Source organism: Muscardinus avellanarius (assembly GCF_963383645.1).
Source record: "Muscardinus avellanarius genome assembly, chromosome: 19".
Classification (NCBI taxonomy): Eukaryota; Metazoa; Chordata; class Mammalia; order Rodentia; family Gliridae; genus Muscardinus; species Muscardinus avellanarius.
In genome coordinates this window covers 21,485,912-21,625,771 of record NC_137805.1, presented here as the reverse complement: position 1 = coordinate 21,625,771, position 139,860 = coordinate 21,485,912, and the positions used below count along the sequence as shown (strand labels likewise).

The 139,860-nt window shown below is 55.2% G+C and overlaps 5 protein-coding genes and 1 pseudogene across 10 annotated transcripts; 3 read left to right on the top strand and 3 right to left on the bottom strand.

The window, feature by feature from the left end:
• Window positions 1-13,043: 13,043 nt before the first annotated feature.
• Window positions 13,044-13,255, bottom strand: LOC308277413 (NADH dehydrogenase [ubiquinone] 1 alpha subcomplex subunit 1-like; annotated as a pseudogene). Its single transcript has one exon. The product of its transcript is annotated as an NADH dehydrogenase [ubiquinone] 1 alpha subcomplex subunit 1-like (transcript).
• A 13,027-nt stretch (window positions 13,256-26,282) lies between these two features.
• MRGBP (MRG domain binding protein) lies at window positions 26,283-29,739 on the top strand (the record flags this gene model as incomplete). Of its 2 annotated transcripts, XM_080716294.1 has the most annotated exons (5): window positions 26,283-26,430; window positions 26,907-27,028; window positions 28,670-28,751; window positions 29,040-29,114; window positions 29,552-29,739. In XM_080716294.1, 5 exons carry the CDS (start codon window positions 26,283-26,285, stop codon window positions 29,737-29,739), a joined length of 615 nt encoding a protein of 204 aa, XP_080572420.1. The 2 variants fall into 2 exon arrangements, with proteins under 2 accessions (XP_080572420.1, XP_080572421.1); XM_080716295.1 differs by lacking the exons at window positions 26,907-27,028; window positions 28,670-28,751.
• Window positions 29,740-33,266: 3,527 nt separating this feature from the next.
• OGFR (opioid growth factor receptor) lies at window positions 33,267-39,711 on the top strand (the record flags this gene model as incomplete). Its single annotated transcript, XM_080716468.1, has 9 exons — window positions 33,267-33,485; window positions 34,427-34,644; window positions 34,697-34,817; window positions 35,011-35,079; window positions 36,018-36,096; window positions 36,907-36,985; window positions 37,717-37,783; window positions 38,225-38,373; window positions 38,739-39,711. The coding sequence occupies 9 exons, from the start codon at window positions 33,267-33,269 to the stop codon at window positions 39,709-39,711; spliced, it is 1,974 nt and encodes a 657-aa protein (XP_080572594.1).
• A 3,480-nt stretch (window positions 39,712-43,191) lies between these two features.
• COL9A3 (collagen type IX alpha 3 chain) lies at window positions 43,192-63,284 on the top strand (the record flags this gene model as incomplete). The annotated part of the gene is made up of 32 exons (XM_080716178.1): window positions 43,192-43,257; window positions 43,801-43,869; window positions 44,959-44,994; window positions 45,548-45,619; window positions 46,086-46,139; window positions 47,155-47,190; window positions 47,438-47,461; window positions 47,713-47,766; window positions 48,042-48,095; window positions 48,376-48,417; window positions 49,710-49,766; window positions 50,114-50,167; window positions 50,704-50,757; window positions 50,937-50,990; window positions 51,181-51,234; window positions 51,626-51,679; window positions 52,429-52,482; window positions 53,060-53,113; window positions 53,212-53,265; window positions 53,653-53,697; window positions 53,779-53,832; window positions 54,175-54,228; window positions 54,741-54,794; window positions 54,891-54,962; window positions 56,326-56,361; window positions 56,936-56,980; window positions 59,078-59,110; window positions 59,205-59,351; window positions 59,521-59,575; window positions 59,867-60,049; window positions 61,769-61,846; window positions 63,094-63,284. The coding sequence occupies 32 exons, from the start codon at window positions 43,192-43,194 to the stop codon at window positions 63,282-63,284; spliced, it is 2,043 nt and encodes a 680-aa protein (XP_080572304.1).
• A 1,092-nt stretch (window positions 63,285-64,376) lies between these two features.
• Window positions 64,377-81,680, bottom strand: TCFL5 (transcription factor like 5; the record flags this gene model as incomplete). Of its 4 annotated transcripts, none has more annotated exons than XM_080716088.1 (6): window positions 64,377-64,499; window positions 74,408-74,549; window positions 76,472-76,718; window positions 79,634-79,796; window positions 80,818-81,010; window positions 81,100-81,680. In XM_080716088.1, the coding sequence occupies 6 exons, from the start codon at window positions 81,678-81,680 to the stop codon at window positions 64,377-64,379; spliced, it is 1,449 nt and encodes a 482-aa protein (XP_080572214.1). The 4 variants fall into 4 exon arrangements, with proteins under 4 accessions (XP_080572214.1, XP_080572215.1, XP_080572216.1 ...); XM_080716089.1 differs by having other exon boundaries at window positions 76,472-76,715; XM_080716090.1 differs by lacking the exon at window positions 74,408-74,549 and having other exon boundaries at window positions 64,457-64,499.
• Window positions 81,681-86,141: 4,461 nt separating this feature from the next.
• On the bottom strand, window positions 86,142-119,646 carry DIDO1 (death inducer-obliterator 1; the record flags this gene model as incomplete). Its single annotated transcript, XM_080716688.1, has 14 exons — window positions 86,142-89,356; window positions 97,505-97,700; window positions 98,538-98,627; window positions 99,965-100,118; window positions 100,924-101,449; window positions 101,782-101,917; window positions 102,999-103,103; window positions 103,246-103,362; window positions 104,369-104,528; window positions 104,671-105,136; window positions 113,784-114,000; window positions 115,036-115,248; window positions 117,935-118,256; window positions 118,820-119,646. The coding sequence occupies 14 exons, from the start codon at window positions 119,644-119,646 to the stop codon at window positions 86,142-86,144; spliced, it is 6,744 nt and encodes a 2,247-aa protein (XP_080572814.1).
• Between the last annotated feature and the right edge of the window lie 20,214 nt (window positions 119,647-139,860).

Below are 139,860 nucleotides of genomic sequence, written 5' to 3'. Positions count from 1 at the left end.
GGTGGCCACAGGGCAGCACTGCCTCGGGATGCAGGGACACTGGCCCCAGGCCAGCACCTCTCCCTCTGGACCACAAAATGCTGAGTTGAAGGCAGGGCATCTGTGGGCACGTGACGTGGCTGCTCTGCCGTGCGCTGGTGCGCTTCTCAAACCCCACAGCACCCTCTGCAAGCCTCCAGCCCTTCGGGTCACCCAGGGTGAGCCCCGCAGGGGTCTGCTCTGGGCAGGGAGCTGCCAGACAGTCCAGCCCCAGGCTCTTCCTTCTCCCCAGGGTTTCCGGACTTTGGAATGTCACAGTTCCCCTGAACCTCGGCTGCCCCATCTAGAAATGGGCACAACCATCCCACCCTCTTGCAGACTACGACTGTCCTGGAGGACCAGACCCATTAGAGATAGAAGGGACAGAAGGGACACGCCCCGAGCCAGGCAGAGCTGACTCCCTGCCGCCTGCGGGCTCCCTGGGGCCTGAGTTGTGCCCAGAGAGTGGAGCTCTGGTCTCTGCTCCACTGATCTGCGGTGGAGGCACACGCCTACTGCCCACGCACCCCACGCCCTGAGTCGCGGACTCCATATGCTTAGCTCTTGGCTGGAAGCTTCAGAGGTTTGGCCAGGTGAGGCTGCATAGCTCAGGGTCTGGTGGCAGGAAGGAGAGAGAGAGAGGAGAGAGAGAGAGAGAGAGAGACTAGCATGAGGAGAGGGACTCAGCTCTCAGCTCTTGCATCACAGAGGCGGAGCCCCGAGGCAGAGACAGCAAGGAAACGAGGGACTATGTAAATCGCCCCCAAGGCCACCCCCCAGGACCAGCCTTAGCAACCACGCCCACCTCCAACATGGCTGCCTTGTCTTCATCATGAGTCCTGGAGGACATTCTAAACCCTAACCGTACCAGCCAGGCCATGAGGGGACTCTGGAGGCTTCCTGCGAGTCACAAGCACGTCCCGAGGTCCAGAGTCCCTGAGCCCGGTGGCGATGGTGAAACCCACTGTGTCCCCACCCGCCGCAGTGCAGTTGGAAAGCTCCCCCATGTCTCTAATAAAGGCACCCGTGGACCCCCGACTCGGGCTCCCGTGTTGCGGGCCTGTGTGTGCTGAGTCATCATTCAGGGCTGAGGCAGAAAGCCCTGCACCCCATCCTCTTACCAAAACTCATGGGCTTTGGTCACATCGCCAAGACTGGGCCGAGAAGGCCTGACTGCTTGCTGGGGACCCAGGGAGGCCTCTGCCCTCCCACGCCACCCACTGCTTCAGCCTCAGGCCTGTTCTTCAAGGAAATCACCCCCCACAGTTGACCAGCAGCTGTTTTTAAACTCTGCTTACTTTTTCAAATAAACTCCTGCGGGGCGACAGAGCCCTTGCCTGGCGTGTCAATCCTTACCACCAAGTACGAAAACAAAAAAGGCATGTAAAATAAAATGCCAGGGTTTTCGACAATTGTCCTTGAAGTAAGAATTGCATGTCGGAGACCGGGAGGAAGAGGCAGTGCTTCGTAGAGAGTGAGGAACTGGGGTATAACCCTGCGGACCTCAGTGTTGCATTAGATGAAACCAAAGATGGCGATGATGACCGTGGCGATGATGACCGTGGCAATGATGACAGCTAGAGCAAAGGAAACCTGACTTAGAGCCAGCTCCTCCCACCCTCCCCCTCTGCCCCCACACCTTACCCTGCTCTCCCACGCCAACCTCAGGGCTCTCCGCTCTCCGCTCTCCACCCAGAGCCCCGACTCCACCTACCTGGCGTGTCTTTCCTCTCCAGCCTTTGCGACACTGACCACCACCCGCCCGGCCTCTTTTGGTCTTTGACCTGCTTTCCCCACACCTGGGTTCTCTGCCACCAGACCCAGCCCAGGACCTGCCCCGTCTCTCCTCCATCCCCCACTCCACAGAGAAGAGGGGTCACGTGGTGGGGCGGGGAGTGGGACGGCCTGGGGTGGAGGAAGTGTGCCCGGGGACAGGAGGGGCAGAATCATGCATGCAGGGCCCCCACATACACACACATCAGCTCTAAAAGAACTGGAGGCCAGCTCCGAAGCCGCCGTGTCTGATCCCAGGCAAGCAGGTTATAGACAGGACGCCCATGGGGACATGCCTCTGGACCCCGTGCCCTTTCCTGCCCCGTCTCTGACTTCTCCTCCAGTGTCAGGGCCCCCAGCCTCGCGCCCCAGGGCAGACACTGGACCCTGTCCACAGCAAGGGCAGTCTTCTGCTAGGCCACAGGCCTCCGTGAGTCTCTGCCCACGTCCTTGGTGGGCAGAGGGGCTGCCAACGCCTGAACCACCACAAGTGTGTGGAGGGCAGCCTCCCGGCCCGCGCCTGGCCCAGGAATCCATCTTTAACAACTGTTGACACCCAGCAGGGAGCCCCTCAAATCCCTTCACTGGGGGGCCTGGGGAACAGGCTGGTGCATGGCCCAAGAGGCCCACTGATGGGAACATCAGAGAAAAGTGGTGGTGAGAGCCCAGGCCAGTCAGAGCCGCAGAGCCAGGTCTAGGGACAGTGAGCAGACGGCTGCCCGGCCGCCCTCTGCCAGGCCCACTGAAGCCAGAGCCCCGGCTGAGCCTCCCCAGGCACGGGACCCCGCACCCTCCCCAGCCACGGGAGAGCCAGGTCTAGGGACAGTGAGCAGACGGCTGCCCGGCCGCCCTCTGCCAGGCCCACTGAAGCCAGAGCCCCGGCTGAGCCTCCCCAGGCGTGGGACCCTGCGCTCTCCCCAGCCACGGGACCCTGCGTCCTCCCCAGGCACGGGACCCTGCACCCTCCCCAGCCACGGGACCCCGCACTTGGCTCTTTCTGGAGATGTGGACAGAGGAAGTCTGCAGGCTCACCATCGCTAGGCAACAGGCCAGGCTTCTGAGCGAATCCTATACGTTTAATGCTTGTTTAATGCTTTGGAAGCATTTCCTGTGTAGGAAAGGCCCTCCCCCCCACTTCCCACCCCCCGCAATTATGGCCTGAATTCCAGTTTTCATCAGCACACCATGGAGACCACTCCCAGGCTGGACAGAGCAGCAGACATAGACAGAGGCTGGCGGGGGAGGCAGAGCCCGGCAGCAGCAAGCAGAGGCGGGCAGAGGCAGGCAGCACGGGGGCTCGCCACGCCCGTTCCCCAGCTTGCACCAATGTGCACACGCACACACGCTTGTACATGCACGGCATGCACGCATGCATGCGCTTGCACACCTGTACGCATGCCGTGCACACTCACACACACCCACACGTGTGTACGCCTACACTGTTCACAAATGCACTCACATGCATGCACAGAGTGATGTACACAGATGCCATCCACACCAATACACACACCAAGTACATATTAGTGTGCACACACAGACATCATGTGAAACCTGGAGGGTATATGCATGTGCACATTCACACACACCCACATGCATGCACATATACACACATGTGCACTATACATGGTTCACCATGTGCATGCACGGAATCATGTGCACTCAGGCCATACACATACACGCTAGTGCACACACAGAAACACCGTAGACGGACAAGGGTGCGCACACAGTAGGAGCACATGCCACACACGTGCCCACGCCTGGCCTCCTTAGGGCCTCCCATCCTATCCTATCCTATCCCGCCGCACTCCTCGAGTCTGTGAGACTTGCGGGTCTGGTCCGGCTGCTCCAGCTGATGACTACAGGCAAGCTGGGAAATGGCCAGCCAGGCCCAAAGCCAGCTCCCAGGGCCTACAGGGAGCTTTCAGCGCAGTCCGCCGGGCCGGCCAAATGACGGATGAAGTTCTGGGTCAGTTGGGAAGAGAGTGCAAGGGCTCCCCAGGAGAAACCACGGCCTTGGCCCTGCTTCCCCTCAGGGCCTCGCTCTCCATTCAACACCCACCACGGCAGGCTTTGCAGCAGAAGCCGTTCAGCTAGGCCCAGGCCCTGGTGTAGGAAGTGCATGCAGGAGCAAGGCTGGGGGGCGGGGGGCTTCCCAGGGGAGGCGGCTTGGGGCTAGGCCTCCAAGGACTGGTGAGAGGCACTGGTGAATCAGACACTGGGGGGGGAGAGGTTGGGAGGGTCCCAGATGCTGCCATGAGGATTCTGTGGGCCCCACACACCCACCGTTGCAAACTAAGCTGGAGAGGGAAGTCTCCAGAAAATGTGTCCCCCACCACCCTTGCACCCCGCAGGGAAGCTACCGGAGGAGGGAGGAGCAGAAGGCTCCACCCCAGCCCCAGGCGCAGAGTCCCCAGCGTGCAGCACTCCAAGCGCTGTGGGCCGGCCTGTCTGTGCGCAGGCCTGTCTGTGCTTCCTGGGACCAGCGCTCAGATGACGGCTGCTAAGCCAGTCCTTGCCTGGGGGGAGGGGGGGGGGGCGAGGAAGCAGCCCCTCCAGTAGGATTCTAGCGCTGGACACCGGACCCCGACCATAAGCGGGGTAAAGCTGGAAGAAAGGGGGACTGGCCAGGAGTCGCCAGCCCACCCTGTGTGCCTCGAAGTCTTGGGCCTCCCGTACCGCAGCCATTGAGTTCCCTTCAGTCCAGAGCTTTCCCTGTGACGGGGAGAGTTAGCCCAGGGCTCGGGCCATCCTGCTGCTGTGCACCCAGTCCTGCTTCGGCACCGTAGCCACAGCTCCAGACCTAAGCCGCCTCCTTTCTCCTGACCACAGATGAGCCTCTGAGGGGACAGGCCGGTGCAGCCCGATGGCCCCGCGGGCCGTTTCCAACCTCTGGCTTCTCCAGAGAGCACAGCAAGCGTGTCTCCATGGCGCTCTGGGTACACCCCATGACCCCCATTTCTGCTGTGGAATTGGCATTTCTGGGTCACGGCGCTGTTGAGTTTCCAATGTTATTGCTGTCACCAAACATACCAGGCAGAGCTGTGTCCAGGCGCCCATCTGAGCGTTTGCGATGGACCGCCACAGCTCCCCTTTGAAGTTGCTGGCAGAATATTCCATGGCTCTAGTCACCGACAGCTCTAGTCACCGACAGCTCAGGGAAAGCCGGAAGCTTCCGGCCAAGCCTTTCCTGCCTCTGTGAAGCGGGCCCCGCACTCAGACCCAAGAGCTCCTCCTGGGTCTCAGGTGCACATCGGCTTCCGGCCCTGGCTGCTGGCAGGCGCACTCCACCTGGGGTAGTTTTCTCGGCTGCTTCAGGCACCAGCGGGACTGGAGTAAGAGTAGCACTTAATGCATGGATGAGAGGAACAGCAGCTACCACCAGATCCTGACTCCCGTGAGATAATTCTCTGGCCTTCCTCCCGCCTCCTCCTATCTGTACAGCAGCCCAGCCCTGAGGACTGACAGAGCTGGTTCACATCCTGCTCCTGAGCTCCTCCAGTGTGTGATGGAGACCGCTGCCCACCCAGGGGCCGGAGGTGAGAAAGCGCCAGACATCCTTGTTTCAGGAGGTGCTCTGACTCTAAAACTCTCCAAGTGGAACTGATACCGGAACCAGAGGAAGCTGAGGCCCCTCCAGAGCACTGCATCTGGGGAGAGGCAGCACCGGCCAGCTGCAGGTGGCCTGAGGCTGTGACGGTTCCCCAGCTGCATGGCCCCGGCCAGGGTGTCCCACCTGGTCTTTCTGCACCTTGCCTGGCCACCATGCGCCACTCACCATGGCCCACACGGCCACTCGGGCCCCGCCACGAGGAGCCCGCTGCTGTCCCAGGCTGACAAGCCCAGTTCAGCTTCCCTGCCCCCATCCCGTGCCGGCCTTCCAGCTCGCTGTATGCACACTAACTGTCAAGATGGGAAATCTTGTTCTTTTATGGTAAAAGCATTCATTTTCATGAACATTTAAATATGAAAGAGTATAGAGTACGGGTAAAGACTCCACAAAGCCCACCCAGAGATAATCACCACTAACAGATGGGAGAACATACTGCCCGCGCTCGAGGCCTCGCCAGCAGCTGCAGAAATGTATATATATCCCGAGACGGCGCCCGGCACACGCGGCTTGCACCCCGCTCCCAGCAGCCCGCCTGCAGCGCTGCACACGGAGCCCTCCTTCCTCGGTGGGCTCGCTCACAAAGACCTCTCGCTTTCACACTCAGCTAAAATGATTTTCCCACATGCAGAGGCTTCTCAAAGCAAAATGGCCTGTCTGTTGAGGTTCAGAGGACCCTCCCGTCCCTGTGGTGTCGCTCCAGGAGCTCTGATTCTCTGTCAGGGGCACCGTCAGGCAGCAGGTGGATCAAGAGGCTGGGCCCCCTCCGGAGCTGCAGCCCGGGCACGGAGAAGCAGCAGTGGGACTGTCTATCCATCAGCAGGTGGAGCCTGGCCCTGCCTCCACGCCAGATCCCTCTCCCACCGCCCTGTGCCACCCATCACCATCCATGCCAACCCTGACGGACCAGGATTCGGGTCAACGTGATAAGACACTTCCAAACTGTCCATCCCTGTCTCCGCCCGTTTTTTATTATAACTCTTTACTTTATTGATGGTGGTACTACGGATTGAACCCAGGAGACACTGGGTCAAACCCCCAGACCTTTTTATTTTGAAACAGAGTCTCTCTAAATTGCTGAGACTGGCCTCGATCCTGTGATCCTCCTGTCTCAGCCTCCCAAGTACTGGGATTACAGGCATATACTGGGATTCTAAGCATGCACTATGAGGCCCAGATATTATTAACTTTTATGCTGGATGTTTCCCCACACATTCAAAAGCAAAGCCAACCAGCTCAGCTCTCCACTCCCCTCCACCCCATTGCACATAGACCACCCCCACACCTTCTCTGTTTTCCTTAATGTATTTAGTAACTATCTACTGAGAGCCTGCTAGGTGCCAGGCCTGGGGCTCACGAAGGCCGAGCCCCGTGAGTTTTAGGGATGGCTCTGGGACAGATCCGTGGCACCCCAGGGTCCTGTGGCTGTGGGCTTACCTTGGGACAGGAGCTGCCAGAGCTGTGGGTGGTTCTGGCCCCGGGAGCCCATCATCTTCCCACCTTCTTTTCTCCCGAGGTTCCGTGGTCCAGGGAGGCAGGCTTCTGGATAATGAGGCGTGCAGTGGGCCTGCGCCTGCCAGTATTTACTCAGGAATCCCCAAGCCGGGCGTGGTGGCACACACTTGTCATCCCAGCATTCGGGAGGCTGAGACAGGAGGATCCAGGTTCGCAGCCAGCCTCAGCTACTTAGTAAGGCCCTACTCAGTGAGACCCTGTTTTAAAATAAAGAATAAAAAATAGGGCTGGGGGTGTAGCTCAGACATAGAATGCCTCTGGGCTCCATCCCTAATACCACAAAAAGAAAAAGGAATCCCCCGCGCCCCAGCCAGTGGGTCCCAGTGAGAGCAGCGCGTGCTGGACAACAAGTCCCTGCAGGAGATGGTCAGGGAAAGGCCACAAAAAGCCACAAAAGGAATCCGAATGGATGGGGAAGGGGGGATGGGGAGGGCCGGAGGCCTGCATATCACTATCACTGATTGACTTTATGATGTGAAACTATGATGCACCAATAAAAGTACATAAAATAAATAAGCCGGGCGTGAGGGCGCACACTTGTCAGCCCAGCACTTGGGAGGCTGAGACAGGAGGGTCACAGGTTCGAGAACAGCCTTAGCAAGTAGTGAGAATCATCAACCTAGTGAGACTCTGTTTAAAAATAAAAATGGGGCTAGGGCTGTAGCTTGGAGGTAGAAGGGCCCTGGGCTCGACCCCCAACACCAAAAAATAGAAGAAGAAACAGGTAGAGTTTCTTTTAATAATATACTTAATTTAGCCTAATATACCCCAAATACTCTCACTTCCGTGTAGAAGCAATGTAAGAAATTACTACTTTTTCCCTGCTAAGCCTTTGAAATTCGGGATGCGTCTTATACTTCAGCACCTCTTCATTTAGACACTGAATTTGCATTGGAAATACTTGATCTGTATTTAGATTTCGTAAATTACACAATTCAGAAAATAAATTCACATATGTTGCTCCAAAAAACAGTAGTTTGCTGAAGTTTTCCAGTAACTGGATGGAGTATCAGGGTTGGGGTTTTTTTTGTAGCTTAAATTATTTAAAATGCAATTTTAAATTTCAGATCCTCAGTCACATAAGCCTCATTTCAAGTTCTCAGCTGCCACACGGGCCCAAGGGTTGGCGGGAAATGTGAAATGTGGGTTTATTAAAGGTCTTGGGAGTTGGGCATGGTGGCACAAGCCTGTAATTCTAGTACTTGAGAGGCTGAGACGGGAGGATCACAGGTTCAAGGACAGCAGCTTACCGAGGCTCTCAGCAACTTAGCGAGATCCTGTTTCAAAACCAAAAAATAAGCACACAGGTTTGCAGGCAGCCTCAGCAACTTAGTGAAGGCCTCCATAACTTAGTCCCTGTTTCAAAATTAAAAAATAAAAGGGCTAGCTGGGCGTGGTGGCGCACGCTTGTAATCCCCGCACTTGGGAGGAGGAGACAGGAGGATCAAGCAGGTTCGAAGCCAGCCGCACTGGCTTAAGAGACCCTGTCTCCAAATTTAATATATATGGTCTGGGAGTGTAGCCCGGAGGTAGAAGGGCTTCCAGGAACCCCAGTACCACCAAAAAAATAATAATAATAATAAATAAATAAAAGGGCTAGAAGTATAGCTCAGAGCTAGAATGTTCATGGGTTCAAACCCCAGTGCCACACACACACACACACACACACACACACACACACACACACAGGTCTTGGAGCCAAGCTGAGGTCCTGGGGAACAGGCCCACTGGCGGCTCCTGATGCCTGGTGCTACCAGGACAGCCCCTCAGGCGAGACCATCACCCCCAATAATGACACCTGCCACCAGGTCCAAGTACAGCAAGTGCGAAGTACTTAGGACTCGGTGCCAGAGAAGGCCTGGGCAGGAACACCCCTCTATAGCAGATGCAGAAGGGGCGGGCTGGAAGGGTGACTCCTGCGCAGAGTCACAGCTCAGACTCGGACTTCCCACTACAGATGTGAAGTCTTGGAGCCCAGGTCCTGAGCAGCGGTCAGATGGGCCCTTGAGCTTGGAGAGCAGGAGGTGCCAGCTCCAGGAGCAGCCTATTTACTCAGAGGAAGCCATCTGCCACCCTCTGTCCAGCAGGGGCTCCTAACCAAAGGATATGCAGGGGCCCCAGAGGCACTGCCTGCCTGGGGCCTCTGCAGAGGGACCCACAGATGGGGGGCAGTCCTGGCGCATTCAGAGTGACTGTGGGTCCCCAGGAGCAGAGCTGTGGTGTAAGGACAGGCCCCTCAGGGAGATCAAAGGGGAGGCAGGAACGGGCAAGGGGGCGGCCCTGGTGTGGTTCCAGGTAAGTTCCAGCCTCGGTCCATCTCACTGGGGACCCGGGAGCGTATGCAGCGGCTCAGAATTTGCAGTTCATCCTGAGGGAGACTGGACTCCCTGCCACCACTCAGCTGATGGCAAGGTTTCCCTTCAGGACAGAGCCTCTCGGGACCCAGTGGGTCTGCTCAGAGCCGGGCGAGCAGCTGGGGCGGGAGCTGGAGCCATCACCTGGGACTGCGGGTCAGGGTGTTCTGTATGCACCCGGGTGGCACCCCTCCCTGGACCTGTGACCGTGCCTGCAAAGTCAGGTCTTGACGGCACCATTGAGAGTCCGTGGGGCCGACTGGTAGCCACCTGTAGAGGCGTAGTGATGGCCTGGCACAGGGTGTCCCTGCCCTCCAGCTGCAAACCCAGCAAGGAGGTGATGCTGGGGACTCTCCGGGCCCGGTGGGCCCCTCTCCCCCCTGGGAACAGGGGAGGACCCCAAACTCCCCCCAGGCACCAGGGGCAGAGGCACCTTGGAGGCCATGGCGTCTGCATGAGCAGAGGAGCCAGGCACGGGGCCGCAGAATGCTCACCCACTACCCAGGACGGGCAATTTTAAGCCTTCCCCCAAGCCACTACACCAGGAAGAAGGGCAGAGAAAGCCCATGACAGAGCTTTAGGGGACACCATGGGTCCCTCCTCTCGCTGGGTCCACAGAGGCCCACAAGTCAGAGCCCACATGGAACCCCTGAAGACCAGCCCCCCAAGATGGCCGAGGGAGGGGTAAACTAGCCGGCAGGCTTCTGTCCCTATTTAGCCAACAGAGAGCGGGTTCCATCTCGGGTCTCGGCCAGGGGAAAGCCCAGCCCCCCTGCTGAAGAGCAAGCCTCCCAGCAAGCGGCCGGGCGGGCTCTGAGCAAGGGAGGGTCCAGCCTGGAGCAGCGGCCCTGCAGGAGGACGGGGACTGAGGAGCTGGGGCCGCAGGCTTGGGTCTGCTGCCAGGAGCCCAAAAGGTAGCCATAGCCCTGAGAGACCATCTGGGGACTCAGGCCTGACTGGGAAGGCCCTGGGCTGCACTGTGGAGGCCAGGAGCCGGAAGTGCAGGAAGAGCTGAACTTCCATGTCACCTCCACAGCTGTAGCTACCCCTAAATGGCCTCCAGGGGATCCCCAGGAGGTGGGGGCCAGGGCTTTACACCCCCTGCCCAGCTCCTCCAGCAGCCATGGCACACCCAGGCAAGGCTAACAGGGATGGGAAGGAGAGACAGAATGGCCCGTAACACCTTGGGAGCCACCCATCCCCAGTCACCGGCCTCTGTCGCGGGCTCTCTTCATCCACGTCAACCATTCCTCTTGGGCCCAAGTCGCCCTTAATCACCTTGTCCCCGCTGCCGGCAGTGCGGCTCCTCTGTGGGGCCCAGCCATTTGTCTGAGTTAGTGGACGATGCTTCCTGGCCTCAGAGAGGCCGCGCCCCGCGCGGGGCACAGAGCGATTGGCGCTGCCGTCAGACCGCGGCGTGGACTCTGCCTCCTGTCTCATGGTGTGGACCCAGCTCCTGCCTGAGGGCATGGACAGCAGCCTGGCCTTGGCCTGGAAGAGGTCTCCCCAGGGTGCAGGGGACAGCACCCTTCCTCCTCCGGGCTCTGTGCACCTGGGTACCACCTGTCTCTAACTGCACTCCCTTGGGTGCCCTACACCTGCCCCACAGCTGACTCTTACGATCCACAGGTCTCTTACGATCACCTACACACGTTTTTTTGGGGGGAGGGGGGTTGCTAGGGATCCAATCCAGAGGTTTTCCACCTCCAAGCTGTGCCTCGGCCCTTTCGTTTTAACTTGGAACCTGGTTCTTGCTAAGTTGCTGAGGGGCTCACCAATTGCTGAAGCTGTAATCCTCCTGCCTCAGCCTCCTAAATACTGGGACCACAGGCCTGCACCACCAGACCCAGCTACTCTACACACATCTGATGAGCACCTACTGTATGCACCAAGCCAGGAAGGGGCAGCAGAGAGGAGGCCTCGATGAGGCTACACCCCATGCACCAGGCTTTCTTGTGGGAAGAGGCCCAGGAGCCCACAATGAACCTGGTACTCCTGGGGGTGCTGACCCATTGTCCCCTTTACAGATGGGGGCATGCAACCTGAGCAGCCTGGCCCCCAGCCCCTGGTACAGCAGGAGAGAATCACCTAGGCGGGACATCCTGACCCCTGCCTAGCCCCACCAGAGCTGCCCAGCCTCACGGCATCAGGAATCAAAGAGGCAGGTCCCCTTGGGAGGCAGCACCTTGGCCAGGAGACCCTTGTCCTCTGGGTCGCCTCCTGGGAGTGGCTGTGACTGACAGCCAGAGCTGTGGCCCTGAGCCCCGCCCCATCTCATCCCTGGCCACCTCAGGGTCCTGGCCCTGCCTCCCACGCTCCTCTGGCCCCTGAAACCTGCCACAGGCATCCTACTCTCCCTCTGAGTGGCCCCCATCTGCAGCCTCCGCCACGCTTCACCCCTTTCAGAAAGACAAGGTGCCGACCCCAGCACTGTCCTCTGGCTGTGAAAGTGAAGGTCCACCATCCCCTGGGCTCGCCACGCCCTCGTCCTCCTCACAGCGCCTCAAGGAAGGAGCTGGAGACAAGCCATCTCACCGGAAACCGAGGCTCAAGGGCATCGCATGATGGACAGACAACCGGCCCGGAGACCAGCAGGACACTGCGATCCCGCAGCCCTGGCCCGCGAGGGCAACTAGAGCCCTCGATGCTAAGCAGGGGAACACCCCCACAGCCCCCCGGCAAATGCAAGTCAAAGGAGGGGACAGTGTCCCTTGTGCAAAAAAAGAAGAGAACCCCCTTTTCTTTCAGCTTTCACTTTGACCTTGTAATTGAGAGGTACTTGACACAACTGTAAATCTCTTTAAAAGCTAAATAAGACTCCAGCCAACTTACAGGCCAGGAGCTTGTAAGTTTCTGGAGAACCTGGGAGCCATCCATCTCTCTGAAATGTAAACACGGACGGAGCCAGCGTCCCAGCCCACAGGGACCGTGAGGAGCCTGAGCGCGGCACTCCCAAACCGCCTCCTGTCACAAAGAGAGGAGACGTTTCTTTTCCCTTTGCAGAAAGCCAATTAGCCAGCACAGATGGCCACCGCCATTTCCAGGTGGATTTCGGATGGAGCCTGTGTGACAAATGGCACCGTCAAGCCCCCCGCGCGAGGACGGGATGCTGTTTATCTTGAGAACAGGCGCGTCGCGGGCTGCATCTGCCTGGCTCTCCGCACAGGGAGCCTTTTGCTATCTTCCGGAACTCAGCAGACCGCCTGAGATGCACATTCTGGTTTCACGCCCACTCCACGTTAGAGCTGCTCCTCCTCTCCTACCTGAGTGGCCGCCTTTGGGGCTCCCAGGAGCTTTGTTTTTCATTTTATTTCCCTGATACACACAGGTCACCCAGTTCCAGGTGATGTGGAGGGCAAGGGGTGAGCCCTCTGGGGCCCCAGGCAGACATGCCCCTGGCTAGCTTCTGGCTTCTTCGTTTGGTACTGGGGACTGAACCCCGGGGCAGTCTACCTCTGAGCTACACGCTCAGCTCTGTTTCTCTGTTTGTTTATTTATTTACTTACTTATTTATCTGAAACAGGGTCTCCTTAAGTTGCTGTCTTACTAAGACCTGAGGTTGGCCTCAAACCTGAGATCCTCCTATTTCAGCCTCGCAAGTAGAATTACAAGCGTGCACCACCACGCCTGGCTCCAGATTATTTTTTACTTTTTTTTCACTTTCATTTTGTGTATGCATTTTATAAGACATTGCATGCTACATAATATTCTGTATAACCTTTTTGCAGGAGTAGATGATAACTGAGTTACTTTGCATCAATCGGGAAAATTTTTCCTTAGTCAATATTTTCCAAACCCTTTGACACATAGTAACGATTAACTCCAGAGATTCGTCTATCTCTTTCCATCAAACTCCACTGATAGGCAAAATGGGCAACCCTTTTTTCCTTGCCCCCATTAGTGAACCTGTGGATGTATGCAGTGGCCACTCGGAGATAAGCAAGCACACGCCCATGATGCTCAGTCCGGGAAGAATCTCGAACCACATCTCGGCAAGGTTTACTTAGACCCAAACCATTTCCCTAAGCTCCGCAAAGGTGACCCGATTCCGGATCTCTTCCCAAAATGCCCCGCGGCAGCTCTATTTTTTTACTTTTTCACGCACCGGTAGACCAGGACCTACTCAGAAGAGGATGCGGGCACCGCGGAGCGTGGATGTGCTGCTCTGACCCCGCCAACGCACCAAGGAGGCCTGCCCACCTGCAGGATAGAGGGAGGCGCCCCTAATCGGCTTCCCTTCCTCCAAGGCCAGCCACTTCTGCGTATTTAGGAAGCGATTACAATGGCACTGCTGGCCGCCTGTAAACCCGGGCTGCGCGGGCCTCCTGAGGAAGTGGCCTGAGTGATTTGAGAGGACGTTCCTCTCCTTCCTCGCCAGCCATCCCCAAACAGCTACAAGCCCTGACCTGGACTTGCTTCCGGCCCCAGTCTTCGGGTCCTGCATTTTAAAATATATCATTTTAAATGGATACACTTCTCCAGCATCACGTGACCCAACATAAACATAAAGCGAAGGCCCACGCGGCAGCGTCCCTCCCACCCCAGGCCCCGGCCGGGGCGAGCCCGGGAGGACTCGCACTTTCTCACAGGGTGACGGTGGGCGGGAGCCTCTGTCACTCGGACGGGCCTGTCCGCACTCCCTGCCTGGCGTCGGGCTCTCTTCATCTAACTGAGGTTCTGGATCTTTCCATTTCCCTGCAGGTAAGGGTGCTCGGTGTCTGTGTGAAGCCAAACGTCCTCAGCCCGCCTCTGGAACCTGCATGCGTGTGGCCGTAGCCTGGGTCAGGCCCGGGACTTCGCAGTGGGAGGCGGCTCCGGCCGAAGGTAAGCTCAGGTCGTCTCGTCGTGACCCCGGAGAGAGCTTCCGCCAGCTCCTCCCTGGTGGAGGCAGGACTGGGAGGGGCAGAGCACGTCCAAGGTGAGCGGGAGTCGCCCTGCCCTCCCACTGGCATTGACGATGGAGGAGGGCCACAGCCAGCAAGGCTGCCAACCTCAGGCCTACAACCCAGGGGTTGCCTCCGACAATGGCCGGTTCTTCCTGGAGCCCGCTAGGTGCCGAGTGGCTGAACCTTGATTTCGGCCTTCTAGACCCTGAGTGGACAAAGCAATGGAGCCACCAGAGCCCTGGACCGCAGACCCGGGGATGAGGAGTGAGCGCTGGCCTAAGCCACAGCGCACTGCAACTCTCTGGCAGGCCCAGGGCAGGCTTCGCTGCGACTCAGCCCCGCTGATGGGGCTTTGGCCACCGATAAAGATCTGCTGTAACTGTCCTTGCAAGTCTTCCTGTGTGTTCACGTGCACATGCGGAGGATGATAACTGCACTCCTGGGCCCTGAGTCTGGCTCTCTACATGATTCCAGGTCATAGCACCAACCAAGTTCCTGTGCTGAGGAAGTCTGAGGACCGGTGGCCAGGGCCAGGGGCTCCCTTGAGCTTCCTGGCTTCCCGGCCAGGAGAGGGCTCCATAGGCCTGAGCACCCTCTAAGGACATGTGCTATTCTCCATCCATTGGGAACTGGAGCAAACACATACCTAAAAGAACTCAGACATGCCTGTTGGCACCCTGCCTGCTTGGGCAGGGCCAAGCTGGCCCCAAGAGCCCTGGAGTCCTTCCCTGAGCTCTGAGATGCTGTGTACAGGTGGGGTAAGCTACATAGAGAACTTGGTGCCTGCTGGGGAATTTCAGACAGGCACTGCTTTGGTCTGGCTAGTCCAGGAGACCGAGGCAAGTCTACCTGGCTACACTCTCCTTTCCTTGAAGTTTCTGGTTACTGAGTCCTGGTAAGCAAGGCTGGTATTGCTTGGTCCCCACAGAGGTGGGTGGGCTGACCGGGGTCATGGAGGGGCCCCACGGAAGGCTCTTTGGTCCCTGCGGAATGGACGTGGCCATCTGCAGGCCTTTGCCTGGGCTCAGATGGTGAGGTCCTCACAGACTATCCTCGTAGGACTTGGCTTCTGTCACCTTTGGGGTCTGGGGCGAGAGGCCCCCATTCTGTTCCCTGAACTCCCAGTCCTCTGGAGTGTGGTGTGTTAGGACTGGAGCCCCTTCTTCTCTGTGTCGGGAAACATGCACTGTGTCTCTGCTGTGATTTCCACAGAGAAGGAAAATTACAAGTATTTATCATATTTTCTTCCAAACCTTGACACATCGCAATTGACTCACGAAGCCGTCAACAAACAACAGACACTTTTCCTCCCCGAGGACCTGTGTGGGCTGCGGGGGGCTGGGAAACGTCTCTCCTTCTGTCTTGTGTCGAGCTTCCTCGGGGGAGAGCCAGCGTGCAGCCGGGCTGCCTGGGCAGGGTGGGGAGGGCTGATGGGGGGCACCCTGCCTCCTCACCCCATCAGGCAGTGGGTGCCGGGGCTATTGTCCACTGCTGCCCCAACCCGGTCTAGGGCTCAACCTGTGGCTCGTTTTCCAGATCTGTGGCTACCTTTCTGCCCCTCTCGAAGCACCCGTGAAGACCCATTGGGATGCAGGTTGCACGTTTCGGCAGCAGGTGCTCTGGTCCCCTCCCGGGCGCAACATACAGCCTGTCCTAGCCCGCAGCTGCCAAGCCCATCAGAATTTCATTTCCAAATGGAAATTTCTTTGGCAAAGTTCAACAGGCACTGGCCTTGTTGCTAGTTGCTTTAGTGGCTCTGTAGACAAGGGGTTTTCTTGGGTAGCCTCTCCGTAGATGCGAGGACCAAACCATCAACATGAAAAGCAGGTGGCTTCCTGCACTGTGCACACATTTCTTTCACCTATTCTCTGCCCATCCACCCATCTATCCACCCACCTATCGATCCATCTGTCAATACATACATAATCTGCCCATTCGCCTACCCTTTTATTTTTGTGGTACTGGGGCTTGAACCCAGGGGCATTCTACCTCCGAGCTACAGCCCCAGCCCTATTTTTCTTTTCAAACAGGGTCTCACTGAAGAAGAGGCTTTCAACACATGAACTCTCAGGGGCATTCCAAACCCAAACCCTTCAGTCCCTCCAACCGTCCCCATCCCCTGGAGCCAGCCAGATCTCTCCTGCCACCCCGGATCCCACAGGACCAGAACCTGGGAAACGCGCAGGGTGGGGATGTTCCTCCAGCTCTCTATGGAGAGCAGCCCACCCACCCACAGCACTGCCAGTGAGACCTGAGGGTCAACACCTGCCTGGCCGGGCCATCCACCCCAGAGCAATCCTGAGCAAAGGTTGCCTGGGTAGATGCCGGGTCGCAGTGCAAATGTACCGGCTGTTCCAAGATAGCTCTCTGAAAACGCTTTGCCTGTCAAAGGCCTCTTTAATGGCCAGGACCGAGACAGACCCAGGCGACTGGGGATGGGCTCCACTACAGCCAGGAGCTATGGGTCCTGAGCTGCAGCCACGGCAAGGCACAGGGGCCCTTCCCCTCCTCCGTCAAGCACTGAGCCTGCAGAAGCAGCAGCACCCTGTCCCTGCAGTAGCCTCCAGGACCCGGGCAGCCTCCGCCCACAGGCCTCGTGCCCATGGTGGGCCGGCCCGCATCTCTGCAGCCTGGAGAGCCAGCAGTGCTCAAGGGGGACCGTGGGGCTGAGGGTGCGAGGGAGGGCCCGTTTCAATGGGCCTGCCTTTCCTATTTCCCCTCTGCCTGTGCCCCCAACAGCCACCCCCTCCATCCACCCACACTTGGGGCTCAGAGCGAAATAAAATGACTTCATTTAAGAAGGAGGCTTGAGCAACAAGCTTCATCCGAAATCCTGGCCCTGGAGAGCCAGGAAAAGCCAGAATTCAGAATCAGCCATGTGTGATATTACACAGGCACTTTATTATTATTAAAAAAACAAAGCAGCACCACTGTAGTAGTGCTGCTTTTCTCTCCAAGCTTTGGATTTTTTTTTTAATCTTGATTTGGGGATAATTTCAATTTTGCAAAAAAAGTCACAAGACTCATACCGGGAGCTTCTCCATACCCTCCCTAGCTCGCGGCTTCTTATACCTCGCGGGGTTTGCTTTCCAATCCTTCTCTCTAGACAGCTCGCACCCCCATGCCCACCCGGCTTCCGGCTCCGGCTCCACCCAAGGACACCACGGGACCCTCGGGCTGGCCGCTGAGCCCACCCACCATAGGGCCTCCTCCCGTGCTTCCGGGTGGAGCCGGAGGAACTTCGGTCAGCTCGATGGCTTGATTTCTTATTTTACTGGCGTCTATATGCTCTGGAAAATGATATATTGGGGGGCATTGCTCTTTTTTTTTTTTTTTTTTTTTTTTTTTGGTAGGTAGTACTGGGGATTGAACCCAGAGGCATTCTACCTTTGAGCTACACCCCCAGCCCTATTTTATTTTGGAAACAGGGTCTTGCTAGGTTGAAGAGTCTCACTACTTGCTGAGGCTGTCCTGGAACCTGTGACCCTCCTGTCTCAGCCTCCCAGACACTTGATTACAAGCGTGCGCCAGCACGCCTGGCCGATTGGAGCAGGTAGGCTCCTTCCGATTCCCGCGCCCGCTCCCGGGTTTTTCTTAGTTAACAGTATTCTTTCACATTTTCCAGTGGGCACCTTTGCAACTTCCTGCAAAGACTCGAGTCCCGTGCAGTGAGCCTGGACCACTGTCCGCAGGGAGTGGCCCATCCCGCCCTCCGTCTCCATCCTCCCTCCCTCCCAAGTTCCTCCCTAAGCGGCCTTCTAGTCGTGGGACTTAGAACATTTGCTTTCCATTAACCACACGTCCAAGAGTGCCTTTCTGCCCTAGGGGGTGAGTCTAACCAGATACGCTAATCTACAGCACCTACTTGTCACCATGATGTGAATCGCACTGTCTGAGAAGCCGTGTGTTTTCCCCGCGGCCAGAAATGCAGTTTCATCAATAAGCCGTCCAGGTGCACGGACTCCGCGTGCTGGCTCCGCACCACCTGCCATTCCTCTGGCCTCCACACTTCCCCCAGGTCCATGTCCAGTGCCTCCTGGCCTGAGCACAGGGACCCAAGTCCTTGCACTCAAAGTCCCGGACAAGATCTGGGGCTCTGAATTGCGCCCCCTTCCTTGGGAACTGGTCCTGCTGGCCCAGCTCGGAGTCCCTTAGAGACTGATGGCTGCTCTGCTCTCCTCAGGGAGCTTCTGCACCTTTCTTGCTATATCTGGGCTCTGAAACGTCACCCTCTGCCTGGAGCCTGGCCAACGTCCCCATCCCCCCCCCCGTCTGTCCTCGCTCCAGCTACAGTCGGCATCCGGCGAGTCCGGCCTCGAGCGCCCCTTCCTTCCTCCTGCGGCCCATGGAATCCAGGCTGCTGCTGCAGAGCTGCCACAGCAGGGCCAGCGCACAGGACTTCCAGTGGCTTCTGTGTCTATAAAAAGGATTGTTCACAGGCCACATTCTTTCCTTTTTTTTTTTTTTTTTTTCTTTTTTCAGTACTGGGGATGGAACCCACGGGCATTCTACCTTCGAGCTACACCCCAGCACTGTGTTTTTTACTATTCATTTTGAAACTGGGTCTCACTAAGCTGCAGAGGGCTTCACTAAGTAGCTGAGGCTGGCCGCAAACCTGTGATCCTCCTGTCTCCGCCTCCCAAGTACTGGGATTACAAGTGTGTGCCACCACACCCGGCCCACTGGTCATATTTTCATCCACCATATGCATGGAGAAAGTGGAGCCGGCCTCTGGAGGCTGGAGGGATGGGGCCAGTGTCCTTCTTTCTAAAACTCACCCAGGAAAAGCAGGGTGTGGTGGTGCATGCCTGTAAGCCCAGTACTTGGAGGCTGAGACAGGAGGTTGGCGGATTCAAGGCCTGCCTCAGCAATTTAGCGAGACCGCGCCTCTGGCCTCAACCAAAAACTAAGTAGACAAAAATGTAAAAGAACAGAAGCCGTGTTCTTGGCCCTGGCTTGAGGCTGAAGTTACTGTCCCTGTGCCGTCCCCGTGGTTCCGTGGCTGCTTCATCACTATCCCGAGGTGCTTTTGAAGTCCTAATTGTGCCAGGGCTCTAAGGGACCAAGAGATGAGGACAGCAGTGCTGAGGTGTGCGACTCCCGCCAGAGAGAGCAGGAGCCTTCATTTTAGAGGATGTGGGGGACACGCTGCTCCGAGTCATAATGGGAACAGTCTTCAAAGCCAATACCAACAAACGCCGGGCTCTGAGATCGAGGAGCCAGGAGCCTCAGAAGGCTCTGTCCACGGCATGCTGCCCCTGGTCCAGCCGTGAGCCGTGGTTACACTGTGGGGCAGAAAACCCTCCCTGCGGCAGGGCTCCCCCCAGGGTGGCCCCCAGACCTCCACCCTTCTCTCCACCACCCCTCAGCCACCAGTGCCCTTCTATCCACAGTAAGCCAGCCGGGAGTCCATGGAAAGGAGGGCTGGGCAGTCGTCGGCAGGGCAGAGTGAGCCCCTCTGGGGTCCAGAGCAGAGCGCAAAGCCTGGTACAGCCAGCTAGCCTCAGATGGTCTCGCCGAGGGGACGGCAATGCAGGGCCACACAGTTTTCTGTGCTCACAATGTGCAGACACAGCCTCAAGCCAGGGGACAGATACCCTCTTCCTGTTTCCTGACCCAGGACTCTTCATCAGGTGCCCACTGGGGCCTCAGAACGCCAGCAAGGCCAGTGGGCTTTGGAAATCGGCCCTTGCCAGCTGGACCAGGGCCCGGGCCGCAGGGCCTGGCTCTCCATAAGAAAGGGTGTGGGGGGCACGCACCACCACTCAGAGTCATGAGGCTCTGCTCCCTGCTGCCCCTCCGCCTGGCAACGGGAGCAGCTCCCACGGTAGCCCCGCATCAGAGCCTGGAGGCTGGCGGCTCTGCCCACAGTGATTCCTCCTGGATCTTCTTTGTTTCTGTGGTTCTGGGGACCGAAGCCAGGGCCGGGCACGCACTGCACAAATACTCTTCCACTGGGCTATATTTTTTATTTTGAAATCGATTCTCACTAAATTGCCCACGCTGGCCTCAAACTTGCAATTCTCCTGTCAGCCTCTGACATGGATTTCCTTTTTTGCAGTACTGAAGATGGAAACCAGGGGCATTCTACCTCCGAGATACACCCCCAACCCTATTTTTTATTTTTTATTTTGAAACAGGGTCTCACTAAGTTGCAAAGGGCCTCACTAAGTAACTGAGGCTGGGCACGAACCACGATCCTCCTGTCTCAGCCTCCCAAATGCTGGGATTACAAGTGTGCACCACCATGCCCAGCTATGGATTTTCTTTTCTTTACTCTTTCCTCTGTGTGTGTGTGTGTGTGTGTGTGTGTGTGTGTGTGTGTGTCTAGAGATTAAACTCAAGGCAATTTTACCTCTGAGCTACATTCCCAGCCCTGTTTCATTTTTCATTTTGAATTAGGATCTCACTAAGTTATGCATACTGGCCTTGAACCTGCATCCTCTTATCTCAGCCTCCCAAGTACTGAGATTATAGGTGTGCCACCACACCTGCGGAGTTTTCTTGTTAAAATGCTGAGAATTAAGCCAGGCGTGGTGCCGCATGCTTGTAATCCCAGCATTTGGGAGGCTGAGACAGGAGGATGAGGTTCATGGACAGCCTCATGAGGCCTTAGTGAGGCCTTTTGCAACTCAGTGAGATCCTGTTTCAAAATAAAGAATAAAAGCTGGGTGTGAGCCGGGCATGGTGGCGCACGCTTATAATCCCCGCGCTTGGGAGGCTGAGACAGGAGGATCACACAGGTTCGAAGCCAGCCTCGCTGGCTTAAGAGACCCTGTTTCCAAAAATAAAATAGGTCTGGGAGTGTAGCCTGGAGGTAAAAAGGCTTCCAGGTACCCCAGTACCGCCAAAAATAAATAAATAAATAAATAAATAAATAAATAAATAAATAAATAAATGTTGGGCGTGGTGGTGCACACTTGTAATCCCAGCTTTTGGGAGACTGAGACAGGAGGAGATCATGAGGACAGCCTCAGCTACTTAGTGAGGCCCTTTGCAACTCAGTAAGACCCTGTTTCAAAATAAAGAATAAAAAACAGGGTTGGAGGTATAGCTTGGAGGTAGAATGTCCCTGGGTTCCATCCCTAGTACTGTAAAAACAAAACAAAACAACAAGGAAAGAAGGAAGGAAGGAAGGAAGGAAGGAAGGAAGGAAGGAAAGAAGGAAGGGTAGGGCTGGGGTAGCTTGGAGGTAGAATACCTCTGGTTTCAATATCCAGTTTAAAAAAAAAAAACAAAAACACCTGAGAATGTCCCTGGGGAGGCCCTGCCCCTGGGGTCAGCTGGCCCTCTTTTAGTTCCTGAGCCTGCAGGCTTCAGACTTGAGCAGTGTTTCAGGCCTAAACAGTGGGTGGGGGGCGCCCTCTACAGGCGTCCTGTACTGCTGCAGGCCTTTGCTGGAGCTAGGATCCACCACACCTGGTAGGCGGCAGGTCTCCCCAAGCCCTGCTTTTAACTACTAAGACCACAGGCTTCTTGATGAGAAGAAAAATAATTAGACTGGAACCTTGCCCACATTAATTTTCACTAAACAAGAAGAAAGCCGAGGGTGTAGACTGTGTTAATTAGGCGCTGGTCTCTCCAGTCTGCAGGGAAGGACGTGGAGCAAAAAGAGAGCACCCATTTCAAATTTTTCATTTAATTTTCTGGGTAGGCAACTCATTCCTGTGATTCAAAACCACCTCACACACACAAGCTCAGCACAGCGGTGCATGCCTAAAATCCCGGTACTTGGGAGACTGAGACAGGAGGATAACAGTTTCGAAGCCAGCTTCAGCAACTTAGGGAGCCCCTATTTCAAAATAAAAAGAGGAGGGTAGGGCCAAAGGTGTGGCTCAGAGGTGAGATGCCCCTGGGATCACTCTCCGCTCAAAAAGAAAACCCACACGGTGGCGCACACTTGTAATCCCAGCATTTAGGAGGCTGAGATGGGAGGACTGCAGTTCGCAGCCAGCCTCAGCTACTTAGTGAGGCTCTTTGCAACTCAGTGAGACCCTGTTTTAAAATAAAGAATAAAAAAAATAGGACTGGGGGTGTAGCTCAGAGGTAGAATGTCCCTGGGTTCCATCCCCAGTACCTAAAAAAAAATGGGCCTCCAAGAGCCTACCGCCCCTTTGCCAGGGTCCCCCAAGAGCCCTGGAGATCTAGTTGGTCCAGAACATCCAGGGAGGGCCCTGTGATCTTAGAAGACCCCTGCAAGCAACCAGGCATGCTCAGGGTGGGACACACGAGGCTATAAAGTGGTGTCTGCCCAGAGCCTTTGTGTGCTGAGATCTGCACATGCTCAGAGTGAGCCTTTCCCGCATCCCATGGCCTCTCCAAAGCCCTGTCCTGGCCCCAGTGCAGACATACAGTAGGTGCTCAATAAGCAACCTGACAGACTCCAGCCTAGCCAGCCACATCTTCACCCCTACACACTGCCTCCTGCTCGCCTGAACAGCCAGGGCGGGAAGAAACTGCCTGTGGTTGTGGAGTAGGGTAGAAGAAATAAGTAGGTGAAAAGGAGACAGACAGCCGGGCGTGGTGGCACACGCTTGTAACCCCAGCTTTTGGGAGGCTGAGACAGGAGGACCGAACAGGTTCAAAGCCAGCCTCAGCTACTTAGTGAGGCTCTCAGCAACTTAGTGAGACCCTGTTTCCAAATAAAGTATAAAATAGGTCTGGGAGTATAGCCTGGAGGTAGAAAAGCCCCTGGGTTCCACCCCCAGTACCACAAAAGGGGGGGGGGCAGTAAAATATAAGAACCTGGAGCTGAAGTGCTTCAGCCTCTAGTCCACAAACCAGTTCTCTTTTCCAAGCCTGACTCTCCCAAATTCCTGAGAAACCCGTAGATCCTAGAGTTTACTAAAAGAAACTAGAATTGCCCTATGCATTGATAGCAAAACATAATATGATGTTTCAAAAAACCTATAATTTAGAACACTCCAGCTACTCAGGACCTCAATCAGCTGAGGACCCTGAGGCTAGCCAGACCACCAGGAAGTGCCTCGGGACCACCAGACTGACCAGGTCCTACCAGACTGAAATCGTCCTCACACGCCTCCCCTGGCCCACCCTCAGGAAAGTCCCCTGAAGAAGAGAACCCTGGAGCCCCCAAATGCCTTTTGATCCGCTCCACAGTGAGCTGGCCAAGACCAGCTCTTTCTGATGCATGGCGTCATTTCCACGTCTACCTGGTGTGGCTGGGAGTAGAAAAGAGATGGAGAAGAGAGCTCTCTCCTGCCCAAATCCTCCAGCCTGCCCGGTGTGGTGGGCACGCTCGTCATCCCAGCATTCAGGAGACTGAGACAGGAGGATGGCGGTTCGCGGCCAGCCTCAGCTACTTAGTGAGGCCCTCTGCAACTTAGTGAGACCCGGTTTCAAAATAAAGAATAAGGGCCGGGAGTGTAGCTTGGAGGTCGAATGCCCCTGTGTTCCATCCCCAGACCCACAAAAAAAAAAAAAAAAAAAAAAAAAAAATCCTCCAACCTGCCTGGCGGCTGTGAGTCCACCTGCCAGATCGGCATTCTGGGGTCTGTCTGTGATTGAAGGAGCCCGCTGTCTGCAGACACAGCCCTGCAGGACACAGATCAGTGTGGCACTCACGTGGGGGTGGCCAGGCGTGGTGGTGCACACCTTTAATTCCAGGACTTGGGAGGCTGAGACGGGAGGATTGCAGCTCCAAAGCCAGCCTCACCAACTTAGAGAGGCCCTTAACAATTTAGTGAGGCCTGTTTCAGAATAAGGCCGAGCGTGGTGGTGCACGCTTGTAATCCCCGCGCTTGGGAGGCTGAGACAGGAGGATCACGCAGGTTCGAAGCCAGCCTCAGCTACTTAGGCTCTCGGCAACTTAGTGAGACCCTGTTTCCAAATAAAATATAAAATGGGTCTGGGCATATAGCCTCTGAGTTCCACCCCCAGTACCACCAAAATAAATAAATAAATAATAAATAAATAATAAAGGGGGATGTAACTCGGAGGGAGAATGCCCCTCCCTGGGTTCAAGCCCCAGTTTTATAAACAAATCAAAACACAGGCGGGAGTATTCAGCAGAGAGGCCGGCCCCAGGGAACTGCAGGCCATAAAGGAGACATCAAGGGGGTGCCCGCAGGCACAGGCTCACAAGGTTGAAGGCGTCTGAGCTGGCGAGAGATATTGGTGGGCACAGGGCCTGGCCTAGTGGAGCAGGTATAAGGAGGCAAATAAGAGGAGGGCACGTCTCCAGAACAGGGCTGGTGCTGGGCTGGGCACAGGGCCTCCTGGCCTGGCAGCCCCAGGTGAGGCCAGTGTTGGCCAGGCCGATGGGTCAGAAGGCGCAGCCACGCAGGGCTCCACCCACAGCTGCTGGCCAGCCGCTCAGGAAGACAGGAGGATCGTGCAGGTTCGAAGCCAGCCTCAGCTACTTAGTGAGGCTCTCAGCAACTTAGTGAGACCCTGTTTCCAAATAAAATATAAAATGGGTCTGGGAGTATAGCCCGGAGGTAGTCAAATGGGCAGTCGGGGCCCAGGCCCCAAGCTGATAGGCTCCAAGCCCGTGAGGCTAAGCAGAGCCGACACCCACCAACGGGCAGCTCTCACTGCGGTGCCGCCTGGTGACCCGGAGGCCCCGCGGGAGCGAGCAGACCCCTCCTCAGACCCCAGGAGCACAGGGCTGCGCTTGTCCGTGGGGGGGGAACGAGTCCTGCAGAGGCTCTGGGCCTTGCTGGTCACACACCTTAGTGGCGACGAAGCCAGGAATGGGACCCCTTGCATCCAAGCCTACATCCTCTGGGAGGCTGGGGCAGTGGGTGTCCGCGAGAGACTCCTGACAGCGGTGGCTTTGGACGGAGGCAGGGAGAAGCCCGCGAGGGGCGGGGCTGGAGGGCGGGGCTGGAGGGGCCAGGGGAGCTGATGCTTCCAGCACGGCGCGGGACCGCGGCTTGGCGCCCAGGACCTAGGCTCCACCCAGCCCCTGCCCAGCCGCCCTCTCAGCCTCAGCCCCGCCCAGACTCCCCGCTCAATTCTCCCAAGCCCCACCTGGACTCCGCCCAGAATCCCCCCCAGAATCCCCCCGCCCTGCCTAGACTCTGCCCCGGACCCGCCCAGACCTCTCCCAGGCCCCGCCCAGACTCCCACCCAGGCCCCGCCCTAACCTCTCCCAGGCCCCGCCCAGACTCCCACCCCGACTCCGCCCCTTCCCCCCCCCAATAACTTGGCGGTGGCCACGCCAGGCCAGCGGTCGACGCCTGTCCAACTCCCTGCGCTGGAGTTGACCATCGCTCCACCTCCCAAAGGTCCAACTGCAGTTCAGAGACAAAGGCAGGTCAAGGCGGGCGGGGACCAGGGGACCCCCCCCCCGCTGTGCCCAGCGTGATCCCTCCATCAGGCGACAGGGCCAGGGGTAATCACCGGCTGTCAGAACTCCGCTCCTATGGGACTGGTCAGTTGTCTGGTTTTTTAACAACTTTATTAAGGTGTAATTTACATTCCCTGCAATTCTCCATTTAAAGTATACAGTTCAGCAGGGCATGGTGGCGCACTCCTGTAATAATCCCAGTATTTGGAGGACCGAGACAGGAGCATCATAGGTTCGAAGCCAGCATCAGCAATTTAGCAAGGCTCTGAGCAATTCAACGAGACTTTGTTTCCAAATAAAAAACAAACTAGGGTTGGGCGTGCAGCTCTGAGATAGAATGTTCCTGGCTTCAATCCCCAGCACACCACACACACACACGCGCGCGCACACACACATTATTTATATATTCTGAATATAAGTTCCTTATCAGATATATGATTCGCAAATATTTCCTCCCATTCCTTGAGTGGTGTTTTTGCTTTTCCGTACTGTCTTTTGAAATACAATGTTTTTTCCCCATTCTGATACAGTGTTGTTTATCTTATTTGCTTTACTTAGAAAACCACTCAAACACAGAAGCGCCCCGCGCCGGCCCCGCCCACCGGCTGAGCGGAGCCGAGTGCTGCAGGGAAGAGGCTGGCCGCCAGGGGGCGATGTGCGCGCGCCGGAAGCCGCGCCCTCGCTGCGCCTGCGCCGACCGGAGCGAGAGCCCGCGCGCGAGACTGGCCGGCGCGCTCCCGTCCGCCCGCGAGTGCGCCTGCGCGGAGCCCGTGGCCGCGCCTGCTCGCGCCGGGCGCTCGTCGCTCCCGGCGGCCATGGGGGAGGCCGAGGTGGGCGGCGGGGGCGCCCCGGGCGACAAGGGCCCGGGGGAGGCGGCCACCAGCCCGGCGGAGGAGACGGTGGTGTGGAGCCCCGAGGTGGAGGTGTGCCTCTTCCACGCCATGCTGGGCCACAAGCCCGTCGGTGAGCTCCGGCCGCGGACCCGCGTGGGGGCGGGGCGGGGCGGGGCAACCGTCGGGCGGGGCGGGGCCTGCGACTGCGCGCGGGACGGCCCGCCCCGGCCCCCGCCCCCGGGCGCCCCTGCCGGGGACCCCTCGCCGGGAGACCCTGCCCCGGGACCCCACGCCGGGAGACCCTGCCCCTAGGTCGCCACGCCGGGAGACCCTGTCCCGGACCCCACGCCGGGAGACCCTGCCCCGGGACCCCGCCTCCGGGCACCCCTGCTCCTGGGGACACCCCTGCCCAACCCTGTGCCCATAGCCCCTCCCTGAGATCGAGCCCGCTGCCATGCCCCTGACCCTGCTACACCCCCACCCCGGCTGCTTGCACACCCCACGCCTCCTGCATCTGTCTCCTGCCCCCTCTGGGACTCACCCCACTACCGCGTCCCCCATCAGAGCCCTGCCCCTCCTCCCTCACCCCGCCCCCCTCTGCCACAGGTGTGAACCGGCACTTCCACATGATTTGTATCCGGGACAAGTTCAGCCAAAATATCGGACGGCAGGTCCCATCCAAGGTCATCTGGGACCATCTGAGCACTATGTATGACATGCAGGCACTGGTGAGCTGGACCCCTGCCCACCCGGCATTGGGGGTGCAGGGGGGGACCTGCCCTGTTCAGACCCGGGGCAAGAGTGTGCCCGCTGCTGGCCTTCTGGGTCTGCAGGGCAGAGCAGAGGTAAGGCCTCCAAATCGTCAGGTGAAGTTGTTGAGGTAGTGCTGCGGAAGGCACCAGCCTTGCCGTGGCAGGTCAGTTTTGGGGGGAACCTACTTTAGTCAGCAGAAGTCTCCAGGAGTAGCTGGGGTCCCAGGACTCCAGGAGGGGCTTCCACAGTGGGAACCAGCCGGGTGCAGAGGTGTGGCCCTTGCTCTCGGTTCTTGGGGAGCCTTAGAAGTGCCTCAGATGGAGGGTGACTCACCCAGGCGCGTTAGGTTTATACCGTGGTCTCTGGGGCCAGGCACCTAGGATCCCGTCCTCATAGGTTCAGAGCTGGGAGTGTCTGAACAGCCAGGCTGGTTACCTCGGTAACCAAGGTGGCCAGAAGAGTCAGGTGGGTGTCTTGGAAGAGGAAGGGCAGTGTGACTGGAGAATGGGGTGGTGCTAGGCGCCAGACCACCAGCAGGGGCTAAACTCACAGCCACGTTAGTCCTCTGGCAGGGCTGTGCCCTGGGCGAACCACTGCCTAGCCATAGGCGTGTCCGGAAAGCTTAAATGGTTGCTGTGCGCAGTCCTGCGGGAGACATTCTGAGCCTGGCGTGGAGCTCGCTCCAGGTGACCGGCACCCGATAGCCCAGGTGCAGCAGGGCCTGCGCTCCTCCCCGTCTCCCTGCACAGCTCACTCTGCCAGGACACTGAGTGTGCCCCTCAAGCACTGATCAGAGGCCCGGCCTCTCTGGGGGCCCCGTCTATGGGGTTCCTTGGGCCACTTGGGCCTCACACGTTTCTCGCAGAGAGATGAGTGTGGTCTGTGCCTCTCTGCAGAAGATGGTTCTGTGTCCTGAGACAGGCGGGTGCTGGACAAGAGGCACCTTGGCCCACGGGGCAGTCGGGGCTTGAGGTCACCGGGCTTTCTGCCCGGGATAGCGTGCCTGCCTTGGTCCTGTAGCAGCCCGAGCGCTCTGGCCCTCGTCTGGCGCCTGGTCAGGCGCGCTCAGGCTGACTGGCTCTGTGCGGCCCTGTGCTGCTGACAGAAGCCCGGCCCTTGGTCTTCTCCAGTGCAGGGCCCTTCCTGCCACTTGCCCTTCCCCTTGGTGGCCCGTGGGACTTGAGGGCAGCCAGAAGCCCAGTCCGGGTAGGTGACCTTTCCACACTTGCCTCGTCACCGGGCTTCTGTGCGTGAGGCCATCCTGCTGGTGCCTCGGGGTCCCTGGGCTCCTGCCAAGTGGGTGGGAGCTGGGGGCACCTGTGGGGGCTTGGGGCTATCACTAGGGACACACCTGGGGAAAGCGCCGGGTTTGGACGCCTCAGTGGTGAGCCCCGGGGGCCAGCAGGGCCGCCACATGCTTGGGCCCTCAGCTGGGCTGGCCCTGCCTCCCGTGGCCAGCCCCTGGGGACGGAGGTGGGAGGAAGGGTCTTACCCCAGCTCCGCCCACACAGCCTCCGGCAGGCCAGGCATGTGCACTGGCTGGCTGCTCCCAGGTGACTGCTGACATCACGTTTTCTTTGCTTCATGGAAATACGCAATGCTCTATTTGCCATCAGCATGAGTCTGAGATTCTTCCATTCCCGAATCCAGAGAGGAACTTCGTCCTTCCAGAAGAGATTATTCAAGAGGTCCGAGAAGGTGAGGCTCCGCCAAGGTCAGGTCTAGGGACAGAGAAGGTGGGACCCAGGCCGAGGCCCGGGTGATGGTCCCGCCAGGCCCCGCTCTGCTGCTCCTGGGAGGCCTTGTGACCCTGCGGGGCTGGGAGGACTGTTCAGGGTGAGGGTCCTGCAGGGCTGGGAGGAGCGTTCCTAGTGACAGACGCCGAAGCCCACGTGGTCAGCAAGAATCATGGCAGTCCCGGCCCAACTGTCCCTGGTGCCGGCCGCCACCATGAGTTCCCAGTGAATGCCACTGTCTCCTCCTCAGGAAAAGTGGTCATTGAAGAGGAGATGAAGGAGGAGATGAAGGAGGATGTGGACCCCCACAACGGGGCTGACGACGGTAAGTGTGCAGCCCCACCCTCCCCCGCGCCCCTGGGAGCAAAGCGCCCGGTCTCCTGCCCCGAAAGGCCTCCCTTGTGCAGGGCACAGTCGGGCGGCCGTAGAGTCTGCAGGACGGAGGGGACGGAGGGTCCGTTCCAGGCAAGCGCGGTGCAGGAGGACTCCTGACAGCGTTCCCCTGCAGGGACGGAGCGCACAGGAGCCCGGTGCTCAGCAGCGCCTCTCCTGACGTCGTGGCGGAGCCTGGAAGCCTGAGCGTGTGACACCGAGGCTCGCTCGGTCAGGAGGACCAGGCCCTCTCCAGGCCCTCGTGTAAGGGGCTCCCCAGGAGGAAGCCTGTCGGGTTCCGAGGGTCACGTGTAGATTCCAAGTTTTCTAACAGGAGGACGACGGGAGTCCCGGGCGCTCCATTTTCAGCCAAATGATTTTGTTTCTCAGTTTTTTCATCTTCAGGGAGCTTGGGGAAATCCACAGAAAAATCCAGCAAAGACAAAGAGAAGAACTCCTCAGACTTGGGGTGCAAAGACGGGGCGGACAAGCGGAAGCGCAGCCGGGTCACTGACAAAGTCCTGACCGCAAACAGTAACCCCTCCAGCCCCAGCGCTGCCAAGCGGCGCCGGACATAGACACGTCAGCCCTGCCGTTCGCCTTGGGTCCCGGCGAGCGTGGCCACCCAGCAGGGGAGCCTGCGGAGGCTCCGCCATCCTGCCCCAGCGGACCCCAGAGACCAGGACTGACCTGCTTGGATGCTGAGGCCCCTGGCCCGCACCTCACTCTCCTGGCCTCGCCCCACTGCGCTGTACCGTGAGAGGAGCTGCCGAGGGCTGCAGCCAGCAAGCAATAACGCCGTCCCACTCTGTCCTCAGGCCTGCGCCTGCGCCTGGTGCCTGCGTTTGCATTTCGTGACCCTCCCTCTGCCCTGTGGAGGCCCTGGGAGCCTCAGACGCACGCACCCCAGCGGCCCTCCCTCCTGGGAGACTAAGAGCTGGACTTTTCACTCACTCGTACTGTAATGGTGTATATAATTTGGTTGGTATTTCACTATTTAATTTTTCAGAAGCCTATTTTACTAGTGTTTTATATGAGAAAAAATACTGAAGTTAACCTGTGTTGTATTTTTTCTGAGATGTTCTGTTTTTAGGTAACAACTACTGAGATGCTTTTTGCTCAGTTTTTATATGCAGATCCAGAGAATTTGTAGCGGTTATTTTTGTAATTCTCGCAACTTGCAAAAGGACCAAATGAGAAGTGGCGGGGAGGGCACACAGCCTTGGGCTGATGAGGCATGGCCCCAGGGTTGAGTGAAGGATGCTTTCGTTTGACTGCAGAACATTAAAGCACAAAAATTCAACCTGGACTGTGTGGTTTTCGTCCCAGAGGAGGTCAGCGTTTGCTGTCCTGGGAAGTGTTATTTTTCCCAGATGCAGAACTGAGGAGCACCCTGAGGATGAGTTCACATCACTGGATACAGTGTGCCAGCAGTAGGAGACAGCGTTACTTTGTTGATCGGGTGTCACATCCGGAGCCCCTCCCCTCAGCACTAGTGTTCTGTGGCTTTCAACTTCAAACTGCCAGCAGAGTGTTACAAAGCCTCGTCCAGGCTCTGCCCCGGCCACCCTGTGCACCTTGGCTCCCTGGCTAGGCAGCTGGATGGCCTGAGCACACCGCATCACTTGCTGGCCCTGAGGAGCACCTTGGGGGCGGGGAGGCACATGCTCTCCCAGGTTAGACCAGCTGCACGGACTCTCACGGGTCCCTTCCCACAGAGCCCGGGCAGGCCCACACCCTCGGCGCCATCCCAGCACAGATGCCCTGCTCGCCTCCAGATGCAGCCCTGCACGTCTGAACAGCCTGCGGGCATGCCCTCACCCCGCTGAGTGGAGGGAGTCTCCCCCAGGTGTCCTTCCTGTGCTCGCTCCCTCAAGGTCAGCCCCTCTCAAGTCCTGTACTGTGCTGGCCCTTGAGTTTCGCGCAAGCAGGGGAAACAGGAGCAGGCGGTGACCCCAAGTGGTGACCGGGAGGGGCTTGCTCTCCAGCCAGCCTGCTGCCAGGGCGTCGGCACATGTGGACACCTGGCCATGGCAGCACTGCTTCCGCCACTCCCCGGGCAGGCTTCGCGGCCTGAACCCTGCCTGAGCCCTCTGTCCTCAGCCCTGAGTGCAGGAGCTTCCTGGCATCCCTGTGGGGGTCCAGCCACGCTCTGCTGGCCAGGACAAGGGGATTCACAGGCCCCTGGCTGTGTGATCCTGGGGGCCTGGTGGAGTGGGATCTGGAGTAGGTTTCGATTTACCCTGCCAGTGGTGTCAAAGCATGCATCGACAAAGACTGAGAAGAAAACAGCTGGAAGGAGGCTAAAGTGCCCGGCGCAAACACAAGAGGGCCTGCCAGCTGCCGGAGCCAAGGGAGCGGTGGAGCAATCGGCACCGGCGGTAAGGCCTCGGCGACTGAAGGACGTGTGGCTGCTGAGACCACGGCCCAGCAGAGGCACCTCGTCCCGTGCCCGAGCCCCCCAGTGTCTTCCCCACAGAGGACAGACCCCTCCTCAGCTGCCGTCCAGTGCAGTGGGAATTCAGCTGGGCGTGGCCTCACCTCTCCACGCTGGTCCAGGGGTGATGGAGAAAGGAGAGTGGCCGCCCTGCTCCCACACGGCAGCAGCTTGCAGAAACGGGCTCACCTGGGCAAGCCACGTGAAGAGCCCCTGGCCTGACTCCTGCGAGGCTGACCCCAGCAACGCCGCCGGCGAGTGCACGTGACTCCTCACCCATGCGGCAGAGTGGTGCGCGTGAGAGAGAGCCAGACAGCACAGCCCTCAGGAAGCCGAGCCCCACAGTGACAGCTGACTGAGGGGCCGCAATGTGTAGCATCACACAAATGCTTCACAGGGACGGACAGGGTTGTGCAGCGCCTTAAACACGCCTCTCTGGGACACGGGCCTGCCCTGGCTGCCTCCTGCGAGCAGCACTGTGGAGGCCATACACTTGACTTTCTGGGGCAGTGGAGGGCAAGCCTGCCTGCCCAGGTACTGCCAGGTCAGTTGAGCCCTGGACGGCTGTCCCCAGAAGCTGCCATCGAGGCCTCCCACCTAGACTGGCACTGTAACCAGGTCCCAGCTGTAAGTCACATAGCAAGGTCAGGACATGGCCCATCTGAGCAGGCCAGCCCCACCAGACACCCGGGGCTGCTCACTTCTGGAGAACTGCCCTGCCCGCAAGGGAAAGGTGATCTGCAGGAGTGTCCAGAGCTCCTCCACTTCAGGGCCACCACTGTCCTTATGAAGTCAGGGAGCATGGACGCAGCTTCTAGCCAGGAGGGAGGTGTCTGGGAGTGACAGGTTGACAGTCAGCAGGGCCTGGTGCCTCCTGCCTGTAATCCCAGGATTTGGGAGGCTGAGACAGGAGGATCACATGTTCAAAGCCTGTGAGAGCAAGGTCCTGTTTCCAAATAAAAATCAAATAGGGCTAGGGTGTGTAGCCTAGAGGTAGAAGGCCCTGGGTTCCATCCATCCCCAGCACTACAAAGTGGGTGAATGGGGGAGTCCTTGGCCAAGACCAGGAGGGTGTATTCGGTTCCTGCTCCTCTGTGGCCCCAGGCATCAGAGCCTGCTGCCTCCCTGCAGATTTGGGCCAAGCCTTCTCTACCAATCTGCTGGCCTCCAGCCAGAGAGGCCCTGCTCTCCTGGCAGACAGACCCCTGGACGACCCTATACCGACCCCAGTGGCCTGCACCTGTACCCAGTAACCTGCGGGCGTGGAAACATCACTTTCCCCAGAGTCCTCCGGAAGGGAAGCGTTCATGAGACGCTCCTGAGGGCCTCCGAGAGGCGCTGCCCACGAGGGAGGGGAGGCATCTGCCCGCACCCCCCCAGCTACAGCGAGACAGGGGCTCCCCGCGTGGGGCGGGCGCCCTGGGGCTCCTCCGCGACCCCTCTTTGGGGAGACGGGGCGGTCTCCGCAGCGGGATCCTCAGGGCGGTGGGCATGCGGGGGCTGGTGGGGGGCTGGATGTCGGGGCGGCCCTGCAGGGCGCCCTCCCGTCGTCGGGTGGGCGCGGGCGGGGCTCCGGGCGGGGCTCCGGGCGGGGCCAGGCCACCCCCGCCCCGCCCCCGCGCTTCCTCCGCTTTCGCTTTCGCTTCCGCCGCAGCGGGCGCGGCGAGCATGGACGACCCGGACTGCGACTCCACCTGGGAGGAGGACGAGGACGCGGCGGGCGGCGAGGGCGGCCAGGCGGGCGGCGAGGACGCGGGCGCGGGCGCGGACGCCGAGGGGCCGCGGGCCGGCGCTCCCCAGGTGCGGGCGGCGGCGGGAGGCGGCCGCGCCCAAAGGCGCCGGGCCGGGGCGGCCGCTGCCCCCGGCGGCGTGACGTCAGAGCCGTGCGTGTGATGCGGGCCGGCCGGTGACGTCAGAGCGGCGGCCGGGGCGGCTCCGGGCACCTGCTGACCTCGGGCGCGCGGCGGCCCGGGGGGACGCGGCCCAGCCCCGCGGTCGCCGCCTGCGCGGCCTGGCTGTCAGCCACTGGCTACTTTTGTTGCGGCGGGTGCTCGACCATCAGGGGTTACTTTTGTTGCCAGGGGCAGGTGCCTAGCGCCGGTGCGAATCGGCTCTACGAGGCCTGGTCTTGTCCAGGGTGGTTGCAGGTGTGCGGGAGGCTGGGATCTTGGACCTTGGACTGGCCTTGGGATGGCTTTCCCAGGCTCAGCACTGGCCTGGGTTTCCTGGAGAGAAGCCCCAGAAGTGGCGGCTCTGGGGCCTCCTAAGCGGGCGCTGCCCTCTGTCCTCCTGCCCTCTCCAGTGCTCCCTGCACCCCCGGGCTTCAGGATAGGGGTAGGGGCAGGCTGGGCCAGGGGCAGAGGCCTGCGCAGCGGCCGGCTCTGGACTGTGTGTGGTTCTTGGGCTTCACTCCTGAAGCAGTGCTCAGGTGCCTTGCCTGGGGGTGCTGGTGACCCCGATCTTTTCCTGTGTGCCTCCTGCCTGGATGACTTCTTCCATAAAGCCCACATCTGCCCGGGTGCCTCGCGTGGGACTCTGCAGAGCCAGCTTCTCTGTTCCTACCAAGCCCTTTGTGCACCTGTGGATTGGTCCTGGTCTGAGCTGTGGGCTCGGCCAGCACGGCCAGGGAGAAGTGGCTGTTCAGAGGGGCAGCAGCTCCTGAAGACTTTCCGTCTGCTGCCTCTGGTGTATGAAGCAAGCAGAGGCAGCCCCAGCCCCGCTAGAGCCCGTGGAGCTAGCTGTGGGAGTGTGCCCAGAGCAGGAAGCAGGGGCCTGGCCTCCTACGCCTTCCAGGGCCCTGCCCAGGCCAGTCATGCCCATACCTCCAGCACAGCCCTCGAGCCAAGCCCAGCCAGCACCCTGCCCTGCCCTGCCCTTGTAATGCGGGATCAGACTGTTTCCTGGCGTCCTTGTCACACACCCCATCCTGGATCCCTGAGTACCTGGCCTGCAGAAACCGGGGGGAGAGGAGCGTGGGCAGCAGGGACCCCTCCTGCATCGGGCTAGAGACCAGAGACACGGGGTTTGTCCTCCATGCCATCGGCCAGTGAGAGGGGGCCCGGAGCGGCCTAGCCAGAGCCGCCTTTGGGCCCCTTCAGCGACTCAAGTAGCGAGGTGGGCCGCCCTTGGGGCCTAATGGTGACTCAGTACAGCGGAAGGGCCAGTACTGTGGCATTTGGAGATCTCGAGGGGACACATGGGCCCACGGCCAGTGTGAGGGTAGCCAGCAAACCCGGGAGGAGGAGCCGAAGCTAGGCCTGGGGACAGGAGACCACACCACTGGGAGCCCCCCAATGAAAGCCGGGGTGGGGGTTGAAGGAGGAACCGTGATCAACACCCGCCAGAGGAGCTCATGGGCTGCTGGCCAGCTGTGCTGCCCCAGAGACAGCTGATCCTGTTCTTCTCTTCCCAGTCCAGGATGACGGGGTCCCGCAACTGGCGAGCCATGCAGGATATGCGCAGGTACCGGCACCACTACCCGGTGAGTACCCGGGGCCCTGCAGAAGCCCCCCGCTGCTCACCTGGAGGCACAGGGCTCTCCCATCAGGCCTCTTCTGGACAGAATGTCCCGTGTCCTGCTGGAAACCTGGCCTATCCTGGGCCAGGGTTGTGGGGCGTGCCCCTGATTGTCCAGAGCACTGACTGCTGTGAGCTCAGCCCTGCCCCTCTCTGGTCATGGGGGCACACTGCCCTGCCCATCTGAGCCTCCGCACCCTGGCCTTTAAAACAGGGTACCAGCCAGGCATGGTGGCGCACGCTTGTAATCCCCGCGCTTGGGAGGCAGAGACAGGAGGATCGCGCAGGTTCGAAGCCAGCCTCGCTGGCTTAAGAGACCCTGTTTTCAAATAAAAATATAAAATAGGCCTGGGAGTGTAGCCCCAAGGTAGAAGGGCTTCCAGGAATCCCAGTACCATAAAAAAAGTAAAACAGGATACCAAGCAGGGCGCGGAGGCACACACTTCATCCCAGCATTCGAGAGGCTGAGACCGGAGGATCAAAGTTCGTGGACAGCCTCAGCTACTTAGCGAGGCCCTTTGCAACTCAGTGAGACCCGGTTTCAAAATAAAGAATAAAAAACAGGGCAGGGGGTGTAGTTCAGAGGTCAAATGCCCCTGGGTTCTATCTCCAGACCCACAAAAAATAAAAATAAAACAGGGTACCAGCACCGGCCTCCTGGCACAGCGCGGAGGGCTCCTCACCTGGTGTGTCAGCCTCTGCGGGATAGGCTCGACCTCCAGCCCACACTGCTGGGAGGCGAAGGGATGCTGTCCTCCAAGCCTGCTGGACTTCAGGGTCTTGGGCGGCCAGCCTCTAGAGGCACAGAGGGTGGCAGAGCTGACCCCAGAACGCGGAGGCCTGAGCGGCCCTCAGAGGTAGCCTCTTTCCAGTGTCCAACTGTCCCTTTCTTTGGCTCTTCAGGATTTGGTAGAACAAGACTGTAACGGTGACATGCCCAACCTGAGTTTCTACAAAAACGAGATCCGCTTCCTGCCAAACGGTACACCCAGCTGCCAGCAGTTCCCTCTCTGCCAGTCCCTGGGACCCTGGTTTGGGCCTTGGCTTCCAGAAGGCCCCGTAGTGCCCCTGGAGGCAGTCCAGGGGATGGGGTTTGGGTGGGGTTGGCAACCTCTGTAAAGGACCAAAGAGACCTGTGAAGCTTCTCCACCTGCCGGGTCTCTGCTGTGCCTCATGAGCAGTACACTCGCCAAGGAGCTGAGATCAGCGCTCCATCTTTAGACGCTGAGATGAGATGCAGAATGCTATGTTCTGGTGTAAAACCTATGTGAAATTTAAATTTCGCTGTCAGTAAATAGTCTCTGGCACCCCCACCCAGGCATTTCTGCAGCTGCTTTGTTGCTGTGGCACCAAACGAGAGCAGCCACGGTGAAGACCGTGTGGCCACAGGCCCCAGGCCCCACCACTGGGCTCCCCGACTGGGCCTGCTCTGGGCTGTGTCCTGGGGTTGGGTTCTCCTGGGGGCTTTGTTTGAGGTCAGACTTCCAGGGCTAGCAGGCAGGCTTTAGGAAGGTGGCAGGTCCGTCTTTTGCAGAGACGGGGCTGTGCCTGGGACCCGGTCCTTCCCGCTGGGGGTGCCCTCAGTCAGCAGCAGGGGTCTGGCTCCAGGTTGCAGAGGGGCCTAGGGCCTGCACCTCCAGTTGGTGGGATTCACATCAGATAAGGTGTGGCCAACTCTGCTGAGCCCAGATCCCTGAAGGCCCTAAACAAGCGTGGCCGGCTGGGTGCCTCCATGGCGCTCTGCCTAAGCCCCGCCCGGTGGCTCCCCACTGACTTGTCCCTGGGCTCCCAGGCTGCTTCATCGAGGACATTCTTCAGAACTGGAAAGATGACTATGACGTCCTGGAGGACAATCACTCCTACATCCAGTGGTGAGTGGACGGCCTGGGGCAGGCCATGGCAGGAGGAGCCCTGGGCTCCTGCCATTTCCTGAGTGTCATCCTTCCCAGAAGCCCAGGGTGCTGGACAGACGGTGCCCGCACGCCCTTGGGTGGCATCACGGGGTGCTGCGGGGAGACCCGGGCCTGTCCGTGTCGCGGCTCACTGTTCTCCGCAATCTTGTAGTTGGGAGCCTGTGTCCTGGGAGACAGCAGGGTGCACACATCCTAGATGGGGTGGGCGGGGCTGCAGCTTGGCTCCGGCCTAGAGCTGGGCCATGCCTGACACTGGCCAGGGTGGGGCACCAGGCGGTGGCCTTGGGGCTGAGCCTCTCCTGGAGGATGCCCTCTGGGCAGCACGGGCTATGGCATGAGGTGCCTCGTGGAAATGATTTGCAGCTTTGATGACGTGAGAGAAGGGGCGCAAGAGCAGGGAGGAGCCCAGGGGCAAGGAAGGCAACCTGGGCCCCGGCCCATCCCTGGCGGGCGGCAGGGAAGGCGATCCGACTCTCCTCTCCGCAGCCTGCTGGGCGTACAACCCCGTCCTGGGCCCCTGCCCCACCTGTGGTCCTTTGCTTTGGGGACTGCATGAGGACCCACTCTCCTTGCACTGAGCAGCTAGCCCAGAGAGGGTGGCGAGCTGCCCGGCCACCCAGCAGTGCAAACCTGCAGCCCGGAAGCCGGTCCCCGTCACTAACAGGCTTGTGCCCTCCTCCTCCTCACAGGCTGTTTCCGCTGCGGGAACCAGGAGTGAACTGGCACGCCAAGCCCCTCACTCTCAAGGAGGTGGAGGTGAGCCCTGTCCTGGGCCCCTAGGGTGAGGGCGCACTGGAGAGTCTGCCCAGGGCCAGGTGTTGGGAGCCCCCGGGGGCTGCCGGGAAGGCGCCTCCGCCCTGCCCCCAACTGCAGTCATCCTGCTAGCACCTAGAAATCAGCCTGCTGAGCCTGGCTTCCACCAGGGAGCTGAGGGAGGCCCCCAGGGGCCCAGGACTCGGGACAAGAGCAGGAGAAGCCTGGATGGAGGGAGCCTCCTGGCACACAGAGCAGGTTCAGAGAGGAGGCGTCCTCCGTGGCTCTGGGACTTGGCTCTGGTAAAGCATCGGGCCCAGGACAGCAGGAAACACACGGACACGTCCCTCGTGACCTTGCCCGAGGAGGCCAGGTCAGGGCCAGAGGAGGCGGCGCCGGCCACACTCCTCAGGAGCACTGCCCAGGAGCGCCCGTGTTTTCTAGGCGTTCAAAAGCTCCGCGGAGGTCAAGGAGCGCCTCATCCGGGCCTATGAGCTCATGCTGGGCTTCTACGGGATCCAGCTGGAGGACCGCGACACCGGTGCTGTGTGCCGGGCTCCGAACTACCAGAAGCGCTTCCGGAACCTCAACTGGTGAGAGGCAGCTGCAGCCACGCCCCCGGCAGGTGTGAGCACCGGGCAGGAGGACCGGCTCTGAGCTCCTCCTCCTCACCTCCGGGGAGGGCAGCCCCGGGAAAGTGGCAGGGCAGCTGCAGGCCGTACAGCCCCTTGTGGGAGGCGCCCCTCTGGCCCTGCGGTGGTGCTCCCTGCGCACACCTTCAGGGTGCTCAGGCATTTTCTGGGCCTGGGTGAGTCCTCCCGAGGCCGGGAGGCCTCGGTGGTGCTCCCTGCACGCACCTTCAGGGTGCTCAGGCATTTTCTGGGCCTGGGTGAGTCCTCCCGAGGCCGGGAGGCCTCGCAGGCTCCTTGCCGCAGGACACGCCCTCCCTCCTCCGCAGGCGCAGCCACAACAACTTACGCATCACGCGCATCCTCAAGTCTCTGGGCGAGCTGGGCCTGGAGCGCTACCAGGCACCGCTGGCACGCTTCTTCCTGGAGGAGACGCTGGTGCGCCGCGAGCTGCCAGGCGTGCGCCAGAGCACCCTGGACTACTTCCTGTTTGCTGTGCGCTGCCGGCGCCAGCGCCGCGAGCTGGTATACTTCGCCTGGGAGCACTTCCAGCCACGCTGCAAGTTCGTCTGGGGGCCGTGGGACAAGCTGCAGAGGTTCAGGCCCCAAGCCGCAGCCCAGCCACTAGCAGGCCCCGGTCAGGCAGAGGGGGGTGAGAGCCCCGGGGACCCCGCACAGGAGGCCAGCACCCAGGGCCCAACCCACGAGCCAGGGAGGGACCCCAGCGGGGAGATGATAGCAGCCGAGGGGCTCCATACACTGAGTGGAACACCCCAGGATGCAGGAAGCCTGGAGGGGGACCCTGAGGATGGGGATGAGGCCGAGCCCCCCAGCCCCAAAGAGAGTAAGAAGAGGAAGCTGGAGGCGAACCGGCAGGAGCCGGCCCCCGAGGAGCCCGGCTCCCAGGGCCCCTCGGAGGTGGAGAAGATCGCCCTGAACCTGGAGGAGTGTGCCCTCAGTCAGGGCAGCCAGGACCTGGGGGAGACCGAGCAGCCCTGCCCCCCGACCCTGGAGGCCAGGGTCCTAGATGAGGCGCGAAAACGGAGGAAGGTAGATGAGGCGGGTGCTGGGGGTGACGGAGCAGCAGTCGGTGGCGGCACCCCAATGCCGGCGCCTGCCCCATCCCAGTGTCCCAACGCCCAAGAGGATGGGAACGAGGCTGAAGAGGACCCAGAAAGCCAGAAAGGGTCCGAGGAGGGTGCCTGCGGGAGCCCCCCGGAGGGCCCAGGGCCCGCTGCCACAGGGACCTCGGGGAATGAGATGGCGGAGGTGACCGGGATGGGACCTTCTGCAGAGCCCTGAAAGCCTTAAGGAATGGGAGCCAGCGGGCATTGTGGCCCTGCCCGGCCCTGCTGCAGGGAGGCTGGGACCAGGGAGCCCGCTCTGGCTCCTCGCGGTGCCCAGCAGTGCTGGCCTCTCCCTGGTGGCCACGGCGGCAGCCGCCAGCTGGACCGAGGCCCCTCAGGGAAGGCTGAGAGGCACTTTACCTCACCGCGCCCTCGGAGCCCTGCAGGGGCCTGGGGGGGTCGTTTTCTTAGTCTGGTGCCAAGCGAGGCCTTTTCTGAATAAACTCATTTGACTTTGAGTCTTTCTGGTGTGAACCCTGTTTGGTGGCCTGTGGAGCAGACTTTCCTCTGGACTCCCCCCGTTCAGAGCGGCCTGGCCTGGCCTGGCACTGTGTCCCTGCCCAGACAAGGGTCCCTCAGGACAGAGTACTAGCTCAGCACTCCGCAGGCTTGTGTCCCCTGGGCACAAGCGCCCCGTGCATATGCGTCCCATGGCGGCACTGCACCCCACCCATGTATACGCGGCCTGCGATGGCACACAGACACACAGATCCCTGGGTGCAGGCACCCCAGGTACACATGTCCCATGTACATGCGTCCCACATGCACGGCCTCCTGGAGTTCCTGACACCTGGATGGCACCTTTTGTCACCTGCTCCTAGTTGGCTGGGACTCGCACAGCCCCTCGGGTGACTGGGCCGTGTCTGGTCTTCCCATCTACCCTGTTTTGGCTTGCCTCGGGGCAAGCTCAGGAGAGATCTAGCCTCACCCCACCCTCCACACCAACACACTGGCTGCACCTGACCCCCGTGCCCCATCTGACCGGAGGGGACCCATGGCCCTTCCCACTGCCCAGCCTTGCCTCTGGAGCCTACACCCCTTCCTCCAGGGGGTGCTACATCATCAGGATGAGGAGCTTTTGTGGGCCTCTGAGGAGAGGGGTCCCTCATAGCTCCCCAAAGGGCCACATGCTTTGGGCAAAGTGTTGGAGTGCAGACATAGGCCTGGGGTCCCGGCAGTGGGGAGTTAACCCAGTCCCCATCCCGAGAGTCAGAGCAGTAGATCTGGTGTCGTTTTTCAGGAAAGTCCTCAGTTAATCCAGTTGTGCCACAAAGGCCTTCCTAGCTCCACCAGGGCTGGGGCCACTGGTGCCCTGTCCCTGCTCTGGCTCAGTAATGGGCTTTCCATCATTGAACGGGAATGGAGGCACTGAGACAGGCATAGGGCATCAGTTACCTTAGCAGGGTTCCTCTGATCTCCGGTGCTCCAGGACAGCAGTCCAAACCACTGGGGCCCCATGGATGGGTGCTGGAGCCAGCCGGCAAAAGTACGGGTTCCCAAGAGAGGCGCGAGGATGAGAGAATTCAATTCTAAGAATTTGATTCAAAGAATATTTAATTCTAGCATGAAAGGATCGCCAGTCCACTCCTGGGTCGATATCTCTACTGGCCTATCCCGGGTTTATCTCTCTCGTCCTTTTATACAGTTCCAGGTCAGTCGACCCCTCGTGCCATCACCACCTGTGCGCGCAGCGGTCGGGTCAATCGACCCCTCGTGCCATCACCACCTGTGCGCGCAGCGGTCGGGTCAATCGACCCCTCGTGCCATCACCACCTGTGCGCGCAGCGGTCGGGTCAATCGACCCCTCGTGCCATCACCACCTGAGCTTCTCTCAGACCTTTTACTCTGAACTTTCCATGATCCCAAACCTTATTGACTCTGGGCAAAGGACAGTCAGAAGTATTCTTTTAGGGGAAAACCTTAATGGCGCTCCACAGATGGGGAGTCTTAACACCTGATGTAAGAGTCTGGTTGGAGCACCCCTGGGGGCTGAGCACCTAGGGATAACCATTCACCTGAGCCTCAAGCTGGCAAGGATGGACTCCGCCTTCCCTCCTCCCAGCCAGCCCTCAGGGCCTGTGTTGCTGGGGTGGATGTGAGGGCCGGGAGCAGGTGCTGGGTAAGGCTGCCCCTTGGCGCGGCCTCCTCTGAGTCCTGCCCCTCAGCTGCCCTTGCTGGCTGCATGCCGGGCATTGGGTGGGGAGAGAGCTGGCCGTGGGGCTGGGGGAGCCTGGTCTTTCCAGGGAGGAGCAGCAGCTCCGGGCCTGTGACTGGGGTGCTGGGGCTGCTCCCAACCACTAGCCCAACTCCCTCCCATCACAAGGCTTACCCCGAGTGTCTCCGCGCTCCTCGCCCTCCCTGGCCTGAGCAGCTGCCAGCAGGCCTTGGTGGCAGCCCTCCGGGCATCAGTGCAGGACACATCCTCAGCCCAGCTACTTTGGAAATTCTAAAGACCCCTCCAGGAGCCGGCTGCAGCTCTGCATGGGAGGCGACCTAGAGGGGACGAGGTCATCTGAGTGGCTTCTGGAGCAGCCGCAGAGGCCCCGCCAGTGGCCAGCAGCACCCTGCCTCCTCCCCTCGTGGGACACGCCTGGCCTGCCCATGCCAAGCCCCAGCCATGCTCCCGCTTCTCCCCCAAGTCTGGCTTTGCAGGGTGGCAAAGCCTCTCTTACAGCCCAGGCTTAGAGTACAGGACTGTGCGACGCCTGGCAGCAGCCCTGGACTTTCTGGGTGCGGGAAGTGGGCTGTGTTGAGGGGCTCTCTGACCTCAGTACTGGGGGACTCATCCACCACGGGGATACCTGGTCCTTGGGCAACCTGGGTGCCTCATCTTTTTTTTTTTTTTTTTTTTTCAGTACTGAAGATGGAAGCCAGGGCATTCTACTAGACTCTGAGCTCCCTCAAACACTATTTTTTTTTAATTCTCTATTTTGAAACAGGGTCTCACTGAGTTGCAAAAGGGCTCACTAAGTAGTAGCTGGGGCTGTTCATAAACCGCGATCCTCCTGTCTCAGACTCCCAAGCGTGGGGATTACAAGGGTGCTTCTTCTTAAAAGGCGCCCTTTGCCCCAGGCGTGGTGGCGCACCCTTCTTGTAATCCCAGCTCAGATAGGAGGATCTCGGTTCACGGACAGCCCCAGCTACTACTTAGTGAACCCCTTTGCAACTCAGCGAGACCCTGTTTCAAAATACAGAATAAAAAAATAGGATTGAGGGGGAACTTGAAGGTAGAATGCTCCTGGGTTCCATCCCCAGTACCACCAAAAAAAAAAAAAAAAAAAAAAAGCGCCCTTCACTGGGGGATTCTTCCGCTCACACTCTGGTTTAGAGTGAGGGAGAAAGGAGTCATTCTTGTGCACTGAAAGGTGTGTGTGTGTGTGTGTGTGTGTGTGTGTGTGTGTGTGTGTGTGTGGAAGGCGCCAGTCGCCGGGATAATTTTAACTCAGAGGCGGCCAGAAAATGCCGCCTGCTGCTGTCTGCACTGTGGGCACGGTGTCCTGTACCCCGCCCGCCCAGGTGGGCCGGCTGAATGGGGGGCTTGTGCGTGCGGGGCGGGGCAGCCAGCAGCCTGTGCACCGCCCACCGCCCAGGGCCCGTGGCTTTGCTCCTCATCGGGCGGGCGCTGCAGCCCGGCGGCTCAAAGCGCGCTCCAGCCATGGTCCAAGCGCCCACCCTGGCCCTGCTCCTGCTAGGGCAGCTCCTGGCAGCCGGCACGGCTCAGGTAAGTGCGGCCGGAGGTGTGCAGTCTGGGTCTGGGGAAGGCAGCTGTGCTGGTGGGGGGAGAAGTCTGGAGGTGGAGCTGCACTGTGGCGGACGACCCCATCCCCTACCTGGCGGCAGTGGTGGGGGCGCAGAGCCTCCATGGCCCTGGGGGACCCCAGCGCGGCCTCCTCGACCCACTGACCGCCTCTCCACGACGCTGGCACCCGATCCTCTGCCGACCATGCTATGCTGGGGATGAGCCCGGGCTGCTGCTCTGTCCTCGACTGGCCGGGGTCGGGCTGCTGCCAGCGCTACCGCTACCACCGGACTCAGGACACAAAGTCGTCTTTGTTCTGGAGGCTCCCTGCGGGGCGGCATCACAGCCACCAGAGCCAGGCCAGGGGATGGATCACTGCCTGATTGGGCGCTGGCTCTGGCTCCTTGAGGTGGTGGGCTCCGAGGACAGGCCCCAGGGCTGCTCAGGACTGCCAAGATAGGGCAGGCTGGAGGGCTGGCTTGCAGGCCGCTGAGTAGGGCTCGCTAATGAATTTCTCCCTTTCAGAAAGCAGGACCTCGAGGCCCTCCTGGCCCTCAAGGGCCACCAGGGAAGCCGGGCAAGGACGGCGTTGATGTGAGTTGGGGTGGAGTTGGGTCCCAGGAGTTGTAGCTCTGGCCCTAGCCTTCCTAAGACCCCAGGTCTGGCAGAGACAGAACCAAGTCCCACGTCCAGAGCTGGGAGCTGGGGGAGAGAGACCAGGTATGGGCCGGTGGGCCTGAGGGGTACAAAGGAGCAGAGGCTCATTCCCTCTTGGACAGACCCTGCAGTGCAGGTAGCAAGAGAGCCCAGGAGTCAGAGGTATGGGCACTGGGGGTGGGCACTGAGGGGCCGGAGCCCCTATGGTTTGTGGGCTCGGGACTCATGGGGTGTCCCATGGATCTCTGCATAGATGGGGCTGTGGGTCCTGTTGGGGTGCTGGGGACTGGGCCCGGTCTTGGAGGGGACTCAGGCTTGCTCAGCCCCAGAGATGGTGTTGTCCATGGGTGTCAGACCAGAAGTGACCCAAGCAATATGGAAGGTAGCCTCTGCCCAGGAAGGGCCGGGCCCCCTCTGGGCCCTATCCTGCACCTTTGTTCCCCGCCAGAGTTCTTGGAGGGCCATGAGAGGTCCCACAAGCCCTCCCCAGCTTCTGGCCACAGGGCTGTCGCTCCCGGGACACTGCAGCCTCCTCAGGAGGGTTCTGTTCCTCTTGCTGGGGCCGGCACGGGGCTGAGGGCTCCCACTTAGCTGCCCTCCAGGTCTCAGTTAAAGGACGCAGCCACTCTAGGGCCATCCAGGGAGGGGTGCTACCAAGGAACCTTCTCAGGGAATGAGGGCCTACCACCTCTGAAGCAGATGGAGCCAGGAGGCCTGCTTTCTGCAACACTCAGGCCAACGCAGGGGTGGGGCTGCACACGCATTCCCTGGGGGGTCATGTCCCTGTGCCCTCAGCCTGTCCCCCTGTGTGGGCCCTGTAAGCGCTGAGCCCCCTGGCTAGCTCACCCCTTTCCTGGCAGAGGGGAGGGCCCCCAGATGTGAACAAGAGGGGCCAGAGCCTTCTATCACGTCTCCACTGGCAGGGCCTCCGGGTTGATGGGAGGCTGGCCCTGCTCTGCTCCCCTGGGGTGGTTTTCAGGAGATCCCCATTTGCAAGGATCCTATGCTGGCTTCTTCCCTCTGCAGGGAGAAGCTGGCCCTCCAGGTCTGCCTGGGCATCCGGTGAGCACCCCTGGCCGGGGCGAGGGGTGGGGGAGCCCACTTCCAGTCTGGAGGGGAAGGACAGACACAGAACAGAAGGCCATTGATGGCCCGGCCACCACGCCGGGCCTGCGCCGCCTAGGAGGGCCTCAGGGGGCTGGAGAGGGGTTGGAGCCAGGAAGAGGTGGGAGGGGAGTGTGAGGTTCAGCGTGTCTATGAGCTGCGTCTGGCCAGAGCTTTCTTTGGGCCAGCACCCAGGGAAGGGGCCCGCCCGCCTCCAAGGAGCCCGGACTCCACCCGGGCCTCACCTGGTCTAGCTCTGGGATTGAGGGTCCTGGGCCACCGGCAGCCCCAGGGGAACACGCTAGCTCCTGGCTGGGCAGCGGAATGGCCCAGGTGAACATCCTACTCCTATGAATGTGAGCGAGGGAGGGAGGGCGGCCTTGGGGGCAGTGAGGGGCAGCCAGGGTCCCTCCCCAATGGCTGTGTGGTGCCCGTGTGGTGGCCGTGTGGGGAGCACACTTCCTCCTTGCTGAGGCTGGACTCCTCACACCTCCGCCCTGTCCCTGCACAGGGACCAAAAGGGAGCCCGGGGAAGCCAGGAAGACCAGGAGAGGCGGGTCTGCCAGGACTGCCTGGTGTGGACGTGAGTGCCCCCCCCCCCGCGCCCAGGGACATGTCCCAGCCAAGGGTCAGGTTTAATTGCTGTTTCCAGCTGGGCCTGCTCAGGCAGGAAAGCTGGTTCTGACAGTAGTCTCCAGAAGTCCCCAACAGGGGTCCCTGGCCACCATCCCAGACCGGCCAGGTGGGGGACAGAGCAGCTCACAACAGAGCTGGCTGCCCCACTAGCTCTCGCTGATCCGGGAACAAGCGCCCATTGTCAGGGTCCTCTGCCCAGCGCTGGCTCGGGCAGCCTCCATGGGCCTTCATGCCTCCAGCTCAGCACACTGGGGTCTGGGTGGGCTTGTCCCCAGGGGCCCTGTGCTGGCCACCATCCACTGCCCCATCTCTGGCCACACCAGGTTGGCAAGGGACGGGGTCAGACTGGAGAAGAAGGGGGCAAGTGTACTTCCATGCGGTCCCCTGAGCCCTCCCTCTGCTCCCCTCCCCAGGGTCTGACTGGACGGGATGGTCCCCCTGGACCTAAAGGCGCCCCTGGAGAACGGGTAGGTGCCTGCCCCGTGGTTGTGGTTCAGAGGGGCGGGGTGGCCAGGCGGAGTGCCCTGTGTACAAGGCCCTGAGCTGGCAGTCGAGGGAGGTGACTGTGGCTGCCCTGGCTGGGCCCCGCCCCTTCCCCTGTCCCTGCAGTGGGTGGAGGCGAAGGAGCTGCAGGTGCATGACCAGCTCCTGGGCTGCCCTCCCTGTCCCACGCCGTGTCTGCTCAGAATCATCTTGGTGTGTAGACCATGGCAGGTAGAGCAGAATGGTCAGCGTGGTGACCAGCCCCAGAGTGTCCTGGGGCCCCCAGAGTCCTGTGAGCCACCACAGAGGGCCCACAGTTATCTGCTAGCCATGTCCCAAGTTAACCCTCACCCATCGAATCCACCCTGAACCCTGGCGCCATCTTGGGCTGCTCTCCCTGGCGGCATCTTGGGCTGGCTCTCCCTGCGCCATCTTGGGCTGGCTCTCTCTTCTCGGGCATCTGAGAGCACAACCGAGCTTGACACGCCCTCACTCTACTCATGAGATGTGACGACCGGCCAGCAGGGCCCTCCATGGCCGAGAGCAGGGGCACAGGCCTCCGCCTGCCCCCAGGATTCATCAGCCATGCAAAGCCTCTGAGTGGAAATGGCAGAAACGGTGGCCGCTGGCCGGCGGCTAGTCCGGGTAGTCGGGGGCCTGGCTCCATCAGGGGCAGCGCGTGCCCTCCATGGAGGACACAGGCAGGAGGCGCAGCGGTGGAGAACAAGGTGCTGACGTGGAGGGCGGACAGCGCCTCCCTGCAGTGCTTGTGGCCCTCCATGGCTGAGTCTCCGTGGCCTCTGGCGGGGTAGGGAGGGCTCCTGGAGTGGTGGACATGCCCCTGCGCTGCGCCCTCCTGGCCAGCACACAGCCCTTGCACAGAGGAACCCCTTCTGGCCAAAGCCGGCAGAGGGGCCGCTGGGCGCTGAGGAGGGTCAGGGGATTGGATTTGCAAAGAGAGGTAAGGGTCCTGGCCCTGACATCTGCTTTCTTCCTCAGGGAAGTCTGGGACCCCCAGGGCCGCCCGGGCTGGGGGTGAGTACAGTCCTGTCCCCTCCTCTCCATGGGAGTTGAGGAACCAGAGGGTCTGGCCACGTCGGATGACCTCCTGGGGGCTAGGCCCTGGAGTCGGGTCCTGGGCCTATGTGAGCTATGCCCGCTGGCGGCATCTGCTGGACCAGCCACCATCCCCCGATGGACCCTTCTCCAGGCCCACATGAATTGTCTTGGGGGTGGCAGGGCAGACCCCAACCTGTGCTCTGATCTGTGCTTGGCTTTGCAGGGCAAAGGCCTCCCCGGACCCCCTGTGAGTATTGAGCCCCCGGAGCCCCCAGCCAAGCACGTGAGCTCCCAGAGCTCCCTGCACCTGAGCTGACCTGGGCTGGGGTGGCCCCAGCCATGGCGGGGACAGGGCTTCTCAGGGCACAACCTGACCGCCCCACGCGCAAAGCCCGGGTCCTCCCGCAAGGGCGGACCAGCCTGGATGGTGCCGGGCCCCCTTCCAACCCGAGGACTCCTTGGGTGCGACTCTCCATCTCTCCCTTCTCTACTCCCCAGGGAGAGGCAGGAGTGAGCGGCCCCCCAGGTGGGATCGGCCTCCGTGGGCCTCCGGTGAGTGGCTGCCTAGACCTCCCACCCCCACAGGCAGACTAGGTGGCCACCACGATGAGCCCAGACAGCCCGAGCTCCCTTCCCTCTGCTTCCTCCTCCTCCCCCTTTCTTGCTGGGCATCGACAAAAGCTCAGACAAGGGACTGAGACCACAGGATGCCACACAGACCGATGCCCAGGGAGTGGGCAGAGCAGGCCGTGTCCGGTGTCTGGGTGGAGGTGGGCCCCTCACTTTGGTGGAGCTGGCCCTGCTTTGAGTCCTGACCCCTCCCCCAGGGACCATCTGGACTCCCGGGCCCCCCCGGCCCCCCAGGACCTCCTGGACCTTCTGTAAGTACTGGGCAGGGCCTTGGGAGTGCCAGGCATTTCCTGGGCTGTACCCCCTTCCCCGAATTCGTGCTGCCTAGACACTGGGCCGTTCCCCAGAAATGGCTGGGGACAAAGGCCAGGCGTTCTGCCTAAGGCAGGTGGGTGGGTGGTCCCTATCACATGCTCTGGAGATGCACAGAAGCTCTCAGCACGGGCCTCTAGGGGATGATGCAGAGGCCCAGGTCCCCTGGTGGGTGTGCCAGAGGGGAGAGGTGTGTGTCAGCGTATCTCTGTGTTCCAGGGACACCCTGGGGTCCTCCCTGAAGGCGCTGCTGACCTGCAGGTGGGCATTCATGGTCCTTCGTCAAGAAGGTGGGGGAGGGGCCTTCCTTGAGGGAGGGTCTGGCCTGAGACCACCTCCTGTGGACCCTCCTTCCTGCCTCTGGTCCTGCTCTACAGACAGGAAGGTGGGGCCCCTGGGGAAAGGGTCAGTTGGGAGGGCCAGTGCAGACCCCTCAGGGCCCAGCCAGGGCCTTCCCTTCACCCACCCTGTGCTGCTGCCACTAAGACTCACTCCATCCCTTACATGGAGCGGCAGGAGCCTGGATTACTGCAGTCGCGTCCGGACGGAAACTCAGCCGCCCTTAGACACGCTGAGCCGGCAGGCATCTTTCCCTAGTGCGAGGTTCCGGACCAGAATCTGGGACTCGCTTTTTTTTTTTTTTTTTTTTTTTTGCAGTACTGGGGATGGAACCCAAGGTCATTCTACCTCTGAGCTACACCCCCAGCCCTATTTTTTATTCTTTATTTTGAAACAGGGTCTCTCTCATTGAGTTGCAAAGGTTGTAAGTAGCTGAGGCTGTTCTTGAACTGCGATCCTCCTGTCTCAGCCCCCAAATGCTGGGATTGCAAGCGTGCGCCACCACGCCCAGCTGGGACTCACTTTTATCCATCTGCCCTGTAAAAAAGGGAGCAGGCTTGGGACCCGGATCTGTTTCCCCGCTTTTTGTACCTGTTCGCAGGATCGGCTCCGTTTCCATGGAGAGAGTTTGTGTTTTTGAAGGGAAGGAGCTAACGCAGGGTGACCTGACACTGGCCGTTGTTGCCAGCTTGCCTCACCTGTGTGAGGCTGGTGCTGATGGGCTCCGGTCCTGGAAGGGAGGGTTTAGGGCTCTTCCAGGGGAGGAGGATGCTGGGCCGCTGAGGGTGGGCCCGGGCAGTGGAAGTCATCAGCACCAGCTCTGCAGCCCAAACTGCCCGTCTCGGTGTGGAGTGACCCAGGAGCCTCCGTGGCTTCCCTGAGTTCCCAGGCCTCTGGCGCCTGTCCCTCCAAGCCTGGGTTGCCTGGGCGCACGGCAGAGTCCCTCCTAAGCTGGGCTCTCCGTCACCAGATGAAGGACCCTTTGTGGAGCCGGCCATGTGAATGGCTGCTTTGAAAGCCAGGGTCTGCCCAGAAGCCAGAGCGGCACCTGGCCCCGCTCCAGACGCTGCAGCCCCTCACCCCCTGAGGCCAGCACTGAATGCAGCCCTGTCTGGGCCCGGCTACGGTCCCCTCACCTGCCCTTCTGGGTGCTCCCCTCTCTGGGGGCCCTGCCCCACTTGGCTGGGAAGTCTGACCATTTGCTTTTCCAACAGTGCCCCGCCATCTGCCCGCCTGGTCCGCCGGGACCCCCAGGAATGCCGGGGTTCAAGGTGAGTGGCGGCTACTACAGCGTGACCCCGGCCAGTAGACCTCCCCCCTGCCAGGAGGCAGTCGGTGCCCCTCCAGGCTGGGGGATTCTGGGCGATGGGGTCCAGAGGGCCTGGCCCTGGTGTCCCTGGGAGGGTGACACTGGTGCCCCCATTTCACCCTGGAATATGGTGTGGCTGGGGCCCCGGGTGAGTCACGTCTCTCCCGGCCTCAGTCTCCCCACCTAGGTCCTGAACCCTGGGGCGCTGCCATGGCTGGACTTGTGCTGACTGGCTGGATACACAGGCCTCAGTTGAGCACTGCCTGGGGAGGGCTGCTGAGGTCTGGACTGTGACCCCTTTGCTTTCAGGGGCCCACTGGCTACAAAGGGGAACAAGGAGAGGTCGGGAAAGACGGTGAGAAGGTGAGGGCTGGGTGTGCCTGCACCAAAAACTCAGGCAAGCTGGGCCCTGGGAGGCTCCTGCTGGGCAAGTCTCCCTGCGGGGCCTGGCTGGTCGGAGCCGGGGTATTTGGGGCAGGGACCTAAGCAGACCCTTGCCCACCTGACCTGAGTGAAGACCCCTGGCTGCACTGCATGGGGGTGCTGAGCCCTGGCCTGGAGAGTCCTCGGTGGTTCCTGCCCCGCCCTTGCCGTGCTGCTGCCCATGGAGGGCACCTGTCCATCCCCACTGTGGGCTGCACACGGGGCCCAGAATGCCCCCTAGCATGGTGGGATGGTTAAATCGAGATGGTGTGTGTGTGGCGGGCACTCCCCTCTTGGCCAAGAGGAGAGGCCCGGGAAAGGTAGGGGGCTGGGCTGGAACAGAGGCTCTGGGCCCAGGCTAGACAGGATGAGGCCGCTGTGGAACCCCTGGCTCAGCCCCACAGTCCAGCAGTGCCCCTTGCCGCTCAGGCTCCGGTGAGGAACAGGACAACTGACCACCTCTTTCTCCATTGCAGGGCAACCCTGGCCCCCCTGGGCCCGCTGGCATCCCCGGCAGCGTGGGGCTGCAGGTGAGGCTAAAAGGGGTCAGTGGGGCAGGATGGGGTCCCGCGATGGCCACCCCGCAGGGGTTAGCTCAGACTCTGCAGACAGAGAGCCAGGATGCCGGATGGTGTGCACCCCCCCGGGGGCCTCAGCGTTGGTGGAGCGCCTCTAGCCAGCTGCTCCATCCCTGGCCATCTCCCCACAGGGTCCCCGAGGATTACGAGGACTTCCAGGGCCACTTGGTCCCCCCGGGGACCGGGTAAGTTCTGCTGGCCATGTGGGGTGCCATGGGGTTGTCGAGGATCTGGGCTCATCTTCCCCTCCAGGTTCTACAAGGCTGGGCGTCCTGGCACCCGGGCTCTTTCCGTGTGGCTGGGTGTGGCCAGCCATGGCCTCCTCTGGGTCTCTGTTCCCACAGGAGAACCCCAAATGCCCTTTCTCTTCTGCAGGGTCCCATCGGGTTCCGAGGGCCCCCCGGGGTCCCAGGAGCACCCGGGAAAGTGGTACGTGTGTGTCTGGGCACGGGTGGGACCCTGCGGGCTGTCTTCCCTCTGTACTCTTCCCTGAGCTGTCTGACGCGGGCGCCTTCCCCAGCCCCACGGGGCTGAGGCTGCCACGCACACCTGGGACACCTGGAGCACACCTAAGGGGTCTGTCCTTCGCCATTCTGAATTGTCAGGGTCCCTCTGACCCTTGGCAGCATCAGACTAGCTGTCCCCAGCCACATCTGGAGGGCTGACTCTGCCTGGCCCAGGGGCCCCAGTGACGTCATTGACACGCTCCCTGCCCCAGTGACGTCATTGACACGCTCCCTGCCCCAGTGACGTCATTGACACGCTCACTGCTCCAGTGATGTCATTAACGTGCTCCCTGCCCCACCCTTGTCATTTTCAGGGTGACAGAGGCGAGAGGGGCCCAGAGGGCTTCCGCGGCCCCAAGGGTGACGTTGTAAGTGAGAGAAACCTCGATTCTCTGGGTCTTTGTGGAAGCATCTGACCTACCCCCTAACTCCCTCACACCAAGGGCCTCTGCTAGGGGATTTGGAGACCACCCCCGGCCAGGGTTGGGGACACAGAGGAGTTTGGCCCTTGAGCGTCCTATCGCCCCCTCCCTGCCCCACGAGCGATCCCGAAGCCCACGCAGGAGCCCTTTGGCCCCAGAGAAGCCAGCAGCTCCTGCTGGGAGGGCTGATGGAGGAGCCCTGGGTTCAGGTCCTTCCCGGCTGCGGATGCGCCTAGACCTGGGCAGAATGGGCATCACAGTGCGCAGGTGCCCAGCTGAGACACGGGAATAAGGGAGAAAACGGCTTTTGGGTTAGGCACGCAGAAGTAATTGAATGACAGCTAAGCATCTGCTGAAATGCGCCAAAGGGACCACCCCCGAGCCGGCATTTGCCTGTGGCAGCCTCCAAGACCACCCCTCGTCTTTCCTCTGGCTAAGTCCCGGCAGCCGGGAGCCCAGGAAGCAGCCGTGCAATGGTGCAGCATCCGCAGCCCCCATAGACAGATCTCCCCACACCCACGCCTCGGAGGGTGACGAGTGTTCTCCTTGGGGGGTGCGATGGCCCAGTGGCTTCCCGACCTGGAACACAGCACCTGGTGTCAGGAGCAGCCCGCGCCTGTGGGAATCAGTGAGGTGGTCCAGGAGGAGATTCCTCAGAGTACCAGCTGCGGCAACTCTGCCTCTGTGTCCTTTAGGGCAGACCTGGTCCCAAAGGAATCCCCGGAGTGGCCGGGCCGGGTGGAGAGCCGGTGAGTACCTGTGGCCTCTGCCCTGCAGCTGGCCACACCGGGCAGAGGGCTGCTAGGGTCACTGCACCTCTCAGTGAGTTCCTGTCCCCTACATCTGTTTCTCTTCCACAGCTCTGGGCACGCACAGGGCCAGCTTTGTGGGCGTGTGACCCACAGTCAGGCAGGGCTGCCACTCACAAGGGCCTAACACTTGGCTGTTACCGTTTAATGTTTGAAACCATGATTCAACAGCCTCCACGTTTCCCTTCTGCACCCGCCTGCAATTCTCAGCTACCATGACCCTCAGAAACAGAGAGTCTCCAGCCGGCTGATGTGCTTTGCTGGGCGGCGGTGGGGTAGAACTGGACGTGCAACGTCCTGAGGGTCCCAGACACCCTGGCCAGCCAGCAATGCCGGCCACTCCCTCCCCTGCATGAGGCACAGACAGGCTGCCTCTGTTGTGAACCACAGAGGCCTGCAGGGCTCAGGGGCAGCCCCGTTCTGGGGGTGGGAAAGGGCTGTACAGAGGGGAGCAGGCTGTAGCGCACGGGGAGGCACGTGGCTCTCCAAGGGGCCTGACACTGTCCCCTGCCCTCAGGGCATGCCAGGGAAGGATGGCCGGGATGGCGTGCCCGGGCTGGATGGCCAGAAGGTTAGTGCTGAGGGGCGGCCCACGGGAGGGCTGGGGAGGAGCTCGCCCCCCGGGTCTCAGCCTCTGCTTCCCTCCTTCCCCAATGGCTGTCCTGGCAGGGAGAGGCTGGTCGCAACGGTGCCCCCGGAGAGAAGGGTCCTAACGGACTGCCGGTGAGTGGCGGGCAGGCACGGCCGGGCTGGCTCCCGTGGGTGGCCTTGGGGACAGAGCCCCTCGGGGTCTGGACAGCCTGGGTGCTGCAGGCAGGGGCCTGTTGCAGTCACGCCTGTGCGTGTGCCTGGGGAACATATGAAATGCACCTGGATGCTGTGGGGTCTCTCCCTGAGGCCTGGGCTCCTGCCAGACCAGGGAATTGCAGGAGCCCCACCCTGGGCCCGCAGCCCTGGCCTTTCAGGTTCTTTCATCCTGGCCCATGAGCACTGTGTGCGCGTGTGATGCAGCTGTCTGCCCGCACGCATGCTCCCCTGCGCACGCTCACTGTGGCTTCCATGAGCAGAGTGCCTGTGGGTTTGGCCTGATGCCGAGCTGTGTTTTGGCAGGGCCTTCCTGGACGCGCAGGGTCCAAAGGCGAGCGGGGAGAACTGGTAGGTGGCTGTTTTCTCCTGGGGGCCCGACGTGGCGGCCAGGGCCTGGAGCGCAAACTCACCCTCTCCTCTGTTCTTCAGGGCAGAGCTGGGGAGCTGGGGGAGGCCGGCCCCTCTGGAGAGCCAGGTGTCCCTGTGAGTATCCAAGGCGCCCCCTCCCTGATGCACGTGGGCCCTACGCCTCTCCTGGGTGCATGTGGGTCCCGCCCCACACCACACAGGTGCAGGGGCGCTGCCCCTCCCCGCACGTGTGCACGAGGACTCTGTCCCTCCCCACACAGGGGCAGGAGAACCCTGCCCCTCCCCGCCGCAGGTGCAGGAGGACCCTGCCCTTCCCAGCACGTGTGCACGAGGACCCTGCCTCACCCCGCACAGGGGCAGGAGGACCCTGCCCCTTCCCGCACGTGTGCACGAGGACCCTGCCCCGCCCCACACAGGTGCAGGGGCCTGCCTTTATACTGTTTTGCCTACTGGCAGGGAGATGTCGGAGTACCCGGGGAGCGCGGCGAGGCAGGTCACAGGGGCTCAGCGGTGAGTGGTCTGCGCAGCCCTCGAGGGCACTGAGCCCTGCTTTCTGAGCAGGTGGGAATGGCGCTCTGGGTATGCTGATGGCTGGAGCCTATGAAAACCAGGGAGCCTGATCTTCTAGGTGGCCCACCCCCTGGGACAGCAGGGCCTTCCCGAGCCGCCTCCATGCTGCTGCCAGCTTGGCCCCGGGCAGGTACTGGTGGGGGCTCCTAGCCCTCACCCAGCCCCCACCTAGGACGGGCAGCCAGTGGATGTCGGTGCCTGTCACGAGCTTTGCCTGAGAGATGGGGTCCAGGAGTATGCCTGAGCTCTGGGACCCCTCCTCCCATGCCCACATGGGTGACCTCCTCCGTCCCCACTACATCCCTGAACAGCTTGGGACCGGCTCCCATGTCCATCCAGCCCTCTACAAGGCAGAGCTGGGCTCCCCAGGCCTCTCCCCAGAGTCGCACGGCTCCTGGGACCCTCACGGACTCCTGAGCCTCGGGGTACCTGCTCAGACCTCTGTCTTTCAGGGGGCCCTTGGCCCACAAGGCCCTCCCGGAGCCCCTGGCGTCCGAGGCTTCCAGGTAGGGAAGGCTGAGGGGTGGGTTTGGGCCTGGCCCCGGCGGGGATGAGCCCTGCCAGGATCCATGGGTGCTGACCAGCTGGAACCTTGTCCACAGGGCCAGAAGGGCAGCATGGGAGATCCCGGCCTTCCAGGCCCCCAGGGCCTCCGAGGTGATGTGGGTGATCGGGTAAGTGGCCGTCCTGGAAGGTGATGCCCTGCTCTTGAAGCACACTCTGTCCTTCCCACAGTCCTTTGGACACAGTCCGGGAGCAGAAAGTCCCCGCCCAACGGGCTGATCTCTCATGACCCGCCCCGCCCACCTGGACAGCGGGGGGTGTGGCCTTGCCTCCAGCATTGCATCCTGGCCCCTTTATCGCTCTTTCCGTTGCGCGTCAGTCCTTTGCGGGTGCCAGGGGGCTCCAGAGGCCTCCCGCTCTGACTCCAGCCCCTTCTGGAAGTCTGGGTTGAGCACCGGATGCCGTCGGGGCACAAGGACCAGGAGGAGGGGAGGAGGCAGCCCTGGGCCCTGAGCCACCGCTAGGTGTCAGCTGAAGCTTGGTTTGGCAGAATCGTGTTGCTGCAGAAGGGAGAACCCAGTGTCCAGACCGTAGCGCTTTCTAAGACCCTTTCCTGCAGGGCTTGCAACAGCCGGTGACATTGGCTCCTGGAAACATGGGTGCCTGATTTGCTTAGGTCCCGGCTGGGGGTGGGTGCAGCCTGGGGTTATCCAGGTCAGCTGGTGACGGGCACTGCCTCACAGCCGGGGAGTAGGCTTGGGGTCTGGGGTCCTTGTGTCTGCCGTGGCTGCCCGCTGGGCAAGGACAGAGCACTCTTCATGCGGGTGCAGACAGCTCTGGGAAGGCTCCAGGACCTGGCCGCGGGGGCAGGGAGCAGCGCCTCCCTCGTTAGCCTTCATTAGCCTTCCAGCAGGACATTCCAGAGGCAGGGGGTGTGCCAACGACCTGGGGCCGCCCAGATTCCCGAGAGAGGCAGCAGCGGGTGGGCAGTCTGACTCCCTGTGGGGTCTCTCGTCCTCTACGATCTTAGACCCACCGGGAGCCTCTGGCTCCTGCCCCGCAGGCAGGTTCTCATTCACTCTCCATTCAAGCACATGGACTATGTGTTTGTGGTGCTGGCTGAACCCAGGGCCTCGCACATGCCAGGCAAGCACTCCACCTCCTGGCTGCGCCCACGCCCCAAATCCCAGTGATTCGCGGACGTGGCCCTAGCGTCCCAACCCAATGGGAATATGATTAAGATGAGCCTTTGGGTCTTTGGCTCTGCAGAGCCCCTGGGATGAAATTGCCCTGGGATTGTATGAGCAGGAATCTGCAGAATTCACGGCAAAACGGACTGTACCAATTTAAAGGACACCACTGTCCACCTGTGCGACGCCCTGGAGCTGGACAGGGTGTGTGGCTCTGGGGAAGTTGACACGCAGATCCATGGGGCACAGAGCTGGCCAAGTGTGGCTGGTCCCACGAGCACAGGGCAGGGTGCCTGGGTCCAGGCAGGCAATTCCTCTAAGCCACAGCCTTCTCTCTGCCCAGGGCCCAGGAGGTGCCGCCGGCTCTAAGGGAGATCAGGTGAGCAGGGCGGGGCGGGGCAGATCTGGGTCCTGTCCGCAGTGCAGCCCTAAAGCTGCCAGCTTCTGTGGGGGCCTAAGGGTCAAAAAGAAACCCAGGCGGCTTCCCTGTGACCCCCACCCCACCCCTCATGGTTCTGCCTGGCAGAAAGGCTGCCTCAAGCCAGGCGTGAGGCACACTTGTAATCCCAGTTCTTGTGAGGCCGAGACAGGAGGGTTATGGGTTCAAAGCCAGCCTTGGCAACTTAGTGAAGCTCTCAGCAACTTAATGTGAACCTGTTTCTAAATAAATAAAGTCAGGCTGGGGGTGTAGCTCAGAGGTAGAATGCCCCTGGGTTCCATACCCAGTACCTCCTCAGAAAAAGAGAAAGGCTGCCTCATGCTCATGCGCCACCGCTTGGCTTTGCGCCCCTACCCGGGCCCAGGTCTCAAGGCAGGGGCCTCGGGAGCCATTCAAAGGCAGGTGTTCCGCTGGGACTCTGGTCTCAATCTCAGGTGGAATTTGAGTGGCCAGTTCTGAACGCCACAGCACCAGGCAGGCAGGAGCCACCGTTAACCTCGGCCGCATCTTTCAGGGCATCGCGGGTTCCGACGGTCTTCCTGGAGACAAAGGAGAGCTGGTGAGTGTGTAACCTGCCAGCAGCTGAGCGACAGCTCACAGGTGGGGTGGGGCTGGTCCCCTGGGCAACATTAGCATCCTCAGATCCCAGAGAGGAGCCTGGAAGGGCACGGGGTCCCCAGGGCGCCGAGGGCTGGCTGTGAGCTCCCTTTAGCTGGAAACTATGCGCAAGCCTGGTCGGTGCTGAGCTGAGTCCTCCGTGGTGCGGCGCTGCGTTGTCAAGTCAGTTCCTGGCGTGTCTCAGTGACAAGGCCCAGCTGAGGTTTACCTGGAGCAAGCTTCACTTTCATGGAGCAGAGATGCAGGCTGAGGATAGAGGAAATCCTTGGTGTTTCAATTCCCTGACCCCCATCATTAGCGCTAACAAATGGAGTGGTTAGGAGGTTTAAGGGCAGAAAAACCTTTCTGGTGGTATAGGCCTGCAATCCCAGTTCTTGGAAGGCTGAGACAGGAAGATTGCAGGTTTATAGCCAACCTCAGCAATTTAGCAAGACCTTGTTTCAAAATAGGGCTGAGCTGGGCGTGGTGGCCCATGATTGTAATGCCGGCACTTGGGAGGCGGAGACAGGAGGATCCGGGTTCGTAGCCAGTCTCAGCTACTGAGTGAGGTCCTCTGCAACTTCGTGTGAGAACCTGTTTCAAAATGAATAAAAAAGCCAGGTGTGGTGGCACATGCTTGTAATCCCAGCATTTGGGAGGCTGAGACAGGAGGATTGCTCAGGTTTGAAGCCAGCCTCAGATACTTAGGCCCTTTACAACTCAGTGAGATCCTGTTTCAAAATAAAGAATAAAAAAGGGCTGGATGTGTCACTCAGAGGTAGAATTCCCCTGGGTTTCATCCCCATTTCGCAAAAAATAAGACTGAGAGTGTAGCTCACAAGTAGAATGCCCCTGAGTTCAACCCCCAGTAACACACACACACACACACACACACACACACACACACACACCTTTCAGGTGCTCGAGGGGCCAGGGATCACATGGAGTCTTTCTTTTGTTTCTGGGGGAAGCAAACATGGCCACACCCCAAGGATCCTGGTCTCTGGCAGAGCCCTCCAATCCAGTATTAGTTCTTCTTAGACCTCTTTACAAAGCAATCGCTGTTGTGTTTTATTTTGGCAAATTCTTAGACAACCTTGGCAAATAGGAACCCTAAAATCCAAGACATAGTCTAACTCAGCTGCTGTTAAACCGATGTGGTGCCAGAGGCAGGAGGGACAGAGCCACTGCCAGCTAAGAGGCCACAGTGAGCGAGCATGGCCGCTCCCTGGCTCTTCAGCTCCTGGGTGTGAGCAGATGGGCGGCTGGGCCCTGGTTCACCTGCTGTCTGCTTAGAACTGTGTCCTGTTCACAAACCTGGAGACAGTCATCCCTAAGGACCCAGATGGAAAAAGGCCCGGAGCTTGAGGACACAGACATTTGCTCAGTATCACTTATAGTACTATAGCAAAAAAACCCCAAAAAACCAAAAAACAAACAAACAAACAAAAACCTCGAAGGAAACAGGTACAAGAGAAAAATACTGTGCAGCTACTAAAATCACTCTTCAGGGAAAATAAGTTCTTACAAAGCAGCGGAGCTGGGTGCAGTAGTGATCGCTTGTAATCCCAGTTCTTGGGAGGCTGAGACAGGAGACTCAGGTTTAAGAGCTGCCTCAGCAACTTAGACTTTTAGCAATCTAGTGAGACCTTATTTCAAAACAAAAACAGACTAGGATACAGCTTGGAGGCAGAATGCCTCTGGGTTCAGTCCCCAGAACCACCTCCCCGAAAAGAGAAAGCACCAGGCCGGATGTGGTGTAATCCCAGTACTTAGGAGGCTGAGACAGGAGGCCCAAGGCTTAACACCAGCCTGTGGCAACCTAGTGATGACCTAAACAAAAACAGGGCGGGGGTAGCTCAGAGGCAGGATCCACCGCCAAGCCTGGGTTTATCCCCAGTACAGTTTTTTTTAAAGGAAGAACCTTGCCATTATTTTGATGCAAGTTGTAGGTGATTTGACTTTGTATTTCTTCAACTAATCACTGTCAGCTGGGTTCCTTAGGAGCCACGAAGGAATGGCCGTATTCGACTAATTACAGCGCTCTCTTTTCTTGCAGGGTCCCAGTGGCCCCGTTGGACCTAAAGGAGAGGTGAGTGGCTGGCAGGGCTCCCTGCCTGGGGAAGGGCGCCTCCGGCGGCTGACCGGCCCCAGGCCGGCGTACCTCCGACCCTGTTTCTGTGCAGGCTGGCAGTCGTGGGGAGCTGGGCCCCAAAGGCATCCAGGGCCCCAACGGCACGAGTGGCGTCCAGGGCGTTCCTGGCCCTCCGGGGCCCCTGGGCCTCCAGGGCGTGCAGGGCGCCCCTGGCATCACCGGGAAGCCCGGAGTCCCGGTGCGTGGCTTTTCTTCTCCAGTCGGTGCCGTGGGTATGGGGCCGCGTTGGGTTCCCGTTGTGTGTTTCTAAACAGCCAGGGCTACTTTGGGAGCGGGTGGTACTGGGTATGTCCCCAAGAGGCTGCCAGCCCTCTGCCCGCTGGCTGATGAACCTGGGTGACTTTCAGGGGAAGGAAGCCAGCGAGCAGCGCATCAGGGAGCTGTGTGGGGGAATGATAGGTGGTGAGTGACTGCCACCCTCTGCCCTCCCGATGCCCGCTTGCCAGTCCTCTGTGAGCCCAGGGCGCTCGGCAGAGACCCTGAAGGGCTGCCGGGGGATGAGCAGGCCATCCCGCCTGTGCTTGGAGGGTGGTTCCCTGAGCGCTTCAAACGCATCCACAGGATTTAAGCCCTGTGATTGGTCCCAAAGCAGTTAAAACCACCTGCAGCCAATAAGAAAAATGCCCTGATGCTTTACGTAGAAATGTTTTCATAATCCTTTGGAGTAAATGCTTGCAACCGGTTCCCCAAAAGAGCAAGTCGCACAGCTGGCCGCGCACCTGAGGAAGCCTCTAGCGCCGGGCTCCATTGGCCGGCCAGGCCCCGCCGGACCCCCAGGCCCCCCGGGCCCCCCAGGCTTCATCGGCCACCCTGGTGCTCGAGGACCCCCTGGATACCGCGGCCCCCCCGGGGAGCTAGGAGACCCCGGCCCCAGAGGTGAGTTGTCGAGCGGCAGCGTCCCGAGGGCAGCAGGTCAGCTGTGCACAGACTCACGGTCTTCACAGGCACACGTGCGGTGTCTCCGTGCTCCTGTCCTAGTGACTTGCAGGGCTCGCTGCAGAGTTGCTGTAAACGACCATGATTGGCTTTTACCACACCCCACTGTGGGGAGATGCCTGGTCTTCTGCCTGCCACAGTTCTTGATCCTAAGGGAACTAGAGCTTTTGTTGTTGTACTGCAGTTCCTGGAAGCCCTTCTACCTCCGGGCTACACTCCCAGACCTATTTTATATTTTTATTTGGAAACAGGGTCTCCTAAGCCAGCGAAGCTGGCTTCGAACCTGCGCAATCCTCCTGTCTCTGCCTCCCAAGCGCGAGGATTACAAGCGTGCGCCACCACGCCCGGCAAAGCAGAAACTTTAAAAATCAAAATTCTTGTATAGCTCAGAGGTAGAATGTCCCTGGATGCGTGCGTCCCAATGCTCCGGGCACCTGGGGATGCCTGGAGGCTCTTGTGGGGTTGAATGAGAGCACACGTACAGGAGGGCTCTCAAGGGGCCTCGGACTGGGCCACTGTCGTCGCTGTGCCTCCGCCTCCCCTCCTAAGTGGCCTGGGTAGGGCACGCCTGTAGGTCCAGCAGTCAGGCTCGCCGTACTGGGGCCAGCCTGGCTGACTGCTGGGCGTCACGTGCTGGGAATCCCACACCAGGGCCCTGGGTACCATCCCGCCGCAGGTCTGTGTGTGTATGGAGACCTCGTGCTGCTGACGGCTCTAAGCTGCCGCTGCCGTCTGCAGGGACGGCCTCGCCCAGGCAGTGCACCGTGCTGGTGCCACCGCATTGATGGGACGCTTGGTGAGCAGGGAACATAACCCTCAGGTGCCTGGCGTGCCCAAGCCAGTGTCTATGCACCCATGCCACTAGGAGATTTTAACACACTTTTCCATGACTATGGCGCAATGCTGGCAAAAGCACAGAGATGTAAGATTCAAATAAACTTTTTATTTTTATTTTTTGTGGTACCGGGGATGGAACCCAGTGGTATTCTACGTCTGAGCTACACCCCCAGCCCTATTTCTTCTTTATTTTGAAACAGGGCCTGAGTTACAAAGGGCCTCACTAAGTAGCTGAGGCCTGTCTCAGCCTCCTGAATGCTGGGATTACAAGCGTGCACCACCACACCCGGCTTCAAATAAATTTTAAATTACTCTTGGATAACTCACAGGTCAAATAGATAGAACCGGGCATGAAGGCACACGCCTATAAGCCTAGTACTCGGGAGGCTGAGAGCTGTGAGTTGGATTGCAGGTTTGAGACCAGCCTTGGCAACATATTGGAGTCCTTCACAACTCTGACTCTGTTTCGACATAAATAAGGGCTGAGGGTATAGCTTGGAGGTAGAACGCCCCTGGGTTCACATCCCCAGTACAAAAAAAAATCATACAGAAATCCGAACAGCATATACATTTAGCAGGCATAAATATTTGAACAAGCATCGAGCCGGGCTGCCGACGCCAGGGAGGTGGTGGCTGGTGCTGCCCGGCCGAGGCGCAGGTGGGCTCACCTCCTCAGCCCCACCAAGGCCAACGGGTGACTCCGCCTCTCAACAGCTCCCCAGTAGGAAGCCTGTAAAGATGGTCTCCTGGGACCAGAGGGACCCAGCGCTGTTGCCGGTGGCCGGGGCAGCTCTGCTCACTGTGCGTCTGTGTCCACTGCAGGAAGCCAGGGTGACAGAGGAGACAAGGGCGCCGTGGGTACAGGACTGGACGGGCCTGCTGGGGACCAGGGCCTCCGAGGTAGGAGGCTGCCGCACGCTCGGTGATACGGTAGTGCTGGGCTTGTACATGTCTCACAAAGAAGTAACTTTCTCCTGTAAAAGAATTCTTCCAGAAAAGGTTAGACACTTCCTTGATAAGCACATCAGCTGGGCCAGTGGCACACACCTATAACCCCAGCCACTTGAAGGCTGAGGTAGGAGGTTTCCATGTAGGCCAGCTCCAGGCAGTTGAGCAGAACCCTGTTTCAAAATAAAAGTTTAAAAACTAGGGGTGTATCTTAGAGGTAGAGCACCCCCAGGTTTAATCCCCGATGCTGCAAAAAGAAAAACTACTTTAACATGTAAAAGTCTAATCATGAACAGATTGTTCTATACTTATTTTTAAGTAGATTTAAATTCCACTTAACTTAAGCTATTTAGTATCTATTATGTTTAAATGCTCACAGCTTTCTCCTACTTTCCTACACGTACATTGAGTGTTTCAACTTTGTGTGTATGGTACTGAGGATTGAACCCAGAAGCATTCTACCTCTGAGCTACATCCTAGTCCTATTTTTTGTTTTGAGTCTCATTAAGTTGCAGAGGGTCTCATGATGTTGCTGAGGCCGGCCTTGAACCTGCAAATCCTCCTGTCTCAGCTTCCCAAGTACTGAGATTACAGGTGTGCGCCACCACACCTAGCTGAATGTTTCAATTTTTTAACATCAAAAGTGAATGTTGTGGCCAAGAGTGTTGTAATCCTAGTCCTTGGGAGGCCAAGAGAATAGCAGGTTCAATGACAGCCCCAGCAACCGTTGAGACTCTCATCAACCTCGTAAGACCCTACTTCAAAATAAAAATAAAAAGGGCTAGCTGAGTGTATAGCTGGAAGGCAGAATGCCTCTGGGTTCAATCCCCAGTACCACACAAAGAGAATGCTCTGCTGGGCACAGTGGCACATATCTATAATCCCAGTACTTGGGAGGCAGAGACAGGAGGATCACAGGTTTGAGGCCAGCCTCAGCAACACCCAGGCCACAGCACGGCTCACTGGGACAGCTCTGACAGCACTGCCCGGGCCCGCTTCCTCGCTGCCGCCCAGCTCCACTCTTCATGTGCCCGATGAACCCTCCCACCCCAGGGCTGGTCCTGCCTTGCACCTGCCCTTCCCGCCGCTTTCCCTCCCCGTGGCCTCTTCCTATTCCGGGCAGAGTTGGGGTTGGTGTGCCCAGGAGGGGGACGGCTACTTCTTGGTCTGACTGCCCGATCTCCCCTCCTGGTCTCCAGGGCCACAGGGCGTGCCTGGCATCAGCAAAGATGGCCGAGACGGTGCTCACGGCGAGCCTGGGCCTCCCGGGGACCCTGGCCTGCCTGGTGCTGTCGGGGCTCAGGGGACCCCGGGGATCTGTGACACCTCAGCCTGCCAAGGAGCCGTGTTAGGAGGGGGCGCGGAAAAGTCAGGCCCCCGAAGCTCGTGAGAACTCCGGGTAGCTGCGCGAGGAGCGGCCCGGCCCCAGCCGCCCCGGTGGCACCGACGCTGCTGAGCAGGGCCTCGCTACGGTGTTCCTGGTATTCCCGGCGGCCCGCTCACCTGTGACACCATACCTCAGTCGCAGGCCCTGCGGCGCGGACTGTGAGCCCAGCACCTGGAGGCTGCGGGTGGTATATAAAGGGTTTTGTACAATTCCACGAGAGTAAAACACTCGGCACCTTGTTTACAAAGCGTCTGTGTAAGACTAGGACACAAGTCCAATGAAGTCATTGTAGTGACTGGCCACGACTTAACAAAATAAAGGATTTAATGTTCCTGTTCCTTACACAGAAATCTAGCTGGCTTTCCCTTCTTTCTGTGTGCAAGCTCCATCTCCATGACAGTGTTTGTTGCAGGTGACTGCACTGACCAGTCTAGTGGATCATCTGCTGTAATAAATAAAGCCACTCACTGGAAAACTCTGTTCAACACACGGTTTATTGCAGGCAAATGATAACCGGCAATATGAGAATGTGGGCATTTAAGCATTCTACTGAGAAAATAGTTTATGTTTATGGGGAAAAAATAGCTTCAAAGAAAGTCTCTGGAAAAAATTTTAGCAAAATGTTTAAAAATAGTACTGCATTTTGCTACAGAGTACATGAGACTGGAAATAATTACAGGGGGGGGGGAGGTACAACAAATACAATGAAATTTCCAAACGACTAGTTAAGAACAATTTACCTTCTTCCAATCACTAATGGGGCGTATTAAAATGTAAATAAGTAAAAAGCAATGTACCATTTAAAGAAATTACAAAGGATGTTAATTTTTCAAGTTATCATGTTAAGAAAACATGATGGAATAGATAACTGACAATGACTAATTATCAGGATGCCTTCCTCCCCAAAGGGCCAGGAGGCATTAATGGATGAGCATTTTGTTCTAGATAAATACTTTTGCGCACGTGTTTCCAGAGCCCCCACCGAGCCCCATCAGCGTGGGCCTCTCCTCTGAGTCGGACATCGGGCGGAGCTCTGGGCGGCGCGCAGGGCACAGGGTGCGGGCAGGAGCGGCTGGACTCCCGGCCCCAGTCCAGTCACTTGATCTCCACCGCGGGGCTGCTCTGCAGGCTCCCCTGCGCGGGGCAGGCCGCCAGCGAGTCCGGTCGGGTCAGCTTCAGCCTTCTGCCAGTTTTACCGCAAAACACGCTCTCAAATTCCTAAGGTCAAGAGGTGATCATTAATGTGCTGAATGCGAGGCTGCTGACACTACCTTCACAAGCACAAGAGGTCGGGTCGAAAGCAGAGCGACGTAAACTACAAAACACGCGGCTTTAAAACATCACTCACAAACCTAGTGCTAAACGCCCCCAACACGTCCCCCAGCAGTCATACCACACAGGTATTTCCCTTTAGCTTTTCCAATACTCAGTATGCCTGACCACTCTGTAAAAACAGCCATATTCTCTTGAGGTCAAAGTTACATCAACATAAAATGTAGCATTTTAATCCTCCTGAAGCGTGCAGGCAGGTGGCCTCTGTACCCACCCTACCCACAGCGAGTGTCCTGCGGCTGGGCTGGTGTTAAGTGGGGTCTCTGGATGGTTCTGTTCAGGGTAAGACTGAGCTGCTCCCTCCGTGCCAGCCGTGGGGCCTTCTCAGGACACCCACCCGTGTGCGCGTGTGTGTGTGTATGTGTGTGTGTGTGGTATTACGGATGTAATCCAGGAGAATTCTATCTCTGAGCTATACCACCAGCCCTATTTTTTAAATTTATTTGGAAATAGGGTCTGGCTAGGTCGATGATTCTCACTACTTGCAGAGGCTGTCCTTGAACCTGAGATCCTCCAGTCTCAGCCTCCCAAGTACTGAGATTACATTAGTTAAGTACTGGGATTACAAGTGTGAGCCACCACGCCGGCTCTCTGCTTTTTAAAAGCCTTCAGTTTCGTGGCCAGCCTCAGCTATTTAAGCCCTCCACAACTTAGTAAGACCCTATTTTAAAATAAAGAATAAAAAATAGGGCCGGGGATGTAGCTCAGAGGTACAATGCCCCTGAATTCAATTCCCAGTACCCCAAAAGGCTGACCACCCTGCGTACACGGGGCAGTCTCAGCCTCATAAACAGCCACGGTGACAGATGTCACGGCTGCTTCCTGGACCACACCCAGCCTATGTGGGTAAGGGACATGGGGAAGAAACGCTTATCACCACCTCACCACCATCAACAAGATGCAAAGTAGAGCCGGGCGTGGTGGCACACGCTTGTAATCCCCACTCTTGGGAGGCTGAAACGAGGATCGTACAGGTTCGAAGCCAGCCTCAGCTACTTAGTGAGGCTCTCAGCAACTTAGTGAGACCCTGTTTCCAAATAAAATATAAAATAGGTCTGGGAGTATAGCCCGGAGGTAGAAAGCCTCTGGGTTCCACCCCCAGTGCCACACACACACACACACAAAGATGCAAAGTAGAAAATTCTACAGGATCAGTCATTTTATGCCAGGCGAGGTGGGCACGCTTGCAATCCCAGCATTCCGGAGGCTGAGAACAGGAGGATCACGGTTCGCGGAGGACCTCCGCTCCTTAGGTCCCTTGCAACTTGGTGAGATCCTGTTTCAAAATAAAAAGCAGGGCTGGGGGTGTAGTTCAGAGGTAGAATGTCCCTGGGTTCCATCCTCAGTACCACATAAAAATATATTTCTTCAGTACATAAAATGGCAAGGAGCCGGGCGTGGTGGCGCACGCTTGTAACCCCAGCATTTGGGAGGCTAAGACGGGAGGACTGCAGTTCGCTGACAGCTTCAGCTACTTAGTGAGGCCCTCCACAACTCAGAGCCTGTTTCAAAATAAAGAATAAAAAACAGGGCAGGGGGTGTAGCTCGGAGATTGAATGCCCCTGGGTTCCATCCCCAGACCCACAAAAAATAATAAAATGGCAAGGAAAAAAAGAACTGTGATAGGTTAAAAGGTATTTGCAGCCGGGCATGGTGGCGCATGCCTGTAATCCCAGCAGCTGGGAGGCTGAGAAAGGAGGATCACAGGTTTGAGAAGAGCCTCAGCAATTTAGTGAGGCCCTCAGCAACTCAGTGAGACTCTTAAAAAAAAAAAAAAAAGCTAGAGTGTCACTTGGAGATAGAATGCCCTGGGTTCAATCCCCAACAACACATACACAAAAACCTGCCAAGTACAGCGCTGCACACCTGTAACCCAGCAACTGAGGAAGCCAGGGCAGGGAGACGGGAAGTCCAAGGCCAGATCCCAGTAGCTGGAAGGCTGAGACAGGAGGATCGCAGGTTCACGGCCAGCCTCAGCAATTTCATGAAACCCTGTTTTAAAACAAAAAAACGGCTGGGGATGTAGCTCAGAGATGGAATGCCCCCCTGGGTTAAATCCCCAATACCACAAGAGAAAAGCTCAAGGCCAACCTCAGCAACTTGAGGGGAACCTACTTCAAAACAAGAGCCGGGCTGGTGGCGCACGCTTGTTATCCCAGTACTTGGGAGGCTGAGATAGGAGGACTGCACAGGTTCAAAGCCAGCTGCAGCTACTCTGTGAGGCTCTCAGCAACTCAGACCCTGTTTCGAAATAAAATATAAAATAGGTCAGGGGCATAGCCCGGAGGTAGAGGCCCCTGGGTTCCATCCCCAGGACCACAAAACCAACAACAAGAGCCGGGTGTAATCCCCGTACTTGGGAGGCTGAGACAGGAGAATTGCAGGTTCGCGGCCAGCCTCAGCTACTTGTGAGGCCCTCTACAACTCAGTGAGACCCTGTTTCAAAATAAAGAATAAAAATATAGGGCCAGGAGTATAGCTCAGAGGTAGAATGCCTCTGGGTTCAATCCCTAGTTCTGCAAATCAAAACAAAACAAACAAAAACTGGGGATATAGCTAAGTGCCCTGGGTTCAATCCCTAATACGATTCAATAAAAAGGGCTGGGGATGTAGCTCTGTGGTGAAGTGCCTTTGGGTTCAACCCCCAGCATCCCCCCCCACACACTGCTGTCAACAAAAGCAATATTTGGGTCGCAACTCAAAGCGCCAACTGTAAGGTGTGGGTGAGCTTCGGGGAGAAAGCAGAGGGCGGGCATCGGGAAGGACCACACTCGAATGACGACGTGAGCTCTGACACAGCCTTTGCTTCTTGTCATCTCTGAGTGAGCTGTCAGTAACAGCTGAGAGCGAGGCTGAGGGAGGAGAAGGCGCAAGCAGCACGCCAGGTGCTGAGCCAGGGACGAGGCGCTCACTTCTATTCTCCCCACCTTTGAGCAATTTGGATTTTGGGGGTCAGCTTTGGGGATCAAAGCCAGGTCCTTCCTTGTGCGTGGTAGACAAGTGCTCTACCACTGAGGTGTAACTCCACCCCCTTTTGAGACAAGGTCTTGCTAAATTGTGCAGCCTGGCCTCAAACTTGTGATCCTCCTACATCAGCCTCCTGATTCGCTGGGATTATAGGCACATGTACACCACACCTAGTTCTTTTTTAATTTTGTGGTCCTGGGGTTTGAACCCAGGGGCGTTCTACCTCCAAGCCACACCCCTCCCCCTAGTTTCCTTTTTGCAGTACTGGGGAGGACGCGGTGTTAAGTGTTGCTCTGACCTGTGGAAGCTGGCAGCGCTGATCTGAAGGGAGACTGGGAGGGAGGCTGGATTTGGTTAGCTTGCACTGTGTGCCTGTGTCGAGTATCACGCTAGACTACATACCATGTACAAACAATGCATATGAATTAAACAGAGCACTTCTGAGCGGAGGTGAGATCTGGAGATGGCGGACCATTTCCATTTGGCTGAATGTTGCCTGACGTGTGACTGCAGGGCACTAGCACTACTGCGGATGGTTCCGAAGCTAAGTGAGGGGCAGGTGCCTGCACATCTCCTCCCAGCCTTCCGTTAAAAGTGAACTCGGCAGGACTCAGCAACAAGAACGCAGCTGACGATGGACCAACGACTTGATGGACATGTCCTCAGGGATGGATATGATGCCAGTAAGTTCAGTAAGAGGCTCAACGTCGTGCACCGGGCGTCAGGCAAATGCACACCAAAACCACGAGGTATGGCTCCACACCCAGCAGTCTGGCTGCTGTGAAGAAGCGGAGGCTAAGATGTGTAGAAACTGGGACCCTGGTGTGTCCTTGGTGGGGAGTGAAAAGGGGCAGCCATTACAGACAGCGAAATGGCAGTTTCTCAAAAAGCCAATTACCATGTGACCCAGCAATTCCACCTGAAGTATAACCCCAAACACTAAAAAACAGGCCCAAACTGACACTGGTCTGTGAACATTCGGAGCAACACTATCCATGGTGGCCCAAGGTGCATCAACAGACGTGGACAAAGTGTTTTATTCGTCCACAGCACGCGAAGCTCCGACCTGTGCCACGTGGGCGGCCCTCGAGGACACGATGCGCAGTAAACTAGCCATGAGACGCACCGCAGATCCCACCAGGAGCCTCCAGGGAGAGGAGCCAAGACTCCAGAGGCAGAGAGGAGGGGCTGCAGAGTTAGGGCTCAACGAGGCCAGCGTCTTTGTCTGGCTTGATGAAAAAGATTTGGGAAGAGCTAGTGGTGACACTTACACGGTATTGTGAATGTACTTAATACCGCGGGACTGTGTGCTAACAGTTCAAGTGGAAACCTTCATTATAAGTATTTTACCACAATATAAAGCATAACCTAGCTAGCAAGGTGGCACACACCTGTGTTCCCAGTACTTGGGAGGCTGAGATAGGAGGATCGCAGCTTTGATGCCACCCTCAGCCATTTAGTGAGGCCCTCAGCAATCTAGTGTGACCTCTTTTCGAAATAAGAACTAAAATAGGGCTGAGGATGTAGCTCAGAGGTAGAATGCCTCTGGGATGAATCCCCAGTACCCCCCACAAGAACATATAAACCTAAATTTGCCTACGTAGAATGCTATGCTTTAAAATAGTAAAAAAAAAAAAAAAAATATGCTGAGCAAGGTGGTGCACGCCTGTCGTCCCAGTACTCGGCAGGCTGAGATGGATCACAGGTCTGCGGCCAGCCTCACAACTGCGAGGCCTTGTTTCAAGCTGGGTGGGTGGCGCACGGCTGCGACCCAAGCCCTCGGGCTGTGCCTTGGACGTGCGTCTCGTGACAGCCAGCATCACCGAGCACGCTCTCCTGTACTGCTGAGCGTCTGTGTTTCCCCTTTCGAAAATGTCTACTTAGGTCATCTGCCCATGTTTTCATCCAGCCGGGTCGTTCCTTTCGCTTTCCGTTCCTCATATGTTACGGATATTCAGGTGAATCGCTGGCAAGTATTTCCTCTCATTTCATCCCTTTACTCTTGATTATTTCCTTTGCTGCGCAGAAGTGTTTTAGCTTAATGCAATCTCACTTGGCAATTTTTGCTTTTGTAGTTCAGCAGCAGAGCCCCTGCCCAGTACATGGGAGGCCCTGGATTCAGTGCCCAGTACTGGAAAAAATCCTACATAGCGTAAATTAAAAATCTGCTTCCAGAGAATTCATGTATTAAAGAAGTAAACACACAAAACTACTCAAAGACAATGAGAGCATTGTATCCCAACGTCAAGGGTATTTTCTTTTTTTTTTTTTTTTTTTTTTGCGGGTCTGGGGATGGAACCCAGAGGCATTTGACCTCCGAGCTACACCCCCTGCCCTGTTTTTTATTCTTTATTTTGAAACAGGGTCTCACTGAGTTGCAGAGGGCCTCACTACGTAGCTGAGGCTGTCCGCGAACCGCGATCCTCCAGGTCTCAGCCTCCCCAATGCTGGGATGACAAGCGTGCGCCACCACACCCGACTTGAAGGATATTTTCAAAAGAGCACTAAGACAAGATTTTGTTTTAAATGCACTGATTAGAAAGCAGGCCTGAGCCGGGCATGGGGCATGCCCGTATTATTTAATCCCTGTACTTGAAGGCTGCGGCAGGAGAATCGCAGGTCCAAGGACAGCCTCAGCGAATAGACTCCCATAAACTAGATATGAGACTGTCTCCAGAAGAGAAACAGAATCAGACTGGGGTTGTAGCTTGAAGGTAGAATGCCTCTTGGTTCAATCCTCAGCACCACAAAAAAAAAAAAGCAAGATTGAAAAAAAATGAAGTAAACTTCTAACTCAAGATATCAAAAAAAAAAATTACATAAAGGTTTTTCCTCTCAACTGGTTCTAGAGTTTAAAACCACTGGAATTACGCCCTCAATTCTTTTTATTTCTTGTTTTGAAATAGGGTCTTGTCAAGTTACCACACACTAGCCTCAAACCTGTGATCCTCCTATCTCAGACACCCAACTTCTGGTATTACAGGCATGTGCCACGGCCCTGGGATGAAATGATGAAAGGTTTTTAAATAATAAGAAGCAAACTGTAGCCAGGTGTGGTGGCATGCACCTGTAATCCCAAGTACATGGGAGGCTGAGACAGAAGGGTCACAGGTTCACAGCCAGCCTTAGCAACTTAGGCCCTCCACAACTTAGTGAGAGCCTGTTTCAAAAATAAAAAAAATAAGACTGGGGGTACAGATCAGAGGTATTTTACCTTCCATCCCCAGTTCTACACACACACACACACACACACACACAGAGCAAACAAACAAAACCCCTCAATGTAAATAATCTGGTTCCCAGAGGAGGGGGAACTGTAGTTAAAAACTAGAAAATGTGGACGGGGAATAGGAACAGTAACACAGCTACGAAGATCGTTCTGAGAACGCTGGCGTCCTTCTGAATGGGGGCTGAGCTGCAGAGCCCATGCGGCTGGCGGCATCTGCCTTATGGGAGACGCAGCCGATCGGGGAGCTGGGGTCCGGCTCGCAGAGGCACGCCCACAAGTAGTTCAAGATACAGGTTCCTGTGTCTAACTGTCTCTGAAACATGGGTGCACCCAGTAAACATGTCAGTTAACTGTTGAAAGTACGTGATGGGTGTAAAGGTATTTGTTACACTACATAAGCTTCTTAGGACACTAATATGAGCCTGCTGTGGCACACACCTTAATCTCAGTACTTGGGAGGTTGAGACAGAAGGATCAGAGGTTTGAGGCCAGCCTCAGCAACTTATCGAGATCCTTTTGCAAAATAAAAACAAAAGAGGTGTAGCTCAGAGGCAGAACATGCCTGGGTTAAACCCCCAGTACCCTAAACAAAAACCCCACAAGGAACACTAATACAAAGGGCGTCATCTATCTGCGTCCCACACTCAGCAACGCCATTGGACATTGGCTCCGGGGCCTCCCAGGCCGGGGGAATGCAGCCTGTCCAGGCCAGAGCACTGCCTCCACCCCACCCGCCCTGTGGCTTCAGGCCTGCCCTGCCGCCGCCAAGCCCTCAAGCTGTCCCCCACACCTGGCACCGCAAACAGGTGGGCCACCCCCAAGGCCCAGTCTGTCCGAGGCTCCAGCTCCCCCGCCCACTCTAGCCCACCCCACAGCAGGGGCACCGCTGCAAGGCTGGTCCTTCATGTCCCCCGCACACTAAAACCTCTCAGAAGAACACAGGCCCACCGCACCCTGGCGGGCCTGCCTCGTGGCCCAATCCCGCGGCTGGCTGCAGGCCTCGCTCTCCTCCACCCAGGGCACACGATGCCCCGCTCAGACCCCTGTGGAACCAGGCTCCCCAGTCCAGTGTCCCACTCCTTCTCCGTACTCTCCTGAGCACCAAGCCAAAGAAGCCTGGGCAGGCATGCCGGCCACGGCGGGGCTCTCACCCATGGCAAGCCCCGGGACTGCTCGCTGTGTGTGCCCTTTCCTCCTGACAGGTCAGCACTATGGTGTGCGCTATCTCCAGCACCTGGAGCAGGTGCATGCTTATGCTAGGACAGATTTTAGCCAGGTACGATGGCACATGCCTGTAATCCTAGTACCTGGGAGACTGAAACAGGATCACACGTTCAGAGCCAATCTCAGTAACCCGCAAGGTCCTCAGCAACTTAGTGAGACCCTGTTTAGATATTAAAAATAGTGCCAGCCGGGCGTGGTGGTGCACACCTATGATCCCAGTACTTGGGAGACTGAGACTGGAGGATCATGTTTGTTTTTGTTTTTTGTGGGTCTGGGGATGGAACTCAGGGGCATTCAACCTCCGAACTACAGCCCCTGCCCTATTTTTTATTCTTTATTTTGAAACCAGGTCTGAGTTGCAGAGAGTCTCACTAAGTAGCTGAGGCTGTCCGCGAACCGCGATCCTCCGGTCTCAGCCTCCCGAATGCTGGGATGACCAGCGTGCCCACCGCGCCCGGCTTGAGGATTGTGGTTTTGAGGACCACCTCAGCAAGTAATGAGACTCTTAGCAACCTAGCGAGACCCTGCTCCAAAATAAAAGTAAAATAGGGCTGGGGTGCAGCTGAGAGGCACGATGCCCCTGGGTTCCAGCCCCAGCACAACAAAAAGGGACAACATGGGGTTTGGGATGAGGTCAGTGGTAGAGTGCTTGTCTTGGGGTTAAGATTCCAGGGCCACAAAAAAAAAAAAAAGGAAGAACAAAGATCTGTATGCAAGTAAGAAAGTCAGGAGAGCACAGGCCGGCTGGGGATGTGGGGCGGCGAGGGAGGATGGAAGGTTTGCGGCCAGCCTCAGAAACTTGGCGGCCTCCACAACTTAGTGAGGCCCCGTGTCAAAATAAAATAGGGCTGGGGTGGAGCTCAGAGGTATGCCCCTGGGTTCGATCCCGGGTACCATAACAAAAAAAAAGGTGAAAGTTGCCATGGAACTGGCCCGGCCCAGTGCTCTGGGCAGTGGCGCTCCAGCCCCTCGACTGCTTCATTTCCTTCCCGTTCTGAGTCTGACAATCTGACAAGTTCAAAGCAATTAAATTTCAAAACATAATATACAAATATAATTCCCATAAAATTTTAATCTATTTAATCTGAGTATACATAAACATCTTATTTCAAAAATTACAAATACCTTCAATGTATTTGCATTACATCAATAGTTGATTACGAATAGGTACACGGAGCCACATTAAGTCATTTTAAAAAATATTAAAGCTTTATTTTATTAAAACAAATGAACAGTTTACCACTAACAATTTTAAAGAACATCTATTTTATAAATAACCACAAATGGTCCAATTAGAAGAAAGTTGACATAGTATTGGTTTAAAATCCAATTAAATCTCTAGTGAAAGTCAAGCCCTCACAACACCTGTGAGCCAGAGGTAAATGTCGCGTGGGCGCGGGAAGGGACAAGGGCGCGCTCTGCAGGCCCCAGGCAGCTCAAGCACCCGCTCGGGAGGCCTCTGGGCGCGACGCTTACAAAGGTTCTGGGTTTGCGGCACCCACCTGAGCCGTCTCTAGGCGACTTCCGCTGGGGTCAAAGCAGCGACACCCAGCAGCTTGGGAAGACACAAATGAGGGCTCTCGGGTTGATGTATTTCACTAAGGATCACGCCCAGAAGGACAAAGAGCTGCTGGCCCTGACTGCCAGAGTTCTGAGACCAGTTCCAGGCACGAGCCCCCACCGCCAGTGCAGCTGGACTCTACCATGAGCACCGCCCTCCTCCCTCTGCCCCGGGCCAACTGAACTCCTCCAACCAGGCACTCCTGGTCTCACAAACCACACCATCCCGAAGAGACTCAGCGGCTCTTCTTTTTTTCTTTTTCTTTTCTTTTTTTTTTAGGGGTGGAACCCAGAGGCTTTCTATCTCCAGGCTATACTCCTAGACCTATTTTATATTTTATTTGGAAACAGGGTCTCACTGAGTTGCTGAGAGCCTCACTAAGTAGTTGACGCTGGCTTCGAACATGTACGATCCTCCTGTCTCACCCTCCCAAGCGCGGGGATTACAAGCGTGCGCCACCACGCCCGGCATCAGCGGCTCTTCTTGCTTCCACCCTTAACGTCTTCTGAGGGCAGACACATCCTCTGAGCTCTCAGACTACACAGAACACCGGAGCAAGCAGGCGCTCCATTTCCTATCTGACAATTGAGTCATTAAAATACTGTCACCTCATAACAAACCTAGGTGTGATCATTACTTAATAAATGCCAAGTGACATCATTAAAGAGCAGAGATTGTTCATACTGGACTTAGTACTTGACATTAGACTCCAGGGTACAAAGGGCAGCCTGAGTTATCCTTGAAAAAAAGGATAAATTGAGTAAGTAAACCTAAAAAAAATTCTAAAATCGACCTGGCCTACTCAATACTAACCTTTTTAAGGGAATCCCCGTGACGTTCCTGAATATACTTCAGGAACGCTGTGGTCCACTGAAGGGTTGTCGCCTTATCAGTCTCTGCGTTGCAGAACGGAACTAAAAGGTTCAGCTCGTCACAGCAAATGCGGATTCTGCGCCTGCAGTCAAAACCGAGCAGTCACACGGGGCAGCGGAGGCACAGGCCTCGCCAGAGGCATCGGTGCTCTGGGCGCTGGCCTGAGTGTCCAGGCCAGCCGGCCCCAGGGAGCCTTTGCTGCAGTGCTCCCTCTAGAGCAGCGCTGTTGGGAGGCCCCAGGCCCTGCAGCCAGTGCTCCCTATCTACTTCTCACCACCAGGTCCAAGTCTCTAACAAGGGACGGCTCCCAGCCCTGACGCTAGAAGCAAAATCCTGGGCGTGCTTTGGGCAGGTGACCCCCCCCCCCCGCCGTGCCAGATGCTGAAGCAGGTACTCGGGCCCGGCATCCGGGGTCCCTGGCATGCAGAGGCTCGCAGGCTACCATTCTGCTAATATCCTAGGACGTGGCCTTTGAGAATTTAAATTGCCACTTGAGTCTTACTGCCAGACCCTCCTTCTGTACCCTCACACCTGTCCACTAGAGTGGCGGTCGGGGCTCCGCCAGCTGGCAGCTGCCCTGGCTTCCAGGTGTGGGCAGACACTCCACATATCAGCTCATTAACTCTGCTCTCCACTCTGGGACAGATGTACCCCACTGGAGGTGAGACGCTCCAAAGGAGAAAACCTGCGCAAGGCTGCCAAGCTAGGAAAGGCGGGGCGAGGAACTGTCCACATGGAGCAGGGAGCGGGGGAGGGGCTGGGACTTGAACCCAGAGGCATTCTACCTCCAAGCTACATCGCCAGCTCTATTTTTTATATTTAAACATGGCCTTACTAAGTTGCTGAGGCTGACCTCAACCTGCAATCCTCCCGTTTCTGACTCTCAAGTACTGGGATCCAGTTGTGTACTACTTCACCAGGCAAATAAATGTTCTTTTTTTTTTGCTGGTCTAGGAATGGAACCCAGGGGCATTCTACCTCCGAGCTACACCCCCAGCCCAATTTTTTATTCTTTATTTTGAAACAGGGTCTAAGTTGCAGAGGGCCTCACTAAATAGCTGAGGCTGTCTGCGAACCGCAATCCTCCTGTCTCAGCCTCCCGAATGCTGGGATGACAAGCGTGCCTGCCATGGCCGGCTGTAAATGTTCTTAAATAAATGCGGGGGTAGTAGAAAGGACTCAGTCCAGTTCTAGGAAGTCCCTCAGCGTGTGTGCAGGCCTGTTAATAAGAAAGGTATCTAGCGAGCTTTATTTAATATGTGCCTTAAAAAGCAAGACGTTGCCTTGGCTCAATACTCAATGCTGGAGCTTCGAAGCTATCTCACTCAGCGCTATTGATTTCCCAAGCCTAAAACAGAAACTGGTACGCAGCATTCAAGTGGCTAAGCTCAGCTACTAGGGAGATGCTGTGTAGAACCTAGCAGCGCTCACTGCTAGGCCTGTAATAAAGAAAAATGACCTCTCGTTGTACATAGCAGCAGAGCACACATAAAATCCAATCTTAGCCTTCTCCTTTCCCGGCGCTCTTAGAAGGACCAAAGAAAAGGAAGAATAAAGTTGCCCACTGTGCAGGTCACCTGACGACCTTCTGACAAGGCCGGTCCTCAGCCGGGACGGAGGGAGATTAGCCGAGTGCCGGCAGCCCTGCACTCCGCCGGCACGGCTGTGCGCACCTGCTTTCCTTTGGGAGCTGGAATCCGGCTGTGCGGGTGGGGTGCGCTCAGGTGTGGGGTCTCTGACAAGCTTTCTGCTTGGCAAGGCCTGCCACATTGCCGGTGAGCACCACGGGAGCAGGCCAGGGCGCTGCGCCCGGCCCCCTGTGTGTCTCCCTGCACCTGTGCCCTTTATCCTTGCTCCGTACTAAGTCACAGCCATGGGCCCAGCAAATCACGGAGCCCAGGGCGATCTTGGGGATCCCAACCCGAGCAGAGCAAGGTCACGCTCTCTCGCCTACTGCCCCGGCACGGCGCTCGCTGCTAGGCCTGAGCTGGCCGCACACTTTACCTTCTATCTCTTTCCATCCGGTTGTGCCTCTCCCTACGCTGAGACCTTCCTCCCTGGGGCCCGCTCTGGCTCTGCTCCCCCGGGTTGGACTGTGAGGACTCCGAGGACTGCCAGGCGCCCTGTGCGGCCGTGGAGCCTTCGCCCACATTCTGAATCTCTCCAAGGGCTCTTCGCTCTACACTCGTGTCCAACTGACGTATCCTACTCCGATTCCTCTTATTTATTGCTTGTTTACATAGCGCTTCTTCTTTGCAAAAGAAGGAAAAAGTCGTATTTTAATTTTTCATTCTTAACTCCATTAATGTTAAAACATATTTTGGTATCTTCAAACAAAATACAAACATTACTGGCTGCATATGAAGAAAAGAGAAGAGGGCGCCGTGATGGCAGGGAGCCTGCGCGCTGGCAGCGAGCTCCAGGCCTGCTTCACACGCCAACCCCGGACACGCTCTGGCGTTAAGGTAAATGCTCCTTCCAAGGGTTAAATGACCAATAAGAGCCTGTAAAATCCCCTTATCAACAGGTGTTGTTATCTAGGAATAGGGAGAAACCAAGAACCTGTCCCCTTCCTTGAGAAAGATAAAAATATTTTCTCCAAAAGAGGTTTTCTTTCCTTCTTCCTCCCTTTCTTATTTTGCAGTATTGAGGCTGAACCCAGGGGTATTCTACCTCCAAACTACACTCCTGGCCCTATTCCCCCCCCCCCCCAGTACTGGGGAAGGAAGCTAGGGCATTTTACCTCTGAGCCACACCCCCAGCCCTTTTTTTTTTTTTTTTTTTTTTTGCGGGTCTGGGGATGGAACCCAGAGGCATTTGACCTCTGAGCTACACTCCCTGCCCAATTTTTTATTCTTTATTTTGAAACAGGGTCTCACTAAGTTGCAGAGAGCCTCACTAAGTAGCTGAGGCTGTCCGCGAACCATGATCTTCTGGTCTCAGCCTCCCAAGCGCGGGGATTACAAGTGTGTACCACAACGCCCGGCTATTCTTTATTTTGAAACCAGGTCTCACTGAGTTGCAGAGGGCCTCACCAAGTAGCTGAGGCTGGCCCTGAACCGGGATCCTCCTGTCTCAGCCTCCCAAATGCTGAGATTCCAAGTGTGTGCCACCGTGCCCAACTCCTATTTCTTATTTTGAAACAGGGTTTCTTTAAATTGCTGAGGCTGTCCCAATCTGCAATCCTCTTGACTCAGCCTCTCAAGTACTGGAACTACAGGCATATGTCAACATGCCTGGCTGAGATTTTCTTTATATGCAATTATTCTAACACGATGACTGATATTTTAACTGTAATACTCAAAAAAAGGACAAAACTTAAGTGGCTTAAGGTTAAGTATGCCGGTGCCTTGAAGTGGTTCTTCTCACCAGAGTAGTAAGTAGCATTATGGTTTTCATATGCCATCCCACATGCTATTAGAAATATGTCAGATTCCCATCAAAGAGTTGATCTAATCAGCAGGATTGGTGACATGCAGTCCACACGCCACACAGAGCCAGGGGAGGGGTTTGTACACATTTCAGAACAGTGATTAATGTTGCGTGTGTATGTGCACACATGTGCAGTACTGGGGGCGGAACCCAGGGGCATTCTACCTCCGAGCTACACCCCCGGCCCAATGTTTTTATTCTTTATTTCGGAACAGGGTCTCACTGAGTTTCAGAGGGCCTAAGTAGCTGAGGCTGCCTGTGAACCATGATCCCCCTGTCTCAGCCTCCCGAATGCTGGGATTACAAGCATGCGCCACCACGCCCGGCTTCTATTTTGTTCTTTATTTTGAAACAGGGTCTAAGTTGCTGAAGGCCTAAGTTGCTGAGGCTGTCCACAAACTTGTGATCCTCCCAAGTACTGGGATTACAGGCATGCCCACAATACCGGCAACTGGTGATAACATTTTAAAGGGGACCTGGAAAGGAGCCACCAAGTTTGGGTGTTACTTTTGTCCCTAGCCTGCGCAGTCAGCACAGAGGCCAGGAGCATCTGAACAAATGTTGGCGTGCATAAAATGTCCCCAAGAGGACAAGCAGCGGCCAACTGCAGAAAAAGCAGCACTCCACCCGCTTCCGTCTCAGCTGGGAAAGCCAGTGCTGCAGTGCTAGCTTGCTGAGTACAGGAGAGGAGCTTCCCAGAAGGAAGAGATTAAGAGTTAACTTTCAAGGTTGCACAGTCTGCCTTCAGCAATGTCTCTACTTCCCAAGCCAATCCCTGCCAACACTGTCTTCTTTCGGCATGTGTGTTTGTGTGTTTTTTACACTGTCTTCTTTGGGGTGTGTGTGTGTGTGTGTGGTGCTGGGGATTAAACCCAAAGGCATTCCGCCTCTGAGCTACACACCCAGCCCTATTTTTTTTCTTTTTCTTTTTTCGTGGTAATAGGGACTGAATCCAGGGTATCCCACCTCCGAGCTACACTCCCAGCCTTATTCTATTTTTATTTTGAAACTGGGTCTCAGTAGGTCAATGACTAGACTCAAACCTGTGATCCTCCTGTTTCAGGCTCCCGAGTACGGGGAGTACAGGTATGCACCACCAAATCCAGGCTTATTTTACCTTCTGTTTTGAAACAGCCTCACTAGGTTGCTGAGTCTTGTTCAGCTGCGAGGCTGGCCACAAACCTGTGGTCCTTTTGTCTTAGCCCCCCAAGTACAAGGATGGTGCCGGTGCACCTGGCTAGTGCCTGCCTATCAGGCACCTCTCGTAAAGCTTTCAGCAGATTTCAGACTCCTGCCTTAGAGTACAAAATAAAAATAAGCTATAAAGTGCTTTCAGTAATAAAGACAACTGAAAATGTGTATGAGGCTGTCATTTCATTTCAGTATTAAGAGAAAGCCCTTAGCTGGCAGTAGTAGCTAAATATATATCCCTCAAGCCGGGTATGGTGGTGCACACTGCAATACCAGTACTTAGGCCAAGACAGGCAGGTTCACAGGCAATGTCAGCAACTTCATAAGACGATTTCAAAATAAAAAAAAATAATAATAAAATAGGGCTGAGGGTAGCTCATGGGTAGATCACGCTTGGGTTCAATCCCAGTAAACGACACACACACCCCCATACACACACGCACATCTGCGATGACTGGGTAGTGGGCGGAGGCCCACCCCTACACAAGCCAGTCCCCGCTGCCCAAGGCTACAATGGCTGCAGCCCGCTGCCTTAGCGCTTACCTCCCACTTTAATCCAAACCTGCTCAGGCAAAGCTTTGTTTCTGCTACCTAAAGTCTGCTTAGTGGATTCAATTTCTTGCTGGTAACAGAAAGAAAATGCTCGAGGTAGTCCAATATCCTGGTGCTTGGCAGCTTCAAGTATAGAGCACGAGTTGCTAGAACTCTGGAAAAAATGAAGGGACAGGAATTCTATCAACATGTGGCTCAATCCGCTCTGCAAGACACAAATACAGCACATAGAACAGAAGCAACGTCAAACTATCACGATAGCTGGGAGCAGTGGCACAAGCCCATAATCCCAGCACTTGGAAGGCCGGGGACAGGAGAATCTCAGCTTTGAGGACAGCCTCAAAGAACGAACGTAGGAGGTTGGGCATGGCGGTGCATGCTTGTCATCTCGGTACTTGGGAGGCCGAGACAGGAGGATCGCAGGTTCAAGGGCAGTTCCGGTAAGTAGTGATCCTCATCAGCCTTGTAGCAAGACCCTGATTCCAAATGAAAATAAAGTGGGATTGGGGGGGGGGTTATAGCTCAGAGGTAGACTGCGCCTGGATTCAATCACCAGTACCACACACAAAAACCCATTGCTGTGCATGCTGAGGAACTTATGTTTCAAGATGGAATTTTCTGGCATCACAGACTGAAAGTAGGGGCTCTCTACCGCTGAACTAATCCGGATCCCCCTTGTACTCTATCTTGAGACAGGGTCTTGTTAAAATGGCAGGCTGGCCTCAAACTTGCTATCCTGCCTCAGCCTCTCCAAGTAACTGGGATTAAGGGCACGCGCCACTGCGCCCAGCTCACTGAGGATTTGTAAATAGCCCCAAACCACAGAAGTATTCAAGTTTAGAAAATTATTAAACTTAGAATAATGGCCCACACTTGTGATCCCAGTACTTGGCAGGTGGACACAGACGGGAAGATGGCAGGCTTGCGGCCAAACTCAGCGAGTAGCAGCAAGACTCCCGGCCACCTCGAGAGACCGTGTCTCAAAACAAAAAATAAAAAGGCCGAGGGGGTGTTGGCGTGGAGGTGGGAGACCTCTGGGTTCTATCACCAGGACCACAAGGAAAGAAAGGGCTACTAAGCTCCACGAAAGGAAGACGGCTTTGGAACCCAAATGCTATCTGCTAAAGCCTACACATTCAGGAGCGGAGCACAAGCTCCGCGAGGCCCGGGCCCACCTGCGTCTGCGCAAGGTTGGAACTCCCGCCCGCGGGGCAGGCGCCGGTGAACAGCGGGTAGGTGAACTGCAGCGCGGTGGCGGCGGCGGCGGCGGCGGCCGTCTTGTTCTTCACCAACGTCGTGCATTTGTTTTGCTGCTGATGAAGAGGAACGTTCATCAGCTCGGACGGATGTCGAATCAGAGTCACCAAGCTGCCGAGACAAAGGGAAAGGCCGGGCGCTGAGCGGCGCGGGCGGGGCCGCGGGGCGAGGGCGAGGGCGCGCCGGCCCCCCGCACGCACTTGCTGAGCGCCGCGCCCGGCTCGGGGGGCTCGGGGCCGCGGGCGGCGGGCGGCGGCGCGGCGGGCAGGCTGTTGAAGCGGTCCTCCAGGCGGACGCGCACGGCCGGCTTGCTGCGCGGCTCGGGCGCGCCCTCGGGGCCCGCGGCGCCCGCGCCCTCCTTGGCCCGCGCCGCGTCCGCGCCGCCCGGCGTCTTGTCGGCGGCGCCCGCCTCGCCCAGCAGCATCATGCGCAGCTCCTGGAAGTCGACGTGGCCCAGGCAGGGCGCGTCGGCGGCCAGCGGCGGGCACAGCACCGGGTACGCCGGCGGCGCGGCGGCCGCGCCCGCGCCCGGCCCGGCCAGCAGCGCCGAGCCCAGCCGCGCCTCGAGCTCGCCGTCGGCCGCCTCCATGTGCGAGTAGAGGATGTGCTGCAGCTGCGTGTACTCCACCTCCGTCATCTCCACCAGGCTCAGGTCGGTGGTCGTGAAGCTCAGCCCCGGCTCGCCCAGCGCCGCGTCCCCGCCGCCCGCGCCCTCGGGGCCCGCCTCGCCGCCCGCCGCGCCCGCCTCAGGCGGCGGCTCCCGCGGCCCCGGGCCCGACATGCCGGCGCGGCGCGGCGCGGCGCAACAGCGGGCGCGGGCGCGGGGCGGCGAGGCGGGTCGCGGCCCGAGCAGGACGCCGCGCCGGCCACCGCGGGCGCGCCGTTGGGGGAGGGAAACCGCTGAGCGCCGCCCAGCGCGCCTGCGCCGCGCCGCCCCGCAACGGCAACCCCGCCCCCGGCGGGCCCCGCCCTCCGTTACCCGCCGCCCGCCCGGCCCCGCCCCCGCCAACCGCCCCCCGCGGCGGGACGGCGGCCGCGAGCGAGCGCGGGGCGGCCCCGCCCCGCCCGGCCCCGCCCCCGGGACGGCCCCGCCCCGACAGGCCCCGCCCCGCCCCGCCAGGCCCCGCCCCGCCCCGCCAGGCCCCGCCCCCGGGCGGCCTCGCCCGGGTTCCAGGCCAGGCTCTACCTGATTCCTGGTCAGCCCCCGCTCGGCCTGAGCCACGCCAGCCGCGCCCTGATCCTCGCCAGCCGCGCCCTGATCCTGTGCTAAGCCACACCCCCTGGTTGGCCACGCCTCCCAGCACCCCACAGCCGGCGCACCTCCTGCTTAGCCCCAACGTCGGGCCACTTCCCGGCCTGCCACGCCCCAGTGCCCCGTCAGATCTGTCTGGCTATGCTGCCGATGCTCGGCCTGCCCAGAGAGGTTCATCTGCTCCGGATACTTTGCTCAAATGGCATCATGTAAGACACACTCTTAAAAGACTCATGTTTGCTGAGCATGGTGGTGCACGCCTGTAATTTCAGTACTTGAGAGGCAGAGACGGGAGGATGGCAGCTTCGTGGCCAGCTTCGTGGCCAGCTTCACAACTTAATGAGGCCCAAAGCAGCTTAGTGATAAAAGAATAAAATAGGGCTGGAGGTGTAGCTTGGAGATAGAATATCCCTGGATTTCATCCCCAGTGCTACAAGAAGGAGGAGGAGGAGGAGGAGGAAGAAGAGGGAGGAGGAGAAAAGAAAAAAATAAAAGATTTTAACAGGGCTGGTGGTGTAACTCAGATAAAATGTCCCTGGGTTCGAAATGTCCCTGGTATCAAAAAAAGTCACAATAAACAAAATAAGTTTAAACTTTTATTAAAAGTATAAGGAATACACCCTAAAATAATAAAACCAGGCATGGTGACACACACCTATAATTATTAAAGAAAAAAAAAAGTTGCCGGGCGTGGTAATCCCCCGTGGTGGCGCACGCTTGTAATCCCGCGCTTGGGAGGCGGAGACGGGAGGATCACGCAGGTTCGAAGCTAACTGCGCTGGTTTAAGAGACCCTGTTTCCAAAAATAAAAAAGTATAAAATAGGTCTGGGAGTGTAGCCCAGAGGTAGTAGGGCTTCCAGGAACCCCAGTACCAACAAAACAAAACAAAAGAAAAAAAAAAAGTTAAGTGTGATGGTGCACACTAGTAATCCCAGTACTTGGTTGGGAGGCTGAGACAGGAGGTTCACAGGTTTGCAGCCAGCCTCAGCTACTGAGTCAGAACCTCTGCTACTTAGTGAGACCCTGTTTCAAAATAAAGAATAAAAAATAGGGCTGGGGTATATATAGCTTGGAGGTAGAATACTCCTGGATTCAGTCCTCAGTTCCAGAAAAAAAAAAAATTAAAATAGGGTTTGGGGTGTAGTTCAGAAGTAGAAGGCTTCTGGCCTCCATCCCCAGTACCAACATTTTATATACTCTCCAGGCACAGCAATGCAGACCTGTAATCCCAGTGATTTGGGAGATTACGGCAGGAAGATCAGCATTTGGAGGCCAAGGAGGGAAATTTGGAGAGACCCTGCTTCAAAATAAAGACAGAAAGGCTGGGGTGTGGCTCAGAGACAGAATGTCCCTGAGCTCAGCCTGGCATAGTGCTGCACGCCTGTAATCACAGTACTTGGGAGTCTGAGACAGGAGGATTACAGGTTTGAGGACAGCCTCAGCAAGTAGTAAGATTCTCAGTGACCTAGTGAGGCCGTTTCAAAACAAAAGATAAAATCGGGCTGGGGGATTAGCTTGTTGGTAGAGAACACTCCTGGGCTCAATCCCCAGTACCACAGGGGGGAAAAGGTGTCCCTGGACTCAATCCCCAGTATCAATCAATCAATCAATTGGGCATATTCCCCTGGGGAATTGCAGGGCAAAAAGGCTCACCTGTTTTGTAGGTGGGTGCTGTGCTGAGCAAGGCTGGGCAGCAGAATCTGGCTTCTCACTGTTTGGAGAACCCTCTGTAGCATGGTTTTCCCGGGGGGTGGGGTGTCCTGTGGTTGTCTTGGCATGCTTGGCATGTGGTCTTTCTAGTGCCAGGGCCACTGGAGGTGGGTTTGACGGCCCTGACAGTGGCCTCTAAGGGGCTGCTGGACACATACTGAGGCCTCCATTTCTGCACCAGCTTTCAGGTGAGCTCAGCTGGAAAGGTGGTACTGGTGCTGCCCAAGCCCTATCAGACACCCCACACCACCTCTGCTTGGGCAGGGAAGTTGGACACACCTGCTTGCTGGGCAGCTGCACTCTCCTGCACAGTGGATGGCATCGGGCGCGGCCGTGGAGGAGCCTAGGCCACCTCTGCCCAACAGTGGCCTCCTAACCAGCCTGGTAGTGGGGTGCATCTTCCTTTTCAGGTGGACCAGGGGCCGCGGCCTGGGTGTGGGGAGAGTCCTGCCAAGCGGAGCCTGCTCAGTCCTCCTGCTACAACCAGTGATGGTGAGGCTCCCGCGGTGGCTCAGGCGCCCTGCTGGGACAGTCCGTGGAGCTGCATGGAGCCCTCTGTGCGGTCACCAGCTAACACCAGCAACACTACCCTTTCAGGGCAGAGCTGATGACGACCCCCACGCCCGGCTGGCAGGCAGAGGGAGGATCTGGGATCTGCTGAAGGGGATCCCGTGGTCAATAGGATGGGCACCCCTGCGCATACCATGCAAACTGGGTGACGAGGCCGAGTGAAGGTCTGAGACAAGAACTCTCTATAGATGTTTATTCTACTTCAAGTAACAAAACCTGTGAAGTCCTGTGTTTTAATGTACAGTGATATAACACTCTGCAATACAAAATACAATTTACAGAAATTTCTATCAAGTAAACCTAAAGAAACACACTTGATTTTTACATTTGTGTATTTAAATTAGAAATTTTTTATATGTAAAAAAAACCCCTTCACATCATATTAGATGTTGGAACTTGACACTTACTCTGACCTTCTGACACACAAGTTTATAATACCAAACATCCCAAACAGCTAAGTTCTTGATGTTTGCTCAACTTAAAAATTTGTGCTATAAAGCGAAAAATCTGTAGTGATATACAATGGAATAAGACTCCAAAGAACACATTAAATCCTCTAATTTTATACCTGCAAAAGTGAGTTATGAAAATATAAAAGAATTATCAAAGTTTACTTGTACAGTCAAATAAGTTAGCCACGCCTTCTCCATTCACTTCAAAGTGCCTGAAAACACAGGGCAGGAAGCAGAACACCGTGCTCCAGTGAGAGGCCTGGCGCTTCGCTTGATGTCCACGAACTGATAATCACTTTTCTGCAGAATGTGTACAAGTACTGCTGCGTTCCAATGACAAGCTTTCAAACCGACACCTGGCACTCAGCAGCTGGGCACAAGCACATGTTCCAAGACCCTGAGATCCGGAGAGGTGCTCAGAGGGCAGAACTCAACACAATGTCCCTGACTGCGTGCACACTGGAGAGACCCACCCCTTTCCCCCTAACGTATACTTAATTGGTTTATTTTTTCTTTAGGTTGGTAAAATATAAAGTTTTCATTAAATTGTAATTTAACATGTAACAATTTCTGTACAACAGATGTTGGTTTAATTATTTTTTTAAAAAAAGCTGTATGGTGATATATAAAAATTGAGCAGAAGGAAGAAACATGTTTTTGTTTCAGGGTTGAAATTTGTAATTCAACTTTATGACGAAAGAAAGATGCATTTGCAAGTTTTGGGCGTCTCCACGTTCCAGGGCACTATGAAGACTGTCCTTCCCCAGCTGCAGCCTGGGCCACAGCTTGCCACCCAGGACAGCTGCCAAGGGCCTGTGGAACAGCTTCAGAAACACAGAAACAGATGCGATGCCAGCTAAGGTATGGCTCTAAGGTCCACTGAAATTCTCTTAAAATGTACAACAGTCACGTTATTGGAAAAGATAACTTTATAATCTGAAAAAGCAATATGCTTTTGTAAACAACTTTCCCATTTCTGTAATTTAAATGGAAATATTACGAGTTCTTTTTTACAAAAAAACATCAGAATTGTAAAGATGTGAAATTTTGTAAGAAACGATTATACACAAAATTACAGTACTTTTTGAAGTCCAGATATTCTATCCTACATCTAAGTTCATAGCCATTTCAAACACTTCGCTCAGTACATTTTATGAACTTGGCTTTTTCAAAGGCTCCTTGCCAGGCTGGGCTTGGTGTAGGAGTCTGGCCACGTGAAGTCCTCCTGCACCATCTGAGGCCCTGGGCGCAGGGCCCCTAGGCCTGAGCCGAAGCAGGGCCCGCGTCAGAGGCCCTGGCCGCCTCGGGCTTCATGTCCCGGGTGCTCTCTTTGCTCTTGCTGCGGTCCTTGCGGTCCCGGCCTCGTTCTCGCTCGCGGGCCCTCTCGCGGTCGCGGTCCCTGCTCCGGGACCTGTCTCGATCCCGCCTCCTGTCCCTGTCCCGGTTTCTGCTCCTCTCCCGGCTGCGGCCCCACTCCTGGGCCCGCTCGGCCTCCCACTCCTTGTCCCGGTTTGCACTCCGGTCCCTGCTCCTGTCCCAGTCGCGGCTGCAGTCCTTCTCCCTGTGCCTCTCCCAGTCCCTCTCCCGGCTCCAGTTCCTGCCGCGCTCTCGCTCTCGTCGCCGGTCCTCAAAGGCCCGGCCCTGCCGACCCTCCTGCACTTGGGCTTCAGGGTCATCCGGTGTTTTTTCTTTGGGTCCAGCTTCAAATCGCTCTCTCTGCCTCCCTTCAAAAGTCTGGTTCCTATACTCATGGCCTTTGCCCTCTCTGAAGTCGGAAGGTGCCCACTGTCCGTCGGCCTCAGGGCCCTGCGCAGATGCTGCGCTGGAGGGCAGGGCGGCAGCTGGGCCGGCCTCATCCCAGCGGTCCTTCCTGAGCTGTGGGGGGTGGCTCGGCAGCTCTAGCAGGGGCCTAGGGGGAGGCTTCATCCCTTGTGGGGAAGAGCCTTGGAAATGAAACCGGGAAGGTGCCTGCTCATTTTTTTCAGAGAAGGGAGCAGAGCCCCTTGGTCCCCCAAACGGCAGGGGTGCCGGTGCCCTCTGATTGGCAAACCTGGGTGGCGAGTTTACCCTCTGCTCCTCGAATTGTTGAGGCGGGATGCCCCGGGGACCAGGCATGAAACCTGGTACTTGACCTCTGGGTCCTTCAAATTGACTGGGATGGGGTCCCCGGGCAGCTTCAAACTGACTAGGATGGGGCCCTCGGGGGCCCGTAAAATGGCCAGGTGGCGGGCCCCTCTGACCTCCAAACTGGGTGGGAGGGGGGGCTCCTCGGGGCCCTTTCAGCTGAGTCAGCAGAGGCCGCCTCTGGCCTCCAAACTGGAAAGGTGGAGCAGCCCTGTTGCCCATGGACTGGGCCTGCTCTGGCCCTTCACACTGAGTGGGGGTGCCAGTTGTTTCAGCATATGGAGTGTCCTGGAATTCCCTTTTCTCCCCATGGAGAGCCTTGCGCTCTTCGAACTGAGCCGGTGCTCCTCCCCTGGGCCCCAGGTAAGCGGGTGAGGGGCCCCTGTTGTCCCCATAAGGAGGTGGCCCATGTTTCCCGGAGAATAATGGAGGGATGAGCCCCTTCTGGGCCCCAAACCTGACAGGTGGAGGGCCCCTTGGCCCGTCACTGTTAGGAACGACGTTCTCTTCTGGAAATGGAGAGATGGGCCCCCTGGGTCCTGGGAAGTTGGGGCCATGAAGTCCTGACATTCCAAAAGTGCGAAGTGCGGGTTCACGCTGGCCAGGGAACTGGGGCTGAGGGGCTCCTCCTTTTTGCCCTGGTGGTGGGAACAGGGCACTGCCTTCGCCAAGCCTGGACTGTGTCTCTCTGCTCCCCTCTGTGTCGGCTGCTGGGCTGTCACTGTTCCCAGCAAACTGGGCGTTTCTTGGGCCCTCATCCATGGAGATGAGTGGTTTTTCCTGAGATGTAAACAGTGGACCTGAGTAAGGCTCTCTTCCTGCAGGAGCAAAGCCCTGCAGGTCCTTCTGCAGAGGGAAGCTGGGCTGAAAGGCAGTGCTAGGGGGTGTGGGCAACAGCACTCTCCGGGGAGGTCTGCCTGTGCTATCTCCAGCTGCTGGGGGATGGACGCTCTCCAGGGGTGGCTGGACAGGATGCTCACACCTCTGGCTGTCCTGCTCAGTCATCAGCGCAGCTGTTTCCCCCACAGTCCATGGAGCGACCGCTAACTCCTTTGCTTCCTGGGCTGGCACAGGTAACTGGCCCGTCGCAGCCCCAAGGGCAGCCTCCCTTGCGGTGAGGCTGCCCTGTGGGACCCGTGTGCCACCTGCTGGAGGCCTGGGGAGAGGCTCGCCCTCGCTGCTCTCAGCAGCCAGCCGCCGGGCCTGCCGTGGGTCTCTGCTAGGCCTGGAGTCTGAGTTTTGGTTTGCCCCCAGTGCCCCCTGACTCTGGTCTGGGGCTTGCTGCTCCTGCGGGAACAGCTCCGCCTTGGCCAGAGATGACTTTGGAGGTGGCGACATCAATGCATCGGATACAGAGAAGTGTGCCATGGAGACCCCAACGGCAGCCCTCTGCTGCCGAAGGGCTTCTTCTTGCTCCTCTAGCTGCCTTTTCTGCTCCTCGATTTGCTTGTTTAATTCTTCTAGCATTTTCTGCTGTTCGACCAAAGAGGGTGTGGAGACGTCGGCAGCATACTCCACAGGCCTCTCCAAGGAGCTGCTCTTCACGTCTGCACACATTCTATTGGGCAGGTCGTCAATGGTCACCTTGGCTTCTTCTAAAATGGTCTCATCCTCGGGGTCATAGGCCACCTCTTCCCTCTCCACTGCCTCGGGAGCCTTTTCCACATCATGGCGCCCTGCGCCTTCAGCCAACGGGGTGCCAAAGGCGCGCTCTGGGTCGTACTCTTCTTCAGGGTCATAGGGCCTGTCGTCCTCCTCCTCCTCCAGAGCCTTATCTTTTGAGAACTGACCAAATTGCTGTACAATTGGGTCTAATAAAGGAGCTGCTGACATGCCATCTTCCCCCTTGGCTTTGAAGTCCTGCTGGGGAGCGGGCCCCGGTCCAGCAGACTCTTTGGCAGGGGGCTCAAAGGACTTCTTCTTCCCAAAGAGCGTCTGCAGGATGTGCTCCAGTGGGGACGCGGTCTTTGCAGCAGACGAAGCGACAGGGGAAGCGGCCCTGGTGACTGCTGCTGAGGCTGTGGGGGCCGGGGCGGCGCTGGCAGCTGCTGGCTTGAGGGATGGCAGCATTTTCAATACCGGGGGTTCAGGAAGAGGGGGTGGGGGTGGAGGAGACCCAGGGGGTGTGGTGCTGACAGCTACGTCTGCAGAGTAGAGCTGGTACTTGGGGGGCTTCTTGTCGACTTGTGGGGTTGTAGTTACTTTGGGATAGACTGAAGCATCCATTTCTTCTTGAAGTCGGGCCCGCTTCTCGTCTATCTTGTCTAACTCTCCAGCATTTGAAGGACGTTTCATTTTTTGACAGATGACTAACCCAAGGATTATATTTGGACGTGGTGACTCAAGACCTGAAAAACAAAATATTTGTAAAAACATTATATTCCAAATCCAGCTTTTCTCCTTCAGAGGTAAACTGTATCAAGGACTTTCATGAGGAATGTTTACTAGGTAAAGATTCTGTGGAAAAACCAAATCAAGAATTTGAGATGCAAACTGCAGAAGACTGGGTGGTCCTGCCCCTGGATGCACCAGTAGGCCTACCAGGCTGACAGCGGTCTGAAAGGGAGAGACCAACTAACCCTCGCGTCGCAAGGTACGAAGCGAGGTCCAACTCCAGCAAGTCCACCCAGCACCAGAACGCGGCTCCACGTCTTCAATGCTTTTACAGTGCTAAGTGGTGGCGCAGTGGAGGCGGGAGGCCACCTGCCACTTGCACACCCTCAGCCTGCAGGGCCCACATGCGCATGGAGGAGGTTTGGAGTTTTAGCTGTGCTTTTCTTTGCCCCCTTCAACGACTAAGCTAAGCACTACTAATGAATGTTTTATTAGGCGCCAGTTGAACTCCGTTGACAAGGACCAACGAAGCATAAGCCATCTCGTGGCTACACTTGTTTCTGGTTGTCAGAACTGCAAAGGGAAGATGAGCTGTGTGGAACGTCTAGATACTTTACATGTAGTGAGCAAGCACTCACACACGAAAGACTACCCATGCTCAAGTCTTGGTGAGCGCAGGGCACTGTGCTTAGACGAAGTGACAAGGCACCCAGCAAAATGCCTGCAAAGACCACGCCTCGGAGAAGTGCACGGGATGCGAGGGCAGTGGGTTTGTTTTGTGGTTTGGTGATTGAATTCAGAGGCATTCTACCTCCAGCCCCATTTTAGTTTTTATTTTGAAACAAGGTCTTCTAGGTTGATGAGTTTCACTTCTTGCTGAGGCTGTCCTTAAACATGTGATACTCTGGTCTCAGCCTCCCAAGCACCATTGGGATTACAGGTGTGTGCCACCATGCCTGGCAGGACACAGTATTTTTTTAAAAGAAAATTATTTCTTAAAAAAGAATTATTATCCGGGTGTGGTGGCGCATGCTTGTAATCCTGCACTCGGGAGGCTGAGATTGGAGGATCGCAGTTCACAGACAGCTTTAGGTACTTAGTGAGGCACTCTGCAACTTAGTGAGACCCTGTTTCAAAATAAAGAATAAAAAATAGGGCTGGGGGTGTAGCTCGGAGGTCAAATGCCCCTGGGTTCCATCCCCAAACCCACAAAAAAAAAAAAAAAGAAAAAGAAAAAAATTATTAGCCAGGCATGGTGGTGTATACTTGGAGGCTAAGACAGGATCATCACAGGTTTGCAGCCAACCTCAGCTAGTTACTGAGGCCCTTCACAACTTACGGAGACCCTGCTTTAAAATAAAGAATAAAAAATAGGGCTGGGGGTATAGCTCACAGGTAGAATGCCCCTAGGTTTAATCTCCAGTACCCCCCCAAAAAAAGAATTATTTCATTTGAGCCTATAATCCTAATAACTGGGAGGCTGAGACAGGATTAAAAGTTTGAGGACAACCTCAACAACTTAGTGAGACTCAAACCTAATAAGATTGTTTCAAAGCCAAAAGATAATTTTTAAAAAGGCTGGGGGGTGTAGCTTGGAAGTAGAATGCCCTTGGGTCCAACTCTGTACCATTAAAAACAAAATAAAAGAATTATTTCAAACATTCTAAATTATGGTAACTTAGATAAGAAATCTTATTTTCCAGTAATGCTGCCCCCATACTCAAACTAAGACTACTGAAAGAGGAATAAGTCTAAGTCACAAAAGAGTAACTTACGGTAAAGTGACAAAGGAAAGAATATTTGTTTCAAAAGCATAATTATATACTCAATTTTCAGATATTTTAGCATTACTATGGCACACAAAAAGGTATTGTTTTTTTTTTCTTACAATTACATCCAGTACTAAAGTTTTGTTTTGTTTTTGGTATTGGGGATCGAGCTCACAAGCTACACTCCTGGCCCTTCACTTATTTATTGCAAAACAGTGTAAGTTACTGTGTTGAACCTATAATCTTTCTGTCTTAGCTTCACAAGTACTGGGATTAGTGTCTTCCACCGCACCTTGCTTAAGTTAGAACTAAAGACTTTGTTTATGTGATCTTAAGGATTACTATAAATCACTCCAATAGTTGTTTTCGGATACTATTAGGTAGTTCTAAATGTGTTAACCTCCGTAAAGTTCAGGAAGGAACTTACTACTGACAGGCTGAGCATGAGAGCCGTGGCAGAGCACGAAGCCTGCCAGAGGCAGGTGACCTCGAGGCCTCGCCCGCTCCCTCTGCCATGGCTCAGAAGGGCCTCTCGCCTCTCAGGCTGGCGTGGAGGTCCTGGGTGAGGCCGTGATTGTAATGTAACCTCTCACTAGAAAAATGGTGTAGTGCATTAGAGGAACAGCGAGCCAGAGCAGGGGCAGAAATGGAAAGACAGAACATAGACTTGCTGCTTCCAACATACGTGACGGGCAGCCTATGAGGCTCAGTTTAGTGAGCATAAATCAAGGCTGCTTTAACTCAAGCTGGTGCTGCTTTCACTAAAATACTTACAACTTTCAGAATACTTCCAGCTTCTTGGTCTCAAGGTATGGTCAAACCAACTATCAAGATCTTTCTAGGTCAAATGTCTGTTGAAAATGACCCCAGGGCAGGTAGGGCGCTGAGCACTCATGGAACATTCCAGGCCTCAAGCTGAAGTTCTACGGGGCGCCTCTGTAAGCCAGGCTCTCTGGAACCTGATGCCAGGAGAGGCAGACACAAGATCGGCTGGATGTGGGGGTGGGAAGGCTAGGCAGCCTTGGCGTGGGGGAAGTCCAGGGTGCCACCTCGTGCTGACCACCCCTCACAGAGGGGCCATTACCACCTCACACCCAGAGCTCAACTTCTAATGGGCTAGTGTCAGGACCAAGTTTCAGGTCAATAAAGTGGTGAGGGAGGGGGGCTCACCACTCTTAAACCCATTAGACTGGCCCCTGCCCATGTGGGCTGCTCCCCTCCAACTACAATTCTTCCTTTTTTAATAAGGTAGCCCAGCCCTGCCAGGTTCTGCACTCACCCCTGCTGCCAGGGGCGCTATTAATACACCGGATCTGACAGCTGCTTACAAAGGCACCTGGCCACCCTGTGTGCACCTAACGGGGCAACTAGGCGCCACCTCGGTGGGCCTTGAATTTCCCAATAATCTTCCCGAAAATTCTAAACCCAAACCGGGTCATCCCAAGATGCAGACCCCTATTTTGAAACAGACATGACTGCCTGACTTATGTATTGATACTGCTATGGCCACATAAACAGACATGACCGCCTGGCTCATGTATTGATACTATGGCCACATGAACACACATTACCGCCTGGCTCATGTATTGATACTATGGCCACATGAACATTTGAAGTGTAACTGGCATTTTGGAAGCAGCTTCTATTTGTAGAAGAAAAAACGTATTCATCAGATGTTAGAAGCATCTTAATCAAGGAGGGGGCAGGTCCAGATTCAAACGAGGCTCCATGCTGCCGATAAGAGAGAGAATCTGGCAGGAAAATGCCCAATAAGGTTCCAAGGTCACACGTCCCTCCAGCTGCGCCCGACGTGGTAGAAGTGGAGCCTGTTTCTTGGGGCTCATCCCAAGCTTGCCCCAGTTGGTAGCTGCCACATTATGAATGACAACCCACTTGAGCGGGGTATGCGTCCTGAGCAGCAGCAGTCACACTGGCCAGGCCCCCGGCTGCCTACCCACCTCCCTCTTGAGGGCCGTCGCAGTTTGCTATTCATAAGTAGGTAAAAATAAGCAACAACGTGGTGGGATACTAAAGTGTCTGCTGAAATTAAAGATGCCACCCTCCACTTCCACAAGGGAGGAGGTGCTAAAGTACTAGAATGTGTGTGTGTGTGTGTGTGTGTGTGTGTGTGTGTGTGTGTGTGTATAAACACGAGCCCTGCAAGGTCTGATGCCTTGGGTTTTCCCAGAGCAAGGGTCTAGCTCCAGATGGAGTGGTTATTATACTGTGCACGTTCAAGAAAAGCTGCAGACACACAAAGAGGTGTCGTGACTGGAAAGGTGTGAGCCTGTTCATTTCTGGGGACAAGAGCAGAAACAAGACCTATATCCTGGTTGGTCAGCAACAGGGCCATGCCATGATGTGGCCACTTCTACAGACACCGCACAATAGCTGTGCGGCCTCGCCCACCCACTGTAGTGCCTGAAGTTATAGGAGGGCGCTCCGTTTTATTAAAAAACAAACAAACAAAAAACACCTGAAAGTCGACCCTGCTAACCCCACAGCCACCAAAATGAGTTATCCCTGAATCTACCTGGAACGTTCAACTACTCAGTATTTAAGATGAAAACCTTCTATGGTCTGAATTTGTAAAAACAAAAATTTTGTGCCTGCTGGAATAGAAATTGCGTGGAAGTTAATGATTCTTAAATAAGACTTGGTAAAGATGGGGTAAAATACTAGTGTACTTCCCCCAACCCATTGACCACACACACATGCACACACACACAAGCACACTCACAAAGCCCTCCCTCTTTTTGGTTCTGAATCTCTACGATCCATTCAAAGCCACCAGGCCCAGTGTGTGTTTCAAGTAAGAGCAGGGTGCCGTCCATCTTCTTCCAGGTGCCCAGGTGCAGGCGCCGCCCCATAGTAGCGGCAGCCACAAGCCCTTGATGTGCAACTGCCTGGCGGCCTGCGGGAGCCGCCTGAATTACCAGAGGCAGGGCACACTGGCTGACAGGAGGTCAAAGTGGGCAGGTGGCCAAGAGCTACCAGATAGTTCCCAGTCAAGCAAACAATGACCAGTTTCCATGAAACATTTTTTATTGGTTTAAAATGAGAAAGTAGTACATTCCATTTAACACTATATGTGACTGCTTACAGTTTCTGTGCGAAGCTACTGACACACACATGAAAACTGAAAAGTGCTTACCTGCCATTATTTCAAGCACAGGAGTTTCCAGCTCTTTGAGAAGCGGTTAAAAGTGAACACAAAACGAGAGTGGGGTGTCTAACACTCCTCCCAGCTTTTCTGAGTAGTCAAAGAGAAGGACCCTTCTCCTCAGGGAGCCAGGGAGTGGCTTGTGGGCCGGGGCTGCAGAGCCGGTCCTCACGGCAGGGCCAAACCCCGTCCCCTCAGATGCGGTAGCAGGCCCCGAAGGCGGCCAAGTGGACATCCTGGCTTTAGACCCAGCACTGTCAGGGCCATACAGACTTCTCCAGTCTTGCTCTTGTGGCTGAGGCCCTAGACCTAGACTCTGCAACCCCAGTCCCTCCCAACCACACCGTGTCGGTGGCTCTGGAGTCCAGCCCAGCTAACATCCATGTGGAGAGGACGTACAGCGTGTTGGAAGGACCCAGGCTTTCCCACGGTCCTCTGAAATAACACTGGTTATTGAACCTCACTGTCTGATAGAACAAGCCCACCCTGCATTTCTGCAGAAACAGCATTGAGATTCCCAGCCAAGTGTCCCAGGGAAAGCCAGCAGTCTCTGGCTGCTCTTTGAGCCCGCGTGCTCGGCAAAGGTCCCCACGGGGCAGCTCCACGAGATGCAGTGGGATGAGCACTATGTGCTGCCTGAGTGCAGGCTGACCTGGGTGTCCCATGAGGGCATGGCCTGAGCCCCTCCGGGCCTCAGCCTGCTTTCCCAGGTGAGGACCCCATGGCATTAGGGCACACATGGCCCTGAGCTGAGGTGGTGCCTGTGATTCTAGGAGGTGCTACACTGAGGCAGGTGGGTGAGTGAGTCACTGCCTGCCATGACCTGTCTACCTTCTCATGCCCTCCTGCGCAGGACCGTGTCTGCTCACGTCAGCTTCAGCGCTGAGAGCAGAACTCTGGGTGGGGCGGAGCCTGTGTTGGCCCCATCCCCACCACTTCCTGCTGTGTGACTGGGCGAGGCTCCACAGGAAGCGCAGGTACCTGGCTTGCCGTGCAGCAGGCGCTCAGATGGCCTGAGCTGTCCAAAGGCTTCGACAGACTAGACTCCAGACAGGGACACTGAGCCAGGAGAAAGGCTGCAGCCCAGCCTGCCACACAATACCACACACGAACACCACAGACCAGGATACACACGCACGCACCTGTGTCTAGAAAATGCTAAGTCAAGCCATCAGCATGTAAGGAAGGTCCAGCTATGAGCTTGCCTGGGCCCCGGTTACAGCTGCACCAGTGTGCAGACCATGTGCGCGTGCGCACACACACACACACACACAGGGCGTGTCAGTGGTGCAGGAGGACAAAGTACTATTATAGTCCTTAAACTAAAAATCCTTAGACGTTCACAGGCAATATTTGATCATGTTCCCAAACCCCTCCTTCCTATCTTAACAAAACATACTTGTTCTTTATTGAGGTCTCTGAGTGTCCCCTCAGGCGGCGTTGCATAGTGAGCAAGTGCGGTGTGCACTAGGCCGGTCACTGAGCGGCCGCTGGGTGCTCGAGGCCGTCACTTCAGCGCTGAGGCGAGCTCTCCTGCCCACCCGTGTCGTCTGGAAGCACTGTCCCGCACACGCACCATGGCTGGCTGCTGGGCTCCCACTGGAGGCTGCTCCTCTGCTGGCCTCCTCTGACCTCTTACTGCCATGCTGTGGGAGCCTCCGGGAACACCTGTGTTCAGTAGGGACGGCGGAGGGCCCTGTGCGCCCGACACCCACACCTACCCGGCTGTGCTCCTCACCCCTGCCGATCCCACTCCATCTGACACTGCCAAATTAGAGATGGGGTAGGGAGCGGAATGCAAAGGAAGATGAAATCTTCCTTAGGCAGAGGAGGCTCAAGATTCAACTTACATTTCTATAGTAGAATGTTCTTTTCTGCACAACTGGAAGGTGTTCATGGCAAGACAGGTCTGTATTACAGGGAGCGTATGTGGACACTAGCGCCTACCCATGAGCTCACATGCTCACAACTGACCGGATGTTCTTCACAGGTGTCTGAGGGCCAGCTTCCGATCTTCATCTCCCGGAGAACAGGACACCTTCCCCTGGTAGCAAAGCGCTGGCTGGCGCTTTCCTATGGCTGCCACCAGGCTCCTGCAGGGCTTCACCCATGTAGGACTTGACAGGACACACTAAAGCATTTTGCTTTCAAACTGTGCCTGGCATTAAAGTAACAATGTATCATGCTAATTAATATCTAACTCTGGAATTATTGTTATCAACCAATACCTTTACTGGCACATTACTCCAAAAAGCAGGCCCGGGCTGAGCCATGCTAAGCGCTCAGGTAGGTTCCAGTTAGGTGATGGCCCTCTCGCGCAGAGACAGCGTGCGCACGTGTGTGTGCGTGTGCGTGTGCGTGTGCGCGTGGGGTTCCGAGGGCTGCATCTGAGCGCCCGGCCTGCAGAGGCGCTCTGACAAAGCACTTCAAGGAGCATGGGGCAGACATGCCTAAAACTACAGAAGGCAGCGGTTATGTGAGAGAGAGCCTCTGGGACTTCAGGCCATGGAGACACTCACTCCAGCACTCGATGCCAATCCTCCTGCTGAGGTCAGCTTCGTTGAAGGGTGTAAGAGCTAGATGCCACTGGACCAACCCCCCCACCAACTTGGAACAAACCTGGAATTTTAAAAATTAATTGATAAAACACCCTTTAGACACAACACATTATAAGGAATGGGCAAGCACCAAGTAGTCTGCCAAAAATGAAGCACTTGGATTCAAAAGCAAAGAATTTAAAGGTATTACTTTGAGAGACACTTTTCTATGTCATTATAAATTTTCATATTCCCAGGAACTAATTCCTGTGGGAAAACTATACCTGGAAGGGAAGAGGCTGCGCTCGAATGCTGGCTCATTCCAGAGCCAGCAGAGCAGTACCAAGGAGCCTTCCAGGGACTGAGGACACTCCAGCCTCCTCTCCTCAAGGCAGGCCTTTGGTCCTGAGCATTTGAAAGAACCATCGGTCTAAGGCTGCAACAGGCTGGTTGGAAGCAGTGGGCTTTTCGCCTCTGCCTAAAACTACAGAAGACAATTTTTACACTAACGGGAGTAATTCTATGACCATGATGCTACATCCAAAGGATGGTTTCCCCTGTCAAACACTGCTCTGCTCACTCCCCAGTTCCAGCCCCTGTGAAGTCCTGATTAGGGGAGGAGAGGGGTGGGGCGGCAGACCGCCTTGTGAAACTTTGTAGAGTTATGTGTTGGTGGGGAAGGTGTGTGCTTACCTGGACCCTCAAAGGGCAAGAGTTTGGGTGGCACAGGGTCTTTAGCACTCAGTGGTATCAAGTAGAGGTCCTTGACATGCCTGTTGTTATTAGCTACAACCCCAAAACGGCCACGGCTGCTAAAATAGGAGTAGAGAGAAATGTAGGCGACCTCTTCCTCCTCTGTCGCAGGGTGAAAGCGGATCAGACAGAGTTCCTGCAAGGCAAACAGAGCACAGGGCAAAGCAGTCATCCCTGGATGCCCCAAACGAGCATCCTCTTGGAAGCCTGGTGGCTAAGCCCCACATAGATCCTAAAGTGGGAGGCCTGAGCAGCTCTGATTCTGACTTCCATAGTCCTGTTTTCCAGCATGTTAAAATACTGAAAGTGTAAAAAAAAAAAAATACAGGTTCAAGCTTTAGACTGCTGGACAGAAGTCTTGAAATTAAATGACTTCTACTCAGCCTCACAGGGCCCACCCTCATACCAGCAGAGAGTCTGTGCAAGGTGAGCCAGCAGTTCCTGATACAGCAGCTTTCACCGCACATGTGACAACACAGGTCACTGAACAGGCTACATAAACCACAAGGGTCATGTGGGGTCTGTCCAAAGGCTGCTGCGATGGGAAGTCTCCTTCTGTGGGACATGTGAAACTACAGGCCCTCCAAAAGTAAACAGTACATAACACATGACTCCCAGAAAACCAAAGCCTACTCAGGAACTCAGGCTGAGAGACTGAGCTGGGCTATGCCCAAGTTCCAATCTTCTTGGGTCATGAAAAAATAAGAAAAGCAATGCTTACATTTTTTTTTTTTTTACTAAAACTCAACTGCAAACTCATTATTACAATAAATCAGAAACAAACTCCAATTACTGTATTACTTAACTATACCACCTTAGCATAGTAATATAACTATAAATTTAACATTTAAATACCGAGTACGTTACAGGTTGATATTTTAAGTGTTAGCTCATCAAAACGAGAAGGCAAAAAAAAAAGATGTGTTTAAACACCATCTCCGATTGCTGCAGAAATTATACTATAAGTGGATACCTTAGACACGGAAGACTTGAGCTTGCCGACATAATCCCAAACTGTCTTCGGAGCAATCCTCCCACCAATGTGGATTGTGTCAGGCAAGTCCTAGATAAAAAGCGCTTGGAGTGAGCAACCAGCAGAGCTGCAGTGTTCAGAGACCCACGCAAGAATCTCAAGGCACTGAACTACCCGAAGTACAAAAATACCATGGCTAGATGCCGACCAGTTAATTACTACCTAGGATCAGGCATTAACCAACCCAAGGTAATGTGCTAGCCCCTCTGCCAAGGTGATTACATTCAGAAGTGATTCCCATGTTTTTTCTTTCTTGTGGCACTGGGGATGGAACTCCAGGCTGCTCACATGCTAGGGAAGCATCCTACCACTGAGCAACATCCCCAGTCCTTTTTTTTTTTTTTTTTTTTTTTGGTACTGGGTGGAACCCGGGGGCTTTTCCACCTCCAAAATATACTCCCAGACCTATTTTATATTTTATTTGGAAACAGGGCCTCATTAAGTTGCTGAGAGCCTCACTAAGTAGCTGAGACTGGCTTCGAACCTGTGCGGTCCTCCTGTCTCAGCCTCCCAAGTGCTGGGATAACAAGGGTGCGCCACCACGCCCAGTCTCCCAGTCCTTTTTTATTGTGTGTATATACGGTACTGGGCACTGAACCCAGGGGCACTTTACCTGAACTAGACCCCAAACCCTTTTGTTTTCTTTTCTGTAGAACTGAGAATTGAACCCAGGGGCATTCTACCTTTGAGCTACAGCCACAGCCCAGTTTTATTTATTTGGAAACAGGGTCACACTGGGTTGATAAAAATCTCACTGCCTACTGAGGCTGTGTTCCTCCTGTCTCAGCCTCTCGAGTGCTGGGATTATAGGCGTGCACAGCCATATACAGCTCCCAGCCCTTTTAGAGGCAGGGTCTTTTTAAACTGTGGGGGCTGACGTTTAATTCTCATGTGCCAATGAACCCACCTCTATTCTATATCTTAATGTTTGCGTTTATGGATAGAGGGGTTCAGGCACTAGACTAAATTCATTAGCTACTCCTCACTATGGCTGTGACTACCAGTGCTACTTGCATTAAATTTAAAAAACAGACCTGCCTTGGGGTTAGACATAATAAGGCAGGCTTTGCGTGCTGGAAGCTAAGTGTATGCTCATTTGGTAAATGAAAGGTCTGAGCCGCTGCCCCGCAGGGGGAGGGGCCAAGAGGCAGGAAGGACCTGCCTCTACCTCGCGAGAGTTCCGTGTTGAGTGGTAGGTTGAAGAGATAACCGGGATGTCTGATTTCCATCTCTATTTCTGCTCCTATTCACACTCAACCTGTTGCTCACCGCCGCCACCTCTACCTTCGAGAAGGGCTCACATATCTACCAGCAGTCTGGCACAATGTGTGTACACACTCCCACACCCACACCCTTGTGGTTCTGACCTCACTGAGATAATCAAAACATCCAGAGACAGGATATGCCTTAGTGACAAACTTTGCTACACTTTGCATGTTAATGAATCCTTTCCAAATGGTGCTGAGCCGAGACAGAAAGAGGGTTGTATCTCCTTCTGTGGGTGATCGTGACTCTGCAGCACTGCAAAACAAAACCATAAAAAATATGTAAGGCTCATTTTATATAACATGAATTTCAAAAGTATGGACATTTCATACCTAGGAACAGAAGTGAATCCCTGTAAATATGGTAGCTCATTTTTGCCAATTAACTATTTTAATCATAATGATTTGTGTGTATGGTATTGGGAATTGAACTCAGAAGCATTTTACCTCCAAGCTCCATTCTAGACAGATTTCATTTATTTGGAACAGGGTCTCACTAGGTTGTTGAGAGCATCACTAAATTGCTGAGATGGTCCTCAAACCTGTGATCCTCCTATCTCAGCCTCCCAAGTACTAATATTACAGACGTGCGCCACCACACCTGGCTAAATTATAACGATTTAAGGAGACATTTTGATTAAAGAAAATACGCTGAGCCAGGCGTGGGGGCACGCCTGTCATCCCAGCATTCGGGAGGCCGAGACCGGAGGATCACAGCTCATGGACGGCCTCAGCTACTTAGTGAGACCCAGGTTTCAAAATAAAGAATAAAAATAGGGCAGGGGGTGTAGCTCGGAGGTCAAATGCCCCTGGGTTCCATCCTCACACAAAAAAATAATAAAAAAATAAAAGAGGATTGTGGTTCGTGGACAGCCTTAGCTACTTAGTGAGGCCCTGTTTCAAAATAAATAATAAAAGGATATAGCTCGGAAGTAGAACACCCTTGGGTTCCATCCCTAGTACCAAAAAAAAGCTGAGGATATAACAAATCTACTTTCCCCTTGTGAATCTAAAAGAAATGACACATTCTTGGTTTGTTCTGACCCTGCCTTGGTACGCACCTGAAACTTGGTGACGGTGGAATAGACAAGTACCTGGAGTCAGGGGACGAGGATGGCTTGGCCAGGATAGACTTGGGCACTGTCACAGAAGCCAGCACAGGTTTCAGCACATCTGATCTGGTGTCCACTGCATGCCCGGTATCTAGGGGGGCTGCTGTGGAGGCTGTGACCATGCATGAGCCACTCAGAGCAGTCCTGGGGTCCCTGCCGGACACGGTGACCGTGGTAACCACTCCGCCCACACAGGAGGCTGGGCAAGAAGAAAGGCCTTCCGGCAGAGAGGGCTCGGCACAGCCAGCTCCTGGAGGCCCGGGAAATTGCTTCTGCTCGGGGTCTGGCTGAGGAGCACTGTCCAGGTCCGGCGCGGAGGCTTCAGGCGGAGTCTCTGCGCTCCCTTCCTCAGCAGAAGCAGGGACAGGCCCTGATGCAGAGTTGTCGTGCTTGGACTTTAGGTCTTCTTTCTTAGCAGAAGCTGACAGTTTTTGCTTTTTAGGAGCTGGCTCATCTTCTGATGAAGGAAGCTGACCTGAGGAATGTGACAAGAGACCCTGAGAAACCCACAGTCCTAGGCGCCCTGAGGACACGTGCTCCCGAGTAGCAGCAGCCTGACACGGGAGTAGGGCAGGGCTCTGTGGATGCCAGGAACGCTCCCGAACCTGTGTCTGAGTGTTAGCTGGAAACAACCATCTTTAGAAGGGTGATTTGGGCCGAGTGTGGAGGCTTGTGATTCCAGTACATGGGAGGCTGACAGGAGGACCCCAGGTTCAAAGCAAGCCTTGGCAACTTAGCGAGGTTCTTGACAACCTGAGACTGACTGTGTTTCCAAATAAAAAAAGTTTCACCCCCAATTATGCTTACCTGTACAAATTTTACAGTTTAGATCAAAAAGGTGAGCCCTGTGCTGACTTGTGGTATCCTTCAACATGCTGCTGAAGACATCAAGAAGAGGCGCGGCATTCTTTTCAGGGGCTGCTCGTACTGATTCTTGCTGTTCCTATAGATGAAAGATGGAAAAGGTAGGTCATTCCTTTTCCAAATCTGTCTCCAAAATAACAGCATGCATGAAAATATATCTCTTGAGGTTAAGAACCACTAGAAAATCCAGATGTGGTGGCACACTCCTGTAATCTCAATACATGGGCAAGCTGAGACAGTAGGATCACAAGTTCAAAGCCAGCCTCAGCAACTTGGAGAGACCGTTTCAAAATAAAAAATATGCCAGGCATGGTGGTACATGCTTGTAATCCCAGTATTCCCAAGGCAAAGACAGGAAGACCACAGCCTCAAGACCAGCCTTACCAACTCATACTTTCAGCAACCTAGTAAGACACTATTTCAAAACAAAAATTAAAAAACAACAAAAACCAAAGGGCTGGGGGTATAGTTCACATGTAGAATGCCCCTAAATTCAATCCTCAGTGCCAATAAAAATAAATAAAAAAGTATAGCTGGGCGTGGTGATGCACACTTTATAATCCCAGCATTTGGGAGGCTGAGACAGTTCACAGTTCACAGACAGCCTCAGCTACTTAGGCCCTGTGCAACTCAGTGAGACCCTGTTTCAAACTAAAGAATAAAAAATAGATTTGGGAGTGTCGCTCCCAAATAGAACGCCTTTGGGTTTCAATGCCAGTAACAAAATACACACAAGAAAAGTATAAAGGACTGCAGTATAGCTCAAAAGTAGAACACCCACGGGTTCAATTCCTAGTACCAAAAAAGAACTCCTAGGAGCCACTGAATATAACTACTTGTGAAAGATTACAGTCCTGTAATCTTTTTTTTTTCTCTTCTTTTTGTGGTACTAGAGTGGAACCCAGGGGCTTTCCTACCTCCGGGCTATACTCCCAGACCTTTTTTATACTTTATTTGGAAACAGGGTCTCGCTAAGTTGCTGAGAGCCTCACTAAGTAGCTGAGGCTGGCTTCGAACCCGTGTGATCCTCCTGTCTCAGCCTCCCAAGAACGGGGATTACAAGCGTGCGCCACCACGCCCAGCTAATCTGAAACACCGAAAGCATTGGAAACTGGATAGTTTTAGTCTCTCTGTGAACCCAGAAGACCCCACATGCTCACATCCGAATCCGATACTGGTGGAGAATCTTCCATGTCAGGAATGGCGTCTGGCTTAACGGCAGTCTTCTTGCTTTCATTATGCAACTTACTTCTAGACTCTATCACCTAAAATAAAGACAAAAACAGAGTCTTAGAAATGAGCCCTGGGTTCTAGGAGAAAAACACCCCCCATGCAGCAGCATGCTAGTTTACTTTCAGACACGTTAGACCTCCGTGGCCTGAGCATCCACCTCCTTTCAGCACTCACAGATTTTGTTGGCCTTTCTTTCCACATGGAGAGCTCTTTGGATACAAGTTCTTCCGGCTTCATTCTCACAAGTTTTGCCAAAGAAATTTCTTCCCTCAGAACACGATGGAAGAGTCCCTATAAAATAAAAGTCTTTCATTCACTTGATCATAAAATGTAAGTATCTGCTGATTTGGAGCAATATTGAAAAAAAAAAGCACAAAATGTCTTCCCAGAGGACAATGCTCACAGGAACAGATCTAAGCACTGCTCCGCTACACATCTCAGAGGTGTGCCTTGTCTACCTCAATAGCCACAGGCTGCCCAGCCAAGAGCGGATGCAAGGGCACACGGCACAATGCAGTTAACTCCTCAGGAAGAAAAGTAATGCGCAATTGGGAATACAAGCCAAAAAAAAAAAAGAAAAGAAAAGTCAGAGTAAAGGCAGGAAGAATACTTCTAAAGGAAGCTGCTAACTATGGCAAGATGTAGCCAGAGCATGCGACCCTGATTCTAAAACTTAGGAAAGGGTTCAGAAGTGAAGGAGAAAAATCCCAGAAGATAATGCTGGTGGCAGGAAGTACCATGCCAGCCCAGTGACAAGGACTGCACCGGTGGTCCTCATTATCCTAATGAAGCCTTAGGCGATAGGAGTGCTAAGAAAACAGGGCAGAAGCCGGACGTGGTGGGGCACACTTGTAATCCCAGCATTTGGGAGGCTGAGACACGAGGACCGTGGTTTGCAGCCTGCCTCAGCTACTTAGGGAGGCCCTCTACAACTCAGTGAGACTGTTTCAAAATAAAGAATAAAACATAGGGCTAAGAGTGTAACTCGGAGGTAAGATACCTCTGGGCTCCACCCCCAATACCAAAACTAAAAAACAAACAAAACAAAAAAAAAAGGAAGAAAGAAAATAGGGCATAAAAAGGTTGAGACCAGGAGGAGGAGCCCCCCTCCATATTCTACAATAAAAAATTTTCACTTCATTTTGGAGCCAACAGTGAGCAGAAGCGACTCTACAGCAATGTTTAGCGAGGCTACTCCAGTGAAACGGGGCGGGGCCAGTGAGGAAAGGGTAACTGAGAGAGCGCCAGCCGACACCCACGGCCAGGTCACGCGTGTTACCATGGGATGGCGCCAAACCTGGTTTTTGGGGTCCTTGAGGTTGAACATGATGCTGCGGTATTTACTCTTATAGCGATTGTCCGTAACTTGGAACAGGTTGAACATCTCCTTCTCAATGTGGAGGGCGATTCTCCCTACTTCGTTTTCTGTCATGATTAAGTCATCACTGTCATTGACTCTGAACAGAACAGAGAAAGGAGCTGTATAAACCAATTGCCTATACATGTATTACATATTGAAACAGTGGGGCAATCTTGAAATGCCATTATAAACAAACGATCTCCCACTTCAAAGACAAGACGAGAAACAGAGTGGCCTACCTTTTCCACAAAATCTCTTTCAAGGAGCGTCTTATATTTTGCCGAATTTGTGAATTTGGCTGAGAGGGGGCAGGGCTCTGGGCTCCGAGGCGTCCTGGGGCTGGAGAGGCTGCCGGGACAGAAGCTGCCATCGGCTTCCGGATGGCGCCCACCAAAGCAGTAGAGCTGGGTGACTTTCTGGAAGAAGCTGTCATGGCACCAGGCGCTGGCCCTGCCTGCCTGGCAGCTGAAGTGCCTGACTGGGTAGCAGAGAGCCACGGTCTCTTGGGGATGGTGCCCTTGAAGCCTGAGGGTGACTTCCTAATGGCCGGCTTGGCTCCTGCCACGTTAGTGTAAGGAGGTTTCTTAAGAACAAGACTTCTGGGCGGAGGTGCTCTGCTGGGCGTGGAGCCTGGAGGGGCAACTTTCTTGGGAGCTGCGGCTGCCATTGCTGTTCTGTCCTCGGCTCTCCGGTCGTCCTTCACAGCTGCAAAGCAGAGGGCAGGCACACCGAGTGAGACAGCAGGGAATACACGTGAGCAGCTACCAACTTTAAAAGGCTTCACTTAATCACTACTAAGTTGTAACAATGAAGAATGAACTCCTTATTATCAAAAAAGGGGCAAGCCAGGCATGGTGGTGCACGCTTGTAATCCCCGTGCTTGGGAGGCGGAGATAGGAGGATCACGCTGGTTTGGAGCCAGCCTTTTTGGCTTAAGAGACCCTGTTTCCAAATTATAAAACACATGTGCAAGCTGGGGAAGACCAATCATGTTTCCACACCAGGGATCAGATGCTAACACAGTGATGATATTTAAGACACCCTGCCACAGACAGCCTTTGAACTTAGTAACATCAGTGTGGTCACGTGACAACGTGGTGCTTTTAATTTAAACAAGGATTTTCATCAAAAAAAAAAAAATCAAAAGAAAGTCAATGTTCCTCAATCTGTACAAAAACCTTTACATAGGACAGGCACCTCCTTCAGGGAGATTTTCCCCAGCACTATGTGGCCTGGGCCCAAACCCTCTGGGGGGTCAGCAGATCCTATAGCCATCCCTGCAGCTTGGCCCAGAGGTTATGGACGAGTGGCTGGCTGCTCCCTCTGACTCTAGTGATACACCAGGCAGAGTGAAGGGCTGAGCAGAGTTGAGAGCCCACCCACAGGGCCTGTAGACTAACTCTTCCCGAGGCCCATGCAGCCGTGGCCACAGACCTGGCCATGTCGATGGGGAGCTGGGGCTGCCAACCCATCTCCAGCAGCCTGTACTGCCACCCTGTGGCCAAGTCACCAAGTGGTGCTAAAGCCTGAGGCCTACACTTTATAAAATGATATAAAATTGCCAGGCGTGGTGGCGCACGCTTATAATACCCGCGCCTGGGAGGCGGAGACAGGAGGATCATGCAGGTTTGAAGCCAGCCTTGCTGGCATAAGAGACCCTGTTTCCAAAATATAAAAAATAGGTGTCTGGGAGTGTAGCCCGAAGGTAGAGGGGTTTCCAGGAACCCCAGTACGACCAAAATAATAATAATAATTAATAATAATAATAATAATAAATGCTATAAAACTGACAATAGCACTATATGGAACCACAGCTTAGGGCAATATTTTTCTGAGAATTATTCCCTTTAGGGCATTTTTTTAAATGTGTGTAGTGCTGGGAATTGAACCCAAGGGCATTCTACCTCCAAGTCACAACCCCAGCCCTGTATCTTTTTTATTTTTATTTCCACCATGTGGGCTTTTTAAGGCTTTCAGATTCCTAACCACCAGTTTAATATTAACCCACTCAAAAGACAAATCCCCGCACCCCCTCTCACAGGGCCCTTTCAACCTCAACTGCTCCTTGCCAGTGTCTACCCCAAGACCTATACTCAGTCCCCACCTCTAAGCCCCAAGCAGGCCTGCACACTAGGCCTGCTCATGTCTGTCCACACAGCATCTCCAAGTGAAACAAACAGGGAAAATGCAGAGGCCTAGATTGAGATGTGACATGTATACTACCAAGCAAAGACCATGTCTGACAAAATACAAAACTGGGGCCATTAGGAGCAAAGAGGAAAAAAACCACGCCCTGCTGTCTAGGGCAGTTCTTACACCACTTAAAATGATGGTTCAACTTAAAAGTTTTAGGCCTTACAATGGATTTGTCGTAACATAACCCACCTCATGGGGAGGAAGCCTGGGAGAGACCCCACCAAATCAGAAGCGTGTGTGTAAAGCACTGCCATAACCATTCACTTACCTAGTACATGTTTACTCCTAATGATTCAGGTCTCGCCCCACTGATCTGCAGCCTCTCAGCTGAATGACCACCACAGAGTTTAGGGTAAACCACATTAGCACAGGCCCTTTCTAGGGGACAGGCAAGCAATGAATTTGTTGGGGGCGATACTAGGGGTTGAATCCAGAGGCATCCTACCTTTGAGCTACACCCCAGCAGTATTTTTTCTTATTTGAAAATGGCCTCACTAGGTTGATGTCTTTCTACTCGCTGAGGCTGTGTCCTCAAACCTGTGATGCTCCTGCCTCAGGCTCCCAAGTACTGGGACTGCAGGTACGCACCGCAATGCCCGGCTGCAGTCAACATCCTGAGCACACTCAAGATAAAGTGGTACCCGACGTCCACATACTGAGCACAGCAGTAAAACCAACCAACCCAGAAACCTACTGTTTTGTGGGAACCTAGTAACAGATTAGCCACTGCCTTTTACCAAGTTTGCTGAGACAATCTTAATATCGTGCGACTAAGTAATTAAAAAGCTGGCGTAAGGCACATACTGAACCTCAACAAAACCCCAATACGCCTGTGTGGTATGACACAAGTCTGGAGTGACACTGTTTACCCTGATTCTGCGGACAAACATGGGTGGGCTTCATGAACTCTGCCTCTCCAGACTGTTAAGCTTTAAAATGACATGTCCACATTAATAGCAAACCTTCCACGTGTCTAACTGCATTTCTCCTTGTTCAGGGAAAACCCAACATCAAAGAGGCCATTCCTAGGACTTTTCAGTACACATGCTTAGATCACATTACCCAAGAATGAAGACACACCTGAATGTCCCTGCCACAGAGCAGGCGATGGCTCCCTGACCACCCTTGTTACCCCTCACCCACGCTTCCAAAGCACAGACAATGGCCACGCTCCTGCGGTGTACCTGCGGGCATCTAAAGACGCAGATGGTGCTCCCCCTTACTTTGGAGGGAAGACATGCCAACAGCTCTCCAGAGCACTGCACTCCTCTGCAAGTGGAAACCACACCCCTGGAGACGAGCTCTATCAGCTGCCAGAGGGGTGGCAGCCCTGAGGAACTCACATTCCTTCTGAGTAGATCAACAAATGACAGGAAACTGAAACAATCTGTGGTGCTAGAGATGGGACTAGGGTCATGTGCATGTCGGCCAAGTGTTCTACCACTGAAAGGTTAGTCCCTAGACCCCCAACTTCACTTTAACGGGATCGTGTTGCCTACATTTACAGAAGGGCAAGGAGTAACTGTAAGCAATCAGGGAAAAGCTGCAAGAGCAGCAGCAAACCTCTCCAGGACTCTCCGCTGCCTGCCACCAAGCTGTTGATCACACAGGGAACACAGGCTGTCCTGGGGCACCACGCAGCACAGTGCTGAGTCCCACACCCACCCGGTCACGTTGCTGGAGGAGCCTTTCTGCCGGTGTGGCTTCAGTCCACACCACAGACCCCAGGCCTGTCTCTAGGGAGAGAGAAGTGCTGCAAGCAAGCACACTTGCCTGCGGAAGGAAGTGCACCTGGTGGCCCCGGCCACTGCCTCATTAACAAACGCTCGCTGCCAGGTCTGGCCATAGTTCTGGGCCACTGCACAGGGCTTGGCGGCCGCTCTAATCCAGGTGTCTCCTCAGGATTAGGAGGGGCCACTGAAGGCCAGCTGGGGCGCTATAGCCCCGCTGGTCACTGGGTGGCACTAGTGGGCCTCAATGAGAAATGGGAGGAGAAACACCAAGCCTCCAGTGGAGGAATCCCGCCATCCCGCTCCTTGGGGTAGAAGCTGGCAATTGCCCAAGCTGCAGCATGACAAGGGACGGCCCCAACGCAGTGCAGGAAACTGCGTCTACGTGATCCCAACTGCCCCAGATACACGAGCCTGGTGACCATCCTCCCCCTGGGTATCGCACAGGAAGCTGAGCACGTGAAACCAATCAGCCCAGCACAGGTCTTTCCCATCAGGTGCTGCTGAACCCCTCCCCACGGTGTCTGGGGCCAGGCTGAGGTTAAAGCCTGCTCCGGCCAGTGCCAGTGGCTCCTGAGCCGGTCTACATTGCCCTTTCCTGAAGCAGGGGAGGGGGCAGGGGGGAATTGGTAAACGTTTTGCTGTTGCTCATCTCAATACCAAAATTAAGTTACTGTTTTGCCTTCATGTGGAAAATGGAATGTGCTAACAAGCACAGGCTACATCATGGACTCTGCTACTGTGAGGCCCCACGGCCAAGTTCCTGCTTGAGGTAGGCAGCTTTCCTTGGCAACTCTTCCTTAGAGATGTCCAATATTTGAGTTACTTCCATTTTAACAAAGGCTCCGAACTCTCCGGAAGGAATATGCGAAAGTAACTGTACACTTAGACAAAGTACTGTTTCTTGAGTTATCAGTTCCATACATAGTAACTTGAGAATCAGAAGTATGACTCATGTTGGGTTGGCATCGTAAGCACTGGCCAAACTGCACCTCAAAGCAAAGTCAAGGGGTGCGGCAGGCCCGTGGGCACTCACTACCTACAGAGCTGCTCGGCCACCGCTCCTGGCTGCCAGCCCGACGGTGCTCAGGTGGCTGAGGCACGGCTCCGCAGGGCACCTCAGCAAGGCTAAGCCTCAGCCAGTGTCTTCTTGTGCCGAAGCAGGCTTTTGCTTGCTCACACACCAGAGCAGCACGTTAAAACAGCCCGGCACCCCTGGGATCTGCCAGACCCAAAGAGTCACACTCAGTGCGCAGAGCCCCAAGTCCATGGAGAGGAGTGTGCAGCCAGGTACCTCGTTCTTCTTGCCGACTCTTCTAGGTTGGTGGCAAGCAAAAAGTTGCCCCAACCATTATTTAAATAAATGAAAGCAGCAAACATTCTTATCAATCTAAGTTTACTCTTAACTTTTAGAATATATGTGCATGTTGATGGGTAACAACAAAAATAGTATTTCACAACTTTATACAAGTATACCTGAAACTTGTGTACCGCCTTGAAGAACTACAGCAGGCATCTTCAGAGGCGCCCTTTGCAGCGGGACCTCAGCAATGCCGACAAGAGGCTTTTCTGGAGCACCACTCTAGACCGCTTTAGAGCCCATCCCCAGCTCAGGAGCTAGGGAACGTCGGCCCCCAGCGGGGCCGAAGCAGGAGGAGGAAGGGGCAGTGGCGGGCACCTTGGAGGCTGCTGCAGGATAGGCGGAGGGGCTCACCCGGCAGGCTCCAGTTTACAGATGTGCTCTAGTTTCTCAACATAAGAACACTTTAAAACACCAAAAATGTCATCTTTGACAACCAAATTGGTTGACAACACTAAAAATGGATGGATCATTTAATGACTAACATTGAAAGAGCTGTTGAGCCTAAGCTTTCATCAGTATAAGTCGTTTTTCTTCTAAGACGACACTGGTTTAGGTGTATGTCCTGGCTCCTCCCACCCTGACTTTATTGCCACTGACAAGTGTGGAAGACAGATAACTGGCTCATGCAGCTGATAACAGCCCTTCTTCCACACATCTTGGTCCTAGTCCCCCCATTTATTACAGGGAATTTATTCCTTTTGATTTCACTGAATGTGCTTCTGGAGGCCACAGCCCGTTACCCTGGTGACAAAGACCTGTGTTCTCCTTGATCCATTTCACCACACCACCTGGCCGGTCTGTGTGGCACGCTTGAACCAATGAGGACATGCTTCTGCCTGGGCAAGAGGCACAGAAATCACTAGGATTTGGGTCTGCAGGGTGGTTCCCTTTTTAATTCCCATAACTAGACGAAATGTTTTCCTATCAACACCTATTCAGATTCCCAGTGTTACAGATCATTTAATGAGTCATTTGAGCCCCCAAATTCTAGCAATTGTGCCTATAAATGTAGTACCAGAATTTCAAAATTATACCAGAAATGTTTTAGCAAAAAATGTTTAGTCCACTTCATGCCTTGACATGGGAGGGAAGCCAACAGTGGAAATTAAGGGGAAAAACATAGGGTATCAAACAAAAATGTACCATAATCTCTGGAGAAATAAAATGCAATTGTCAGCCAGGCGTGGTGGTGCATGCTTATAATCCCAGCACTCAGGAGGCTGAGACCAGAGGATCATGGTTCGACAGCCTCAGTTACTTAGTGAGGCCCTCCGCAACTCAGTAAGACCGTTTCAAAATAAAGGAAAAAAAGGGCAGGGGGTATAGCTCGGAAGTTGAATGCCCCTGGGTTCCATCCAGAGACGCAAAAAATAAATCGCCTCTATTAGCTAGGTAACCCCATAGAATCTCCAGAGACAATTGTAAAACACAATTCAGGGTAAATGTGTGAATCGCATCACCTGGAGAGTGTGGAGCGGCAGCAGAGCTTCCTGCACAGTGAGGCCTGCCCAGCCAGCCCATAACCACCCAGAGGAAGGCACCGGTGGCATGCGGGCAGGAGGCTGAGGCATCTCTCAGAGCAGTGGCAGCAGAGGCGGCTCTGCACGCGGGTCTTCTTAACGCACACGCTGGACCGGAGCGGAGCAGGCTGGCAGCCTCACCAGTGCTGGCCTCCCACGAAGCCTCACCCTCCCATCCCTATCCCTGCCCCTGCCCCAGGAAGTGCGCTGTCCTCATGGAGAAGGCAGAGCAGGGCCCTCAGGACGTAGCTCGTGGGGCATGTGGTACACCTCCCTCGGTGCTGGTCCAGGCCCTGCTACCAGGAAGGTGAGGAAAATGTTTGGGGGATGAGAAGCAGAGATGCCAGAGCGCCGCTAGCTGCTAACCAATGCTGGACTCAAGGTTATTTTACCAATGACCCCACCCTCGTTATTTGGGAAGATGACATTTCTGAGTTAACAGAAAAGCGATCAGAAACAACCAGCTTGGAAATGTCCCTTATGCAGGCTGTGTTCGGCTATCCATCAACTTTAATTTGGAGTGCGCAGGTGCTCAGATTATTCGGTTGTTAATCTGTCCCAGCTCCCTACCACTGCAGCATATCCCCTCCACTGAGAAGACATACAGAAGAGAGGTGAGAAGGCCAAAGACACACGGCCTGGGAGGAGAGGGCAGTGTCCTCACTGACCCCTGGCTCCCGCTAGCCCTCCCTTGTCCTCTGGTAAGGCAGGACTCAGCCCCACAGGCTGTGAGCTCACCATCCCCACAGCTCTCACCAACCTCTCCTGTGCACGGGGTCTCAGGGGCAGATTTCCTGTTCTGAAAGCAGAGAGGTTAAACTGTGCTGACACCAATCAGCCAGCTACCTATGCTGTGGCTACACCGTTTTTCTTTCCTTTATTGCTATGTGCCTATAACCAATTTAAAGGGTTTTAGCCTATATTAAAAGTGGTTGAATGGGTGTGATGGTGCACGCTTGTAATCCCAATACTTGGAAGGCTGAGACAGGAAGATTGCAGGTTTGAGGACAGTCTCCGAAACTTAGCGAGGCCCTCTACAACTTGGTGAGACTGTTTCAAAATAAAAAATAAAGTAAAAAATGGGCTGGGGGCGTAGCTCGGAGTTTTATAGCCCCCGGGGTTCGATCCCTACCACCACCAAAACAAACAAAAAAGTTATCCAAATGAGGAGTGCCCATTTTAAAGTATATGTGCTAACGCTGAGTGATTCTGCATCTGAGACATGTCACTGCTGACATGAAATCCCAACCCAATGCATGTGAGGGCCATTCTAATGTGGCAGTGGTCGGTTCAGCTTACTCGCGACTCCATTTTCTAGGTCTTGCCTGTGCCACCCTTTCTCAGCATCAGGAGATCAGCACCTACCTGCACAGACCTCCCTCAGGGACTTGCTAAAGAATGACGTGGGGATGCAGCACACGTCTGTGCTCTCAGTTCAGGGTGATTTAACTTTTTGGTGCTTTTAAAACGGGATAGAACGCAGAAAGCATAAACACTGAAAAGTTTTTTAACAAAGTAAGACATGCTCTGTGAGTGTAATCCTAAGATTTAACTTTGAGAGATGGAGACAAGAATGGGTCCAAGCTGCATGATCTACCTCAAGTGTCTTCAGTTCACTGATCTGAAACCTGGACTGTGGGAAAGAAATCTCAACCCCGAGGAGAGTGAGGAGGCTGACACTTGTGACCCCAGCCCACGACCCCCCTGCTGAGCAGCTGCGGACACAGGACACCATGCTCACTCACGTGCAGTCGGCGCAGCAGCAGCAGGTGACCTTCACCTTTTTTTTTTGGTACTGGGGATGGAACCCAGGGGCATTCAATCTCCAAGCTACATCTCCAGCCCTATTTTTTAGTCTTTTTAGTTTCGAAACAAGATCTCACTGAGCTGCCAAGGGCCTAAGTAGCTGAGGCTGTCCGCAAACTGCGATCCTCTGGTCTCTGCCTCCCAAATGCTGGGGTTATAAGCGTGCGCCACCACGCCGGCTTCCGATCTTAAATGTGCATTTACACAGGCATGTAGTATGTGAAGTGAACGTGAAACGTCGACCTCTTCAGTCAAACTGCTGACTCCTCAAAACCAGGCCTAAGCTGTTTATCAGGCACAACACTCATCTGCAGAGATGCTGCAGCACTCAAAAGTAGTAATGACTGTGTGCAGACGGCAGGGAATGTGGGAAACTTCAATTTTATGTAACAGGACTATGATAAAACTCATGTCTGGGCAGATGCAATCCCATTTTGTTGGTGATAATACAAATACTTACCGAGCCTGACACTGAAGCCAAAGACTGAAGAGCCGCACCACAAGAGTGACATCTAGCAGTGAGTGGCACAGCTCTTTGAACCCCCCCCCCCCGCCAAGGAACGGACACCAAGTCCAGAGGCACCCTGGACCTGGGCACCTGCTTCCAGCTGACGGCAAGCCGGTGTCCACCGTCAGCACTAAATACAGCGGTGACTCCCGGTCCTGGACAGCCTTGATGGCTACCCAGAGCACGGGAGGGTGGGGAGACCAGCCGCTGGGTGGTGCGTAATACGTACATTTGCACAGCGGCGAGGGCGAGGGCGAGGGCGAGGTCTGCTCCGGCTTCACAGCATTGTAGTTGTGGTCGCTCGCCCAGGATGGAGTGCTGCTCCCGCAGGGCACCTCTCTGCCCAGGGCTTCACTCTTGGAAGGAGCCAACACCACCTTCTTTGCCAAATTCTCTTTCTTCTCTGGAGCTGGTCTCTTGTGCACAGAAGAGATTCTAACCCCTGCCTGGGTAACCAGTAAAACCCCAATCATTAAGGTCAGAACCACCATTTTGGCTCATTTCACTAAGCAATGAAGGTCATGACGCCATTTCTTCTTTGTCAGTCACCTTAGACCCTGACCTCCCGGGCTGGGCGCTGCGTTTGCTCAGTGGAGCCGCACACACACTCCCAGCAGACCTGAGCATTTCCACACAGCATTCAAGATTTCAACTATTTGGGTGAGAGAAAGATCCCAGACAGGGAACTGCCCACCCCTGCTGGCTTAGAGGCAAGGCTACCAAAGTAACAAGACGAGCCACTCGTGCCAGGCAATGAAACAAGCCAGTGGCAGCGGCAGGATCTGCAGCAGGCGCGAGGATGTCTCATCCTGGCTGGGGTGGGGGCGGGGCAGGAAGAAGCGGAAGACACTGCTGTGATCTCAAATGCCAACCTGAGACACAGGGACCAGCAGCCCAGTCTTGCTCCTCGGCACCCCTCAGCCTGCTGCTGCACACTGTGCACAGCAGCCATTGCTTCTCTGCGCTCTGGGATTCAAAATGACCAGCCTTCAAGCCACACCACCCAAGCTAAGCAAGCATTTGAAAACAACCCAGACACCTTCCTGAATAGCACGAGATGCTATGGGCTCCACCGACAGAATGGGGCGAGCCCAGAACTGCCAGCCTGTGACTCCTGAGTATCCCTGGTTCTTCCCAAATCACATGGAGTAAAACCATCAATTTGAGAGCTACCTTAAATGAGGCACCCAAGTCTTCCCAGGACCCCACCCCTTAACCGATCGATGCCATGAGTAGACTGCACACACACTCCACCACCTTGGTCGACAATGTGGCTGCATCCTCACGTCGTGCCCCGCAGCAGCCGGCTACCTGGATGTACTTTCCTGCCCTCCATGGGCCTCAGCTAATGCTGTGGCAGCAGCAGAGCTGACTCCACCCGCGTGACCCTGACCCCACACTCAACACCTAGAGCAAGTCTACGGGCAGTGCCTCCGCAGCGCTGGCTTCCGTGGCTCCAGTGGCGGTCTCGGTCAGCTTACCTGAACACTACACTTTGGAAGACTGAGCTTTTCTGGCTTCATCTTCACCTTTTCCTTAGGCTTTGGTTTCTGTTCTTTACCTGAACTTAGAAATCTCATAGTAGCTGCCGCATGTTTCAGAATGCAGTCATTACTGCAATACACTGAGTCAGGCTGTGCCACGCTGGAGCACCCAGGGCCGATGCACCTGGAGGCATCAGGGGCCTCCATGACCTGCAGGATGAAACAAGCGACTTCAGACAATGTACACGCTAAAGGCCAGCAGTTAACGCTCTACGTGGCATCACTACTGAGCACCGAGGTCACTGCTTTAACGGGGGACTTGAATAGCACTCTTGATTTGATCAAAACTTTTATTAAGCTACTGTGTAAGGGGATCCACTTTTTATGTGTATGCATGCATGGTACTGGGGATTGAACTCGGGCACTTGGCCTCCACGCTACACATCCCAGCCCTATTGTGAAAGTCTTGCTAGTGATGTGAGTCACCCTGGGTTGAGGCTGTCCTTGAGCCTGTGACTCTCCTGTCTGACGCTCATCTTAAGCATCCATATTTTAACCACCCTTCATGCCCCGTGGTGGCAGAGTCCCCAAGGGGCCAGGGTACACAAGCTTGTTCTTTGCACTTCCCCTCTTGTGTGAGCGAGGCCAAGAACGTAAGGGATCCTACATCCACAAGGTCTACTTCAGGGCCTGCATACAGGTCCCAAACGAGATCACTCCAGGTCAAAAGGATGGCTCATCAAGTGAAATTCTCACAGCGGAGGCTGAGCCTTTCCCGAGGAGGCTCCCTAGCTGGTTTTGAAGGAATTTGCTACTTCAGGAGGGGCCACCCAAGGCTATGATACAAAAGTAAGGCTGCAAATAAAGTACAGGAGACCAAGTACTTTTCTTTTCTTTTTTTGGCAGTAGTGGAGATTGAACCCAGGGACATTCTACCTCCAAGCTACATCCCAGTCCTATTTTTTATTCTTTATTTTGAGACCGGGTCTAAGTTGCAAAGGACCTAAGTAGCTGAGGCTGGTTGCGAACCGCGATCCTCCAGTCTCAGCCTCCCAAGTACTGGGATTACAAATGTGTACCACCAGGCCTGGCTCACCCAATTACATTTGATTTTAGATAATCAATGAATAGCTTTTTAGTAAAAGTATGCCTCAAAAACTGCATAAGACATACATACGTACCAAACAATGTGAAGGCTTCCACAAAGGGACCAGTCCCTAGCCAAGCTTCTATTGAGACCACAGCCCCAACTGCACCTGACTATAGTCTGTGAGACCCTGAGAAGAGGGCTCAGTTAGGTTATGCTAGGCTCCAGCCCACAGAAACCAAGTATAAACATACATGGCTTTAAATTAAGCTATTTGTAGTTGCTTGTGGTAGTGAGTTACAACAGAAGCATGCTTGGCTGACTCTACTACTTCTAAAGCATGTTTCATGGTTATGACTGAATACACATGAGCGCACCTGTCACATTCACTTCAAGCTCTTCTGCCTCAAATCAAATACTTAACATTGCAGGGCTTGGTGCCACGCCCTTGTAATCCCAGTACTTGGGAGGCTGAGACAGGAGGATCGAAGGTTCTAGGCCAGCCTCAGCAATTTGATAAGACCCTCAGCAACTTAGTGAGACCGTTTCAAAAAAAAGCTGGATGGTATAGGTTAGAGGTAGAAGACCCCTACTCAGGTTCAATCCTGAGTATGGGAAAGGGATAAACATGATTGTTTTCCTCCATTGATGAATAAAATTGAGGCCAGGCTTGGTGGTGCACTCCTATAATCCCAGTACTTGGGTGGCTGAGATAGGAGGACTGCAGGTTCAAGAACAGCCTCAGCAACTTAGCAAGACCCTGTTTCAAAACTTTTTTAAAAAGGGCTGGGCGTGGTGGCGCATGCTTGTAATCCCAGCATTCAGGAGGCTGAGACTAGAGGATTGTGGTTTGCGGACCGCCTCAGCTACTTGGTGAGGCCCTCTGCAACTCAGTGAGACCCTGTTTCAAAATAATTAAAAAAAAAAAAAAAAAATAGGGCAGGGAGTGTAGCTCGGAGGTCGAATGTCCCTGGGTTCCATCGCCAGACCCACCCCCCCAAAAAATAAATAAAATATAAAATAAATTTAAAAGGGCTGAAGGTAGCTTTAAGAGGTAGAATATTGTTTGGGTTCAACCCCTAACACCACCACCATAAAAAAAAGAATAGATTTAGTCTAGTGTAGCTTATGGAGACACACCAGCAACGAAAACCACATGGCACAGTCGCAGCACAGCCTTTGCAGTCCCTCTTGGTGTCCCCACCACACAAGGACGTAAGCAGCCCTGATTTGGGCACTTCCCCCTGGTAGCCAACAGTGGGAGTGTTAAGGCAGAGGCAGATGCTCCTAGACGTTGTGATCCTCTGCAGGATGGGCTGTGTCGTAGGTCGGGGGCCAGAAGAGCCCAGGCTTAAGCACAGAGTTGCACATCACAGGAAATGGGATGGAGACAAGCGAGTGGGAGGCAGCTCTCAGCAGAGCCTGGCGCGTGGTGCACCTAGGGGGCACCACACCAGGCGAGAAGAGAACAGAGCCCGCAGGTGGGGAGCCGGGACGAGTGCACAGTGAGCAAGGTGGGGCCGGTCTGTTACCACTTAGCTCAGGATGGTGGGCAGGCTCGGGCCCACCTGTCCTCAATAGTCCTAATACCAACAGAGAGCACGTAGAAAAGGCGGACGACGTGAGGTGGAGACAGAAGCCAAGTGCAGGAAGGTTTCCTGGCAGGCCAGCCCCATGACACGCACCACCTGGCCAGCAAACCCCAATCCTATGCAAAGACACTTTTCTCGTCTTGGTGTTTCCATCACCACCAAGTCTAGCCTGTGTGAAGGTCAAGCCTCTGTGCTCTCCTTGCGGAGAAATACTTACAGGCTGGAAAATCTTGAGCTTTTTCTTGCCACTGGGGTTCGCAGCTTTCTCGATCCTACCCTTTATACCCTGGTCTTCGCTGGACTTCTGCTCTACTGTCCCTATGCTTGTCCAGTCGGTGCCATCCACACCTCCAGACCTACACCTCGTCTCCTGTTCCTCTGCGGCTTCTGGGCTCGCCTCGTCCTGCACTTGCAGAATGGTGCAGTTCGGGCAGATGTAATCTTCCCCATTCCTTTCCAAGAGCCTCCCTCGAGCCTCAGAAATGCCCACACAGTCACCATGAAACCACTCCTCACATCGGTCACAGCAGATCATAAACCTGAAATTACAAAATGTTGTTGTCAGAAATGAAAATAGTGTGAACACTTCCAACACACTGCTAGGTCAAACTGGCTTTATGAATGAAAAGAATGCTAACACTCTGACTGGAGCAGGTGGAGGGTGAACTGGAGCCTGTGCGCGTCCCCACACAACAGCAACACACTTCAGTTCCAAGGAGCCTACGGGGACATGCTGCCACCCAAGCACCAATCCCAGCCCAGGCCAGCCACGGTCTAGCACCCTGGTGAGCTATCGTGGCAGTGCAGGAGTGCCTGATCAGAGGCCATGGTTGCCGGGCGCATGCAGCTGAGGAGGTGGACTTTCTACTCCCCACTGCTGGACACACGTGGCTGGCGGCTACTGCAGTGGAGGGTTCGGCGCAGCCCCTAGCCAGTCCTTTTCTAGTTTCACAGGGTAGTTCCACAGGGGTTCATCTCTTTCAGTGTAAGGACTTATCCACCCAACCCGACTTTGAAGTCCTTAACATCAAAACACGTGCCACGCCCTCTCTGGCTGTCCCGCTCTGAAGCAGGCCAAGCTCCTCCCGGGCACAACTCCTACCTGTTGTTGTGAGGCTGACGGCAGATGCAGTAGAGGGCGTTGGGGTCATAAACCTCGCATTCAGGCTTTGGTCTGACCCCGTCCCTGGCGTCTTCACCTGCAGCTCCCTGGGCCGCGGTCCCCTCTGCAGCCTCTCCATCATCTTCTGCTGCCTGGGACACAGCCCCCGGGGCAGTCTCCGGCTCCTGTGGACCGGACGGAGAGTCCTCGCCAGCACCGCCTGCCTCCACCACAGGCTCAGGCAGGTCCTCCTCCCGACGCCTCTTCCTCAGGCGATTCTGGAGGCCTTTCAGGGGCCTCTCTGCTGGCTCTTGTTCTCGCTGCCTTCGAAGGCGATTCTGAAGTTCTTTCAGAGTGAGGCCATCGCTGTCGCTGTCAGAAGTGTCACCCTCGCCACCTCCTCCTTCGGCCTTGGCAGAAGAGGCAGGGCGTCTCTTCGCGCCTGCGGAAGCAGGTGTGGGGCCGCTCTTAATCTCTGAGCTGCTCTCCACACTCCCCTCCGAGGCAGTCTCTGCATCCGTGGCTGGGCAGGATGCAGGCTCACTGGACTCCTCCAGAGAGACAGGCACATTCCTTCTTCCTCGGCGCCGAACTGTGGTAAGGAACTCTTCCACCCGCTCGGTGCGCTTGGGCTGCCTCCCACTCCGGCGCAGCGAGAGGCCGTGCTGCTGGGACTGCTGCTCGGCAGGGTCCCCCTCAGCGTCCCCAGCGCACTCACGCTTGGCAATGGTGGTTCTCCGAAACCCCCAGGTTTTCCTGAATTCTTTGCTTGTAGGTTTGATGGCCTTAGGTGCTTCCTCATTGCTTGGATCCCCTTTATCATCCATACCTTAGTGAGAAAAGGCAATCACACCGTGACCAACAAACCACTACCACTGCAGGCCACACCTTTTCTCCAGGGGGCCTCCCCAGCACAGGCAATGCCGTTTTGTGTGTGGTACTGAGGAGTGAACCCAGGAACATTCTACCTGAGCCATACCCCAGCCCTATTTTATTTATATGGAAACAGGGTCTAAGTTGCTAAGAGCTTCACTGAATTGCTGAGACTGGCCTTGAACTGGAGATCCTTCTGCCTCAGCCTCTCAAGTACTAGGATCAAAGGCATGTGCCATATGCCCAGCACTGAATCAAATTCTCAGCAGATGGCTGGGTGTGGTGGCACACACTTGTAATCCCAGTGCTTGGGAGGCAGAGACAGGAAGATCACACAGGTTCGAAGCCAGCCTCAGCTACTTAGGCTCTCAGCAACTTAGTGAGACCCTGTTTCCAAATAAAGTATTAAAAAATAGGTCTGGAAGTATAGCCCAGAGGTAGAAAGCCTCTGAGTTCCACCCCCAGGAAAACACACACACACACACACACACACACACACACACACACACACACACACTGAATTTTCATTTAAACACAAAGTTTAGAACATTTTAAATTAATATAAATGTGATATTATTTGCTTTACAAACTTACTTTAAAAATAGGAAATATAAGCTTATGAAGTGAACATTTTGTTGCCATTTAACGCTATTAAAATGCACTACCTGGCCCAGTGGGGAAAGCTTGAACACTTTTTCCTCAAATCCTAAATGTAACACAAAAACGCGCTGATGAAATCACTTGGTCAGGCAGACGGCCAGGCCTCACACTGACAGTGTGTCAGCCACTGCAGCAGAACAGACTCCACCTTTCAACAACCCAGATTGCCTGGAGACTGGTCCTGGAGCGAACTCCTAGAGGAAAACAAGAAACACGTTAGAAATCTTAAGTCATTTATAACTAGACCAGGCACCAACAACCAAGAAAAAGAAACAAATGTTCAAATAAGCAGCTAAGTGAGTGTAATACAAAGACATGCCAGGGTCTAAGAAGAAAGTGCCCGTGTGTGTGTGTGTGTGTGTGTGTGTGTGTGTGTGTGTGTGTGTTAGTGAATGGGGGCTGATCCAGGGGAGTCCTACCTCTACACTCACAGCCATGTTTTATTGTTTATTTTGAAACAGCATCTTGTTACTGACACTGACATCAGATCTGCAATCCTCCTGTCTCAGCCTTCCGAGTACTGAGATTACAACCACGCCAACCCAACCGGGTCACTTAAGGATCCTAACACAAAGGCTAGTGGTAGGGGCAGAGAGAAGGTACAGGAGGCCGTAGAAGGAGCAGGATGGCTTGAGTTGGCCAGAGGAAGACAGGAATGAGCGACCAGCACTGATTTCTTTACAACAAAGAATCCTTCTGTGAGGCTGATCCAGCTCACCAAAACCCAACACCAAACAGAAACATGGTCAAAAAGTGGAAAGATGAATTATAAAAAATCCCTCCTATACACTCCCAACCACAATCTAGACACTCAAGATGTCTTTGTTTCTAGCCACGTGCTGGGTCCTTATCTTTTTCACTATAACAGTCCCAAACCCAGCTCGCTGGAGCAGAGCCCCACCTTACCTTTTCTTCTGCCTGGCTCCAACTGCCTTCCCTCTAACTGCGATCTCCCCAGCAACCCAGGACAAAGGACAAACATTCTATCTCCTTTAAAGGGGCAGTGACCATCCAGGCCTGTGCTCACTGAATAGCATTGGAATGCTGTCACAGTCACACGGCCTCCTCCACACAGAGAGCCCGACACTCAGACAAAATGTTAGGCATTTATAAAGGGAAAGAAGTCAAGGCATTCCCAGAAATGAAAAATTGTTTTAAATTTTTCAATTTGAGGCTGGGTATAGCGCAACGAAATAAGTCCTGGTCTCAAATCCCTGGCACCTTTCTAAAATAAGAAGGCAGTAATTTCTGTTAAGTAGAATGAGATAAAGGAAGACTTAGAGGCCAGCCTGGGCAACTTAGAAAGATACCACCTCAAAATAAAGATTGTATAAGTGCTGATAATACAGCTCACTGGTAGGGTCTTTGCCTAATGTGTGAGGCCCTGGTTTTGATCCCTACTAACACAATAAGCAAACAGAATTTCTAAAAGAGCAGATCTTTTGTCTTTTGCAGTACTGGGGATGGAACCCAGACCATTCTACCTTTGATCTATACCACCAGCCCCACCAGCCTTATTTTATATTTTATTTTTGAAACAGGGTCTCATGCCAGGCATGGTGGTGCACGCTTGTAATCCCAGCATTCGAGAGGCTAAGACCAGAGGATAGCGATTCGCGGACAGCCTCAGCTACTTAGTGAAGCCCTCTGTAATTGGCGCACGCTTGTAATCCCAGCATTCTGGAGGCTGAGACCGGGAGGACTGCCGTTTGTGGACAGCCTCAGCTACTTAGTGAGGCCCTCTGCAACTCAGCGAGACCCGGTTTCAAAATAAAGAATACAAAATAGAGCAGGGGGTGTAGCTCAGAGGTAGAATGCTTGAGTTCAATCTCTGGTACCAAAACAGAAGAGCAGGGCTTGTGGCTCAGCTGCACTGTGGTGTCCAGCCATCGCTACCAATGCTTTGGTATCACTCAAGGACTCCAAAGAGCTTTTATGTACAACATTCCTGATACTTCCAACATTTTAAAGTTATTTAAAAAACTGAATGTGCTAGGAAGCTAAGTGCAGCGCGTGCCTATAACCTTAGTACTTGGAAGGCTAAGACAGTAGGATCGCAGGTTCAAGGGCAGCTTCAACACTTTGCAAGACCCGCAGCAACCTAGTATGCCTGATTCAAAATAAAAGGGGGGGCTAGGGATACACCTCAGAGATAGAATGCCCCCGAGTTCAGTCTCCAATGCCAAATAAGTAAATGGCTGCGGATGTAAATGTAGCTCTGAGGCAGAGTGCGCCTAGGTTCAAATTCCCAGTATCAAAAACAGAAAAGAAGGAAGATTCGTTATAGATTACGGAAGATTCGTTATAGATTACATTCTAAGTTGCCCAGGCCAGACTTGAACCTGCAATCCTCCTGCATCAACCTCCTGAGTACACAATTGGATTTTCAAATATTCTGTATTCTGCCAGGTAGGATTTTAGTTGAAATATATGAAGAAAGCCTTGTCTTACATAAATGTCATTAGAAAATGGAGGAGTATTTTAACAATCTTTTCACATATTGTAAATGTTCACACCAAATCCCTGCAGTTTCATGAAAGTTAACTGAACCGGGCACAGTGGTGCACACTTGTAACCCAGTACTTGAGAGGCTGAGACAGGAGGATTGCAGGTTTGCATCCAGCTACAGCAACTTAGTGAAGCCCTCTGCAACTCAGGTAGACCCTGTTTCAAAATAAAATATGAAATATGGCTGGGATAAGGTAGAATGCCCCTGGGTTCCATCCCCAGTACCACCACTGACTTTCTTTCTTTCTTTCTTTTTTGTGGGTCTGGGGATGGAACCCAGGGGCATTTGACCTCCGAGCTACACCCTCTGCCCTATTTTTTTTTTTTTTTATTCTTTATTTTGAAACGGTCTCACCGAGTTGCGGAGGGCCTCACTAAGTAGCTGAGGCTGTCTGTGAACCGTGATCCTCCAGTCTCAGCCTCCCCAATGCTGGGATTACAAGCATGTGCCGCCATACCCGGCTTGAGGCTAAGATTTAATAAGTAATTTTACTGCTTCACATCTCACTGAGTTACACAGGGCCTCACTAGGTAGCTGTCCAGGAACCGCAATCCTCTGTCTCCACCCCCAGTGTGCCTCCAAGCCCAGCAAGGACATCCAGTTTTAAACATGCGGTGCATGGTGGGAGGAGCACAGGGAGCCTTTGCAGATGGGTGTGCATGCGCCTCAAGGGAAAGGCTTAAGTTTACTACTGTGGAACTAGTTTTGACCTTAGCCCGAGGGAGGGCGTGAGGCCCCCCAGAGCCCCATGGAACACTTGAAAAACTTTGGCTTCTTCTATGTGTGTGCTACTAGGGATCAAACCCTGGGGCATTCTACCTCAGAGCTACATTCCAGCCCTGCTTTTATTTTTTATTTTGAAACAGTTTCACTAGATCGCTGAGTCTCACTATTGCTGAGGCTGGTCTTGAACTTCAAACCTCCCACCTCAGCAGCCTCCTAAATTCTGGGATTACAGGTGTGCACTACCACACCAGGTCCATGTGCTATTTCTATCATTTTAAGAACACACTGAGGCTAGGTGTGGCGGCATATACCTGTAATTCCAGTACTTGGAAGACAAAGATAAGAGGATCACAGGTTCAAGTCCAACTGTAGCAAATAGACTCTCACCAATTTAGGGAGACCCTGTCTCAAAATTTAAAAAAGGCATGGAGGTGTAGCTCACAGGTCGAACACCCCTGGATGGATCCCAGAACCACACACAAAAGGAATGCATCAAGTCCCTGCAAAGCAGCAATAGGCCCATGCTGCAACCTCCGCCATAAGCGCCGATCTCCCTCCAGGCTCCCCAAAACAGCAGTTGCCAGAGCAAACTTCTTAAAAACCAAATAAAACCCACCCTCCCGAAATGTTATATTATCACTTGAAAAATGAACTAGCTGGGCATGGTGGTGCACACCTGTAATCCCAGTACTTGGGAGGCTGAGACATGAACCTCTCTGCAACTTAGTGAAATACTATTTCAAAATAAAAAGATAGGGCTGGGAGCTGGGTGTGGTGGTAAATGCTTGCAACCCCAGCATTGGGGAGGCTGAGACAATGCTGAGACAGGAGTGGTCTGCGGACGGCCTCAGCTACTTAGTGAGGCCCTCTGCAACTCAGTGAGAAGTGGTTTCAAAATAAAAAATAATTTAAAAAATAGGACAGGGGGTGTAGCTTGGAGGTCAAATGCCCCTGGGTTCCATCCGCAAACCCGCAAAAAAAAAAAAAAAAAGGGCTGGGAACGTAGAACCCAGGAGCATTCTGCCTCTGAGCTACACTTCCAGCCCTATTTTTATTTTGAAACAAGGTCTCAGTTGCAGAAGGCCTGGCTAAATTGCTGCGACTATCTTCAAACCTGTGATCCTCTTTTCTCAGTCTCCCAAGTACTAGGATTACAGGTCTATGCCACAGCACCCAGGTTTAAAAAGTGACTTTACCACCCCTGGACATATGAACGTTCAACTCTAACTGCCTGAAGTAATGGAAGCATGCATTCAGAGATGTCCAGTTCTACAAACTGGAGACTAACGTCCTCCTGCTAAATGACACTTTAAACAGAGATCCACAGGTCTGGATTTTGCTCTTCTCAGGGGCAAAACATCATGTTTTTCAAACTTCATTTCCCCTGAAACAATATTAAAAACTTTTGCTACAATAAAACCAAGTTCTTTACTTAAAAATGAAAGAGCTCCCTAAAAAAGGCTCTTCTACGTAAATGGACTAGTCAATAACATGCTTAGAAATTTCAGACGACGTCCTGAAATGCGAAGCTTCAAGTCCTTTTGCTGTCAGCAGCAGCTGACTGCTGCCCACAGCTGTCCACAGCTGCCCAGCTCTGTCCTCTAGGGCCCTGAGTTTGCAGGCAAAGGCTACACTGGTCCATCACACACGCTGAAGAGAAGTTTGGGCCCCAAAACAAGCGAAGAAACTCGGTTTTATTTTAGTATCTTATAGAATCTGACTCAGCTGTACAAGACATATTGGATACTTCAGATGCTAACCCCAAATTTTGCTATTTACCTAATCATGTCATCATTAAAATTATTCCTGTGAAGCAGAGTCACACAGTAAATTTCTTCTATGGAAAACATAGTAACGGCCTACTGGTTATAAACGTCTTAGGTATTATTGCTTTATGAATACATGGAGGCAAACACTGTGCTGGGGGCCACTGGGGAGTGACCCCAGGCAGGTACCTCTGAGCTCGGCTCCCACCTCCCATTTCTTTACTTTTAGCTTTGAAACAGGGTCCCAGTGGTTGCTGAGTCCTCCGGAAGTTGCCAGAGCTGGTCCTGAATCTGTGATCCTCTTATCTCAAGTACTGGGATTACAGGCATGAGCCACCACAGCAGGCTAGAGAAAAATTTTGAGTACTGTTGGCCTGGACCAGTCACACCTAGTATGAGGCCTCCAAGCTTTCCCATTCAGAGGACCCCCCCCCTTTTTTTCAGGTACATGCACAGGCTTGTGATTTCAGGAGCAACTCAGGTGGGAAATTTTAACTGCCCAAGTGATTTCTAGAAATCAAACACAATCCTGTACACCATTCATTCATTTATTCATTCATTCATTCATTCATTCATTCATTCAGTGGTACTGGGAGTGGAACCAGAGGCTTTCTACCTCTGGGCTATACTCCCGCCCTATTTTATGTCACTTGAAAACAGGGTCTCACTAAGTAGCTGAGGCTGCCTTCCAACCTGTGCAATCCTCCTGTCTCAGCCTCCCAAGTGCGGGGATTTCAGGCGTGCACCACCACGCCCTGCTTCCTGTAAATTTACTGGTGGAGATTACGGAAAAAAGCATGAGGCTCTCACTGCTTTTCAGTGGTGGGACAGTCTCCTAAGCAGCCCCTCATGTCCTCCACACTGCCCCAAAGATGCCCAGGCCCATTATTCGGGTGCTTGTGCTCTTGATTGAAAGGCCACCCCTGGCCCTCAAGGATCGTTGCAGTGCACACAGTGAGGTAGGGAGGTCCCTTGAGCCCACAACTTCAAGACCAGCTTGGGCAACAGATTCCCAAGCTGTTGAGAAACCTGGTGTGCCAGGTGTGGTGGCCCACGCTTGTAATCATCTTGGGAGGCTAAGACAGGTGGACTCCGGGTTCTCAGCCAGCCTCAGCAAGTAGTGGGACTCATCAACCTAGAAAGACCCTGTTTCCAAGTAAGAAATAAAATCGGCTAAGGGTGTAGCTTGAAGGCAGACTGCCTTTGGATTCAATCCCCAGTACCACACCTATATTCCCAGTACTTGGGCTGAAATAGGAGGTTCATATGTGAGAGGCCAGCCTTAGCAACTAACAAGATCAACAACTTAATGAGATCCTATTTCTAAATAAATAAGTAAATAAATAAAGGAAGGCCTGGGGGGGTGTAGCTCAGAGGTAGAAACAGAAGGCCCTGGGTTGATTCCCAGGACCAAGGGGGAAGAGAAGGCCTACAGCTGGAAGCCTGGCCCCTTCCTGAACCTGGGGAGGACAGTCCCCATCACATTGTGGAGAGGCACTAATGGAATGGATCTTCGCTGGGGGCAACAACTGGTCAAGCCAATAAGCACAGTTCAGACACTGCTTTATCTTCACAAAGGTAATCGGCTTCAAGTGTTCAAGGCCAGTTATGGTGTTTTGTTTTGTTTTTTTGTGGTACTGGGGGTGGAACCCAGAACCCAGGGGCTTTTTTTCTACCTCCAGGCTATACTCTTAGACCTATTTTATACTTTATTTGGAAACAGGGTCTCACTAAGTTGCTGAGAGCCTCACTAAGTAGCTGAGGCTGGCTGCGAACCTGTGCGATCCTCCTGTCTCAGCCTCCCAAGCACTGGGATTACAAACGTGCGCCACCACGCCCGGCTGCCAGCTATGTTTTAAACTCTCATTTCTCAACACAGTCCAGGACTGTCCAGGTTCCAGATCAGACTATCTGAGTAACACTAAGACTTCCCTGTCTCTCCCCCATCACTCCCAGGAGTACTGAGGGCTCCAGAGCTAAGCACCAGGGACAGAGCAGTATCACTGGAAAGTAGAAGCAAACATGAGAACCTGGCTACTGTCAGTCAAACCGACACAGAAATCTGCAACAACATAAATATCATCTTTTTAAATGTATTGTTTTGGCCCTAAAAAATAGTTCCCATAAAACATTTGTTAAAATTTAAGGGCTTGCTGGGTGTGGTGATACTCACTTTTAATCCCAGCATTCAGGAGGCTGAGATGGGAGGATGGGAGGAGGAAGGATCACGGTTCTCAGACAGCCTCAGCTACTTAGTGAGGCCCCCTGCAATTCCGTGACACCCTACTTCAAAATAAAAAATTGGGCAGGGGGTATAGCTCGGAGGTCAAATGCCTCTGGGTTCCACCCCTAGACCCACACACACACAAAAAAAATGTTAAAGGCTTTAAGCTGGGCGTGGTAGCACACCCTTGTAATCCCAGTATTTAGAAGGCAGAGACTGGAGGATCTTACAGGTTCGAAGCCAGCCTCTGCTACTTGATGAGGCAGCAACTTAGTGAAACCCTGTTTCCAAATAAAATATAAAAAAAATAGGTCTGGGAGTGTAGCTCAGAGGTAGAAATCCCTTGGGTTCCATCCCTAGTACTACCCCCCCAAAAAAAAAGTAAGGGCTTATCATTTTAAGTGCTTTTAAATTAAAAATAAATCTCTCGTATTAATATCAAATATGGTGAATATTAATAGATACAGCCTAAATAAACAAAAGCTTTGGAGTTCCCAGGACTTTTTAGGAGTATAGGCAGGCTCTGAAGCCAGGGTGGTGACAATATTACCCCAGTACTTGGCAGTATGAGTTAAGAAGATTACAGGCTTGAGGCCAGCCTCAGCAACTTGGTGAGACTCTGTTCCAAAGTAAAAATATAAAAAAAAAGAGCCGGGCGTGGTGACGCATGCTTATAATCCCAGTACTTGGGAGGCTAAGACAGGAGGATCATGCAGGTTTAAAACCAGCCTCAGCTACTTAGTGAGGCTCTCCACACCTTAGTGAGACGCTGTTTCCAAATAAAAATATAAAATAGGTCTGGGAGTATAGCCCAGATTTAGAAGGCCCCTCCGTCCCATCCCCAGTACCACAAAAATAAATAAGTAAATAAATAAAATAAAAAGCTGAGGGCATAGCTCAGAGGTAGAATACTCTGAGTTCAAGCCCCAGAATAACAAAAGCAAATATTTAAAAAGTCCTGAGTTTCCTTTGAGCAGAGCTCAAAACCAGACCAGACTGACTTGACCTTCAACAAGTGGAGACATCACCCTTTCCTTCAAATGTAGTTGCAACTGCAGCCTCTGGGCTGCGTTTTCCCGTCTGTGAGATGGGGACAGTGCCGATCCGTTTCTCAAGGTTCTCAGGGCCAAATGAGCACCGCATTTGGGCATTTGGCAAGTATGCAACAAATGACCAGTGCTGCCCCACAAAGTGGCGGTGCACATGCTGGTGAGGGCTGCGGGCAGGCCCTAGGCAAGTTTCTTGGATAAACATTCACCAAGAGTCCCCGAAGTGCTGGACACAGGGCACAGAGGTGACAACCCCGTTTCCAGGGAGAGAACAGGAGCACTTCCCTTGGACTCCAATTTACAAGGGTGTATACAGCTAGGGTTTCTGCGAAAAAGGTGACAAACTGAACCTAGTGTGTGTAAAAATAGCCAAACACACACAGTGGAATTCTCTTCAGGCCTAAAAGAGGGTGCATCTCAACATTCAGCACCATGGAGGGAGAGTTCCACCGCACGTGTGGAAGCGCAATGACACTAGGCCGCAGCACCCCAGTTTCTGAACACCCCTCGCCACCTGCCTACATCCGTGTTCACCAACAAGGGGCAGTTGGAATGTGGGTTCCTCCTGGTACTTTTACTTCCCATTTACGTATTTTAAAATGTTATGTGTATGCACTATCATTGTAATCAAAACACACAAAAGCCAATTTTATTTTGGCAAAAAAAAAAAAAAATGTATTTACCACCCCATCCCTTGAGACAGGGTCTTACTATGTTGCCCAGGCTGGTCTTGAATTTGTGGGCTCAGGTAGTCCTCCTGCCGCAGCCTCCCTAAGTAGCTGTGACAACAGGCAAGCCACCGACAGGACCACCAACTACAACCACCTGATTTACCTCTTTTTTTTGGTGGTACTGAAGATGAAACCCAGAGGCTTTCTACCTCCGAGCTACACCCTCTGTCCTATTTTTTTATTCTTTATTTTTTTTGAAACAGGGTCTCATCAAATTGTGAAGGGCCTCACTAAGTAGCTGAGGCTGTCTGTGAACCGCAATCCTCTGGTCTCAGCCTCTCGAATGCTGGGATTACAAGTGTGCACCACCACGCCCGGCTGACTTACCTTTTTATAAAGATATGTTAAATATTGCCTAAATATCATTTTCAGCATATGAAAAACCAGAAATTAGCCCTTATGTTTTGCCCCCAAAAGAGAAATACTTGCCTTATAAAATTTCACAAGACTACCCCCACCTAGTGATTTTTTTTTTTTTTGGTGGTACTGGGGTTCCTGGAAGCCCTTCTACCACCGGGCTACACTCCCAGACCTATTTTTTTTAATGTTTTTTAAATTTGGAAACAGGGTCTCTTACGCCAGTACGGCTGGCTTTGAATAAGTGATCCTCCTGTCTCCACCTCCCAAGCTCGGGGATTACAAGCATGCGCCACCACGCCCGGCCCTAGTGATGTTTTAAAGTTACAACTACAGAATTTTTAAATATGATATACAACTAGTTGGGCGTGGTGACACACACTTGTAATCCCAGCATTCAGGAAGCTGAGATCAGAAGATCATGATTCGCAGACAACGGCCACTACTTAGTGAGGCCCTTTGCAACTCAGTGAGACCCAGTTTCAAAAAAAAAGAATAAAAATAGGGCTGGGGGTGTATGTAGCTCAGAGTAGAATGTCCCAGGGTTCCATCCCCAGTACCCCCCCCACAAAAGATATACAACCATCTATTCCACTCTATCAAAATGCCCCGAAAATTACTACTCGGGAAACAAAATGAGGCCCAGGCAACAACACAACCTGTCTCACAGGAGCACGGTGCGCTTAAACAAAATGAACTCAAGTCAGACTTTGTGCTCTGACCTCTTACCCTGACTGTTTATGTAACGTCTGTAACTGAATTGGCATTGAGCATCTGATACCAGTCCTAAAGAGGCTGTGGAGCCCAGTACAGTGGAGAGCTGGCTTAGGAACACATTCAATCTTTGCTTTTCAACAGCCCAATGGAAGTTACCTGCACTATGGGACAGGTGCAGAACAAGGTAGACATGTCCTGTTAACAGGTGTAAAACAACCAACCTGGCACAGCTCACAAATAAGCACTCAAGAGCTTATTTGACCTCCTGGGAATCAGGACCTTCAGGCCTAGGAAGCAGTGCCAATCGCAGGAAACGCAAGCTTCAGAGGGGGAAGAAAGGACCCCCGAAGAGCCACTCCAACCCCACGGAAGCCAGCCCCACCTAGGCTGGAACCTCAGCGAGTGCGCCGCACCCTGCACCCTTCGAAGTTCCCGAGGGCACGGGCCTTGGCCAGCCATTGTGATGCTGAGTCCTGCCCGGGACTGTGAACTGCACCATGCCAGGAAGGGAAGCGCTGGCACAGGTACTGGCAGGACAGCCAATTACACAACTTTATCTCTAACCTGTGCCCTTTCCCCTTATCAGAACACAACCAACTTTTGCTAAAAGAGCCTAGATTTAAACAAATACGAACCGAGGGGCACTTTTTGGTGGAAAACCATAAAATATTAAAAGTACACAATTTTCCAGAACCAGACAGATTTCTTACTCATAAAACTCGCTGTTAAAGCCTGCCTGCCTCGACAGACTCCTCCCCACCGCGGCGGGACAAGTGGGCAACCAGGGCGCTTGGGACAATGGTGGGGCCGGGTCTCCAGGAGCCCACGCTGCTAGGCGGGGAAGCAGAGGCCGTCCGCACCCTCCGCCCCCAGGGCCCGCCAAGCCCGGGACCGGGGCGCCGACCCCAGCAAGGCCGGCCGGGCTCTAGGGGTCCGAGGCGCGGCGCTCCCGGCGTCCCGCCCGCCCCGTGATTCAGCGGGAAGCAGCCGCGCAGCGCTCCGGGCCCTCCGCCGCCAGCACTCGCCGGTGGCCGGCGCGGATCGCAGGGCCCGGGGACGCCGCCGCCGCCCGAGGCGCGGCCGCCATCTTCCCGGCGCGAGCGGCGCCGCGCGGACTCGACTCCCGGCCCGGGCTCCGCGCCCGCCCGCCCCACCCCGCGCGGCCCGCGGCGCCGGCTCCACGCCGCGCCCAGAGAACTCACCGCGGCCGCAGGGGTCCTGCAGCCATTTCCTGCGCCGCCGCGGGGCTAGAGCGGCCGGCCGCGCGACGGGCGGGAGCCAGCGAGACGCGGCGGGCTAGAGCGGCGGCCTCCCGCGGCGAAGGCCGGGCACCGAGACGCGGCGGGCTAGAGCGGCGCACGCAGGAGGCCGGGCACCGAGACGCGGCGGGCTAGAGCGGCGGCCTCCCGCGGCGAAGGCCGGGCACCGAGACGCGGCGGGCTAGAGCGGCCACGGCACAGCCTGCCCAGCCCCGCGCGACCTAGAGTTTACACCGCCCAGAACCAAAACTGGACCGCTCCTCCCGCGGTCAACAGGATTCCGACCCCGGGGGCGGGGCCTCTTCGGGCGACCCGGGTACAGAGCAGGCTGCACCCTGGCCAGTACCTTACTGCTGGACGGCTCGCACAGGCGAGAACAGGCACTCGGGGAGAGAACCCGGAAAGGACGCGCGGAGCTTCGAGGGCGTGCAGCCCGCGAGGTCCCCCCGGCCCTGGGCCTGGAGGCCGCCCATCGCGGGGCCGGAACGCAGTGGGCCGAGGCCTGCGTGGGAGCAGAGGGCTGGGGAGGTCTGGTGGTGGTCAGCTTTACACTTGGCTCCCTTCCCTGCACTCAGTGCTAACTGCTGACACCTCCTCACCTGCCCCCAAATACCTCCGGGAACACCAAGTGGGTGCCGCTGCTGCCAAGAGGCTTTGGACACTGGCCACTTGCCCTGAGGGCAGCTAGCGCTCAGCAAATGAGTCTGGGTTTGACAGCCCCCTGCTTCTGCCTAGCCAGCAACACTCCTTGTAAGCGGAGCCCCTTGTCTTTGGTTGGGGTAGAGGTGCCTGAGACCAGCAAAACGGCGGAGGCCTCTGATACTTCCATCTGAGCCAGTCAGCACCTCCCAAGATTATAAGGCCTCCAGTGTCTGAGGCTGAGGGGTGTGTGTGTGTGTGTGTGTGTGTGTGTGTGTGTGTGTGTGTGTGCGCGCGCATTCCCCAAAAGAAAATGTCGCAGCCGTGGTGATGGCATGTGCCAGTAATCCCAGCATTTTGGGAGGCGGGGACGGAAGGATCAGAGGTTAACTTAGCAAGACCTTGTTTGAAAAGAAAGAAAAGCTGGAGAGGAGGCTAGTTTGTGCTGGTGTGAGCCATTAAGGACCACCTTAGTGGGATCTAGCAAGGAAGCGCCCACATTCCTCTACAGATTGTGTCCTCGGGCTTAGGAAGAGTGTGGTCCTCAGGTACAGCTGAGTGGCCAGTTTAGCAACCAACCAGATGCGGATCAGGCTGGGTTTTGTAGTGTGGGGCCTGGTGTGACCAACAGGAGCCAGTGTGCATCACCTCCAGGTAGTGTGACCTTGAGCAAGACCGCAGAATGGGGCTCCTCCAATGACATGGAAGGCAGGCAGAAAGCAGGTGGTGCCTCCTGGAGGGCTCTATAGGGACCAAGAGAGCCGGGCTTTAAAATTTAGATTTCATGCCCCATGTGGTGGCTTGTATTGTAATCCCCACCCTCAGGAGGCTGAGACCAGAGGATCTCACAAGTTCAAAGCCAGCTTCAGCTACTAAGTGAAGCTCTCAGCAACTTAATGAGACCCTGTTTCCAAATAAAGTACAAAATAGGTCTGGGAGTATATCCCGGAGGCAGAATGCCCCTGGGTTCCACCCCCAGTACCTCAAAAGTAAATAAATACTATAAAATTTAGATTTAAACTCTGGGTTGTAGTTTCAGAGTGAGCACTCAAAGTCAAGAAGGAAGCACAGAAAACTCGAGACTGGATGCCCAGGTGAGGGAGGGAAAGAGGAGTGCAAGGTGGCCACAGGGCAGGGACATGGGCGGCCAGGCCTGAGGAGCCTGCCTCTGGCGACTCCTCCTGGCCAGACCCTGTCCCTGTGTCTGCACTCCTCCTCATTTCCCTGTAGGCACTCCTCACGGGAGTTGCTTTCCCTGAAGAAGCCAACTGGGGAATTTGTTTTGTGGCATAAGATAGAAACCAGAGCATCACACAGGCTAAAGCCCTCTGCCACTGAGCCACATCCTCAATCCTTTTTGAGACAAAAATCTCACCCAGCCTGGCCTTACGATTCTAGTGTATGTGTGTGGGGGGGGGGGGGGGGCTACTGGAGATTGAAGCCAGGGACATTCTACCTCTGAGCTACACCCCCTGCTCCTTTTTACAGGGTCTCACTAGGTTGCTAAGGCTGTCCTTGAACCTGCAATCCTCCTGACTCAGCCTCCCAGTAGAGAGATTACAGGCGTGAATTCCACACCTGGCTAGTTTGAGTATTTTAAAATTGAATCCTACAAGCTAGGGAATACTTACTTCCTAACCAAACTTATTTGAAAAGCAAAACCCTGAAGACAAAAACAGATAAGCAATCTCCAGCTGTCTCAGAAATTCTTTCCTAAATGCCCCAATCTATGATTAAAACCCCAAAGCAGGCTGGGCGCGTGGTGGCGCACGCTTGTAATCCCCGCGCTTGGGAGGCAGAGACAGCAGGTTCGAAGCCAGCTGCACGCGCTGGCTTAGGAGACCCTGTTTCCAAATAAAAATGTAAAAATAGGTCTGGGAGTGTAGCCCGGACATAGAAGGGCTTCCAGGAACCCCAGTACCACCAAAAATAAATATAATAATAATAATAATAATAATACCCCCAAAGCAGTGTGGCTGCCTGACGGGCACAGCCATGTCGTGGTAGGTACCTGTAGGAGACCACACAGGTTCCAACACTGCCCCTTGGAGAGCACAGTGCACCAGGCACAACCCTTTAAAAAGGGCCTGCATTTCATCCTTCCTGGGAGATCCAGCCCTGCAAACTGCCAAATCCCAAAAGAACAAAACCAGGACAGAAGCAGCAAGCAGCGGGTCCCAGGGCTGGCTTCAGGCTGTGGAGTGGTGCTGGGGGTGAGCCAGGCCTGGAGCACTCTAGGCAGCCCACTACCACTGAGCTGGAGTCCAGCCCCAATCTACTAGCACACATCAATTCACAGTCAAGTCGACTTCTACTTTCTCCTAGGGTAAAACAGTTAAAGCACCATCTCTGGCTCCCTTGAAGGAACAGGTGAGGACTCGTGGCCTGGCGTGTCTAGTAATGGGGCAGATACTACACCTGTGCATCTCCAAAATAACAAACAGCACCACCAGAAACAGCAACCTCACGAAAGTGAGTCTAGCTGAATGCTGGTGTGAAACAACCAGACAACTGTCACAGTAGCGGAGGACAGTGGGCACATTAAGGGGGCTGGCAAGATAGAAAAGAAAACAAACAAAACAAATTCAAGGAAAAATTTAGGATTAGAAATTAAATGTTGTGCTCCAACCCCAAAGGGCTATAGAAAGTCAGCTGTGGCATGTGATGGTGGTACATATTCAGTAGTAACTGAGAATCCCAGTTTATGTCTTTTAGGCAAGATAATAGAAACAGAAAGAGAATAAGAGAAAGGGCTCATCTCCATCAATGCTGAGCCAATCCCTCTCCCAAGGGCAAACCTCCAGCACATCAGGACCTACCAACCAGGACGACATCCTGGTCAACTCAGTGGCTGCCCAGACCTTAACCCATGGGGCCAACACTGGTGCCAGTGCACAGGTGTCCTCAGGGCTCTGGCCTGAGCTCTCCATGGGGCTCTCCTGCATAGCCCTTTGATCCCTTCTCTCTGCTAGACCCAGGCCCACCCTTCACCGGCGTCCTGCACCTCCACCTGTCCACCTCTGTGGCCCTTCAACACTGGAGCATGCAAACACAACTCATGGCTTCCACCCTGCGCCCCTTGCAGGCCCTTTCTGTGGCCTCGAGTCAGTGGGTGGCCCACCTATAAAAAGCCAGACACCTGGCAGTGACCCTAAGCCTACTCAGCCACCTCGCCTGCCATTTGTGTCTTGTGTGGTCCCTCCTCTCCACACCTGGTACACAGCCCTGGCTGTCCTCGCAGGATTCCTTCTCCCTCAACGCGCTTCCCTTCCCACCAAGCCACTCGACTCCCTGCTGTCTCCAGCAACTCAAGCAGGCAAGTTTGGTGCTGTCTCCTGCGTCTCCCCACTGCTGCGTGCACGGCAGTCAATGCCTTTGGAACTCTAAGCGCTAAGGCTGGGGAAAGCCCTCTGACCGCTTCTCTTGTTGCATCAACAGGCAACCTTTTCTTTAGTTAGTGACTATGGGTTGCTGCTGTCCTGGGTTCTGGGCTCTGACCCTAATCCACTCCTCACCTCTGAGTCGCTCTCTGAATGTACTTAGCAACTCCCAGTTCCAGCCTTTATCTTCCTCCTGAGCCTTAAATGTGCAGGGCAGGCACCTCATATCCAACACAGCCAGACTAAACCCATGCACTTTCCCTCCTCCTCACCTTCAGGCCCAGCCAGTCCACACACAGCCTTCTAGATTTCTCGCCCTTAGCTCCCATGAACTGCCCGTCACTACGGATTGCCCATTTCCCACCTAACTGAAAGTCTCTGTCTCCATTTTTGCCACTGCTGCTTCTGTGAACATCCTCAACACCACTCACTCATTTATCCCTGCATGCGCTCAACAAGTCCAGATCAAGCTCCTGCGTCCTCGATGCTTCACCCACGACCAGATGCATCTTGCTGCGCATGAACCTTAAGCTTCCATGGCCAATCATTTCTTACTACTGTCAGCATCAGCCACATAGGAGGGTGCTAAGAGCCAGGCGAGAGTTTGGAATACTATGAGACCACCAGAGAGCCACTGAAACCAGCTTTGGTCAGGGAAGATTTCCCAAGGAAACCACCTCTCTGTTGAACAGCCTAGAGAAGCATTTTACACAGGATTCAGTTTGTCAAAGCCAGAGATAAGCACACTTGGCAAATGGAGAACCACAAAAGGTTGGGATGGTGGGAGTAGACAGGCAGGAGCAGAAGGGGCCAGGATTTTAGCTGCACTCCCAGGAGGCAGGCAATGGAGGAGTCCTCAAAGAGTGCTTAAAGATAAAGACTAGGAGAGTGGGCTCTGGAGATCACTATCTCCCACCGCATTCTGCAGGAAACTGGCAGGACTTCTGGGAGGCCATGGGTTAGGAAGACAGTGTGGAACAAAGATGATGGCCTCTCCAGGCTCCACTAAATGGAGCCGGTTGTGGTGGCGCACGCTTGTAAGCCCAGCATTTGGGAGGCTGAGACAGGAGAGTCGTGGTTCGCGGACAGCCTCAGGTACTACTCAGTGAGTAAAAAATAGGGCTGGAGGTGTAGCTCAGAGGTAGAATGCCCTGGGTTCCAACCCCAGTATCGCAAAGCAAACACACACACACACACACACACACACACACACACACCCCGGCAACCACTAAATGGTCCAGTTTCTAAGCATGATTAAAGAGAAAGAAGAGCGAGACTTGACGCTGGCTGGCTGCAGGGGCTGCTAAACCACCACCCACAGAAGGTGCCACCAAAGCCTCTTAAGAGGCACCATTTCTCAAGCCAGGCATGGTGGCATGCGTTTGTAATCCCAGTACTTGGGAGGCCGAGACAGAAAGAACTCAGGTTCCTGGCCAGCCTCAGCAATGTAGCAAGACACTGCAGCTTACTGAGACCCTGTTTCAAGATAAAAAATAAAATAAGGCTGGTGCCTAGGTCGAGGTAGAATGCCACACGGGTGAACCATTTTCTCTTCCCTGACCACTTTTTCCCTTATGCCCCCATGTACAGTGTGTGTGTGTGTGTGTGTGTGTGTGTGTGTGCGCGTGTGTGTGCGTGCGCACGCTTGTGTGGTACTGGGGTTGGAACCCAGGGGCATTCTGCCTCCGAACTACACCTTCAACCCTATTGTTTTAGTCTTTTTAATTTCGAAACAGGGTCTGAGTTGCAAAGGGCTTGGCTAAGTAGCTGTGGCTGTCCAAGAACCGCGACCCTACGGTCCCAAATGCTGGGATTACAAGCGAGCGCCACCACTCCCGGCTCCCCCGTACATTTTAGACTCAACATGGAACAACTGTTTATCCAGGGTTGAGCACAGCAAAGGGTGTCACTATCGACTGCACTGTACCTGCATTTTAAAGAGCTACGTGCCAGAACTTTGGACCTGCAGATTAAGCTTGTTCAATTAATGGGAAAGTCCACAGCCAGTTGTCGGCGTCCAACCTATCTGCCGAATTGGACTTACTTTCTGGGAGGAAAAGTCAAACTTCGATTTCCCAAGACTCAGTTCCCTTTTAAGAATCACACCAAAACATCTCCCCGCAATTGCTAAACATTTCTTTCGGACGCGCTCCTAAATCTCATTACATCGACACCCTGGAGTGATGGGGTTTACATTGCAGACGGACAACAACAAGTTAACAAATAACAGGAACACCTCTTTACCAACTCCCGCCGCGCCCGCCGCCCGCGCCCGCCGCCTCGGGAGCCGGCTCCCCGCGCCGTACGCCCGGGGCAGGGGCGCCGGGTGGCTCCCCGCGGGTCCTCGCGGCGGGCTCGGGGCGCCGGGCAGGGTCGTCCGACGCCGCTCGCCCTGGAGTGAGGCGCACGCAGCGACGGCCCCTAAAAGCCCGGGCGGCGCGCGCAGAGGGAAGCGCTCCCGCCGGCGGCCTTCCCGGGGCGCGAGCCGAGCGCCAGGCGCCTCCCGCCTCCCACTTCCTCCCGCCTCACGCAAGCGACGCGGGAAAGAGCCGGGACCTTCGCCTCGGAGTCGGTGCAGACGTCGCCATCCCGGCCCGCAAACCCCTCACTCCGACGCCCTCGCCGCCGCCATCTTGCGCCGAGGCGGACGATGACTTTTGACTCTCGCGCCAACCCGTAAAACGAGGGGCGCCGCCGGGACGTTGTGCGCAGGAGCGGAAGCGCGGCCTCCGCTTCCGGGGCCCCGGCCCCGCCCCCGGCGAGGGGAGCGCGCCATTGGCTGCGGGCTAAGGTCTCGCGAGAGGTGGCCGAGGGGCGGACGCCGGTGTGTCGGGCCTCGGCTCCGCGCCCCGCCCCGCCTGCGCCGCGGCCTGCGCCCCCGCCTCCGCCTCCCTCTGCCCGGCGCTCGCCGCCGCCGCCGACCCTCCCCGGCCTCGGGAGCGGCCGCGGAGCCGCCGCCGCCGCCCAGACCGCGCCGCGCGGGAGGCGGGATCCTCGGTAAGATGGCCGCGGCCGGGCGTCTCGGCGGGGCCGGGCGGGGGCGCCTGCTGCCGAGGCCGGAGCCGGAGCCCGGCCGGGATCGAGGCGCGAGCGGGGTCGGCGCCCGGGCGCCCGCTCCCCGCGCGGGCGGCGCCTGGCCGGGAGCGCTGGAGGCCAGGCTCGCGCCGCCGGCGCCCCGACGCGGAGTGGGTGGAAGCGTGCGTGTCTCTGCCATCGCACGACTTTCACCACAACTTGCGTGGCAGCCGAGCCCGCGCGGGCCAGGACAGTCCTTGCTGCGCGGGCGCCAGGGCGGGCGCCCCCGGCTCGGGGTGCCCGTGGCTGTCGCCGGTGTGACCGCAGCAGTGTGGGCTGCAGAGCTCTCCGCTGAAACGGGCCAGGTCGTCGCTATGGGTTCTTGCACTTGGGGCGGCCGAGGGCGGTCTCTGGCTGCAGATTAAGTGCGGAGACAGCGGAAGGTGCCGTCTCCAGGGGCTGGGCGGCGCTGTGCGTGAGTAAGGGTCGGATCTGGACGCTTACACAGTGGACCTGTGGCTACGTGAGAGACGTCTATACCCCTGAGGGCGCCGCCCAATTTCACCTCCCTCCGACCCTTTGGTGGCGCCTCCACAGCTCTGCTCTCAAAAGTTCTAGCATCCAAGTAATGGGCCGCCTTCACGTTCCCTGTCTACACTCTTCCTAGATGGTTATGGCTGAACTCTTGGGTTTAAATATCTTTGGGGAGCGGGGGGTTCCCTAATGAATGCTTGCAGCGTGGGGCTCAGGACACCTGTAATCCAGGTGCCTGCTAGACTTCTCCAGATGCCGGTGTAATAGTCACCCGGACTTGCCCTGCTCCTCAAACCTGTTCTCCCAATCCTGCCTCCTTGTTTGTGGCCCCATCCTCCACGGTCTCTGTCTGGGAATCTCTGGCGTGAGTTCTTCCCTCGCTTTCGTCTCTAAGTGTTCAGCCCCACAGCAGCCATTGCCTCCAAGGCCAGGGCGCCTTGATCTGGTCTCCCTGGCCTCCGCTGCCGGCCTCTCAATGGGGCGTCTCCTGCACTTGATGCTCAGCTCTCACTGTCCAGCACTCATCCTGTTGTCAGCCTGAAAACTAGAGCCATCCTTTAGTTCTTGACTCACTGAAGCAAGGCAGCATGTGGTTAAATGAA